General features: G+C 39.4%; 2 protein-coding genes and 1 non-coding gene across 3 annotated transcripts in view; 2 read left to right on the plus strand and 1 right to left on the minus strand.

Annotated features, from left to right (window-relative positions):
• Positions 1 to 31,363: 31,363 nt before the first annotated feature.
• RAB36 (RAB36, member RAS oncogene family) lies at positions 31,364 to 85,858 on the minus strand. The gene is made up of 10 exons (XM_053701994.1): positions 85,672 to 85,858; positions 85,113 to 85,195; positions 83,707 to 83,772; positions 83,429 to 83,530; positions 82,027 to 82,091; positions 81,790 to 81,841; positions 81,548 to 81,629; positions 39,285 to 39,375; positions 32,069 to 32,188; positions 31,364 to 31,837 (listed from the first exon to the last, which is right to left on the minus strand). The coding sequence occupies exons 1-10, from the start codon at positions 85,735 to 85,737 to the stop codon at positions 31,773 to 31,775; spliced, it is 792 nt and encodes a 263-aa protein (XP_053557969.1). The 5' UTR covers positions 85,738 to 85,858; the 3' UTR covers positions 31,364 to 31,772.
• An 8,559-nt stretch (positions 85,859 to 94,417) lies between these two features.
• On the plus strand, positions 94,418 to 94,490 carry TRNAK-CUU (transfer RNA lysine (anticodon CUU)). The gene has a single exon. It is a non-coding gene; the product is annotated as a tRNA-Lys (tRNA).
• Positions 94,491 to 108,230: 13,740 nt separating this feature from the next.
• The window catches only part of RSPH14 (radial spoke head 14 homolog), a 491,790-nt gene continuing 455,841 nt past the window's right edge, over positions 108,231 to 144,179 (plus strand). The window contains exons 1-2 of the mRNA XM_053701996.1: positions 108,231 to 108,445; positions 141,867 to 141,969. Of these exons, the coding sequence (XP_053557971.1) occupies positions 108,247 to 108,445; positions 141,867 to 141,969 (302 nt within the window). The 5' untranslated portion in view covers positions 108,231 to 108,246. The remainder of the gene's footprint in view (positions 108,446 to 141,866; positions 141,970 to 144,179) is intronic.

The raw sequence follows: 144,179 nt of genomic DNA on the forward strand, positions 1-144,179 counted from the left end.
TGTATATTTTTCTCACTTCAATAAAGCTTTTTGAAAAAAAAAAAACATCAACTTGTAAAATTTTGAAAAAGTATGTAGGGAGGACCAGGTAGTGGCCTTACAAATCTGATCCATAGAGGTCTCGTTCTTAAAGGCCCAAGAGAAAGCCACTGCTCTAGTGGAATGAGCCGTTATCCTCTCAGGAGGACGATGTCCTGCTGTCTCGTAAGCTAAGTGGATGACACTTCTTAACCAAAAAGATAGGGAAGTTGAAGAAGCCTTCTGCCCCTTATACTTCCCTGAATAGACAACAAACAAAGAGCAAGATTGTCTAAACTCCTTAGTAGCCTGAAGATAGAACTTCAAGGCGCGAACCACATCCAAATTGTAACGTAAGCGTTCCTTCAATGAAGAAGGATTAGGACACAAGGAAGGAACCACAATCTCCTGATTGATGTTGCGATCTGACACAACCTTAGGAAGAAACCTAATTTAGTACGTAAAACTGCCTTATCTGCATGAAAAATCAGATAAGGGGGCTCACATTGCAAAGTAGAGATCTCCGAAACTCTGCGTGCAGAGGCAAAAGCCAATAAAAAGAGAACCTTCCAAGATAACAATTTAATGTCAACGGAATGCAGAGGCTCAAACCAAACCTGTTGCAAAACCCGAAGAACAAGATTTAGGCTCCAAGGAGGAGCCCCAGATCTAAACATGGGTCTGATCTTTTTTTTTTCCATAATTTTTTATTGAGGAATAAAATAAGGCATACATACAGAAAGCATACATGAACTGTAAAGCAGTAGAACATGTCATTAAAGGAATACATATATTACATTGTATGGAGTTTTTATACAGTATGGATTCCTGAAAGAAATTGGCCCAGTACAGTGGATTAGCTGAATGCCATATGCTCATTAGACCTCCTAATTGTCACATAAGGCCACTTTTGGACCAAATTGCAATAAAACCAAAGTGTAGGAGATCTTTCCTAAACAAAAGAAACCGCTCTTGGGTCTCAAATAATTTCCTCTTTTTACATTTTTACAAAACAGGCAAATAACATCAAAGTTCCAGAGACAAAGAAAAGTCACATAGATAATATGCATATTAAAAGTACAATACAAATAAACGCCCAGTTATATAGATTAGATACAAGTAAACCTCATATTTTCATGTAAATTCCAAATGGGGAATTTTATGGGGAAAAGTAAAATAGCAAACTGGGCCATTTTTGGACCCCGGAATTACATATATACAGCTTGTAAAGTTGCATTTAGTGTATGGAGACATATAGGGAATAAGACCTGCCACAGACAATATCTTACACCAATTGTATTGTAGCTTTCATATGTTAACATAGAGGGTCCACATGTTCATAACTATGTAGATATAGACAGTATATCTAAATAATTTCAGAGCCAACTGTGCATTACCAACTGGAGTAGGATGGTGAGAACCTGCCAGAATATTTGTGGTCATTGAATGTATTTAATTAGTCTACTATTTGCAGCAGGAGGTGTAGCACTGCATAATTACCTGGTTAGGAAATTGAGTGGAGAGCAAGTCTCAGCTGCTGACTAAACTTTTTGTACAAGATAAAACATGTAAGCTGGCGGAAGTATTACCTTAGACCACCCATTTGTGTATATAAGGTAATGTAGTGTATTTGACCCTTAATCTTAAATTGATAGTAGTGGGTAAGAAGGCTCTGACAAAGGAGCAGATTATATTCGTTAGTGTAAATATGTCCCATATTAAAAAAAAGAGGGGGGGTCTGTGTGTTCATGGGTATAAAGGTACTGACCGCACAACCTAACAATTTTAGAGGCATCAGTGTAGTTTCATCAGGAATAGGGTGCACTATATGAATCCATTCTGGTAGTCTACTATGAGTAGTATTAGCTGATGCTCTGCATAGGTAGATGGACAGAAAGTAAAACATGCCCTACATACACCAAGGCCAGTGAAAATAACAACACAAGCAAGAGGTTACATTTAAATAAGTGGACAGTTAATAGAATACATATGGCCCATAGTGCAGGGTTGGTAGCAGTGAATCAAAATACAAAGGGCTCTGCTAGTGACCACTGCTTCAGCTCTTGACAGTGGGGAAGCTGCGTAGCCTATATTTTACCTAATGAGCACAGGCCTGAAAAACAGACTGTGAGCAGGGCAGAAGGGTCACACGCTGTGAGAAACTAGAGTAAACTAAAGTCATTCAGTGCTGTCCCGTACTCCAGACTAATATGCCATCGTTAGGGGTTGCTATAATTAACAGTCATGTTGGGCATATCTCTGACCTTAGCACATCCAGGGCTGCAAATCCTTAGGTGGGGGCAGTCCTCCGGATGATTGTATGAGCTGAGGGGGTTCTTCCAATACTTATTTTAGTGGCAGAAAGGGTTAAAACATTGTTCGCTAAGGGATCTCAACAGTCCACGGGACTCGGATGTTATCTGTGCTGCTTGCACTTACCCTACACCAGTTCTTATTGGGGGACAATAGATCCCTGATATGTCGGGCTGATCACCTGATTTTCAAGGGAGTAGCAGCCATTCCGCCCAAAAGGAGACTCTGAGAAGCAGCAATAGCGCTGAAGTGAATATTTGATGAAGTTCAATCACGGGGCATATCCTGGTGCCGTCCGCAGCCTCAGCAGACTCAGAGGCATTGCGGCCTAAGCCACTCTCAATAACGCAGCGGTAAGTATCTTTAGGTTCCGTGGCTTCCTCTATCGCTTGGTGTGAGGTGGCGTATTTACCCCTAGGCTCCTTAGGAGCTCCGGCCGTCTCTCTGGCAGTTGGGTGCTTGGGGTCCTGCTGGATGTGGGTGTCTTTAGTGTAATTTTCTTTAGCAGGCAGTAAACCAGTAGATAGCCAATCCCTTTCATGGTCCACCATAATTATGTTAGTAACAGGAGCGGTACAACCCAGGATTGACTTTGTCTCCTTCTCCTCTGCTGGGTCAGAGTTGGTAGGGTCCATTCCTCGTGAGAATCTTTGTGGAAGAAGGTCTGAAGGCAAGCTAGTTATCTCTTCCTCAGTACCACTTGTCTGTGCCGCACCAGCAGTTATGGCGTATGAGATCTCGTGGGTGACCGACTCCATAGGTTTGAATAAGACCTCATCCAGTTGGGTAAGATGCTGTAGCAATAAATTCTCCAGTACTTGGAGAATTTGCGTCTCCATTTTTACTGCAAAGGTTAGCAGTATCCAAAGCTTAGTTTGTGACTGCGCACGTAAGGCACAGCTAGTTGTGGGGACAGGCTGAGGCTTCAATTATAGGGAAAGGCCTCAAAGTAAAAAGTCCGGTACTGAGGGCAGTGAAGCCCGGTCACTCTCCAAAACCCTATTTCTGGAAAACAGATCTCTTCAGACAAGCCTCTCCACTATTTAGAGCAGGGTACTAATAAAAATACAGCATTAAATTAGAGATCAGTGGAAGAAGCTTGAGGAGCTGAAGTTCAGTGCGACCTGCAAGATGACCGCCGCCCGGGTGTCCCCCACATGGGTCTGATCTTAATCAGAGCCTTAACAAAGGACTGCATGTCTGGAAGCCCAGGCAGTCTCTTGTGCAATAAAACCGACAGGGCGAAATCTGTCCCCTTGGGGAACTAGCAGAAAGGCCCTTCTCCAGCCCATCCTGGAGAAAAGATAAGATCCTGGAAACCTTAACTCTGTGCCAGGAAAAACCACGCTCTTCACACAAGAATAAGTAGGTCCTCCACACCTTGTGGTAGATACGTAGAGTAACTGGTTTAATCTCCACGCAGTCAGCCTTTAGAGAATCTAGATTTTGATGAACAAATGGACCTTGTATCAGCAGGTCTCTGCGACAAGGTAACTTCCACGGAGGAGATGAGGACATCCCCACTAGATCCACGAACCACGTCCTTTGTGGCCACGATGGAGCAGTTAGGATTACTGATACCCACTCCTGCTTGATGCGGGCCACCACTTAAGGAAGAAGCGGTAATGGAGGAAAAAGATATATGAGTTTGAACCTCCAGGGCACTGCTTGTGCATTAATTAGATCCGCTTGGGGATCTCTCGACCTCGACCCGTACCTGGGTAGCTTTGTATTCAGATGGGACGCCATGAGATCTATCTCCGGCGTCCCCCAGTTGCTGCATATCTCTGCAAACACCTCGGGATGGAGAGACCATTCCCCTGGATGAAAGGATTGCCTGCTGAGAAAATTCACCTCCCAGTTGTTCACACCCGGAATGTGGATTGCTGACAGCGAACAGCTGTGGGCCTCCACCCACTCCAGAATCAGAGATACTTCCTTCATCGCCAAGGAACTTCTCGTTTCCCCCTGATGGTTGATGTAAGCCACCAAGGTTATATTGTCCGATTGGAATTTGATAAACTGGGATGAACCCAGAAGTGGCCAAGCCTTCAAAGCCTTGGCACCCCAAACCGCTCCCCATCCAGATAGGCTTGCGTCCATAGTCACAATCTCCCAGGATGGTCTTAAGAAGCATGTCCTTCGGGACAGATGATCTGGACAGAGCCACCAAGAGAGCGATTCTCTCGACCGGCTGTCTAATACAATCTGTTGAGACAGAGCTGAATGATCGCCGTTCCACTGCCTCATCATGCACAGTTGTAAAGGTCTGAGACAGAACCTGGCAAAAGAAATGATGTCCATGCAGGACACCATGAGACCAATCACCTCCATACACTGAGCCACAGAGGGACTCAAGGAGGTCCAGAGGGCAAGACATGCCGAAGTTAGCTTGCAACGTCTCTGGTCTGTTAGAAATATCCTCATGGATATGGAGTCTATTATAGTACCCAGGAATTCCATCCTGGTACTTGGGATAAGAAAACTAATTTCTAAGTGTATCTTCCATCCATGTGATCGAAGAAGACTGAGAAGGGACTCTTCAAGATGAATTGATGGTGCTTGCAACTGAATATCATCCAAGTATGGGGCTACTGCAATACCCTGAGTTCTGGCAATGGCTAGAAGAGCCCCCAGAACCTTTTTAAAGATTCTTGGAGCAGTAGCTAGGCCAAACAGAAGGGCAATGAACTGGAAGTGCTGGTCCAGGAATGCAAACCTCAGGAACTGAAAGTGTTCTCTGTGGATTGGAACATGAAGGTAAGCGTCCTTCAGATCTATAGTGGCCATAAACTGGCCTTCCTGAATTAAAGGAAGGATGGACCTTATCGTCTCCATCTTGAAAGAAGGGACACTGAGAAATTTGTTTAAGCACTTTAGGTTCAGAATTGGGTGAAAAGTTCCCTCCTTCTTTGGGACTACGAAAAGGTTTGAATAAAACCCCAAACCTCTTTCTTCAATAGGCACCGGGGCAACAACTCCTAAGGAGGATAGATTTCGAATGCACCCTAGAAAGGCATCCCTCTTTTCTGGTCGGGTAGACAGATTTGAGAGAAGGAATCTGCCCCTTGGCGGATGAGATTTGAAGCCTATATTGTATCCCTGAGATACCACCTCCAGGACCCATGGATCCTGTACGTCCTTGAACCAGGGTTCTGAAAAAAAGACAGTCTGCCCCCTACACCATCTGATCCCGGATCGGAGGCCGCCCCTTCCTACTGATTTGTTTTCCATGGGCTTCTTTTCTGCTTGGATTTATTACAGGACTGAGCTAGCTTCCAAGTACTCTTGGGTTGCTCGGGCTTGGAGGAGGATTTTTGTTGTTGGGATTTGTCACCACGAAAGGAACGAAAATTAGAAGATTGTCGTCCCTTAGACTTGTTCTTCTTATCTTGCGGTAGGAAGGCACCCTTGCCTCCGGTAACCCATAGAAATAATGGAGTCCAGGCCTGGACCAAATAAAATCTTTCCCTTGAAAGGAAGAGAAAGGAGTCTGGACTTAAAAGTCATATCCGCAGACCAAAACTTCAACCAGAGCGCCCGGCCTTTGCATTTAGGCGAATAATTTGCATGTTTGCATCACAGATAAAATAATTAGCAATTCTCAGAGCTTTAATTCTGTCTTGAATATCCTCGAGGGGAGACTCCACCTCAATGATTTCTGACAAAGAGTCGCACCACTAGGTAGCAGTTCCGGCAACCGCGGCAACTGCAGCCGCCGGTTGAAACAAAAATCCCATATGTTGAAACATCTTTCTCAGTAAGTTTTCTATTTTTTTATCTATCGGCTCTCTGAACGAAGAACTATCCTCAAAAGGTATAGTAGTACGTTTAGCAAGCGTAGAGATAGCACCATCCACCTTAGGAATGGAGCAACACAAATCCAGTTAAAAGTCCGGGACCGGGAACAACTTTTTAAAAGGAGACGAGGGGGAAAAGGAAGAACCAATTCTTTCCCATTCGTTCTTAATAATGTTCGCCATCTTAACCGGCATAGGAAAAGTCAAAGGAACTTTCCTGTCTTAGTAAACTCTGTCTAATTTAGGTATCATAGGTTCTTCAGGCAGCGCGGCCTCTGGAACCTCTAACGTAGACAGAACCTCCTTTAATAAAAAACGCAAGTGCTCAATTTTAAATCTGAAGGCTTAAACGCTAAGGACTCCGACCCAGAAAGTTCACCCTTTGAAGCGACAGCGGTTAACTCATCATCGGATAACTGGGACATAATAGCTAAATCCGATAAATATTTAGATGACTCTGGGTCAGGAGAACTATGTTTAACCTTTCTCTTGCGTTTGTTAGAGCAAGGTAATGCATTGAGGGCCGCAGACACCGCCGTTTGTAACTGCGCGGCAAAGTCCGCTTGTCTCCCTTCTTAGACTTTATAACAGTGTTAAGGCATGTGGAACATAATTGAGTGGGCGGGAAAACCACAACCTCCTCACAATATAAACAGGTATGATTTAGTACAGAAGGAGTACCTTCTAACATGTTAGAGTCCTCCATAGCTCAGATTATACCCACAGAAGGACACAAATAAAAACGTTTCTTTTTTTATTATAGAAAACTGCACCTTTATACTCCCAATGGCTAGGGCACTCACCACCTCCTAGACAGTTAACAGATGAAACACTCTCCCCAGGTTCAAGTCTCAGCCAGAATGGAGGAAATGAACATAGACCTTATTACAAGTTCAGCAAGTAATAGAAGCTGTGCAACACTTTCAAAAAAGAAAGTGAAACTTGTTTGTTCCAGCTGAAATCACACAGTCTATTAGCCCAGGAAAAAATCACACAAAGCAGCATGTAAATAAGTAATACACTGATTAATTAACTCCAACTGTTCAATAAACCCCCTTCAGAGGATATTAACCCTGGATCGTATCAAAGTATAAAGGAGCCACACTGTGACCCTTTTATAGCATTTTTATGTGTAAAAATTGAAATGCTCTTACCTCCAGGATCCATGTTGTGGAACAGAACACAGCCTCTCAAGTGTGACAGTCTTATAGCAGCACTCCTGACATGGACTTGAGTGAAAGAAAGCAGGCAGTGAAACTCGTCAACACTGATTGCTTAGGAGCTGTTAGCAGTAGTATGGATGGTTTCGCACAAAAACTTTCCCTGCATCTGCAGATTCTAACTTTCATCAATACTCTTACTGAGAGGTTGACATGACTACTTAAAACTCCAGTCCTATCTCGAAGGGCATATACCTTTTTTCAGGACTCTCCGAATCTTCTGACAATTCTCTGCCACCTCCTAACATGACAAAAGGCAAAGAATGACTAGGGTAATGAGGAAGTTGGAGAGATATTTAAGCCTTTGGCTGGGGTGTCTTTGCCTCCTCCTGGTGGCCAGGTGTTGTTTTTCCCAACAGTAAGGAATGAAGCTGTGGACTCTCCCTATCTTAGGAAGGAAATGTAGGGTTTTAATTCCCTTTAATTATGCGTGGTTATATTGTTTTGCAAATTATCATGATTTTAAAATTGAATATATATATAAAATTATATTTTGTGGCACTACATTTGTTGTTGTATGACAGCACTGAGTGTACATGAAAAGGAAGGAAGGAAGCGAGTAGTGAGTTTTGGGCCTTGTTGCCATATTGCACAATGGTCAGGAAGTTAAATGTCAAAGAGTCACAAATCTGTGAGAGAAGAACCCAAGAATTATTCTCCTTCCACCAATAACCTAAAGCCAGGACTCTCCTAAGTACTGGCACAGTGAGATTATGACAACATCTTGGTTGATTGGGAGAAAATCTTTTCCCCTCCTCAATCAATGATCTTTTTTTTTTTTTTTTTTCTAGTATTCATTTCTGAAAAAATACTTCCATATTTGACTGTATTAAACCAGTTGCACAAGTATCTTCTGAACAAAAAAAGGCATCAAGAATTAGTCTGGTCCACAAATAATATGTTACTATAAAATTATTACACTCATAATAATACCATCTAATAAAAATTATTAAAAAATAAATTGCGGGGGTGGAGCCAACTCGGGAGCCGAGCAGACGCAGGTTTTCAGAACTCCTGCTCTAATGAACCAACAAAAGCCACAAATAGCCCTAAAATAGTGTTTCATAGGGCAAACATGATCGCAGATTAAATAATAGTCTTCTCTGACTACATTTTGAGACAACTGGCAGAAGATTGCGAGACCAACCGAGTAAACAGTGTCGGCGGGGATTCAGTGTCTCCCTTGATAGTGAGGAGCTGACTGCTTTCGTTGCTCCTACCGGAGTTCTTAAAACTAGGCTAGCACTTAACCACTAGACTCTTTTACAAGACTCAGCCTGCAGGGATAGACCTGATCCCCCTCTTAGCCGAGAGGATGGATTCCCTAATTCTGGACACACTGACTCTACTGGGCTTCCGTATGGACACCCAGTTCAATCACCTCTCTCAATGCTTATCTCTCAGCCGAGAAGCACCGGACTCGCCATAGGAAGACCTCGACAACCTACTCTTCCCGGTGGCGCATCTACTTCAAAGGGACAAGATGGCGGACATAGCCAGACAAGGCCTCTCTACGTTGCCCCAGCAGTCTGATCTCACCGCTGACTTCACCATGATGCACCCGACTCCTGTTCTGGAGCGACTGGTCGGAATGGGGGTTGAGGTGAACCTGACTGCACGCAACAGCTTTGAGGATAACCCGCCTCCTCCTCTATACTTGAAAGCTACACAATCGGTAGCGATTTGAGAGGTTTGCACGCAGATAGAGGAGTGAGGCCCAAGTCCTTTTCCACGATGCAGCACAGCAGTACTCCCGTCTTGTCCCTTACAGAGTTCCCACTACACAGTGAGCAACCTAGATATCAGGACGGCATGCACGTGAGCTCCATGATCCGGACCATGAACTGTAATACTGAGCTAACTTATAGTGCCCTCTATGATCCTCAAGCCAGGTTATGCCGGAAGATTGGCATTGGGTGATGTGCCTAGTGATATCCCATTTCTATAAAGTGGACCCAACACTGTAACTCTATCTTCCTTTTTCTTTAACTCTCCCTTCCTGAATGTCGAATGTAATATCTGATGGGCAGTCCGGTTAGGGGTTTTCTTTTTTCTTTTTTTTTTTTTTAAAGTTTTGAAAGGTTCCATTGTAGCTCATGCTCATTTGACTTATAAGCAAGTATTAAACAGTTTAGTGATTTTATTTTACCACTTTTTAATGCTTTATTATTTACCTAGTGGGATATTGTGGGGGATTATAATATGTATTAGAAGAGATTTAATGTATAAAATGTATTGCTAGTGTACTGGGGGCTAATTGAGATTGCAGCCATGCGGTTATACTTACTTGTTACTCCTATTGTATGATAAAGAGCGATGTAAAGGTTACCAAAAATGCCATGAGGTCTATCTTTGCACATTACAGGTAGGGCTGTGCTTACTGCGCATTGCTATCTACATAATATACATATGTGACGGACTGTATGGTTATGATAACTTCTCCTGGCATGTGCGCTAGTATTGACCACTTTAAGTAGTAGCAAACTGAATGTGTAAATTTTACAGCATGGCTCCTGGATATGAAGCAGTTTGCTACTGCCTATACTCAATTAACATGCAATTATAAGGAGCTCACAGATCTACACATTCCAGAGATCCTACCCCCTACATAAAATAGACCCGTAAGACATGTATAATATTAAGGAGTGCCATCCATCCAGCCTACATTGCGCTAATTAGGATATGCTCTCATGATTTGTTTCTCTTGCTCTCCCCAGTGCAGCAAATTCCCTGTACCCTGCAAGCTTTAGAATAGCTAGCGAATGGTTATAACCCCATTAGGTACCTCTCTCACTATGATGGTCTATGCACTATCAACTGTTATTCATGCAGACCTCTGCCAAACTATAGAAGATAATGTACCCCAATAATTATCCCTTACTTCATATGATATTACTATGTATATAACCTAACACCACATCTGAAGTAAAGCAAGCAGATACATCATATTGTCTATTGCCCACACATAAATTTACTTGGTAATTATACATGTTAATGTCTTAGTTTTTTATACAATGTTAAGAGTGTGATATCTAGGTTTTACAATATACATACGGGGAACCCCCCTTATAAGGTTCATATTATATGCTGATGACTTCTGGACCTACCTCTAGAACCGATGAGTATAGCTTAACTATTCTTCCCTTCCAAGTTCTTAGTATGGCCTGAGATTACCATAGAGCTATTTATTCCTAGGTTTGTAAAATGGATAAGGCAACCCTACATTAATATCCCCGCTCTATATTATTTGCTTATCTCTTCTGACATGACCCCCCCTAGGGTACACATAGAATACTCCGTCCTCCCTACCCCCCCAACTACCATTACTATGACTACTTGCGCCCCTTAGGTACACATAGCACACAAAACATTAGCTTGGCTCCCTATCTTAATCATTGCTATATTTACATCTATAGCCTACATAATGCTATGAATAAGCTCACCCTGCGGCCCTGCCATAGTTGGCTCCGCCCTCCCTCCCTTCCCCTCCCCCCTTCCATCTTCCCCATAATTCGAGTGGCTTTTGCCCACTGCAACACCTTTCCTTCCCCACTCTCTGTGACCCACCTGTGGTCTTCTTAAAAGCCAACTCTTCACATCAAGACAGCTGTAATAGGAAACTATACTTTATTCATATTATAGGTGTGGAGACCAGACTCCAATTATTAACATATAAAATGAAGTTCTATCTTTGTTAGCCCAAAACTATATTTGACACCTCACTAGATATGACATATGTTCCCATTCGCTATGGTTGGTCTTTTAGTATTAGTGTTGTTATGATTATCTTTGTACGCCCTAACATTAATGTCTCAAATTGATGCTTGGAACCGTTACCCTCCTCCTAGCTGCATGGATCACTTGTATGTAACAATATTATGTGTTATACTCGGATGTTAATATTATTGATGGGCAAAGTTTGTATTTTATTTCTTCTTGAAACTTCAATAAAAATTGTTTAAAAAAAAAAAAAAAAATTGCACCAAAAAGTTATGTATATAGATGTATTTATATATGTATTTATACATATGTATACACATATAGACATATATATATATTTATATTATAAGTGCATTGGAGCCCTTTGCAGTGAAGTAGATGAAAACATGAAAAATTAATATTTATGCAATATTCATATTTAATAAAATGTTATACTCTGTGTTTACTGTAATTATTTTACATTCCAATGTTTTGCACATAGTAGAATATGTTCTAAGTATTTATACATATATATTCCTACATATATATCTATACCTATATATAAACATGTATATATATATATATATATATATATAAATATATATATATATATATATAGGTATAGATATGTATTGTACAAAAATACCATCAGATATATTGTATGTAGAAATATGTATTTCTGAATACATAGAACATATGCTTCTATGTGAAGAACATTGGAATGTGAAATATTCATATTTTTGTGTCTGTTTAGCGCACTTGAGAGCGTACAATCGGATTAGCGCATATGAGAATGTGAGATTGGGTTAATGCTTATGAGAATATGAGTTCGGCTTAGTGCACATGGGAACATGAGTTTGGGTTAGTGCGCAAGTAGAGTGTTAGATTTTTTCCACTTTTTTTTCTCCTTTGCGAGAGCGTAAACTTTTTACTTTCAACTAATAATACGAGCACAACTCGACGCGTGCAAAAAGATTACTTCTAGCGCAATTAGCGCTCTAGCGTAAGTGCTAAATAGCGTTTCACTCGTAATCTGAGCCAAAATTTTTATGCATTAGCAAGATTTGTGTCCTAACAAACTGAGATTTGTATCTTGGAATATTTTCATAATTGTACAGATTCAGACTAAACCCAGCATCACACTAATTACCCAAATTAAATAACCCACCCAGAACCACCACACAAACCAAAAGGGTCTCAGTAGGACAGGGTATGTATTTATTGTTACAAATTTAATTTTAAAATCAATTATACAATAGAACAATGTATGTTATTGCGGTAAATACTGGCAGAAAATAATATTTTTTAGTCCATAGGTTTACAGAGGAAGAACTGACATGTACATACTGACTATCCAAACAGTTGCATCAATTCTTGGGCGAGATTACATATGCAGCACAAGTTTCAGCGCAACTGCAGAAACCCGCACCGCCCGTAATTTCACCTTGCACATTGGGGTATCACATATACGGCACCGGCAGTTCATAAAGTGCCCTAAGTCAGATAAACTAGCGATGTCCAGAAATGAGCATAAATACAAAGTTCTGGAGTGGAGAAACTGCTGGCGCCTACGAAAATAATTTTTTTTTAAATCTCCTGTAAAAGTCTAACCCACCTCCCAAAAATAAACCCCACACGTAAAACCCCAATATCCGCCATCAAACCCACATTACAACTAATAATAAAAGTATTAACCCCTAAACCGACAACCCCCCACAACGCAATATGCCTAATTAAACTATTAACCCCTAATACGCTATTCACCCACATTGTGCTCTACCTAATAAAAGTATTAACCCCTAAATCCGCCAACCCCAACATCGCAAACTACCTAATAAATGTATTAACCCCTAATCCGCCATTCACCCACATCGCAAAGTCCCCAATAAAACTATGAACCCCTAATCTGCCATTAACCGACATCGCAAAGTACCTATTAAAACTATTAACCCCTAATCCGCCATTAACCCACATCACAACAAACCTTATAAATCAATTAACCCCTATTACGCCAAACCCACACAACGCAATAATCCTAATAAAACTATTAACCCCTAAACCTCCAAACCCACACAACGCCAAACCCACACAACGCAAAAATCGTAATTAAACTATTAACCCCTAAACTGCCAACCCCCCACAATGCAAATAACTAATAAATTACTAAGCCCCCTAACCTAACACCTCGTAAATTTACTCCAATTACTTAAATTAAAAAATACTAAGTTACAAACAATAAAAATAAAAAAGCTAACATTACAAAAAATAAAAAGTCTAACATTACATAAAATAATAAACCAAATTATCAAAAATAAAAAAATTAAACCTAATCCCTATGAAAATAAAAAAGCCCCCCCCCAAATAAAAACACCCCCCAATCTAATGCTGAACTACCAATAGTCCTTAAAAGGGCATTTTGTAGGGCATTGCCCTAAGTTAAACAGCTCTTTTACCTTAAAAAATAATAAATCCCCCCTCTAACAGTAAAAACGCCCCACCCACCAAACCCCTCAAAATAAAAACCTAACACTAAAAAATACTAGACTACCCATTGCCCCTAAAGGGGCATTTGTATGGGCATTTCCCTTAAAAGGGCATTCAACTCTTTTACTGACCCTAAAAGGGCATTTAGCTCTTTTTAAAATGCCAATTAAATCCCTAATGTAAAAAAAAAAAAAAAAAAAAAACATGCCTAAGTCTAACCCCCAGATAGGTACTCACGGTTCCTGAAGTCCGGCGGTGAAGTCTTCTTCCAAGCAGTGATATGTTCTATCTTCTTCCAGGAACAAGCCGTTGCGGAGCGCGGAACTAAAGACCGGCGACCACGGAGCCATGGAGTGTGGAGATCGTCTTTCTACAATCACTGCCGCACACTGAGGATTGAATTCAAGGTACATGTTTAAATATGGGGTACCTTGCATTCCTATTGGCTGATTTGAGTCTTCAAATTCAAATCAACCAATAGGATGAGAGCTACTGAAATATTTAAACGCGTACCTTGAATTAAATCCTCAGGTCCGCGGCCACCTGTTTTCATTTCTGCACTCTGCTCCGCGATGGCTTGTTCCTGGAAGAAGATAGAAGATATCGCCGTACTTCAGGAACCATGAGTATCTATCTGGGGGTTAGACTTAGGCTTTTTTTTTTATTATTTTTTTTTTAGATTAGGGATTTAATAGGCCTTTGTAAAAGAGCTGAATGCCATTTTAAGGGCAATGCCCATACAAATGCCCCTTTAGGGGCAATGGGTAGTTTAGGATTTTTCAGTGTTAGTTTTTTTTTATTTTGGGGGGTTTAGTGGGTGGGGGGGTTTTACTGTTAGAGGTGGGACTTAGTATTTTTTATGGTAAAAGAGCTGTTTCATTTAGGGCAATGCCCTCAATAAAGGCCCTTTGAGGGCTATTGGTAGTTTATCATTAGATTAGGGGGTGTTTTTATTTTGGGGGCTTTTTTATTTTCATAGGGATTAGGTTTAATTTTTTTATATTTTTGATAATTTGGTTCATTATTTTATGTAATGTTAGAATTTTTTTATTTTTTGTAATCTTAGATTAATTTAATCTTAGTTTGTTTTTTTTAAGTAATGTTAGCTTTATTATTTTTATTGTTTGTAACTTAGTATTTTTAGGTAATTAGAGTTAATTTAGGGGGTGTTAGGTTAGGGGGTGTTAGTTAAGGTGGCTTAGAAATTGAGATTGTTATTTGCGTTGTGGGGGTTTGGCTGTTTAGGGGTTAATAGTTTTATTAGGATTGTTGTGTTGTGTGGGTTTTTATGTAATGTTAGAATTTTTTATTTTTTGTAATGTTAGCTTTTTTATTTTAATTGTTTGTAACTTAGTATTTTTTAATTTAGGTAATTTTCGTTGATTTAGGGGGTGTTAGGTTAGGGGGCTTAGTAATTTAATTAGTTATTTGCGTTGTGTGCGTTTGGCGTAATAGGGGTTAATTGATTTATAAGGTTTATTGCGATGTGGGTTAATGGCGGATTAGGGGTTAATAGTTTTAATAGGTACTTTGCGATGTGGGTGAAGGGCAGATTAGGGGTTAATAGTTATAATAGGGACTTTGTGATATGGGTAAATGGTGGATTTTGGGTTAATAGTTTATTAAGGTATATTGCGTTGTGGGGTGATGGCGGTTTAGGGGTTAATCACTTTCGGCTAGATTTGGAGTTTTGTCGGTAACGACCCGAAAAACTAACGCCGGCTTTTTTCTGGCCGCACCATAAAAATAACTCTGGTATTGAGAGTCCACATAAAGGCTGCGTTAGGCTCCAAAAAAGGAGCGTAGAGCATTTTTAACGCAGCTTCAACTCTCAATACCAGAGAGGCTTACGCAAGCGGCCAGCCTCAAAAACGTGCTCATGCACGATTCCCCCATAGGAAACAATGGGGCTGTTTGAGCTGAAAAAAAACCTAACACCTGCAAAAAAGCCGCGTTCAGCTCTTAACGCAGCCCCATTGTTTGCTATGGGGAAACACTTCCTACGTCTGCACCTAACACTCTAACATGTACCCCGAGTCTAAAAACCCCTAACCTTACACTTATTAACCCCTAATCTGCCGCCCCCGCTATCGCTGACACCTGCATTTTATTTTTAACCCCTAATCTGCCGCTCCGTAAACCGCTGCTACTTACATTATCCCTATGTACCCCTAATCTGCTGCCCATAACACCGCCGACCCCTATATTATATTTATTAACCCCTAACCTGCCCCCCTCAACGTCGCCTCCACCTGCCTACACTTATTAACCCCTACTTATTAACCCCTATTATAATAAAGTTATTAACCCCTAATCCGCCTCACTAACCCTATAATAAATAGTATTAACCCCTAATCTGCCCTCCCTAACATCGCCGACACCTAACTTCAATTATTAACCCCTAATCTGCCAACCGGAGCTCACCGCTATTCTAATAAATGGATTAACCCCTAAAGCTAAGTCTAACCCTAACACTAACACCCCCCTAAATTAAATATAATTTTAATCTAACGAAATTAATTAACTCTTATTAAATAAATTATTCCTATTTAAAGCTAAATACTTACCTGTAAAATAAACCCTAATATAGCTACAATATAAATTATAATTACATTGTAGCTATTTTAGGATTAATATTTATTTTACAGGCAACTTTGTAATTATTTTAACCAGGTACAATAGCTATTAAATAGTTAAGAACTATTTAATAGCTAAAATAGTTAAAATAATTACAAAATTACCTGTAAAATAAATCCTAACCTAAGTTACAATTAAACCTAACACTACACTATCAATAAATTAATTAAATAAACTACCTACAATTACCTACAATTAACCTAACACTACACTATCAATAAATTAATTAAATACAATTCCTACAAATAAATACAATTAAATAAACTAGCTAAAGTACAAAAAATAAAAAAGAACTAAGTTACAAAAAATAAAAAAATATTTACAAACATAAGAAAAATATTACAACAATTTTAAACTAATTACACCTACTCTAAGCCCCCTAATAAAACAACAAAGCCCCCAAAATAAAAAATGCCCTACCCTATTCTAAATTACTAAAGTTAAAAGCTCTTTTACCTTACCAGCCCTGAACAGGGCCCTTTGCGGGGCATGCCCCGAGAAGTTCAGCTCTTTTGCCTGTAAAAAAAAACATACAATACCCCCCCCCCAACATTACAACCCACCACCCACATACCCCTAATCTAACCCAAACCCCCCTTAAATAAACCTAACACTAAGCCCCTGAAGATCATCCTACCTTGTCTTCACCTCACCAGGTATCACCGATCCGTCCTGGCTCCAAAATCTTCATCCAACCCAAGCGGGGGTTGGCGATCCATCATCCGGTGGCTGAAGAGGTCCAGAAGAGGCTCCAAAGTCTTCATCCTATCCGGGAAGAAGAGGCGATCCGGACCGGCAACCATCTTGATCCAAGCGGCATCTTCTATCTTCATCCGATGACGACCGGCTCCATCCTGAAGACCTCCACCGCGGACCCATCTTCTTCCGGCGACGTCCAACTGAAGAATGACGGTTCCTTTAAGGGACGTCATCCAAGATGGCGTCCCTCGAATTCCGATTGGCTGATAGGATTCTATCAGCCAATCGGAATTAAGGTAGGAATATTCTGATTGGCTGATGGAATCAGCCAATCAGAATCAAGTTCAATCCAATTGGCTGATCCAATCAGCCAATCAGATTGAGCTCACATTCTATTGGCTGTTCCGATCAGCCAATAGAATGCGAGCTCAATCTGATTAAAAATGGAAAAGTCGCGGCTGAAAAGTGAGCGTTAGACCCTATTTTGAGTGACTCCAAATACCGGCGGTAGCCTAAAACCAGCGTTAGGAGCCTCTAACGCTGGTTTTCACGGCTAACGCCAAACTCCAAATCTAGGCCTAAATTAGGTATATAGCGTTGTGGGGGTTGGCGGATTAGGGGTTAATAGGTTAATTAGTTGTTTTGCGATATGTCTATTTTTGCCGCGTAAGTCCTTGTGCTGAATATCTGACACCAATTTGCGTTGCGTTTCTATGTTAGCTTATGACGGCTCTGTATATGTGATACCAAAACTGCGTAAAAACTGGCGTCACCCGCAAAAGCATATGTAATTCTGCCCCTTGTGTTTTATGCTAAAAAATGTCCCCCTGCTTTATATATAATTTTTTAATACAATCTCCAGATCTATGATTACAAATAAAAACACAATAGATTACTACTCTAACAAAATAAAGTATAATCAGATAGATCTCCTATCATAATGTGAATATAACATAGCAACTTAAAGGGTCACTAAACTACTGAGCATGTGCACACATTTATAGGGTATACCTACACTAGTCTGTGATTGGCTGATGGCTGTCACATGATACAGGGCACCGGGAAATAGTGGGGGGGGGGGGGAGAAATTGTCAGAAAAAAATCTATTGCTTAGTTGAAATTCAGAGTAAGGGGTCAATTTATCAAAGTGCGAGCGGATATGATACAATGTACCGTATCATGTCCACCGCACATAGATAAATGCCGACAGCGTATCGCACATAGATAAATGCTGACAGCATACGCTGTCTGCATTTATCATTACACAAGCAGAGGCCAATTGACCTCTAGCAGGGGGTGTCAATCAGCCCGATCGTATAGGATTGAAGACCGCAGCCTCAGAGGAAGCGGATAAGTTATGGAGCAGCGATCTTTAGACCGCTGCTTCATAATTGCTGTTTCCAGCGAGACTGAAGGCTTGAGCGGAAACAGGGGCATCAAGCTCCATTTGGAGCTTGATAATTCGGCCCCTTAGTGTTATTGTATTGTCTATTAATCAGAACTGCTTGAGCAATGATAAATGCAGACAGCGTATGCTGTCAGCATTTAGCGATGTCTGGCGGACATTGATAAATCGGCCCCTACAGTCAATTTTTCTTTGTTCTCTTGCTATCTTTATTTAAAAAGCAGGAATTTAAAGCTTAGGAGCCAGCCCATTTTAGGTACAGCACCCTGGAGAGCGCTTTCTTATTGGTGGCTACATTTAGCAAACCAATAAGCAAGCATAACCCAGATTCTGAACCAAAAATGGGCCGACTCTTAAGCTTTACATTTCTGCTTTTTATTAAAAGAACGAAGAAAGATTGATAATAGAAGTAAATTAGAAAGTTGCTTAAAATTGCATGCTCTATCTGAATCATGAAAGAAAAAATTTGGGTTCAGTGTCCCTTTAAGCTAAAATTAGTTAATATTAAAATGTTCATTAAATACATTTATGTTAAATTATGCAATTGTGTAATCCCTTTCACAGGGGTTAGGCACATAGTTATATGCAAACAGTAGTGCAGTCATAAAATAAAATGGTCTAACATATTAAAGGGCCACTAAACCCAAAATCTTTCTTTCATGATTCAGATAGAGAATAGCAATTATTACAATTTACTTCTATTATTTATTTTGCTTCATTTTTTAGATATCCTTAGTTGAAGAAAAAGCAATGCACATGGGTGAGTCAATCACACGAGGCTTCTATGCGCTGCAACCAAACAGCAGCTACTGAGCATATCTAGATATGCTTTTCAGCAAAGAATATCAAGAAAATAAAACAAATTGGATAATAGAAGTAAATTAGAAAGATGTTTAAAATTGCATCCTCTTTCTAAATCATGAAAGAAAAAATTTGGGTTTCATGTCTCTTTAAGAGCATTTTCTTTTTGCACGTTTATGTCCCTTAGTAAAAAAAACCTGCAGTCACAGTGCGCTACACAGAAAATGTTGCAAATGTGGCATTATGAAGTAGCCGGAAGGAATTATGAAGTTGCTGGGTGGCATTATGAAGTAACCGGGAGGCATTATGAAGTAGCTGGGAGGCATTATGAAGTAGCTGGGTGGCATTATGAAGTAGCCGGGAGGCATTATGAAGTAACCGGGAGGCATTATGAAGTAGCCGGGAGGCATTATGAAGTAACCGTGAGGCATTATGAAGTAGCCGGAAGGCATTATGAAGTAACCGGGAGGCATTATGAAGTAGCTGGGTGGCATTATGAAGTAGCCGGGAGGCATTATGAAGTAGCTGGGTGGCATTATGAAGTAGCTGGGTGGCATTATGAAGTAGCTGGGTGGCATTATGAAGTAGCTGGGTGGTATTATGAAGTAGCTGGGTGGCATTATGAAGTAGCTGGGTGGCATTATGAAGTAGCTGGGTGGTATTATGAAGTAGCTGGGTGGTATTATGAAGAAGCCAGGTGGCAATATGAAGTAGCTGGGAGGCATTATAAAGTAGCCGGGTGGCTTTATGAAGAAGCCAGGTGGCATTATGTATGAAATAGCCGGAAGGCATTATGAAGTAGCCGAGAGGCATTATGAAGAAGCCAGGTGGCATTATAAATTAGGTGGGTGGCAATATGAAGTAACCGGGTGGCATTATGAAGTTGCCTGTGGTATTATAAAGTAGCCATCGGCTACTTCATAATGTCACTGGCTACTTCATAATGACTCCCAGCTATTTAATAATGCCACCGGCTACTTCATAATGCATCCTGGCTACTTCATAATGCTTCCTGGCTAAATCATAATGCCTTCTGGGTACTTCATAATGCCACCCAGATACTTCTTAATGCTACCTGGTTACTTCATAATACCACTGGCTTCTTAATAATGCCTCTCGGCTACTTCATAATGCCAGCCAGATACTTCTTAATGCCACCCGGATGCTTCATAATACCACTGGCTACTTCATAATGCTTCCTGGCTACTTAATAATGGCACCCAGCTAGTTCATGATGTCAACCGGCTACTTCATAATGCCACCGGCTACTTAATAATGCCACTGGATATTTCATATGCTGCCCGGCTACTTCATAATGCCTCCCGGCTACTTCATAATGCCATCTGGCTACTTCATAATGCCACACGGCTACTACAGTACACAATGCCATCTGGCTACTTAATAATACCACCGTCTACTTCATAATATCACCCAGTCAGTTCATATTGCCACCCAGCGCTCCACTTGTAATCTGGCCCTTAGTGTGTTGCACTTTCACAAGAAGAAATCTGGTTCCAAAAATAGATAAATATAGCAAAAATGAATCAAGAGGATTTTAACAAGAATTTTTAAAGACTATAACAGAAGCAAAAGAGATGCTGCCAAAGCAGAACTAAAACATGTTAGGCAGTTAATTTGATATTAATGATTAGTCAGTGTTCTCCCCATTACCTTTTTTACTGACCACACAGCTAAAATTTTAGCCAATATTAAGCTAAAATTAGTTAATATTACATTTTTTATTAAATACATTATGTTAAATTATGCAATTAAATGGTGCTCTGGATAGCAGAACATGATATAATATCAGAAAATATTACACTGCCCCCACCCGGCTACTTCATAATGCCACCCACTTACTTCATAATGCCACACGGCTACTTCATAATGTCACCCACTTACTTCATAATGCCACCTGGTTACTTCATAATGCCACTGGTTACTTCATAATGCCACCTGGTTACTTCATAATGCCACTGGTTACTTCATAATGCTATCCGGCTACTTCATAATGCCTCCCGTCTACTTCATAATGCCACCCGGTTACTTCATAATGCCAGCGGCTACTTCATAATGCCACTGGTTACTTCATAATGCCATGGCTACTTCATAATGCCTCCCAGCTAATTAATAATGCATTCTGGCGGGGGGCGGAGCAAGCCGGGCACCTGAGCGGTCGCACTCTGAGAGAGCTCAGCTCACAAGTTATCATTATTTATCAGCTTGACCACTCAGGGCTGCCCACGAAACTGCCAAATGAACCTCCAGTGACATAGAGAACACAGAGAACAATTATACAAGGTCTGGTGGTGACGGGAGAACCTAAAGCGCCCACACAGAGCTTTCTCATACCACACGCCATCCGCATACTGCCTGTATGAAGAGCGGCCATCTTGCAGACCGCATGGAAACTGACACCCTAACCAGACGACTTTAAAATTAACAATACAGTGTCTCTATTCTATTCTACCAGCATCCCTCCCCGGCTCCCAGACATACCGAGTGACTACAAGGACTTGACATATAAGGAGCCATAACAATGTACTAGTACCCAGAGTACACTTTCAAGCCACACAATGACATCCACCATGACAGATCTGCTCCGACTCCTGGCTGATAAGATGGAGAGGCAGTTTGAGTCTCTCTCACACAGTCTTCATGGCGACCGGCATGGCATATCAGCAGGAGATACGGAGTATCTACTGGCACAGACCTCCTGTAGACTGCAGGATATATTGTTGAGGGGCAAACTACAGGCAAGAAACATGAAGGAACTTGTCCCTACAGATCAAGAGCAGCTCAGCGCTATTTTGCAAAGCCGAGGGAGGACCTTCCAAGAACTCAAGTCTGTGTTGAGTGCTGATGGGGACACTTTAACTAACCCCCTGAAACAATCATCTGACCCCCCCCGGCTGAAGGATGCCAAACCCAGCCTAATAGTAAGCCGCACCCTGCAGCTGTCATACCTCCTGCCACAACTCCTGTATTCTCTGATCGCCACACTGATCTGCGGGTAAGTAGCGACAGCGTGAGGTTCACAGACACAGAACCGAGCTTAACCCATAGCAGATTGTTAGCCCTAGTTCCCGCTGACCCGCTTAGACCAGCCCCTTCATCTCACAAAGCCGGGTCACTTTTGGGACAGTTGCAGCGCCCTCTGAGCCTCATGATGGTTGCACAGCTTGTAGGAATTACTCCGGTCCCCAGAAGACTGGAGCATTTATCACTGGCTACAACGTACCAGTCATTAGAGGCACCCCACCTTAGTTCGGGTTATAGCTCGGGAGAAGCCTTTAGTCTGCTGTCTGCCTTTCTGAATCCGCATAAGAACAATTCAGGGCTACACCTCCGCACGCCAACACAGCTTGTCCACAGCACATTACCATCTGGATGTTACAGAATAGATGCCATACATCGCATTAATCCATTGAAAAGCCCTTTTGATCCGGGAGGTTACTTCTATCGCATATCTGCCTGATCTGCAGTGGAGGGGCTGTAACACAGTCGGACTGTTTGCTGCATTATTGTCAGATCTACTATAGAGATTTCATGGAACTCTTAGTTTAGCTGGCCATAAACTACCCTCACTTGGATTCATATAAGGATAAACTGCATGGGCTGACAGGGAAAGACTCCACATACCTCTCTGCTTACACGGACAAATCCCTAGCCCCACTACTATATGAACTAACTCTGCTAGCCTATTAAATGTTTGGTAGGACTACAATGTTTTCAATTTAAACGCATCAGTCAAGTTATGTACTTAAGCTTCTCTATCCTGCCTACCACTAACGTGGTCACCATTAGACAGGGAGTTATCTGGCTAGTTCGGTGTCTATGTTGAAATTGGGGGTAATACCACAGTATTCATACACATGTGTAAGATAAGTGAGATTTTCATTACAGTCTGATTGGTATGCAATATCCTAGTTGGGCTGTAATTGTGTAAATATTAGACCTTCATGTTCCCACAGCTTTATAGGATAGGGGGAGAGCATATAGTTATACTGCCTATATTATAATCATTTTATGTGACTGCACTGGTCATTCCTATAGTCTTATATATACAATTCACACATGTATAGCAGTAATCTAACAATGTCCCTTATTTAAGTTAGAGGCGGAAATGGCGCTAAAGTATTTCTATACGCATGTAAGTTGAGAGAGATCCTCATTTCAGTAACTCTAATATGCACTATTCTGCTTAAATCTATAAAGACCTAGAGAATAGACCTTCCAACTCACATCCTTCACATATGTTTTCAATGTAGTTAAGTTTATTGAGTGTCTCATCACTGTTATTATGTTTATGTTCTCGTGTAAAAAACTCTACGAATATACAAGCTACACACTGTTTGAACCCATCCACTTGTGAGAGGAGTTTAGAATGTTGCCGCGGTTGCTCCCATGGTTCACCCAGCTAACACAGGGAATAATATTACTATCACCATACACCTTTGCAACCATGGTTAATACCGCATATTAGGGTTCAGTAATTCTCCCACATATATATCTCACTTGGATTCCGAGCTGCACATCTTATATATACAGTTAGATATGTTAGAAGACAAAAAGGTAGTACAAGTGGTCTCTAGGATAGTATAGAATTAGCTTATATATTTCACCCCTCTCTAGAGCTGCCCCGGTTATGTTTACCAGTTTTAATATTGGAATCATAGTTGTATATACTGCACATAGAGACACATTAAGCCCAAGCCCTACTTAGACCGAGCACCATAATAAAGGGATGCACAATACAATATTGAGCTAAATAGTAACTCATACTCTGTTAATACTTACTATATATATCTCAATAGCTACTCCACAGGTAGCGCAGATATCCCCCGTCCTAGACCCAACATAAAAAATCATTTCTCGTATTCCCCTATCCGTGTCCCACCAACTCACTACCTCTTCTTCATTCTCTTACCCTTAGATAAAACACGTCTACAACGGAGGCCCAATCTCCTCCCCCCCCACTCTCTTTCTTTCTCTTTTTCTTCTCCAAAAGCAGCTTTGGCCTGCTGACTTTCCCAATCTTTCTATCCTCTCACTAGGTCCAAAAGTGACCACTTCAAATGCTAAGTTCCTCCTTAAATATCCATAAGCTATGTAAGGTTCAAGAGTAACCTTCCTTATCAACTGAGGAACCCATTATGGAATATAATATAAATATAAAAATGAGGTTCAAGATGATTACCCATATAGACCCACTGTAATACTTTCGCTTTACCCTGAAATGTACCTGTTTGTTATATGCTATGTTATTTATATTGCATGGTATTTCATATCGGTTGTACTATTCTCATAACCTCAATAAAAAATATTATCTAAAAAAAAAAATAATGCATTCTGGCTACTTCATAATGCCACCCGGCTACTTAATAATGCCTCCCGACTACTTCATGCCACCGGCAACTTTATAATGCCACCCGGTTACTTCATAATGCCACCCGGCTACTTCATAATGCCACCTGGTTACTTAATAATGCCTCCCAGCTACTTCATAATGCCACCCGTTTACTTCATAATGCCACCGGCTACTTCTTAATGCCAGCGGCTACTTCATAATGCCACCTGGTTACATAATAATGCCTCCCAGCTACTTCATAATATCACCCGTTTACTTCATAATGCCAGCGGCAACTTCATAATGCCTCCCAGCTACTTAATAATGCTTCCCAGCTACTTACTAATGCCACCGGCTACATCATAATGGCACCCGGCTACTTCATGCCACTGGCAACTTCATAATGCCACCCGGTAACTTCATAATGCCACCCGGCTATTTCATAATGCCACCTGGCTACTTCATAATGCCTCCCGGCTACTTAATAATGCCACCAACTACTTAATAGTGACAATGGGCAACTTCATAATGCCACCCAGTTACTTCATAATGCCACCCAGTTACTTCATAATGCCACCCAGTTACTTCATAATGCTACCGGCTACTTAATAATGACTCCCAGTTACTTCATAATCCCACCGGCTACTTAATTATGCCACCCAGCTAGTTTATAATGTCACCCGGCTACTACATAATTCCACCCGGTTACTTCATATTGCTACCCGGCTACTTCATAATGCCACCTGGCTACTTCATAATGCCAGTCGGCTACTTTATGACTCCGGCTACTTCATAATGTCTCAAGGCTACTACATAATGTCACCCGGTTACTTCATAATGCCACCTGGTTACTTCATATTGCCCCCCGGCTACTTCATAATGCCACCCGGCTACTTCATTATGCCTCCTCGCTACTTCATAATACCACCCAGCTACTTCATAATACAGTACCTTCCGGCTGCTTCATAATGCCACCCGGCTACTTCATAATGCCACCCAGCTACTTCATAATGCCTTCCGGCTACTTCATAATGTCACCCGGCTACTACATAATTCCACCCGGTTACTTCATATTGCTACTCGGCTACTTCATAATGCCACCTGGCTACTTCATAATGCCAGTCGGCTACTTTATGACTCCGGTTACTTCATAATGTCTCAAGGCTACTACATAATGCCACCCGGCTACTTCATAATACCACCGGCTACTTCATAATGTCACCTGGTTACTTCATATTGCCCCCCAGCTACTTCATAATGCCACCCGGCTACTTCATTATGCCTCCTGGCTACTTCATAATAACACCCAGCTACTTCATAATACCTTCCGGCTGCTTCATAATGCCACCCGGCTACTTCATAATGCCACCCGCTATTTCATTATGCCACCCGGCTACTTCATAATGCCATCCGGCTACTTCATAACATTTTCTGTGGAGAACACACCGTGTCCCACCAACTCACTACCTCTTCTTCATTCTCTTACCCTTAGATAAAACACGTCTACAACGGAGGCCCAATCTCCTCCCCCCCCACTCTCTTTCTTTCTCTTTTTCTTCTCCAAAAGCAGCTTTGGCCTGCTGACTTTCCCAATCTTTCTATCCTCTCACTAGGTCCAAAAGTGACCACTTCAAATGCTAAGTTCCTCCTTAAATATCCATAAGCTATGTAAGGTTCAAGAGTAACCTTCCTTATCAACTGAGGAACCCATTATGGAATATAATATAAATATAAAAATGAGGTTCAAGATGATTACCCATATAGACCCACTGTAATACTTTCGCTTTACCCTGAAATGTACCTGTTTGTTATATGCTATGTTATTTATATTGCATGGTATTTCATATCGGTTGTACTATTCTCATAACCTCAATAAAAAATATTATCTAAAAAAAAAAATAATGCATTCTGGCTACTTAATAATGCCACCGGCTACTTCATAATGCCACCCGGCTACTTAATAATGCCTCCCGACTACTTCATGCCACCGGCAACTTTATAATGCCACCCGGTTACTTCATAATGCCACCCGGCTACTTCATAATGCCACCTGGTTACTTAATAATGCCTCCCAGCTACTTCATAATGCCACCCGTTTACTTCATAATGCCACCGGCTACTTCTTAATGCCAGCGGCTACTTCATAATGCCACCTGGTTACATAATAATGCCTCCCAGCTACTTCATAATATCACCCGTTTACTTCATAATGCCAGCGGCAACTTCATAATGCCTCCCAGCTACTTAATAATGCTTCCCAGCTACTTACTAATGCCACCGGCTACATCATAATGGCACCCGGCTACTTCATGCCACTGGCAACTTCATAATGCCACCCGGTAACTTCATAATGCCACCCGGCTATTTCATAATGCCACCTGGCTACTTCATAATGCCTCCCGGCTACTTAATAATGCCACCAACTACTTAATAGTGACAATGGGCAACTTCATAATGCCACCCAGTTACTTCATAATGCCACCCAGTTACTTCATAATGCCACCCAGTTACTTCATAATGCTACCGGCTACTTAATAATGACTCCCAGTTACTTCATAATCCCACCGGCTACTTAATTATGCCACCCAGCTAGTTTATAATGTCACCCGGCTACTACATAATTCCACCCGGTTACTTCATATTGCTACCCGGCTACTTCATAATGCCACCTGGCTACTTCATAATGCCAGTCGGCTACTTTATGACTCCGGCTACTTCATAATGTCTCAAGGCTACTACATAATGTCACCCGGTTACTTCATAATGCCACCTGGTTACTTCATATTGCCCCCCGGCTACTTCATAATGCCACCCGGCTACTTCATTATGCCTCCTGGCTACTTCATAATACCACCCAGCTACTTCATAATACAGTACCTTCCGGCTGCTTCATAATGCCACCCGGCTACTTCATAATGCCACCCAGCTACTTCATAATGCCTTCCGGCTACTTCATAATGTCACCCGGCTACTACATAATTCCACCCGGTTACTTCATATTGCTACCCGGCTACTTCATAATGCCACCTGGCTACTTCATAATGCCAGTCGGCTACTTTATGACTCCGGTTACTTCATAATGTCTCAAGGCTACTACATAATGCCACCCGGCTACTTCATAATACCACCGGCTACTTCATAATGTCACCTGGTTACTTCATATTGCCCCCCAGCTACTTCATAATGCCACCCGGCTACTTCATTATGCCTCCTGGCTACTTCATAATAACACCCAGCTACTTCATAATACCTTCCGGCTGCTTCATAATGCCACCCGGCTACTTCATAATGCCACCCGCTATTTCATTATGCCACCCGGCTACTTCATAATGCCATCCGGCTACTTCATAACATTTTCTGTGGAGAACACAGAAAGGTTTTTTCACTAAGGGACATAAACGTGCAAAAAGAAGATGATCTAATATGTTAGACCATTTTATTTTATGACTGCACTACTGTTTGCATATAACGATGTGCCTAACCCCTGTAAAAGCGATTACACAGTTAAACTCAGCTCCACAGGAGCAATGAACTACTAGGATGTACAGTAACTAAACACATTGGGTGAGCCAATGAAAAGAGGCATATGTGTGTAGCCTCCAATCAAATGCATTGCTGTTCTGAAGATAACTTTAACTGTTTAACTCAATTTTGCAGGGGTTAACCACATAGATATAAACACATTAGAGCATGTTCTTTTCATGGGATTAAACGGACAGTCTACTCCAGAATTTCTGTTGTTTAAAAAGATAGATAATCTTTTTATTACCCATTCCCCAATTTTGCATAACCAATACGGTAATATTAATATACTTTTTACCTCTGTGATTACCTTTTATCTAAGCTTCTGCAGACTAACCCCTTATTTCTGTTCTTTTGACAGACTTGCATTTTAGACAAGCAGTGCTGACTCATAAATAACTCCACAGGAGTGAGCACACTGTTATCTATATGGCACACATGAACCAGCACTGTCTAGCTGTGAAAAACTGTCAAAATGCACTGAGATAAGAGGAAGATTAGCATATGGGATTATCTAGGTTTAGCTTTTAACAAAGAACACCAAAGGAACAAAGCAAATTTGATGATATAGTAAATTGGAAAGTTGTTTAAAATTGCATACTCTATCTGAATCTTGAAAGTTTAATTTTGACTTGCATAATTAACACATTGAAACATCTACACATATGCTTGTAATTATAAAGGTATATTGTAATGATTATATTTAATTTAAGTAAAAGTTTCATATTTTAAAAGTGCAATTTGAAAAGTTTTTTTTAACTTTTTATTAAACCAAATAAAATGTGCTTAGTTAGTTAAACATTTTTAGAGGGACATTGTACTGTTAATTTGTTTTCTCCTTAAGGTGTTTCCAATTACTTGAAATACAAGCTACAGAGTATATGTTTGTGAAATTGCTCCTTTAGGTATATTTTTGTATATGACATAGCTCAGCTGTATCTGCCAATTGAAACCACAGCTCAATTAAGGGCCAGATTACGAGTGATATAGTGGTCTCAAGGTTAAAGGGAAGGTAACTTATCTTCTGAGCGGGTCTTGGATTTTAAAAGCGCTTTGTGGGCGTGGCTGTCTAATCACAGCACGCCCAATCGTGCCATTCAAATGAATGTAGCTCGCTCCTGCTCTGGTTTTGGACAATCCCTCTGAGGAATAAGGAGTAAAGACTAACCTTTGAAACGTGTAATTGTATCCATTTGAGCGCAGAACATGTTGATGCTAACTTTATCTGAATCACCTATTATTCATAGCCGACTAGGACCCTATTTGCATTTCTGTCTTTCCTGACATATCGGCTCCTGTGACTGTTTTATGTGTATTATATACCTCATACTGTTTGAGGGTGCACAATGTAAGTGTGTTTTTTCTTGTATATATTCTAATGAAAGATACAGTTTTACACTATTGGTTCACTTCTACTATTTATTTGAGTGCCTTTTGTTGAATGGGAGGATATAAGGAGAATTAACCTTGGCTACTACCAACAACACACTCCAGGAGGAGGCTGACTACTTCTCCAACAGTTCAAAGGGAACAAGTACAGCGGAGGTCTCTCCCTCACAGAAGCGGCTACTTTTACCTCATTAGATTGCGGTAATTTCTGGTAAGGGGAATACCTCCACTATTTTCATTTTACGGACTTAATGAATTATCCTTATTTACACTTGGAAGATCCATTTGTTTACTTGTCTTAGTATAAATACTTTAGCGCTGCCTTTTCTTTGATGTATATACTTTGATGTATATATATATATATATATATATATATATATACATACTGTATATGCATTGGGGCCCTTTGCAGTCAAGAAACTAAAACCTTTTAAATCATATTTATGTAATAATTATATTTAATAAAGTAATATACTGTAAATATTTCACATTCCAATGTTCTGCACATAGCAGAATATGTACTATGTATTTTTAAAAAGACATTCATATCTATTTATCTATATATATATATATATATATATCTTTATATATCTATACCTATATATAATTCTCTATATAAATTTAGATATAGATATATATTGTACCAAAATAGGATATATGTAGAAATATGCATTTATGAATAAAAAGAACAAATTCTACTATGTGAAGAACATTGGAACGTGAAACATTAATATTTTCATGTTGGGTTAGCCCACTTGAGAATATGTGATGGGGTTTGCGCGAGAGTAGGGTGTAAGTTTTTTTCCTACTTCAATGGGGGAATATGTAAATGCGGTCACAATATTCCAAGTTTGGCTTTTTGCTCGAATTGGGTTAGCGCGCAAGCAAAAACTTTTTACTTTCAACTTGTAATACAAGCGCTACCCAAGGTGTGCAAAAAGCTTACTTCTAGCGATCTCCACGTTTTTTGGCCCTTAATAGGCTGAGATTACAGGGAGACCAGACATCAGTAGCTTATCTCTATATATTTAAACAAAATTATCCTTATCTTATATCTCACTGTATACACAGTGAGACCAATACTTAGGGCCCAGTTCTCTAAAGCTCTCAGGTCTGGAATGATTTAGTGCTGTGAGGCCCCTCAGGGATTGTTTTAAAAGCAATGTTTACCTTGGGAACTGTGTATCTCACTATGGGGAATTTACTCATAGGGGCCGAATTATCAAGGCTCGCCGGAAACAGCAGTTACATTGTATCATGTCCGCTTGCACTTTTATAAATAGGCCCCATAGTCTTAATGTGAGAGACGCTTATTTTACAATATAATACAATAGTACAAATAGTAACATCTAGAGAATGTACAGTAAAACTGAATATACATATGCATAATTTGTCTATTTTCTGTAAACACGCTTTATAGACAGCCCCCACTGCATACCTTACAGCGAATCATGTCCGCTCAACCTTTGTTAAATCTACCCCTAAGTGCTATTGCATTGTCTTTTATCATGCATTTGTTGATTGTGCAAATCTACTGTAGTTGCTGGTCCTTTAAGTTAATAAATGAACTATAAAGCATTATAAAATTAAAAAAATGTTCATTTTGACTTTAATGTCCTTGAATGAAATGTTAACATGTAATTGGTGACATTATGATAGGGGATAAAACGAGATGTATACAAGATATATAAACTATTTAATTATTCCTACTACCTCTTATTACATAAAAGACATGGAATGCAAGAGAATCACATTCACATTAAAAAGACGTACTCAATTTGAACTCTCCCCACCAGCTGTTACAGATGAACAAAGTAGTGCACAGGCAGATGGTGGTGAGCATGATGTAGAGGGGAAAGGGCAGGTTCTAAATGTTGAACACACACATATATATATATACAGTATATATATATATATATATATATATATATATATATATATATATATATATATATATATATATCTATGTTATTATTGCTTGGAGTAGCCATGTTAGTCCAGTGATTTAGATTAGAATTGCAGTAAGTAGTGTTACCTTTTTATTGGGCCCATAACGTATTATAAAATACAAGATACCTTTCTTCTTCAGGTGTGATGCAAGTTACTCATCTCTAAATAATTTTATATTGTTTATCTTTCTGTGCACATTGCATGAATGCAAAGTCCAAGGTGAAGGTGTGAATTACACACACTGTGGTTTTGTAATGAAGCTGTGGGCAGTGAGAGGCTATTACAAGCCTGAGCTTACAAACATATTCCCACAGGACAGAGGTTCAGGCTGTCCATAGTAAGCCCAAACTGGTGAGTCAGTGGCATTTGCCAAGATGCAATAAAACACCTTTAAATGGAAATTCAGAGAACCAGAGGGTGGCATACTGGTAGAAAATTGGCAGAGAGGGTTATCTCCTTTCTATTTTGGTTGGAAAAGCTTCTCTTTAACAGCAGTTGGTATTAAGTTGAGCTTCATTATCCTTTCTTTCTGAAGAATTTCCTTCAAGATCTGAAAAAGCAATAAAATAAATGTTTTTGAATGGCAATTGCTGCTTTAGTCTTTATAATGTGTAATAACTAATTGCTCATACAGTGCAATGTTTACCTTTCTCAATTGTGTTTAATTATTAAACTGAGTGTAAATAACACTCCTGCTTCCTGATGCTAGAGTGGTCAGTTATACATAAGGCAAATCTCTTGCCCTCCCCCCTTCAGATAGGAAAAAATATATCCCACATACGTATAAGGGTCCCAGCTCCGATCTGGGCTTTGCTGTCATGTTGCTGATCCAGCTCTGTTTTCATAGATCGTTCAAAGGACAACGCTGCAACTCGGAAAAAAAACTCTTTCACGTGCTCCCCTAGGGCAGAAAAAATACAATGATGTGTAGTTGTGAACAGTCACCAATGTATATTTATGTATTCATGCACCCTAGGTGTCAGGGTTTCCTCTCATATTACCTGTCAGTAATCACTATCCCTTTAATTCTCTGCTCACCTTATCCTCTCCACCCTATTTAAGGTTGCCTCCCACTTCACAAAGTGCTTAGTATTGAAGTTATACCTCTCATACACTACAAGCCAACTTCTGCTCTGTACTGAGTTTCCTAACAGACGGATTCACGCAACTAGATCAATCTACCAAAGTGAAGACTGTTCACATTTCCTACGATTCAGCATTTGGTAAAACTATATTATGTTATTTATCCACAGCGCCCTTTAACACTTTGTCATTTTCTTTTGCTCCGGATTACACTGCTTCGGCAGTCAGCTGGGATACAATTACGCTCATGCAAGCCACGAGGCTGTGACGTCACACGCCAACTTCAGCACAGTCGGACTACACAGCGCTCTATAACGATACATTGTATCACTCAGCTCTCTCAAACGAATAGTTTCTCCGGTAAGCCTAATCTTCATAATTAATTCTGCTGTGGTATGCTGCAACAATATTTCAGTCCTATTCAGTTCTTAAGCTAATTGGACAATATTCAACATTGATATATTCCTATAATACTTTATTTTTATTTTTTCCAATCACACCTCATTTAATTAATTGTTGCACTAACTATTGAATATTCTTTATAGTTGTTGTGCATCATATTCTATTTTTGTTTTTACCTATTTTTCTTTATTCTGACCTCTGGGGTGTAAAACCGATTTCCCTGCTGCATTCCCTCAGTGCATTCCTCTGCACATGAGGCAGCTATAGGGTAATACTATTTACACCACCATTATAGAAATCACAGCTTGGTGTTACAATTGAAGATACATCCTGTCATTGTATTTTTCAGTAACTTTCTGCTACACTAATATACATCTATTTTGTCTCGGCAATTGAGGTCTAACCATTGATACTAAAAAATTATTTCCTTTTCTTCAGATTTGCATACGGGTGTGACAGAATACTAAGCCCTAAAGTAATATGGACCCAGCTGAGACCAACCCACACATAATTGCCCTTCAACAAAGGGTTGATTTATTAACTGATGGTCTCAATTCCCTTAAAACAGAGAATGAGACTATAAAAGCTTATATTAGGGATGTGGTTGACAAAAGAATTTCTGGCTCTGAGCCCCAAGTTAGTCCCCCAGAAAAATTCCATGGGGATAGATCCCAGTATAGAGAATTCAAAAACGCATGCTTGCTTATGTTTGCATTAAAACCTCATACCTATCCTACTGATAGGGTGAGGGTTCTTACTACGATATCATACTTAAGGGGTGAACCCCGTACTTGGGCGAATACATTCTTTGAGAACAATGAAGAAATCTTAAACTCATTAGAGAATTTTTTCACTGCTATGGGTCAGCTGTATGAGGACCCATACAAACAGCTTACTGCAGAAACAGCCATGAGAGGATTAAGACAGAAAAAGAGGGTTGTAGAAGACTACATCACCGAATTCAAGAAATGGGCAAAAGATTCACAGTGGAACAACTTATCATTGCGGAACCAGTTTAGATTGGGTTTGTCTGACCCTATTAAAGATGAACTTTCACGAATAGATCTACCTTCTACACTAGAAGATTTGATGACCCTGTCCATCACCATAGATAGACGCCTCCGGGAAAGGCAGCAAGAGAGGTCTTCACATGATTTCTCTTACAAAAAACAAGTCACTACCTCACATACTACTTCCTCTACTAAAATCTTGGCTGAACCTATGGATATAGGATTCGTAAAAGGTCCTCTTTCTCCCCAAGAGAAACTCAGACGACGCAACTTAAATCTCTGCCTATATTGTGCTTCTGACGATCACACAGTAAAAGATTGTCCATCCCTTCTCAGACAGAACAAGGGTAAGATTTCATACCAGCCATTTTGTTGTACTACCCAGGTACAAACTCATTCTTATTTAACACTGTCTCTTCTCTTACAGTGGGAACAACAGCGGGCCAGCGCATCCGCGATAGTTGATTCTGGAGCCACTGCTTCATACATAGATAAGGAGTATGTCACTGTAAATAAAATACCGCTAACCCAGAAAAAGTCTCCTGTTTTTCTTAGGGGAATAGATGGTAGAGAAATCACCACTGGTCCTGTGGTTTATGAAACTGTACCCCTCCTGGTGAGTACCACTGACCACCATAGAGAATTTATTACTTTTGATGTAATCTGTTCACCTGTTTCCCCTGTGGTTCTGGGTATTCAATGGCTTAAAACTCACAATCCAACTATAAACTGGTTTAACAACTCACTGACTTTCTCTTCTCCTTACTGTATTAACAACTGTTTTCCGGTCACTATACTACAGACAACCGAAGTGTCACCTGAAAACCTTGTACCTGATGTGTACAAAGAGTACATTGATGTTTTTAGTAAGACAGAAAGTGAAAACCTACCCCCTCATCGTAAATACGATTGTCCCATTGATATCATCCCAGGATCTGAAATACCTTGTGGGCATATATTCCCTCTGTCGAACCCTGAACTTCTGCATTTAAAAGCTTACATCCATGAAAATCTAAAAAAAGGCTTCATTCGCCCCTCTACTTCTCCCGCAGGTGCGGGGATATTTTTTGTGAAAAATAAAGACGGTTCACTAAGACCCATAATCGACTATAGAAAATTAAATCAGATTACCATAAAAAATAGGTACCCTTTACCGTTGATTCCGGAGCTCATAGAGAGACTTGAAGGGGCCAAATACTTCACTAAATTAGACCTAAGGGGGGCTTACAACCTAATCCGAATAAGATCTGGGGATGAATGGTTGACGGCGTTTCGAACTCGTTATGGATTGTTCGAATACGTCGTCATGCCATTTGGGTTATGTAATGCCCCTGCTACTTTTCAGCATCTTATCAACGACGTATTCAGAGATATCCTGGATGTTTACATCGTCATCTACCTGGATGATATACTGGTATACTCCAAGTCCTTATCTGAACATATTACTCATGTTAAACAAGTTCTCTCCAGACTTAGAAGTAACCATCTATACGCAAAGGCTGAAAAATGTATATTCAATTCGCAGTCTATCTCATTCCTAGGTTACGAAATTTCCCCAGCAGGCATTCGTATGGAGGACAACAAAATCAATACAATTCTACAGTGGCCCATCCCTAAAACAAAAAAACAAGTACAAAGTTTTATGGGATTTGCCAACTTTTATCGAAAGTTTATAAAAAATTTCTCCAAGCTCACAGTTCCACTTACTTCATTAACAAAATCTAATAGTACTTTCAAATGGTCCTCTGATGCTCAAAAAGCATTTGACTTCCTCAAGGAAAAATTAACCACTGCTCCCATCCTCCGCTTCCCTGACCCAAAGTATCAATTTGTCCTGGAAGTCGATGCATCCAACTATGCAGTAGGCGCAATCTTGTCTCAGAGGGAAGATTTGAAAAAACCCCTACACCCTGTCGCCTATTACTCACGAACCCTGAATTTGGCTGAACAAAACTATCCCATCGGGGATAAAGAGTTACTTGCTATAAAGCTATCTTTGGAACATTGGCGACACCTGTTGGAAGGGACTGCTATTCCTATTCTAATTTATACCGACCATAGGAATTTACAGTACCTAAAGTCTACTAGGACCTTATCTGCTAGACAAGTCCGCTGGAATCTATTCCTATCAAGGTTTAATTACCTAATTACTTTTCGCCCATCTGGAAAAAATCAGAAGGCGGATGCCCTCTCTCGTATGCCAGTGGACAAACCTTTACCATCCCTTCAACAATCTCTTATCCCACCTCAAAATTTTCTCTGTTTCACCACAAACTCCATGCCTATCCTAAAAACTGAACAAAGAAAGGATAAAACAAAGGCGAAGCTTGATCTTATCATCAAACCCGATGGCTGTTACTACTTCAACTCTAAATTATACATCCCACCTACTCTCAGATCTACTCTCCTCCATTCTGTACATGACTCTGTACTCGCTGGGCATCCTGGCATTACTAAGACTTTAGAATTAGTTAACAGAAACTATTGGTGGCCTCATATGACCACTGACATAAAAAACCATGTTCAAACTTGTGGTACATGTATAGTTTCAAAAAAGGAAAAACAGCCCCCCTATGGTTTGCTACTTTCTCTACCTACACCAAACAGGCCATGGTCTGACATTGCACTTGATTTTATTGTTGACCTGCCTCTTTCCTCAAAAAATACCACCATTCTTGTTGTTGTGGATTTGTTCACAAAAATGTGTCATTTTATTCCATATAACAAACTACCTACTGCTATGGAGACTATCCGTTTACTTATTTCCAATGTGATCAAATACCATGGTATACCCTCTACTATCCTTTCCGATCGAGGCACACAATTCTCCAGCAAGTTATGGTCGCAATTCTGTAAAATATTCAACATTGACAGAAAACTTACTACTGCGTATCATCCACAAACAAATGGACAGACGGAAAGATGTAATCAGTGGCTTGAGCAATTCTTGAGAGCATTCTGTTCTACACAACAAGATCATTGGTCTGAACTTTTACCTTATGCCGAATTCTGTTATAATAATACGTTACATGCCTCTACCAATCAAACCCCGTTCTTTGCAAACTATGGTTTTCACCCTTCTTTTCAGTTGTTACCTACCTCACAGTCTCTCTCTCCCAGCATTTCAGAATTATCTGACTCCATCTCCTCTAATTTCAAATCTATCGAATCCTCCATAAAACGGGCCAAAGACATACAAAAACATTACTATGACAAACACAGAAGAACTCCTCCAGTCTACCAAATAGGCGATTTAGTATGGCTTTCTACAAAAAACTTGAGATTGAATACTCCATCTAGAAAACTCTCCCCTCTTTTCGTTGGACCATATCCAGTTGAGAAAGTGATCAATCCAAATGCTGTTCGACTCAAGTTACCTGATACAATAAAGATTCACCCAACATTTCACGTCTCCCTACTAAAACCGTATAGGGAGGTTAGACGTAACTCAAATCAACGGTCTACTCCTACCATTACCATTGATCCAAATGTCGAGTATGAAATAAGATCTATTCTCGACTCCCGCCTGTACAGAGGAGCTCTACAATACCTCATCAGCTGGAAGGGCTACTCCAAGGAGGAAGACTCTTGGGAACCTGCTAGCAACATTTCAGCACCTCGTCTGGTTTCCAGTTTTCATCAAAGAAACCCTGATCGCCCAGGACCATGAGCCCCTGGAGTTGCTCATTAGATGGGGGATTCTGTCAGGGTTTCCTCTCATATTACCTGTCAGTAATCACTATCCCTTTAATTCTCTGCTCACCTTATCCTCTCCACCCTATTTAAGGTTGCCTCCCACTTCACAAAGTGCTTAGTATTGAAGTTATACCTCTCATACACTACAAGCCAACTTCTGCTCTGTACTGAGTTTCCTAACAGACGGATTCACGCAACTAGATCAATCTACCAAAGTGAAGACTGTTCACATTTCCTACGATTCAGCATTTGGTAAAACTATATTATGTTATTTATCCACAGCACCCTTTAACACTTTGTCATTTTCTTTTGCTCCGGATTACACTGCTTCGGCAGTCAGCTGGGATACAATTACGCTCATGCAAGCCACGAGGCTGTGACGTCACACGCCAACTTCAGCACAGTCGGACTACACAGCGCTCTATAACGATACATTGTATCACTCAGCTCTCTCAAACGAATAGTTTCTCCGGTAAGCCTAATCTTCATAATTAATTCTGCTGTGGTATGCTGCAACAATATTTCAGTCCTATTCAGTTCTTAAGCTAATTGGACAATATTCAACATTGATATATTCCTATAATACTTTATTTTTATTTTTTCCAATCACACCTCATTTAATTAATTGTTGCACTAACTATTGAATATTCTTTATAGTTGTTGTGCATCATATTCTATTTTTGTTTTTACCTATTTTTCTTTATTCTGACCTCTGGGGTGTAAAACCGATTTCCCTGCTGCATTCCCTCAGTGCATTCCTCTGCACATGAGGCAGCTATAGGGTAATACTATTTACACCACCATTATAGAAATCACAGCTTGGTGTTACAATTGAAGATACATCCTGTCATTGTATTTTTCAGTAACTTTCTGCTACACTAATATACATCTATTTTGTCTCGGCAATTGAGGTCTAACCATTGATACTAAAAAATTATTTCCTTTTCTTCAGATTTGCATACGGGTGTGACACTAGGTTTGTAATGTTTGCTAGAAATAATATTAGACATAGTAATTACCATAATTAATACTGTAATCAAACATCAACTACCTCATATCACACTACTCTACATATCCCCATTCACAACCATGCAGAATGTTGGTTCATTTCAGCTATATATATTTGGATACAATTTAGGTGTATGTGTATATGGAGGTTTTTTGTCAATAAAACACAAGGAATCAGTGAGAATAGCACAAGCTTGGTGTTCACCAAGGATGGTTGTAGACCAGTGTTTCTCAACTTCAGTTCTAAAGCAACCCTAACAGGCCAGATTTTCATATCTTTACTACAGCACAGGTTAAATCATCAGATGGTGGGTGAGAGTTTAGCAGCCATGGTTACTGATCAGTTGCTTATTTCATCAGAGCTCTAGTACAGGGGTACTTGAGGACAGGAGTTAATGAAATACTGTTCTAGACTATAAAACTGGCGCTGCCAACAAAAGTTGCCACAAAGCTATATAACAGGGGTGACAAGGGGCACTAAGAGGGGGAATCACCACTTACTTTTACCCTTTCCCCCACTGACACGTATGATTGTTGACACATTTGAGAATGGGGATGAACTATATTAAATAATGACTGTGTGCACAATTCCCCCAGCACACATTAGAACTGCCAATGGATATATTACTTTAATAAATAGAATTTCTGAAATGTATGACCCGTCGTTTGCTATTTGCACTGCCAATTTAAAAATTGGACACACACACACATATATTATTTCCCCACTGATTTTGTTAATGACCTAGATCCGATAAAAAACCCAAATTCACATTTGTGTTTAACTTCCTGTGGGCTTACCTGTTTTTGCTGATACAGACCAATATTCCGCCTGCATCTGATTTGCATACTGCAAGGCATCATGCTCTGTTCGGTCACATTCTGCATCAGACTGTAAGAAAAAGAAACTGTACATTTAGGGGAAGGAGAAAGTGAGGAAGGGATGTATGACAGTCATAGAAAAATAACCTCTCTCTCTTTAAATATCTATATCTATCAAAATGTATGCTTACCTGATAAATTCTTTTCTTTCAGGATGATGAGAGTCTACTGGGTCTTGACATATGGGATATAATTCCCACAACTAGAAGGAGGCAAAGAACCCCAACAACAAGAGTTTTAATCAATCCCACCTCCTAGCACCACTCAGTTTAATCTATAGCTAAGCAGAAAAAAGGAGACAGATAGGTAGGAAAGACAAAAGTAGGGTCTATAGAGGTGCAAATAAAAAACTGCCACTAAAAATAAAAGGGCGGGGGCCTGTGGACTTTCATCATCCTAAAATAATTTATCAGGTAAGCATAAATTTTGTTTTCTTTCATAAGATAATGAAAGCCCACAGAGCCGTCAAGGATCAAAAACTGGATTTTCCTCAGCCAGGAAAAGGATTGTCTTGTTGACAAATCAAATCCAGAACAATCTGCTGATCCAAATATAGATAATTCCTAGTCTACTGTTAGAGCATGGTCAGTTAAATGAAAGTGAGCAAATAGAACTGCATCTGAAGCTGCTACCATGAGGTCCACTACTTCCATGAACAGAACCACAATTGCAGAAACAATGCGTTGGGAAGAGAACAAGCTTTCTACAGTTTTTTGCTTAGGGAATATCGCATTGCCACTGAGTCTATTAAGACTCCCAGAAAAGACACCCTAGAAGTAGGAGATGTTTGGATAAAAAGAGGGGGGCGGAGCCTATAGCTGTTGCGACAAGACATGTTTGTGGAAAGCTCATAGATTTAATAAGACTCTTAGAGGATATTTTTGAAAGTTTTATTACAGTTTTCAGCTGAGGTGCCTTGAGAAGTGTCGGAGGAGTCTGAGGGCTCAAAACTTGAAAACGGACCTGTTTACTGTATTATGTTCCTCAGCTAAACAGCAGGGGGTCTTGAGGCTTGAGGGCCTACACCGTGAGTCTGACTGCCTGTATCATTTGTGCTGCCACACATATTCCCCCCAGGACTCTGGTTTATTGCGCCATATATATTAAGCTGGCTGTATTTCTGTACATCTCCTAAAATTATATCTATCTATTGTGACAATGAAGAGGATACCTAATATTTTCCAACAAATTCTGAAGACTTTGAGAAAAAGTTTTTGCGAATTGCTAGATGAGACATTCCATACCCAGCACACCTCTAGATGCGTGGAGGTGGAACACTTAGATGTCATGCCTTAAACTATAGATGTAAAAACTCTGGACTGACCTGTTCCAGGAGCAGAAGCTTTCTGAACCAGTACCTTTGACAGTATGCATTCATGCTGAGCGGCTGACAGTGATGACTGAGCGTGGATCGGCTCAAACAGAACTTGAAGAAGATGAGCATGTGGATTGTCAGGGAATAGGTGAGTGACATTATGTAATATATATTTACATATATACATATATGATGTAGAGAAAGAATTAATTTGTATGTGAAAATATGGCTAATGTAAGTTGCATTAAATTCTGAAATCAAAATTTAACCCAAACCAGTTGCCAGTTGAATACACATAGGTTATCTGAAAAACACAAAAAGAGAAGACAGTTGTCTCAAATTAAATTAGGTCACTTCAAAGAAACTTTTGATCACTGCCTGGTTAATGTGTAATAAGATTTCCTATTAGATCACCGGAATCCCTGTAGTCAGAGAGACCGGAAGTCTGCAGTTTGAGATACATTTCCAGGATGGCCAGGAAATGTAAATGTCTATCATCTAAGTGTTAATTATTCCATACTGAGTTAAATATACAAAATCCTAGACTCCTCGTCTGAGTTAAAGGTATTTAAGAAAGTCTTTTAAAACCTGTGTATTTTGAAAGCATAAGAATTAAAATTTTAAGTTTAACATATCCATAATTGGCATATATATGCAAAATATACTCAGGATTGGGTGAATGTACCAATATGTAAATGGTTCTGGGAGATGTGTCTAGCGCCTAATATACCTTTAATATGAAGGGAAATAAATATATAACTGTATATTTAAAATGTATAACATCTTCTTTGTTTTTCAGACATCTAATATACAAATGAGGTTCTAAATATGACTGGTATATATTGGTATATAAATGCCTATGTAATTTGTGCTGTGAATTATATCATATGTTTTTATACACTCAGCATTGGAGATGTACTAGATATGAAATTATATGATTCTATCAAAATCAAATAATAGTATAACTAATTATCTGCTGATATACAAATAAAGTCAACTATAAATAAATCTATATTATTATACCCTTTATCTCCTAATATAAATATGTCTTTTAAATACATTTTTCTAAAGATATTATAAGTAGAATTGCATGGAAGCATACATCAGATAGGTATATTCATTAATATGTTTATTATACATATATATATATATATATATATATATATATAGATCTAGAATACCCCATGCCTAGTCTTAAAATGTGCATGCTCAGTTAAAAATAGGCACATATATGTTGACCAGATAGTTTAGTAATACTAGGGAATAATAAGTGTATTAAATATACGTTTTAAAAATATATAAGGGAATATATTTTCCCTGTAGCTGAAAAATGGAACTACACTCCAGTTGCCTGTTGCCCCCTCTGGTGTCCAATATGAGAATTGCAGCCAAAGGTATTCAATTGGGAAATTGAAAGACCAGTGGATTAGCCAATGAAAGCTAAGGGCGTAATCAGAGATTTTTCCATTGGGTGATTTAGAATTGAAAGTGGAATCAATCACGGGCAAAAAGACTATGCAAAGAAGGGGACACAAAAAAACACACTTTGGTTTGGGGCCTGGTTTGGAATAGCTCTCTGTGCTTGTGATACCCTGTTTGCAAAAATACCTTCACGTATAACTTTGGAAAACTGATTAAAAAAGCTGAACTCTCATATTGGCCACTTACCCCCTATTTGTGCTATAAGGTAGTGGGTACTCATTTTGTGGTTACATTTTTAACAGGTAATGTGTACTCACTTTTCTATTTCTATAACCTATGCATTTATTTTAACTGGACCTGTACATTTATGCTATGTGGGACTTTGCTCTTTATTACAGTAGAAAGTACCTTATTTAAAATGTTTGTTAATAGACACTAATTAACCCTATAAATTACAAGTGACCTTATACTGTGGTAATGAGCAGCTATACTAGCCCTTTATGATGTGAGGGACAAGGACACCTTTTTATCTTTCTATATATTTAGTATAACAATTTAGAGTTAATAAGAATTTGTTTTTTGGTAACTATATTGTCTTGCAGCATATTAATCCTACTGAGTTAAATTGAACAATATCATGCAGTGTTTTTCTAGAGTATACCTTTAAGTACTTTCTTTTATGGTTTTTCTGGCTATATGAACAGAGCTCCAGATTGATCCTATCTCACTGGTTTGTTTCTCTAGACTTTTTCTGATATGGATCTGTTTATATATAATGTCCTCCAGCAAGTTTTCTCTTTATATATATTTTATGTTTTAAAATAGAATTGAACTAATAGATATGATATTACTTACACAGTTTAGCTATAATAAACTTTATCAATCTCCAAGGTCTAGTAAAACTGATGGCTAAGGTCCAAGGGGTTTATTTATTAATGTGCGTACGGACATGATCCGCTATAGCGAACCATGTCCGCCACACATCGATAAATACCGACGCTGTATTTATCATTGCACCAGCAGTTCTTGTGAACTGCTGGTGCAATACCGCCCCCTGCAGATTTGCGGCCAATTGGCTGCTAGCAGGGGGTGTCAATAAGCCCGATCGTACATGATTGGGCGGATTGCTATACGCCGTCTCAGAGGCAGTGTATGAGTTTAGGAGCAGCGGTCTTAAGACCGCTGCTTCTTAACTCCTGTTTCCGGCGAACCTGAAGGCTTGTGCGGAAACAAGGGGAACAGGGACCATTCTGCCCTTGTTAAATAGACCCCCATGAGAGACCTTAAAATATGTTGGAGGTCGAAAACAGAGAGCTTTATGGCTTACATTTATTTCTATAGTTCAGATAATTAATGGGTAATCTGCAGACTTTCGATATGCAGGTAATAATGCAATTTTATGGTTCAACTGACCAAGAGCTATAATGGCATTTTTTGTATCTTTATTTTTTTTTTACCTATGTTTATATGTACTTGTAACTTTGTTTTACCATTGGTGAGCAGATGCTACTTTGAGAACCTGCAGTTTGATCTATAATGTCTGAGTTGTATTTTATCCTTCATGTACAATTGGTCAAGATTTCAGTTATTATATGTCATCTCCTAAGCCTATATGTACCTGTAACTTGTGAACATTGTCTCTCAATAAAAACTATTTAAAAAAAAAAAAAAAAAAAAAAAAGAGAAATTTCTTAAAATAGAGAAGTAGTCTTAAGAAATATATCTTCTAGGTATGGAACACCTTAAAATGCCCTGAGCTCTGATCACTGCCAATAAAGCCCCCAAAACCTTTGAAGAATGTGTGGGACTATGGCAAGACAAAATGGAAGGGCAACAAACTGATATTTTTTTCTTGAGAAAAGAAAATCTTAGGAACCGATAATATTCCAAGAAAATGTAAATATAAAGGCATGTTTTCCTTCAGGACAAATGTGCACAAACATTGGTCCTGAGAAAAAAGGTTAAAATTGTGCGAATTGTATCCATCTTGAAGGTAGGTACCCTCAGAAACACGTTTAAGGTAATCAAAATAGCTCTGAAAGTTCCTTCCTTCTTGGGAACTATAAAAAAGGTTGGAATACAAACCTTGTCCCTGTTCCGACAAGGGTACGTGGATAAAACACTCCCATGCTTTCTAAATCCTGAGCATATTGGATAAAGGCAGCCGCCTTCAACAGATTCTTTGGGACTAGAGACAGAAGGAATTGTCCTTGATGAAGTATGGATCAAAATCCTATCCTCTAACCCAAGGATATAATGTTTAAAACCCAAGGGTCCTGAACAGAACTAGACCAGGCCTCCTGAAAAGGACTCAATATGTCCCCTAAAAGACCAGAGTCTGGTTTAGGGACTGTACCCTCTTTCAGATTTGGAATTGGCACTAGATTTCTAGTTCTGCTTAGCCTTAGCCCCAAATGATCCTGGTAACCATGCAGGTTATGATGAGTTTGTCTTCTGAAAAGGAGGAAGCATTCAATCTCTTTGAATGAAAACCAGATCCGAAACCTCCCTGAAAGGGAAAATATATGTCCTTGGACACTATGGGGCCAATTTACCAAAGTGGAAGCGGACAAGATACGATGTAGTGTATAATGTCCGCCGTACATCGATAAATGCCGACATCATACGCTGTCGGCATTTATCATTGCACAAGCAGTTCTTATGAACTGCTTCTGCAATGCCACCCCCTGCAGATTTGTGGCCAATCGGCCTCTAGCAGGGGGTGTCAATTAGCCCAATTGTATAGGATCGGGTGGATTGATGTCTTTAGACCGCTGCGTCATAACTGCTGTTTCCGGCAAGCCTGAAGGCTCGCTCGGAAACAGGGGCATCAAGATCCATTCAGATTTTTATAATTCGGCCCCTATGTCAGCATAAAGGCTCTCCTTGTCAGGACTGCAAGAGACATATTCTTGACATTAATATTGATAATGTCCGTGGCTGTGACACAAATGATAAGAAATCACACAATAGAGATGCAACATACAATTATGCATATTTAAATATTGTTATTGCATGATATAAAACATGTTCTGTCTATATATATTCAGTATATTATGTGTGTTTCTGCATATACGCGAAAACCAGCATACACTAAAGTACAAGATGACTCATGCTAGTCTATAATGTATCTGCAAATATATACACTTCTGTAACAGACACTTGTAATGCACAAATAAAATTATAGTAAGTTTATCCAAAGGATTAGAAAATGTTGCTGTTGACTCAGACATTTTTGAATACATAACATAATAATAAGGACATTTACACAGAACAAATACAGTTAAATTACATAGTAATATACTGTAAATGTTTTTAGTGTAATAAGGGTAGTAATTGACTAACACCCAAATGCATCATGGCTTGTATATTCAAGCTGAGTCCACAGAATTGATCCTGGAAGTCTCTGCTAAACCTTCTTGTGTCTAACCTGTGAGCCATTTTAGGTCTCTTATTTTAGGGGCAAGTGTATTTCAGTCTTATAAAAGCTTAGAAATATAACAATATGAGAAGTTTAAGAAAATTCCATATTGCAGAAAATAAAGACTCATCCCCTTCCAGGGACAGAAACCGCTGCTTCAAAAATGACGTCCACTGCAGAGATTATGTAAACATGCTGTTTAGCATTTAAAGTCTTCATTCCAAAGCTTTAAAAATAATGTATTAGGTGTTATTTATGACAATTTTGAGAGGGGCCTGGAACCTAACCCCCTCACTTCCCATTGATTTACATTATAAATTGGGTTTCATTTTACAACGGTTTTGATTTACAACCATTCCTCCTGGAACCTAACCCCGGCGTAAACTGAGGGCTACCTGTATATATATATATATATATATATATATATATATATATATATATATATATATATATATGTTTTTATTTATACACTATATGGCCAAATGTATGTGGATGTGGACACCCCTACTAACTAAAGATTATTTAGTTCAGGTATTTCAGCCACACCCTTTGTTAACAGGTGCATACAATCCGGCACATAGCCATGAAATATCTATAGACAAACATTGGTAGTACAATAGGTACGCCAGTTCAAGGGTTAATATGGAAGTGGAACACCCCACTCCCACCAACTTTAAAACCCCAAAACTGCCTAGTGAAGTTTTTTTATTTTAAAAAAATGCTACTTTTCTTTTAAATAAAAAACTATAATGCCCTCTATTTTGAGGGCATTTGGGGCACTTTTAGAAAATTAACCAGAGATCGGATCTCTGGTTAATTTTCTGAGCGCTAATTGCTACTGTGAGCTAGCGGTAGCAATAACCAGCCACTTGTAATGTCTGGTTAATTATCGCGCTCCCGCAATTGGGCAAATTTGCCCGTTTGTAGGAGTGCGATAATTTTGCTCTCCTCTTGTAATCTAGCCCAAGAGCGGAGAACAAGTAGGTGGACTTAAAACCAAGGTTCAGCTAGAGACAAACATCTAAATAACATAATACACATTCAGGAAAAGAAAACAAAGGATACTATACACATATGTATACATAGTAAACATATGCTCATATACATACAGGTACTGATACACATGCATGAACATAGCCTTACAAATATACAAGTACATAAAGTGAGTGAATTATGAGCAAACTATTATATGTTCAAGTGTGTATTTATATTTTTATTCCTGGGTGTTTTTGAGAAGCATGATGTTTAGGTTTTGAATGGATAGTCAGTCTGCCAGTGTTTAACTGGAACACAACATTTGATTTAATTATCTTGGAAGGTTCATTTGTGGCTGCAGGTTTTGGCTTGTGCCCCAATATAACATCTGTGTGACATTCAGTGGATTGCATCATACATAGCACACGTGCACTTTTGATCCTATTGTATATTTTGTTATGACGAATAGCTGTGCTGTTTTCATATATATGGTACAGTACAAATCCCATTTATCTCTTCTTTCTGTTTGGCATCACAGCTTGCATTCTTATGTGGGTAAAGCAATTCCAGGCCTTTGACAGACCCTCAACCGGTTAATCTTTCAGGCCATCCTATGATCAGAAACAACATTGCAGAATCACTTTGTTCAGGGCCACTTGCAATAGCAGAAGCTATGTAGCTGATAACTATTGAGGTTCAGGGTGTTTGGTTACAAACTACAGGTGTAAAAATTTGCAGAAACAACATATATGGATTATCATGCACCAGACGTCAGGAGTACCCTAAGGAGGTGAGTTATCAAGATCCGAAAAACAGGTTTGCCGGAAACAGTAGTTATGAAGCAGCGGTCTAAAGACTAAAAAACCAGATATGTGAGTGCGCTCAGAGGCTCTACCAAATGATTACTTAAAAGATAGCCTAATTATCAAATTGAGAACTATCAACTCAAAACATAAATAATCGCTTAAGATTAGCAAATATATAAAACAAATTTATTACGTGTCTAATATAGTACATTTAAAAAAATAATATACATACAATACATATGATTGGTAAGGTGCACCTTATAAAATTGAAAATTAAAAAACAATCAAATGATACATAAAGATAGAATTGCATATGCAGAATAGTATTATCTTAAGATAATGTGTATATAGATGGAGATGCTGCTATAAATTGTTGGTTCATGCACTTATATAAGTGTCCAGAAAGTGACCGTAGTCAGCACCACTGTTCCTTTAATGCAAATAATACAGTTCGATTTCTCTTTGTTTGTTTTTTAATTGAATCACTTCAAATTGTACAAGTGATAGCGTCTAAGTGTTTTCACTGAAACTGTGATGACCTTAGAGACCGGAGGGGTTTACTCACCAGAATCCGAAAGCGTGTATCTTTCTGACCGCTTTCTCCGACCTGCTATCCTGCAGCGTGCAGTTGGCATTCAGGCAGCCGTTGACAATCCTCTGACGTATTCTCGTCACGTGTCTGCCCAAATAGCCAATCCAGCAGTCAGATTATCGGTGTTCTTTCAAACCCACTCCGTAATTCCGATTCTTGTATAGATGAACTTTTCCAGTGTTGTATAAACACTTATCGCTCTTACTTTTCACCTCCACACTAATGCCCAGGATAGTGTAAGGCTAGGAATTTGGATCACATATATTTCAATGGGTAAAAAGTTCAAAGTAGTTCATTCACAATGTGTTCATAGAGAGCTGGCCAGCTACACAGGACTGCTTAACATCAACGCGTTTCAGCTGGAGGCTTTTTTCAAGATAAGCCTGTGTACTTCCTCTTTGCCTTTTTATATCCAGTGATTTAAAGCCACAGTATTGTACCTTGACTTGCTTTTTGTGTTTTCAGTGGTTTCACATAGCTGTGTCTATTAGTAGCAAACTCCATGAGATTTGATAGTATAACAGACTTTCCATCTGTTAATATACTCTATATGTACATATTAGTATTCATAGGATTTAAAGAACTCTCATAAAATTTAAAAGAGAAAAGAAAAAACAAGATAAAAAAGTGATAGTATGTTTTTATATATATTCAACCAAAAAATCTAAAATTATATTTCTGAGCAGCTTCATTATAGAGCTAGAAACTCTTTAGTGTAATTTGCATTATTACAGCACAGTAACAATAACTAAAGTGCTAAAATGTCCCTATTGTCGTTTTATTAAAACTCTTACCAAACCTAACCATAAATTGGGAGTTAAAGCGAACACTTATTCTTCCATTATAACCTAGGTATGGCTAAAAATATATGTTTTAATTTTATTTTTATTTTTATTTGGAAAATCTTTCTAAAGGACTACTATAGAATTACATCTGGAGATCTTACAGAAAGTATTTTAAATTGCTAAACAATTTTTTATTTATTTTTTATTTTAAAGATATATATTATATTAAAAACTTTTTACTAATTTTAAAAACTTAAGTATTTTTTAAAATTATAATAAACTATTTCAATGTTCAATAAAAAATATATAATATCAAATCTAAAAATACAAAATACCTTAAAATTCATGTTGTGACACTATAAAAAGGGGTTTAAATTCAACTCTGCATTAAGTCCTAATGGATCTAGAGTTTTAAAAGAAAAAACAAACAGTTTTTTGTTTAAATCTCCACCTCTCCAGTCACGTGTGATTTTCTTAATCCCCCAGTATTTTAAACCTTTAGGGTTTTGGTCATGCATCTCTTTAAAATGTTTTGAGAGCAAATGCCCCTCGAACCCATGTTCTATATTTAAGAGATGTTCCCTAATTCGGTCCCTCAGCATGCGTGAGGTCTCGCCTAAGTACTGTTTCTTGCACGGGCATTCAATAAGATACACTACATTTCGATCTGAACATTTTATGAGGTCCCTTATTTTGTATTCCTTATTGGTTACTGTTGACTTAACATTTTTTGTTTTGCAACTATATTTACAAGCTTTGCAGTGTATGCATGGGAAATAACCCTCTAGTTTATTCCCCCGTAGGTCTATATCTATAGTTACACTTCTTTTGGGGTTAAAAGTGCTAGGTGCAAGTATATTTTTTAAATTCCTTGTTTTTTTAAAAACCATTCTGGGTTTTTCTGTAAGTGATTCCCCAATGAAAGGGTCTCTCTGTAATAAATGCCAGTGTTTGTTCAAGACTGTTCGAAGTTTATTGTGACTGGTACTATAATCCGTTATAAACGGTACATCTATTGAGGTATTGATAAATTCTTGGTTTTTTTTTTCTTTCAATGTTTTTTCTTTAAGTAGCTCAAATTGAGTTTTTTCTTTTGCTTTATTTTTTGCTGTTTTCACAAAACTCATATTATATCCTTTGTTTCTAAATTTTGTTTCTAGGGTTCTTGCTTGTTCCTCAAAATTCTCTAGCGTGCTACAATTTTTTCTCACTCTTAAAAATTGGTTCATTGGTATATTATCTAGCCATTTCTTATAATGGCAGCTCTTTTTATGGATATAGTTGTTTGAATCCACTTGTTTAAAGTGGGTTTTGGTTAATATTTCATTATTATTAATTCTTATGTCTAAATCTAAGAAATTAATATTTGTTGCACTTATTTCATAAGTAAGGTCTATACCAAATCTATTGTTCTTAAAATCTTCAATAAAAATCTTTAAAAGTTCCTCATCCCCCATCCAAATAATGATAATATCGTCGATGAAACGACGATAGAGCACCAAATTCGCCTCCCAGTGGGAACCATGTATCAATTCCTCTTCTATAAGTCCCATTAATAAATTTGCGTAACTGGGGGCAAATTTGGTGCCCATCGCCGTTCCCTTGGTTTGCATATAAAATTGATTATTGAAACTGAAATAGTTATTCGTTAAAATAAATTTAATACTTTCCAGTAGGAAGTCTATCTGCTCAATTGGTAATTCTCCTCCTTTCAATAAAAAATGTTCTACTGCTTCTAAACCAAAAATGTGTTGTAAAAAAGACCGCTGCTCCATAACTTGTCCTCTGCCTCTGAGGCTGCGGTCTTTAATCCGCCCGATCCTATACGATCAGGCAGATTGACACCCCCTGCTAGCGGCCAATTGGCCGCAAATTAACAGGGGGCGGCATTGCACAAGCAGTTCACAAGAACTGCTTGTGCAATGATAAATCGATGTGCGGCGGACATGATACGCTACATTGTATCATGTCTGCTCGCACTTTGGTAAATTGACCCCATACTCTTCATCTGATTCAAGGATCCAAAATGATCTTGCAGTAGGCACACATCTTGTGCAAATCAAAGCAGTTTACCTTCTAGAGACAAGCAATTGTTATACAGATTATCTATATCCCCAGGAGGTTTCTCTGGGAGTATGGAACCCCAACAAAACATCATTTGACTCAGTAAATAGAAGTGGAAACACTAGATCTGATGGCATCAAAGCAGGAAATGGGAACAGCAGATCAAATGTTTTTTTTCTGCCGAATCCCCTCTGCATAAATGTATACAGAGGTTACCTTTGACATATGGGGGAATTTCCCCTGCCTAAGGTATTCTTATCATTCTTTCCCACCACGTTCTTCAAAGGATTATACTAGATAAGCCAGATGTTATAGCATATTGGATAAAATGTCCTTAATTCCCACTTCTGATGTTATTATCTGTGGGCCCCTAATTGGACTGTTATAATCTACCTACTGATGCAACCACAGATCTACAAGCACTGCACCTGACAGATGGGCGATGCTTATTAAAGAGAGCTGGACTATGTGATCCATTGAAAGAGACCTTTTTGGAATCTTAAAAAGTGTCTATTATCAAGGTTGGAACAGTTTCTTTTCATGGACAAAGTCCCCTGATAAGTCTATGGATTCTGCAGTTGTTCATCATATTCTCAAATATGTACATAATGGGTTTCAAAGGTTCAGATAATCAGAAGGTTCCATTCTGTCCTTTGTTGGCCATTACAAGAGTTATATAAGAAAGTTTCTTTCTTTTCTCAAGCTGTGGCATGTATTTAACCCAAGCATAAATCCTTAGTATCTCCATGGGATCTATCTTTGGGAATTGAAATGTAACTGGCATTTCCCTTTGAACTGTTGTGAGAAGCATCTCTCTGGAACCTGCAGCCACCAATATCTTGCTCTCTTGCTCTCCCTGTCCAAAAATCATCTCCAGTCAGAACATCTTAAGCAAAGATGGAGTCCAAAAGTCATATCTCAAAATATTGTTGATTTGTTGTGTTTATTTGAAGTTGGTGAATGTGAAACATTTTTTTTCACATTATGGGCTAGATTACGAGTGGCGCACTAATGTTAGCAATATCGCGACTGTGCTAACTAACATGTATATTACAATTTGAAAGTAAAAGGTTGCAATCAAGCACAAACAGAAGTATTAACATGACTGGAGAACTAGGGGCCGATTTATCAAATGTTGGGCGGACATGCATACGCTGTTGGCATTTATCATTGCACAAGCATTTCTGGTGAAATGCTTGTGCAATGCCGCCCCCTGCACATTTGCGGATAATCGGACGCTAGCAGGGGGTGTCAATCATGCCGATCGAATCTGATCGGGATGATTGCAGTCTGCCATCTCAGAGGTGGCAGACGAGTTAAGGAACAGCGGTCTTAAGACTGCTGCTTCTTAACTCCTGTTTCCGGCAAGCCAGAAGGCTCGCGCCAAATAAGCAGCGTCCGCTGCTTAATAAATTGGCCCCCACGTGTTAACTGTAAGGGTTAAAAAAAAATATATCACAAAACACATCCAAAACATATTTAAATAAACTAATACAATAATATATAAACAATTTAATAAACAAAATCATGCAAATATTAATAAAAACATTTTATAAGGGTATAAGATGTTTGACTGACAAATGCTCCAATGTATATGTATATACATGTGTGTTTATATGTGTAAATATACATAAATATATACACATATAAACATATCTATCTATCTATCTATCTATCTATCTAATCTAACTGTGCAAAAGTTGTATGCCACCATTAGATTTGTTGTTTAAGCAAAGTTTTAATGACCATCCATATTTATTTTTTGGTCTCTTTTTTTTTTTTTTTTTTTTATAAAATAGTTTTTATTGAGGTAAGTCAAATGGCATACAGCTTATGCATTTCAGCAAGAAGAAATAACAACATAACATGATACATAAACTTTAAGACATGAGGCGTGTTTACACCTCGGATAGAACACGTACCTCGTTTTTACAGAGGCCGTCATTAAGAATCAAATTGGGCAGTACAGAACATATTTGCCCAGTCTAGCGGTTATGTTACTAGGACGGCTTTAAAGTCAATAGATAGAGTCATTAGGACTATTGAAGAAAAAAAAAAAACAGATGTTGTAGGCATAACGAGTGGGGAAGCAGCTAATAGGTCAAGCATCACATCGTGTATTACATGGGAGTCAAGAGAGGCCGTAATAATCCAGCCACTGGCTCTCTTGGTCATCCCGTGTCTGGCTTCCTCACTTAACAGAGTGTCGGGAAAGGTCTCTAAGGGTATGTTGGTAAGGTCAGGTGTTATGTAGTCTGGTTGTGTATTTTATCAGACATGTAAGTGTCCCAAGGTTCCCAAATAAGGCAGAAATCCGTCAATTTCTTGCGTTCACCATAGACATAGGTTTCCATACTTCTGATGTAGTTCACACATTCTATTACTCCCCGCCATTTGGGGGGCTGACTTTTCTTCCAGTTTCTGGCTACCAGCAGTTTGGTGGAAATGAGGATGTATATAAGTAAATTTCGTTTAATGCTAGGGAGCAAGTCCACCCCCATATGCAGGAGCGCCATAGCCGGTTCCAGTGTTTCTACTAGCCCAAGTTTCTTGCATAGGGTTTCTACCCTTTTCCAAGTGTCTGCCAGTTTTGGGCAAGACCACCAGATGTGGGTCAGGGTGCCCCGTTCACCGCATTCTCGCCAGCACATGGGAGAGTGATCGGGATAGAGTCTTTGCAATTTAGTGGGTACTAAATGCCATCTCGTAATGATTTTGAAATAGAGCTCATACAAAGTAACACAGTGAGTGGCCCTTTTAGTGATGCAGATTGTTTCATCCCATACTTCCAATGGGTAGGTAAGTTGCAAATCTTTTTCCCATGCCTCCATATGGATCATTTTAGAGGGGATGGGGTCCCCTAGTAGGCACTGGTAATGCACTGAAAGAGGTTTGTAGAGTTGGAGATTGGCCCTCCATCGCTGTTCCCACAATGTGGGGTCCCTCAGCTCATCTTCTAAGAAGCCCCAGGATTTCATAAGTGCTCGGAGGCGCAGAAGTGTAAAGCGGGACCTCGGGGCTACCGCAGGTAGGGCTAGCATGGTCGTATGAGCTTTCAGTCTCCTGTTATCATAGAAATCTGACAGAGAAGCTACTCCTGTGGCAGACCACGAGCTGGTAGGGATATCAGGTAATCCCAGGAGGAGGCCCCGGATAGAATGTGTAGGCAAGGGGTGTGGGGCAATGAGTCTGCTATGTCTCAATTTCAACCAGGCTTCCTGGCACCCCTTGACTATACCATTAGAGATATGAATTTTTGTCCGCCAATGCGGCGGAAGCCACAGAAGGTCCTCCAACTCCACCAGCGCCGGCAAGGAAGCCTGCTCTATCTCTCTCCATCTGGTCGCAGGCAGGTCGTTGCCCCACGCTGAGGCGTGGGTGATCATTGCTGCCTCGTGGTATTTCCTCACATTAGGGAGGCCTGCTCCACCATTCTCTATAGGCGTTTGTAGTATATGGGCTGCGACTCGAGGCCTTTTATATCGCCAAGTATAGGCATTAAAAATAGTCTGGAACTTCTGAGTCAGAGAGATCGGAATTGGGATGGGAATACATCGAAACGCGTATGTGAGTCTAGGTAGGACCATCATTTTGAGGGCCGCCACTCTACCGAACCACGAGATCTCGCTATATCTATTGGTGTTCAATTCGAATGTAATCTCCTTCAGCAGTTTCTCATAGTTTTCTCTAATGGTGATCTGCTTAGAGTGAGAGAGAAACACTCCTTGGTGTCTAATCCCCTTAGTGGACCAACCAAAAGGATATAGGAGTCGAATGCTGTGCTCCTCTTCTAAGGGGAGGTTAAGAGAGTACACCTCAGTTTTATTAACATTTATTTTGTAATAGGAAAGTTCGCCAAATCTCTGTAACAAGCGGAACAACGGAGGGAGGGAATCCAAAGGATCCGTGAGGAAGACCGTGAGATCGTCCGTGAACAGAGCCAGCTTCTGGATGGTGTCATGGAGCTGGAGTCCCTGTATTTCAGGGCACTTCCTGATAGCTTCGCCCAGGGGTTCGATTGCTAGTACGAACAGCAAGGGGGACAGGGGACATCCCTGTCTCGTCCCGTTCGTTATCCGTATTGTGGGGGAACAGAAACCCAAACCTCTCACCACAGCAGTGGGGCATGAATAAAGTGCCATAGCGGCTCTGATGTATACATCCGGTATACCAAACGCCTCCATGGTCTGGGTTAAGTAATCCCACCTCACTCTGTCAAACGCCTTTTCAGCGTCGAGTGACAGAGTGAGCATGGGTAGGCCCAAATCTGCCACCTCTGTATATATGTTCAAGAGACGGCGAGTATTGTCAGAACCTTGTCTATTAAGGACAAAACCCACCTGGTCAAGGTGTATGAGTGACTGGAGGTGCACATTCAGTCTGTTGGCAAGAATCTTGGCATAGATCTTGGCGTCAACATTAATGAGCGAGATGGGTCTGTAGCTAGAGCATAGCGATGGATCTTTGCCCTCCTTGTAGATTGTGGTGATGTTGGCCTCCAGAAATTCCGGGAGAAACTCACCACGTTGGGCCACTCTATTAAAGAGACGGAGTAGAATTGGAGAAAGTATGGAACTAAGGTTCTGATAGAAGGTGACAGTGAATCCATCTGGTCCCGGGGCTTTGTGGGAGGCCAAATCGGCTATAGCCATGCTGACCTCCTCCAGTGTAAATTGCTGCGTTAATGCAGTTCTGGCATCATCTGCCAATGTAGGTAAATTCAGTTCTCCCAAGAACTGACGGATGTCATCCGGGGTGGCTTCATTTATCTGCTCTGTCGACGCGATATTATAGAGAGAGGAGTAATAATCTGCAAAGGCCACTCCTATTGCTTTAGGGGAGTGGACTGGACCCTGTTGGGTGGTGATAGAGGCTATCCTACTCTGCTGTGTGCGTTTTCTGAGCTTGTTGGCTAGCAGCCTGTCTGCTCTATTGCCTTTGTAATAATATAACTGTTTAAGTCTGTGTAAGTTGTCTTGCACTCGTAGAGTTTCCCTTCTGGCAATTTCTTCTCTAATGCGGCCTATTTGTTGGGATAATAGGGGTTTGGGGCATGATTTGTTAGTGGTCTCTAGAGTATAGAGGTCTCCATAGAGCTTGGCTAAAGATTGGTTACCTGATTTACGGTGATGGGCTAACGTCTTAATGAAGTACCCTCTCAGAAACGCCTTAAGGGCTGCCCAAACCATGTCTAGGTCAGTGGTGCCTGTGTCATTATGTGTTAGAAAGTCAGTTATCTCCCTGAGAAGTGATGGCATCTCTCTCTCAGTCAATAGGTGGTCAGAAAGTCTCCAGGGAGGTCTGCTGGTGAAGGTCTGTAACTCGGAGAAGTCTAGGTAGACCATGTCATGATCCGACCATGTGCATGGTAGAACAGTTGGGTTTGTCATCTTGTCTAAGGACCAAGAGTCACATATGACATAATCGATCCTTGAGAACGAGTTGTGGGCTTTGGAATAATGTGTGAAATCTGTATTTGTAGGGGCTAAGCATCTCCATGCATCGTATAGTTTTTGGTCTCTTTATTAAGATACAAACACAAATTATAAAAAAAACAAAAACAATTTTCAGAACAAAATGGCTTCTACAGGCAAAAGTCAGTATTTAGTGTGACCTCCCTTTGCACTAAGCACATCTTGAACCCTTTTGGGGAGACTGTCCTGAAGTTTTCTGAAGTAATCTTATGGTATATTATACCAGGCTTCTTTCAGCACTTCCCAGAGTTCTTCTTTAGATTTAGGTTGTATTTTATTTATTTCTCTGTCCAGGTGATCCCATACTGCCTCTATAATATTCAGGTCTGGACTCTGTGGAGGCCAACCTATGACTGTCAGTGTTTTATCAGCTGTTTTTCACTTCAAATAGAATTTCACTGCATTAGCAGTGTGCTTGGGATCGTTATCATGCTGAAAAATAAAAACATTCCCAATCAGGCACTTTCCAGAAGGAAGGGCATAATGAATTCAAATCTGTCTGTGCTTTTGAGCAATCATGATCCCATAAATTTGGACAATATTGCCAACACCACTGGCAAAAATGCAGCACCAAACCAGGCCAGACCTTCCACCATGTTTCCCTGAAGGCCACAAGCACTCATTCTTCCATCTCTCTAGAACTCTTCTTCTCACATATTGTTGACGATTGGAGCCAAAATTTTCAAATTTAGGTTTGCCACTAAATAATACTCTTTTCCATTGATCTTTATTCCAATCTTTGTTAGCTTTAGCATATCTTAGCCTTTTCCCCCTGTTCCCCTTCCCAGAAAGTGGTTTCTTGGCTGCTTCCACAAAGACCGTTCCTGATCAAGCTTCTTCGGACTGTAGAAGGGTCAACTTGGCATCCTGATGAAGCTGCCAGATGCTGAGCCAGGTCCTTGCTGGACTTCTGGTCTCTCAAAGAAGAAACACTGAGAAACATCTCAATTTTTAAGTGGAAAAGTAAAAATAAATAATTAATATCAAACAATTCCCAATCATGAGAACCATTGATTGAAAACAAATGTATATTCTATAATTATTCTTTTAGACAAACTTACTTCCCATAAAACAGGGAGTGCACCACATACATAAATATCCATTTTCAAGTGAAATAAATTGTAAAAAACCTTTAAGAGCAAAACAGTGCACATTACATTCTTAATCATTTTCCATAAATGGGATACCCATAGTGGGGGGGGGGGAGAGAGGGGGCAGAGAATAGGGAAAGGGGAAGAAAAGCAGCAAAAATAAAAAGGACCTGAATATAAAGAAGAAGAAAAAACAAACACTTTTTCATTTCCCAGTTTCATTGTTTAAAAAGGTTTGGGCCAGTTCTGGTGTATCAAATACAATAAAGGTATTTCCAGATTGGAGCCTCAGTTTTGCAGGATAGAGCAAGGAAACATGTCTACTCTCTTTGACTAACTGTGTACAGATATCAGAGAATTGCCTCCTTCACAGAGACGTTTCCACGGAAAAGTCCTGGAAGAGCAAATTTTTTGTATCTTTATGGTATTATAGCTGTTGCTTTTTCCTAAATACTCTTAAAAGTTTAGTTTTCCCCTTGAAGTTCAGAAACTTTGCTATCACTGGGCGCAGGCTCTTCAAGCTTTGTGAATTGGGGTCAATTCCTTTCCCCATTCTGTGAACTCTTTCTATGGTAAACAGGTTTCCCTCGTTGTGTAGTCCCAGTAGGTCAGGGAGATTTCTTTCAGCAAAGACTTTTAAGTCTTGAGGACCAATAAATTCAGGAAGACCAATCTTAGGTTATTACCCCTAGATCTATTTTCCAAGTCTTCCATTTTACTGATTAAGCTTGAATTTTGTTTCAATAATAGATCACATTTGGATTCCAACTCTCTTTGTAGGTCTTCCCTATTTGACACTCTTTGTTCAAGTTCAACAATTTTTTCTGAGTGTGATTTTAATTCTTCAATTACATTGTCCAATTTTTTGTAAATCTCCCCTATTTTTTGGAATAATTAAAGCAGATACCTGCAGTGCAATGGTATTGGCATCTACATGGTCTGGGTTTTTCTCTTCCATAGCAGATTTATTGGGAGAGTTGGTATTTTTCCTTTTTTCTCTCTATATTTTTAGGCTTAGGAGACATTTTAGATTGTGCAATATATTTGTACATAAGGTATTTGAGCAAATGGTGGCTGAACCAGCCAACCAGCCAGTCAGGCTACAAGTATAGCATAGCAAAAGGACAGATATATTTCAGGGGTTCTCTCCTCTTTCCAACCTTTCCTTCTAATCCTTTTAGCTCAAATGTTCCTTTGGAAAGTCTCTGTGTAATAACCAACTGAAATGTTACAGACGTGAGGTGAAGAAGGGTATGTTCCTAGATATTCATAGCAGGTGAGTGATAGATATAATTCCCAGTGTCACGAAAGAGAAGACATATCTCATGAATAAGCAGTGTTTACCTCTTCTACTTTATTAACAGTTTCTATTCACTCACTGCTTTGGTGCTGTCCCAGGTTCCCTACAGATCCACTCCTCCCTCATATCCTCTTCCTGTAGGGGTAGGAATACCGCTGGATGGTATGCGGAACTCTGTCCTCCCAAGCCTGCTCACTTAGTAAGGTTTCCCAAGCTGGCCTCTGGTGTGTAGGCCTAGGATCTTTTTGATGGCGTGACAAAAGTCAGTAGGGGCTCCGGTTTCGTCTCTCTCCTCCTCTCTACTCGAAATGGTGCTTGTCACTAGCTCCTGGCACCCTCTGACTCACTCGGCCCTCAGTTTGTGTACCGAATGTATAGCAGCAATTTTTGAGACAGCGCGGGTCTTTTGCGTGACGTCATGCTTCATCGCCCCTCGAGAGTCCGAGAAACTTCTCATCAGATTTTTGAAGTTTACTTGTCCTTCTCCTGATTCTTCAAATTTCTTTATAACAGCTTGAATACCACATCTTGAGTATCTAGTTTCTTTGCTGATTTCCCTTTGAGACTGGCCTTGCTGATACAAAAGTATGATTTTATGTCTGTCAAATTCTGTGATCTTTGTCATTTTGAATGGAATGATGTGATTAGCAGTTGGTCTTATTATCAAGCTTCCAATTAATTAAACTCATACCACAAGTGTATTTAATGCTCAAGCATGTCTTGCACAAACCTGGTTTAATAGACCATTTTCATAGCAGTCATTTTGACATGAAATAGTAGGACAAATACAGGTGTTAGCAATGACATTAATTAGGGTTCCATTCCAATTAGGTTTACGAGAGTCAGATTCCTGCTATTGCTCCAGTATAAGGGGAGGTCACACTAAATACTTGCCACTTTAGCCTATAGAAGCTGTTTTTTCTGATTTTAAATACTGCATACAAATAACCTGTATTTTCTGGTTGTATTCGAATAAAGAGACTGAGAAATAATTATATATGGTCATTATACCCCTGTAAAAACAACAAATCTAATGGTGGCTTAAGACTTTTGCACAGTACTGTATATATCTATATGTGTATATATTTATAAAGTTATATAGGTATAGATATATATTTTACAAACACAAATCATATATATATATATATATATATATATATATATATATATATATATATATATATATATATATTAATATGTTAAAATAAAAAACAACATTTTCTTCTATATGAAAAACAATGGAATATAAAATATTTCTTACTCACTTTGGTATAGCTTTGTTGGTCTAGTGCAGTGTCGGGTTAGTTCGCAAGAGATAACTGTTAGGGTTTTAGTAGTGTGCCCCTTAGAAGTCTATGGGGAGAAGAAGTTAGCAAAGTCACAATATCCGAAGTCCTGAAGCCTGATCTTTCACTTGCGCACTAACTTTTACTTTCAACTTGTAATACACATGCAAACATGACCGTGTTAAAATTAAATTGTGAGCTCAGTTAGCGCACGACTGATAAAAATATGTAATCTGGACCTCTATGCGGTCTTCTGTCTTTGCAATAGTCTACATAGGACAAAAGACTGGAGAGAAACGGTTTCTTTGTCAGTCCACAAGTACCTCATAAAGGATGTATTCCAGTGGATACTATGGCATACTGATGGATTGTACTTCAGATCCTCTCATCTCAGTTGAAAAAGATGCCTATTCTACAAGGGCTAATTTTAGCTTAAAGGGGCACTGAACTAAATTTTTTTCTTTTGTGATTCAGATAGAGCATGCAATTTTAAGCAAATTTCTAATTGACTCCTATTATCAAATTGTCTTCATTCTCTTGGTATCTTGCAAGAATGTAAGTTTAGATGCCAGCCCATTTATGGTGAACTAACTGGGTTGTTCTTGCTGATTGGTGGATAAATTCACCCAACAATAAACAAGTGCTTTCCATGGTCCTGAACCAAAAAACAGCTTAGATGCCTTCCTTTTCAAATAAACAAAGCAAGAGAACGAAGAAAAATTGATAATAGGTGTAAATTAGAAAGTTGCTTAAAATTGCATGCTCTATCTGAATCAGGAAAGAAAAATTTGGGTTCAGTGTCCCTTTAAAGGGCCATGATACCCAAATGTTGAAACACTTGAAACTGATGCAGCATAGCTGTAAAAAGCTGACTAGAAAATATCCCCTGAACATCTCTATGTAAAAAAGAAAAATATTTTACCTCAAAAGTTCCTCAGTAGCCACATCCCATTGTAAAGGACTTCTAAGCGGCAAATCAGTATGTCTGTCCCGGGACAGCTAAGGAATTGAGCCTTGTGCACTCTCATGTTATTTCCCTATTCAGTTTAAAGGGACATAATACTCATATGCTAAATCACTTGAAGCTGATTAAGTATAACTGTAAAAAGCTGACAGGAAAATATCACCTGAGCATCTCTATGTAAAAAAAGGAAAATATTTTACCTCACAATTTCCTCAGCTCAGTAGAGTAAGGTCTGTGTAAAAAGTTATACTCAACTGCTGCTCAGCTGCAGGTATACAAAAATAAAAAATGAAGAAATGAACAGCAGCCAATCAGCATCAACAATGCTGAGGTCATGAACTCTTTTACTGTGATCTCATGAGATGTGTCTTGTAAACTTCCTTAAACTGAATAGGGGAATAAGATGAGTGTGCACGTAAGCTCGCTCCTTCTGCTGTCCCGGGACAGACATACTGATTTGTTGCTTAGAAATCCTTTACAATGGGATGTGGCTACTGAGGAACTTTTGAGGTAAAATATTTTTCTTTTTTACATAGAGATGTTCAGGTGATATTTTCTAGTCAGCTTTTTACAGCTATACTGCATCACTTTGAAGTGTTTAAACATTTGGGTATCATGGCCCTTTTATGTAAGTTTACTATGAAATCTCATGAGAGTTAAGTCAAATCTCGTGAGTTCACAGTTAAAGAGTTCATGACCTCAGCACTGTTGATGCTGATTGGCTGCATTTCATTTCTTCATTTATTTATTTTTTTACCTGCAGCTGAAGTATAACTTTTTACACAGAACTTACTCTGCTGAGCTGAGGAGATTGTGAGGTAAAATATCTTCCTTTTTCACATAGAGATGCTCAGGTGATATTTTTCTGTCAGCTTTTTACAGTTATACTGCATCAGTTTCAAGTAATTTAGCAGATGAGTATTATGTCCCTTTAAGATTTATTTATCTCGCTATGAAGGGTTCCATATGTGAAGTAGTGAGGCTCATAGTGACAAGAGCAGGGACGTATTACTGCCTAGGCAAACAAGGCGTGTGCCTAGAGCGACACTTTTTGGAGCCTCTGTAAGAGCCACAATAATTATAGAATTAACAGTCTGTACCCAGTCCTCACTCATGTGTACTCCTCAAGTGGTACATCCAAATGTGTATCCGCTGCCCGCACTAACTGCTATACATCCGCTGTGCTCCAGGGGGGGGGGGGGGGCAGAACCAGCGAAGCACAAGTATAAGCAGATAGCAGCTGAATTAACTTTCTAGTAAATGCTTGCTATATGAGTAAATTTAGGCTGCCTACTGTCTGTAAACCTGACTGTACTCACAGCCATAGCCATTTATCACGGGGAGGCTTGGCCAGGAGCAGCTACTGGAGCAGAGTGTGGCCCAGTGTGAGCATGGCCCGGTGGCAGCGCTCTCTGCCTATTAGTTCCCCCCCCCTGTCATTTAGAGTATTTATTTGCAGAAAATGACAACTGGTCCAAAAAACAGAAAAGATTCAGTGTTTTCAGACCTCGAATAATGCAAAGAAAACAAGTTCCCATTCATTGTTAAACAACACAATACTAATGTTTTAACTTAGAAAGAGTTCAGAAATCAGTATTTGGTGAAATAACCCTGATTATCAATCACAGGTTTCATGCATCTTGGCATGTTCTCTACCAGTCGTTAACATTGCTATTGAGTGACTTTATGCAACTTCTGGTGCAGATTGTCATTTCTGCAAATAAATGCTCTAAATCACAATATTTTTTTTGGAATTTGACTCTAAAACATAGCTATACTTAGTAAAACTAGAGAAACTGATCATTTTTTCCAGAGCTGTACATATACGGTTTTGAGCGGGGGGTTACTGGCAATAACTGGGGGGTTTCTATCCCTCCCTTCTCTCTGCTACATCCCTCCTCTCCCCCCTTTCTCTCCTTACCTTCTCTCCCTTATCTGCCATATCTCCCTCCTTCTCTCTCTCTCTCTCTCTCTCTCTCTCTATATATATATATATATATATATATATATATGGCTTGGCTGGTTTTGGACAGGAGTTTCTGGCAAATAACCCCCACATCTGTCATTTCTGCCTCCTTCTCTATCTCCCTTTCTCACCTCATTTACGTTGGAAATGCCAATAAAAAAAAAAGTAAATATTATGGCTAAAAAAAGCCTAAAACCAGGGGGGGTCAGAAGAAGTTTGAGTGCCTAGGGCAGCACCTGTTTTCTGCTTTTGTATATACTTTTAAGGAAAGATATTAGACAAAAGAGCACGTGATAAGGCATAAAAATATATAAAAATAAATAACCCCTCTGAGGAAGCGTGAGCGAAACACACGTGTCAGGGGTCTGGCATCAGAGAGTTCATACTCTCATTTTTTTAACCGCTTACTCTCTATGATAACTGTTGATTGCCAATAGCTTGTAAATGTGTGTTATATTCTGAGATTAGACGTTGTGCTATGTTAGTGAAACAAGTCAGTTAAACGTTAATCTTTCCCCCGCTATAGAAGGGGCTTAAGCAGACAGAATCTATTACACTGAATAGTGCAAGCAAGGATGTTATAATTACAGATAGAGTATTATCTTATTAGCTTTAATCTCGCAATCTGACATCCCACATATTAACAGGTCCTCTTGGTACAGCATTATTTCTGAATTTATTAATAGCCGGCTTCAAAAAATATTGTTTGTATCTAACTGCTTGATATTATACAAACCAAGTACAATGTTTCATATTTAGATACATGACTCTCAGAGGCATTATTTACATACCTATGCTATATATTGATAGTGAGAGAGTTCAAGCAGACAGAATCTATTACACTGAACAACTGTGCAAAAGTTAACTGTGCAAGCAAGGACTTTATAATTACAGATAGAGTATTAGCTAGATAGCTTTAATCTTATAACCTGGCATTCCACATATTAACAGGTCCTCTTGTTACAGCATTATTTTTGAATTTATTAATAGCCGGCTACAAAATATATTGTTTGTATCTGACTACTTGATATTATACAAACCAAGTACAATTTTTCATATCTAGATACATGATTCTCAGAGGTGTTATTCACACACCTATACTAAATATTAATATCTAGAGATTTTAAACAGACAGAATCTATTACACTGAACAGCTGTGCTAAAGTTGACTGTGCAAGCAAAGACTTTATAATTACAGATAGAGTATTATCTTATTAGCTTTAATCTCATAATCTGACATCCCACATATTAACAGGTCCTCTTGTTACAGCATTATTTCTGAATTTATTAATAGCCGGCTACAAAAGATAATGTTTGTATCTGACTGCTTGATATTATACAAACCAAGTATAATGTTTCACATACAGATACATGATTCTCAGAGGTATTATTCACACATCTATGCTATATATTGATATCTAGAGAGTTTAAGCGTTTTTAAACGTGTATGATTAAATAGCTAAACCAATAAAGATAAAGTATGAATGGTTAAAAATTGTTCCTGTATTATCCAGGGAGAATTTTTCCTAAATAATTTCAGGGGTAAAGAACTCTTTTCTTTCATGTAATTAGCAAGAGTCCATGAGCTAGTGACGTATGGGATATACATTCCTACCAGGAGGGGCAAAGTTTCCCAAACCTTAAAATGCCTATAAATACACCCCTCACCACACCCACAATTCAGTTTTACAAACTTTGCCTCCGATGGAGGTGGTGAAGTAAGTTTGTGCTAGATTCTACGTTGATATGCGCTCCGCAGCAAGTTGGAGCCCGGTTTTCCTCTCAGCGTGTAGTGAATGTCAGAGGGATGTGAGGAGAGTATTGCCTATTTGAATGCAGTGATCTCCTTCTAAGGGGTCTATTTCATAGGTTCTCTGTTATCGGTCGTAGAGATTCATCTCTTACCTCCCTTTTCAGATCGACGATATACTCTTATATATACCATTACCTCTGCTGATTCTCGTTTCAGTACTGGTTTGGCTTTCTACAAACATGTAGATGAGTGTCCTGGGGTAAGTAAATCTTATTTTCTGTGACACTCTAAGCTATGGTTGGGCACTTTGTTTATAAAGTTCTAAATATATGTATTCAAACATTTATTTGCCTTGACTCAGAATGTTCAACATTCCTTATTTTTCAGACAGTCAGTTTCATATTTGGGATAAATGCATTTGTTTCAATCATTTTTTCTTACCTTAAAAAATTTGACTTTTTCCCTGTGGGCTGTTAGGCTCGCGGGGGCAGAAAATGCTTCATTTTATTGCGTCATTCTTGGCGCAGACTTTTTTGGCGCAAAATTTTTTTTCTGTTTCCGGCGTCATACGTGTCGCTGGAAGTTGCGTCATTTTTTGGCGTTTTTTTGCGTCAAAAATGTCGGCGTTCCGGATGTGGCGGCATTTTTGGCGCCAAAAGCATTTAGGCGCCAAATAATGTGGGCGTCTTTTTTGGCGCTAAAAAATATGGGCGTCATTTTTGTCTCCACATTATTTAAGTCTCATTATTTATTGCTTCTGGTTGCTAGAAGCTTGTTCACTGGCATTTTTTTCCCATTCCTGAAACTGTCATTTAAGGAATTTGATCAATTTTGCTTTATATGTTGTTTTTTTCTTTTACATATTGCAAGATGTTCCACGTTGCAACTGAGTCAGAAGATACTTCAGGAAAATCACTACCCAGTGCTGGAGCTACCAAGCTAAGTGTATCTGCTATAAACTTTTTGTATCTGTTTCTCCAGCTGTTGTTTGTATTGCATGTCATGTAAAACTTATTAATGCAGATAAAATTTCCTTTAGTACTGTTACATTACCTGTTGCTGTTCCGTCAACATCTAATTTTCAGAGTGTTCCTGATAACATAAGAGATTTTATTTTTTAAATCCATTAAGAAGGCTATGTCTGTTATTTCTCCTTCTAGTATACATAAAAGTCTTTTAAAACTTCTCTTTTTTCAGATGAATTTTTAAATGAACATCATCATTCTGATACTGATAATGGTTCTTCTGGTTCAGAGGTTTCTGTCTCAGAGGTTGATGCTGATAAATCTTTGTATTTGTTCAAGATGGAATTTATTCGTTCTTTACTTAAAGAAGTATTATTTGCATTAGAAATAGAGGATTCTGGTCCTCTTGATACTAAATGTAAACGTTTAAATAAGGTTTTTAAATCTCCTGTAGTTATTCCAGAAGTGTTTAATCTCCCTGATGCTATTTCTGAAGTAATTTCCAGGGAATGGAATAATTTGGGTAATTTATTTACTCCTTCTAGACGTTTAAGCAATTATATCCTGTGCGATCTGACAGATTAGAGTTTTTTGGGACAAAAATCCCTAAGGTTATGGGGCTGTCTCTACTTCTGCTAATGTACTACTATTCCTACGGCAGATAGTACTTCATTTAAGGATCCTTTAGATAGGAAAATTGAATCCTTTCTAAGAAAAGCTTACTTATGTTCAGGTAATCTTCTTAGACCTGCTATATTTTTAGCGGATGCTGCTGCAGCTTCAACTTTTTGGTTAGAAGCTTTAGCGCAACAAGTAACAGATCATAATTTTGGGTTTCCGGTTGCGGCGTCTGATCACGCTGTGACGTAGGTGCGCATGGAAGAGCAGAGGCGGCAGTGTACGATCGAGTACGCCAGCTACATGCGGAGAGGAGAGTGGTGAAAGCCCTAATTAGCAATTTCGGAACTGCCGATTGCCACTACGCCCGGGCTCCTCACGGCCAGTATACACCAGCAAACTCGGAGGCAAGAGGGAAGCAGCCCGGCACTGGTTGAAGAACGCACACCTACTTTTTGTCTACGGCCTCAAGATCTCTTGGCAGGGGTAACCAGTCTGAGGTACAACCGGAGCAATTCGGAAAGGAGGCCGCACAAGCTAGCTAGCATCATAGCTTGGACCGGTAAAACCTAAATACAGGCCTAATAATGTCTATTGGCCACAGACAAATCAGTTATTGTATGCAACGCACTTAAGGATTATAAGTGAACTTTCTGCTTTTTTTTTGTTATTTAAACAGCCCGGCATAGTTTCTCGGTATATGGACTTATAGTCATAGGTATATCAAGTCTGGCTGACCTGGGAGGGTGAAGAGAGACCAATGGGGCACAAGTAGCAAAGAAGTAAAGGGCTAAAGTCTGTTGGAGGCTAATAAGCTGCTAGGTATGCCACCAATTTACAGAGTAAGTCCCTCTTAGAAGCCGCCAGTGAAGCTACCTGTCAATGCCGGCTCTGTGTCATTTACCCCTCTTATATTGGTAACACACTGTGGAGGAGCAGGGCTAGGTGTCAGTCTGGTGGTATAGGGGAGGGTGAAGTAAAGCAAACTCAAAAAGGGGATATATGGAAAAGAGTATGCTGCATGCAACATCTTCCCTTGGCGATAAAGTTTGGTCATAGTCCCTCACCCTATCCCCAGTGAAGCAGCCCTGGGTATAATGGTAATCCACCCTGCATAGAACTGGGGTAGTTGAAGTTAAGAGGAGAGCCCTGGTCTGTTGGGAGGGTGAAGAAAACTCATTACCTGGTTTCTAGTATTAAAAAAAAAAGAAAAACTCTGATCGTTTGTTGAAGGCTAAAGTAAAATCACAGGAACTGTGTTTTGCCTTGTATATTTCTGGCACAACGTTTTTCATAAATTCTGAGTCTTGGTGGACCTTGTGTGGTTGCATTTGAAAATCAGGAAGTCCCTCACAGATCTTATACCCCACTGTTGATCACCGTGAATGGACTCTTGGTTACAAGGATTTTAATGCTGATACATATATATGATATATCAAATATAAGGCAGATCTGTCTAACCAGTTGATAATATAACAGTGCATTGTTTGTGTAGCAAGCTGCAAGGGTGATTGAGGATAAGGGCCGCCCATCTAATATACACAAAATTGTCTCAGAGTTCTTTTGTTCGTGGTAAACGCACTAACGGCACTAATTGCACATAAGGCAGAGTGAATCTCACTCACATGTAACTTTTGTTTTTTTTTTTTCCTTACATTTTTTCTTGTATTTTTCTTTTTCTCTCTTATTAATATATTTTGTATGGTGTTCTTTTTTTTTTTTTTTTTGCACAAAGCCAAAGTCATTCTAGGCCATTTTTTATTTATTTATTTTAGGTCACTCAGATCTTAGGGGAATATAGCTACCCTAGGACACAAAGATCACAGGGGTATACTATGATATGGTGCACAATTTAGAATATACTCACGGTGTATTTTTTCAGTTTTCGTAATTAAAGTAGTTACACTTTTATGGTACACATATGGAGAAATTTGTTCACACAGTGAAAGCTAAATCGCCAGTTATGGCTCCTAAAAAAGACAAAAAAAGCAAAGCTAGTGTTTTGCAGGATAGTATATTGGAAGAGGGCAGCAGTGCCAAAATGGACACAGACTCACAGGCATTGATAAAAGCTATATGCGTGGCATTGTCCCCACAATTTGACCAACTGCGCCAAGACGTACTTACACTCACAAATTAAATACATGAATTTAATAACAGAATAGAAGCTGCTGAAATGCGCATCTCAGATATTGAAGATAGGTTAAATATAGTTGAACAAGATACAAGTCAGCATAAAATATCACTAGAAAAATTGCAGGATAAGGTAGATGACCTTGAGGATAGAGCCAGAAGGAATAACCTGAGACTAGTTGGGGTTCCAGAAACAGCAGAATATAGCGACTTAAAAAAATTTATCGTAGAGAAATTACCCCTCCTGCTAGATTTACCAGATCCCACACGACAGATAGTGATTGAGAGAGTGCACAGAATAGGGCAGTTAAGAACTAAAGCTGATGGTGTGCAGATACCAAGGCAAGTGATAATGAAATTGTTAAATTTTCAAGATAAAGTAGATCTGTTGAATGCCTATCGCAAAAAGAAGGAAGTTTTCTTAGAAGGTGCTAAACTATTAATGTTTCAGGACTATTCAGTCGAAACAACAAATAGGCGGAAGGTTATGGCCCCTCTATGCACACGCATTATTAAAAAAGGTTTTGAAGCATTTTTATTATATCCAGCCAGGATAAAGGTCCGTAAAAATAACACCTGGCTTATGCTAAACACATATCAAGAAGTTAATATGTTTTTAGAGGAGAATGCTTAAGAATTTGTGTTGGCTCTTTAAGAAGATAAAAGAATCATTCTTTATAACAGTGATGATGCATACAATTGATGATGTTTTTAAGTTTAAGTGTTGTTTTTTGCCAGTTTCTTCTTATTCTTTCTTCCCTTCACTTTTATCTTTTTCAACTTTTTGTCTTCCCCACATGTCTTCCCCTTGCCCCCCCCCCCCCTCCAATATTGAAGTTGCAAGAGGTTTACGGGATATATATTATATTATGGAGCATAAAGCTAAAAAGGGACTTAAGGTTTTTAAATCTATAGAATGACAGAGATGGCGAACATTAATCTGATATCTTGGAATATCAGAGGCATAACAAACCCAATCAAAAGAAAAATGGTCATAAAAAATCTTAAAAAACTTAAATGCAATGTAGCATTTTTACAGGAAACGTATGTAACCCAAAAGGAAGTAAATAAAATGAAAACAGATTGGGTGGGTGAAGTTATTGCTTCAGTTGGAACTACCAGAAAATGTGGGGTGGCTATTTTGCTACATAAAAACCTAAACTATAAGATTGCTCAATTAGAAATAGATGTAGAGGGACGGTTCATTATTATGCAGATAAAGATAAAGGATCAAATGTATATATTATGCAATATTTACGGTCCTAACAACCAAAGCCCAGATTTCTGGGAAAAAATAAAAACTAAACTGACACCATATATAGAAAGCAATCTGATAGTGGCAGGAGATTTCAACCTAGTCTCTCAACTTCCATTAGACAGATGGCCGATCAAAGTGAGAGATCGAGGTCGAGAGAAAAGTAATATCGTGCGTTTTCGAAAATTTAGAAATACGTTAAACCTAAAGGATGTGTGGAGGATTCAGAATCCTGAGTCAAAAGCGTATACATGTAAATCTAATACATATAAATCATTATCACGGATAGATTATATATTAATAAATGAAAGGCTTGTTGGGACTGCTGTGGCAGATATAAGTTCAATTATTATATCAGACCATGCTCCAATTTCTCTATCCTTATCAATGGGTTCGGCAAGTAGAAATGGCCCCTCATATCTTTTCCCTAAATATTTATACTGTAATCCTAAATTTCAGAATTGGTTAATAGAGGCCTGGAAAAAGTATGAATCCTTGAATAAGAATTCAGTTAAAAGCCCTGAGACATACTGGGAAGCTTCGAAGGCGGTACTACGCGGTGAAATAAAGGCATATTTACATAAGATATGGAAAAAAAACCAGCTCCGGGAGGGACAACTAACAAATCAGGTATCAAATGCATATAACACATACCTACATATAGCTTCGCTATCTAATTGGCAGAAATATGCTAAAGTAAAAAAAGAAAGAGACATATTCTTCCAACAAAAAGCTGCCTACATGGTGGATAGGTCTAATGCAAGGTTATATAAGTTTGGAGGAAAGATTGGTAAAAACTTAGCTAATTTAGTTAGACAAAATCGGGGTTCTAACTCCATATCTGCAATATCAGTCAATGGTAGTCGTTTAACACAGTCTAAGGACATAAGCAAAAAATTTTTAGAATATTACACCCAAATCTTTTTATCTAAGGAAATCAATATGGATAACAAAAAAGCTTTTTGGGATACATGTAGGCTCCCGACATTGGATGAGGAAGCAAGCAAATCACTGTCTGAGCCAATTGATAAAGATGAAGTCATTCAGGCAATTAAAAGTAGTAAGTTAAATAAGGCCTCAGGGCCGGATACCTTTCCGGCAGAATATTATAAAATACTCACACAGCAAATAACGGAACCTTTATGTGATCTATATAATGCATATTATCTGCAAGGACATCCTATCTCGGGTAATTTCAGTGCCTCCCTAATAGTGCTTATTTTAAAGAAGGGCAAGGATGCAGAAAAATTAGATTCTTATCGTCCTATATCCCTGCTCAATGCCGATTATAAACTATTAACAAGCATTTTAGCAGCTAGATTACAAAAAAATTCTGGTTAAACTTATCCATCCAGACCAAACTGGTTTCTTAAAGGGCAGATCCCTATTTTCAAATCTAAGGAAACTATTATTAACAACAGAATATTACAATATTAGGAAGAAATCATATGAGGCTGATAGGGTAGACAAGGTTATCATTGCTCTCGATGCCGAAAAGGCTTTTGATTCCATTGGTTGGGATCACTTATTTACCACAGTGGAACAGTTTGGTATGAGAGGTGCCTTTCTGTCGTTTATACAAGCACTATATAAGAATCCAAAATCTGCCCTAATTGTGAATGGCGGGACCACAGAATGGTTTCAACTGGCGCGAGGCACTCGACAAGGGTGCCCACTCTCCCCACTACTCTTTAATCTTTGTATTGAACCACTGGCGATAGTATTACGCAATACCATCAGGGGGATTAGACTTGGGGAGACAGACATTCAAATCTCCCTTTATGCAGATGATTTGCTTGTATTCCTCTCCAATACTAAGGAGAACATTCCGGTATTACTGAGCATATTGCAGCGATATGGTTCATTCTCAGGTTACACAATAAATGATAATAAATCAGAGATTATGTGGCTAAATAAGACCAGAGACTCTCTGGGGGCTGTGCCCTTTAAGGAGGTTAAAATGATTAAATATCTAGGAATCAATGTCACAAACTGCCCCGAAGAGTGGTACCGAGCTAATATCGATGGTGTCATTAAGAAAATCCTAGAGGATATCTCTAGATGGACATCATTTACATTAACATTAGCCGCCAAGATAAATCTCATAAAAATGATCGCATTGCCCAAACTTCTGTATATAATGCAGAATATCCCACTGTTTCTACGTAAAGGAGATATAAATGTATTAAATTCGGCTTTTAGGAGATTTTTATGGGGAAAAACAAAGCACAAAATGTCGATAAAAAGATTATCTCAATCCATGGAAAATGCAGGCTTCGCTCTTCCCTCAATATATAATTATAATCTGGTCTGCTTGATGAAGATAGTTCCAGATTGGTTATTAGATATGGATCAGCTAACGCCTCTGGATGTAGAAGCTGGCCTTTTTAAACCGTATAGCCTAAAAGCCTTAATACATATGAGGCAAAGAGACTGGCCTCCTTTACTCAAAGTTATGTACACCTTTAGAAATCCTATCATAGCCTGGCAAAAATTATGCACGGCAGTAGATGTTAATTTTCAGTGTTCTAGATATCTACCAATCCAGAATAATCCACTCTTCCCCGCAGGTTCTGACACCGAAATTTTTACGAGATGGAAGGTAGGGGGTCTAGCCTACTTTGCACAATGTATTGATGAAGATAGACAAGTTATTCACACATTTGGCTCTTTAAAAGAAAAATATAATCTTCCTAACCGCGACATGTTCGGTTATTTTCAAATCAGGCATTTTCTCAACACTACAGCACTTGCAGATTTTTACATAAATTGGGAAATACTAACTAAAGCTCTGTCACGCCGTCAGCTTGGTAGAGCTTCCATATCTCATTGGTATAATATATTATCGAGTAAAGAAGGTGTCTATGGCATGGAACGGCTCCATGAGAGATGGTCATCAGACATCCCGCAATTGGAGCTTAAGACAATCCAAGAAAGTATTGACAGGGCTTGGTCAGCGACACCTCTGTTATCTTGGCGTGAATCTCATCTTAGATTAATTAATAGGACATATATTACCCCAGAGCAGTTAGGGAAGTGGAATAATAAGCAAAGATATGAATGTACACGATGCCACTACCTAAATGCCAACTTGATCCACTGTATCTGGGCATGTCCCAAAGTCAAACAGTTCTGGGCAAAAGTTTCATTTTGGCTTTCAAAAATCCTAAAACTTAAAATTTCTTTGGAGATGGAGGAAATCATCTTTCTAAGGCAATACGATGATAGGCAGGGAAATATAAAGTTTGTTAATTTCATAATTTTAGCCGCTAGAAACATTATTTTTTCTTCCTGGAAAGCTAATAAAGGTCCTATGCTCACCTCTCTTTTGAACATATTAGACTCTAAATTAATTTATGAACAATATGAGACGCAGATATCCTCTGAAAAAGAAATTGCCAAATTTTTCAGGAAATGGGGAGATTACATTCTCTCCAATACACTGGAAGTTCAAAAAAGCCTCATTGCTCCCTTTAAACATTCTGAATGGATTCAGAATGCTGTATTGAGAGGGGAATTTAGCAGTGATGTAATCACTTAATTTTTGTTGGTCTCGGTTTCTTGGAGAGGGGGGGGGGGAGGGGGAACTCAACCCAAGTCCCTCCTCCTTTTTTTTTTTTTTTTTTTTTTTTTTTCTCTTTTTCTCCCGCTCTTCTTTTTCTTCCTTTCCCCAGTTTTTCTCTCTTCTCTTCGTACTTTTTGTATTTTTCCTTTATCGGCACACAATATCTATGTTGGCTTATTGTTTGTTTAAAAAGATGAAAATGTTTTGAGGCAAAGGTTTCTCAAATTCTACTCCAAGAACTACTATTGGATTAGGTTGTAGAACTCGGTACAGCATTATGTATTTAATACCAAATTACGAAATTTGTCCACCATTTATTGTATTACCTGATTCATTTTTTTTCTCTGTGTATCCTGACCCTCTTTTCAATCAATAAATAAAAAATTTAAAAAAAAAAAAAAAAAAACAGATCATAATTTTATAGCATTATTATTATTCTATAACATGCTAATAATTTTATTGGTGATACCATCTTTTGATATCATTAGAGTTGATGTCAGGTATATGTCTCTAGCTATTTTAGCTAGAAAAGCTTTATGGATTAAACTTGGAATGCTGATATGTCTTCTAAGTCAACTTTGCTTTCCTTTTCTTTCCAGGGTAAATAATCATTTTCGTTCCTTTCCTCACAAGGAACAAAAGCCTGATCCTTCATCCTCAGGAGCGGTATCAGTTTGGAAACTATTTCCAGTTTGGAATATATCCAAGCCTTATAGAAACCTATAGCCAGCTCCTAAGTACCTATGAAGGTGCGGCCCTTATTCCAGCTCAGCTGGTATGGGGCAGATTACGTTTTCTTCAAAGAAATTTGGATCAATTCCGTTCTCAATCTCTGGTTTCAGAACATTGTTTCAGAAAGGTACAGAATTGGCTTCAAGTTGAGGCCTCCTGCTAAGAGATTTTTTTCTTTCCCGTGTCCCAGTTAACACAGCAAGGCTCAGCATTTCTGAAATGTGTTTCAGATCTAGAGTTGGCTGGAGTAATTATGCCAGTTCCAGTTCTGGAACAGGGGCTGGGGTTTTATTTTATCTCTTCATTGTACCAAAGAAGGTCAATTCCTTCAGACCAGTTCCGGATCTATCATTATTGAATCGTTATGTTAGGATACCAACATTCAAGATGGTTACTGTAGGACTATCCTGCCTTTTGTTTAGCAAGGGCATTATATGTCTACAATAGATTTACAGGATGTATATCTGCATATTCCGATTCATCCAGATCACTTTTAGTGTCTGAGATTCTCTTTTTAGACAAGCATTACCAGTTTTGTGGCTCTACCGTTTGGCCTAGCCTCAGTTCCAAGAATTTTTTTCAAAGGTTCTCGGTGCCCTTCTTTCTGTAATCAGAGAACAGGGTTTTGGTATTTCCTTATTTGGACGATATCTTGGTACTTGCTCAGTCTTCTCATTTTTGAAGAATCTCATACGAATCGACTTGTGTTGTTTCTTCAAGTTCATGGTTGGAGGATCAATTTACCAATCAGTTCATTGATTCCTCAGACAAGGGTAACCTTTTTAGGTTTCTAGATAGATTCAGTGTCTATGACTCTGTCCTTGTCAGACAAGAGAAGTTTAACATTGATATCAGCTTGTCAAAACCTTCAGTCACAATCATTCCCTTTGGTAGCCTTATGCATGGAAATGTTAGGTCTTAGGACTGCCGCATCAGATGCGATCTCCTTTGCTCGTTTTTACATGCGACCTCTTCAGCTCTGTATGCTGAACCAATGGTGCAGGGATTACTCAAAGATATCTCAATTAATATCTTTAAACCGTTTTTACGACACTCTCTGACATGGTGGACAGATCACCATCGTTTAGTTCAGGGGGCTTCTTTGTTCTTCCGACCTGGACTATAATCTCAACAGATGCAAGTCTTACAGGTTGGGGAGCTGTGTGGGGGTATCTGACGGCACAAGGGGTTTGGGAATCTCAGGAGGTGAGATTTCCGATCAATATTTTGGAACTCCGTGCAATTTTCAGAGCTCTTCAGTCTTGGCCTCTTCTGAAGAGAGAGTTGTTCATTTGTTTTCAGATAGACAATGTCACAACTGTGGCATACATCAATCATCAAGGAGGGACTCACAGTCCTCTGGCTATGAAAGAAGTATCTCGAATTTTGGTTTGGGCGGAATCCAGCTCCTGTCTAATCTCTGCGGTTCATATCCCAGGTATGGACAATTGGAAAGCGGATTATCTCAGTCGCCAAACGTTGCACTTGGGCGAATGGTCTCTTCACCCAGAGGTATTTCCTCAGATTGTTCAAATGTGGGAACTCCCAGAAATAGATCTGATGGCTTCTCATCTAAACAAGAAACTTCCCTGGTATCTGTCCGGATCCCGGGATCCTCGGGCGGAGGCAGTGGATGCATTTTTCACTTCCTTGGAAGTATCATCCTGCCTATATCTTTCCGCCTCTAGTTTTTCTTCCAAGAGTAATCTCCAAGATTCTGAAGGAATGCTCGTTTGTTCTGCTGGTAGCTCCGTCATGGCCTCACAGGTTTTGGTATGCGGATCTGGTCCGGATGGCCTCTTGCCAACCGTGGACTCTTCCGTTAAGACCAGACCTTCTGTCGCAAGGTCCTTTTTTCCATCAGGATCTGAAATCCTTAAATTTAAAGGTATGGAGATTGAACGCTTGATTCTTAGTCAAAGAGGTTTCTCTGACTCTGTGATTAATACTATGTTACAGGCGCGTAAATCTGTATCTAGAGAGATATATTATAGAGTCTGGAAGACTTATATTTCTTGGTGTCTTTCTCATCCTTTTTTGGCATTCTTTTAGAATACCGAGAATTTTACAGTTTCTTCAGGATGGTTTAGATAAGGGTTTGTCCGCAAGTTCCTTGAAAGGTCAAATCTCTGCTCTTTCTGTTCTTTTTCATAGAAAGATTGCTATTCTTCCTGATATTCATTGTTTTGTACAAGCTTTGGTTCGCATAAAACCTGTCATTAAGTCAATTTCTCCTCTTTGGAGTTTGAATTTGGTTCTGGGGGCTCTTCAAGTTCCTCCGTTTGAACCTATGCATTCATTGGACATTAAATTACTTTCTTGGAAAGTTTTGTTCCTTTTGGCAATCTCTTCTGCCAGAAGAGTTTCTGAATTATCTGCTCTTTCTTGTGAGTCTCCTTTTCTGATTTTTCATCAGGATAAGGCGGTGTTGCGAACTTCTTTTTGATTTTTTACCTAAAGTTGTGAATTCCAACAACATTAGTAGAGAATTTGTGGTTCCTTCATTATGTCCTAATCCTAAGAATTCTAGGGAGAAATCGTTGCATTCTTTGGATGTTGTTAGAGCTTTGAAATATTATGTTGAAGCTACTAAGTCTTTCCGTAAGACTTCTAGTTTATTTGTTATCTTTTCCGGTTCTAGAAAAGGCCAGAAAGCTTCTGCCATTTCTTTGGCATCTTGGTTGAAATCTTTATTTCATCATGCTTATGTCGAGTCGGGTAAAACTCCGCCTCTAAGGATTACAGTTCATTCTACTAGTTCAGTTTCTACTTCCTGGGCGTTTAGGAATGAAGCTTCGATTGATCAGATTTGCAAAGCAGCAACTTGGTCCTCTTTGCATATTTTTTCTAAATTCTACCATTTTGATGTGTTTTCTTCTTCTGAAGCAGTTTTTGGTAGAAAAGTACTTCTGGCAGTGGTTTCAGTTTGAATCTCCTGCTTATGTTTTTCATTAAACTTTATTTTGGGTGTGGATTATTTTCAGCAGGAATTGGCTGTCTTTATTTTATCCCTCCCTCTCTAGTGACTCTTGTGTGGAAAGATCCACATCTTGGGTAGTCATTATCCCATACGTCACTAGCTCATGGACTCTTGCTAATTACATGAAAGAAAACATAATTTATGTAAGAACTTACCTGATAAATTCATTTCTTTCATATTAGCAAGAGTCCATGAGGCCCGCCCTTTTTTTGTGGTGGTTTTGATTTTTTTCTATAAAGCACAATTATTCCAATTCCTTATTTTATATGCTTTCGCACTTTTTTCTTATCACCCCACTTCTTGGCTATTCGTTAAACTGAATTGTGGGTGTGGTGAGGGGTGTATTTATAGGCATTTTAAGGTTTGGGAAACTTTGCCCCTCCTGGTAGGAATGTATATCCCATACGTCACTAGCTCATGGACTCTTGCTAATATGAAAGAAATGAATTTATCAGGTAAGTTCTTACATAAATTATGTTTTTTGTTGCAGACTTTGTAACTCATTTATCTATGAGTCTCCGTGCTATATTGCCCCCCTAACAGGTGCTTGCTGATTACAAAAATATTTGGCACCTATAGGCACTTACCATTATTACTACTTTACCTACTATCTTGTTACTATAGAAATACCTTTACAGAATATATTACAACAAAACAGAGATTATCCAGTATAAGATTATTCTAAAATCCAACCAAGAGAGGAAATAAGTATACACCAGATTGCTATTCTATACGAAGACTTGATATAGTGTAACCAAATGGTAGATGCGATGACCTTATTGAGTATTTGTTTTTGTTTCTTTTTCTTTTCTTTTCTCCTTATTTTTTTTTGTTTTCTTAAAAAATATGCATGTATTATTTGAACTGTAACAATTGAATGATTTGTTTAACAAAAATGTGTGAATAAAAATTCAATAAATATAAAAAAAAAGAAAAAAGAATATTCTAAAATATAGGAACACTGGATAAGCCACTAAGCAAGATGGAAAGACACAGAGGGCTAGATTACGAGTGGCGCACTAATTGTAGTATGCGAGGGATATCGGCTTTTTCTCTGCTTTTTGCATGCAATGGAAATAGTGCGCATATTACGAGTTGAAAATAAACTCATTCACTCGAGCACAATCGAATTTAACGTGTATCGGGTTATCTCAACTTCAGAGCTCGTGTAAAGGGTGGGGGAAGAAAAATGTTGCATGAAACACAACTTAAATACATGTAAAAGAAGAGTTGCATTCATATAAACACTGTCTGAAAAATAAAAATTTAAAATGTTTTTTTTTTTAAAAAAGATTTAAGCTCTGAAAAATAGATGGTATAAAGTGTTTTTTTTTTAAATGGCTGCAAAGGGCTTTAACACACACACACACATATATATATATATATATATATATATACATACATGGACATGTTTAAATATGTGTATGTATGCATATATATGTGTATAGATGTGTGTACATATGTATTTAAAGGGACAGTATACTGTAAAATAGTTTTTCCCTTAATGTGTTACAATTGCTTTTTTTACCAACTGCAGAGTAAAAAATGTATGAAAATTAGCTTTTTAAGGTTCATTTCTGTATATTAAAGCTCTGATTTTGTGTTTTGAAGCCACAGCCTAATAAAATGGGTTGAGCTTGTAGGTATAATCAGATCTCATTACTGTATCACATTGTGCACATATACCTGCTTCTTTATCTTATATCTGTCCTTAAAACAATCACCAATACTTTGAGAGAACAATGGAAAATCAACATTGTATTACCTTATCTCTGCTTTATCACACTGGGAGTGTAATTTATTCTGCTGGCTGTGTTTACAAAGCTTATCTATAGCTGGTACGCGCGGCCACAAACTTTCAGAATAGGTGGGGATACCACATGCTAAATTAACCATTTCAAATGCCAATATAAGGGTAAAGGAGCTACTTGTAAACAATTTAATACACTCCAGCAGGTAAAGTCGGTCATTGGGAACAAATTAAAGGGGAGAACATTTTTGAGTAAACTGTCCCTTTAAGTATTTATGTGTTTTACTGTATATTTACTGTACATATTTCACATTCCAATGTTCTTCACTTATAGGATAACATACTTTTTATTGTAAATACGTATTTCTATGTATATATATATGCATTCCTGCACCTGTAGCTCTATTCCTATAGATATATATAGGTATAGATATGTATTTTACATTAACAGTAGAAGATATATATAGAAATATATCTATGTGAAGAACATAGGAATGTAAAATATAAGTAATGAGCATTGGAGTTCGCAACCTAGGACTCACGTGGTCGGGTTAGCTAACATAAAGAATTGCTATCTTCAATGTGTGTTTTTTGAAAAATTTAATAAAAAATATAAAAAAATATTAATAAAAATATTTTAGAGTATTATACATTCTGTAATATATATTTTACAGTATGAATAATATTATTAAATTATTTTACACATACACACTCACATTCTCTCACAAACACACTCTCACAAACACACAAACACTCATACCTACACTCATACATAAAGACACACACACATAAGTACAAAGGGCTAGATTACAAGTGGCACAGTATTTTTTTGTTTTTGCTAGAGTTAAGATTTTTGCGCTAGTCAGGTTGCGTTCGTATTACAAGTTCTAAAAAAACCCGAAATCGCGCAAATACGATCACATTTTCGCATTCCCCATAGAAATAAAAAAAAAAATTGCTTAAAAAAAAAAACTAACACCCATCGCGCAAACAACATAGCATATTCGCATTAGCAAATGTGAAATATTTACAGTAAACGCATGGTTAAATTATTTATTAAATATGAATATTGCATATATGTTTTATCATGTTTTCAAAGGGCTCTAATGCACTTACATATGTCTATATGTGTGTACATATATATTAATGTTTTTATATGTGTATATATGTCTGTCAATACATATATACACATATACATTAATATATATGTACACATATATAGACATCTGTAGCAATGTATGTGTATGTATCTCTATGTTAAAGTACTTTGGAAGGGTTTTTTTTTCTAACATCCGAAATCTCATATCTTTGGGACCTTATAACTTTTTGTGCAATATTTTTTTTAAAAAAATGTTTTAATAGACAGTGTTAATATGAGTATAACTGCACTTTGTAATGTATTTTTGATGTGTATTGTGCAACTTTTTTGTTTCAGAAAAAATCTGCCCCTCCTGAGCAGTGAGCTCTGCAGTCGCCTGGGGATTAGAACATTTTAAATATTTTAAAAAATAAAATAAAAAAAAATAAAAGTTGGACCACTAGTGTTAGTTCTGCCCTACACATATCCCCATGCTATTCCTCCCCTGAGTACCTGTGCTCTGTATTTGATGCCATTACTGGGGAGGTCAGGAAATCATATGTTAACATAAAAAAGAAAAAAAGATATATGCTGTTACTAAAACATTTAAACTTGTGGCTGACAGCTGTGCGCACTTTCTAAACAAAGATGTGTTTTGTGACACTTTTTAGTTTTGCTAAACAGTTAAAGGAGCAGTCAACACAGTAGATTTGCATAATCAACAAATGCAAGATAACAAGATAATGCAATAGCACTTAGTCTGAACTTCACATGAGTAGTAGATTTTTTTTCTGACAATTTTAAAAGTTATGTCTTTTTCCACTCCCCCGTTCCATGTGACAGCCATTAGCCAATCACAAATGCATACACATACCATGTGACAGCTATCAGCCATTCACAAATGCATACACACTTATTCTTGCACATGCTCAGTAGGAGCTAATGGCTCAAAAAGTTTAAATATAAAAAGACTTTGCACATTTAGTTAATGGAAGTAAATTGGAAAGTTGTTTAAAATGGCATGTTCTATCTGAATCATGACAGTTTAATTTTGATTGAGTGTCCCTTTAACCAGAGCTCTGAGGATGCGGTAATCAGGCTAGGATAAATAGCAATTGTGCTCAAGCGATCATTTTTACTCGTAATACTAGCGGTAAGCCCGACAAGTGCAAACACCCATGATAAACCCCTTATAGCTTTGCGCTTCACTTGTAATCTGGTCAATAATGTTTAAGGACTGTGCTAGTTTTTTTTTAGTGTAATATATAAATAAATTGAAGATCTAGGATATCTATTGATTCTATTGGCTTGGGAACAGTGTAAAAGAAGAAAAAAAGACTGTGCACCCCCAACACACTTTAGAACGAACTCTGCGCACAGTGAAAAATCACCTAATCACATGGGACAAAGACTAATCCCTGTATCACAGAGCACACAGCTCTAGCACAATGAATTATTCATCGTGTACAAGCACTGAATAATATAGCAACAGGTACTGAGAGCTTATAAAACAGTACACAATGACCACTAAATCATAAAACACACAGAGCAGAGAATAAAATCACACAGCATATACAAGAAAAAAACTGAATCTTGCATATGTATGTATGTATGTATTTACAACCATTCCTTCTGGAACCTGACCGTCACTGGATTTTCCAAAAGCAAATTTACTGTGACCGTGTAACGTTTCGGGGATAATGTATCCCCTTCCTCCATATATATATAAAACACACAACAGGGGTAATCAGACAGATAACACACAGGGACCTAAAATGGAATCAGACATCACAGAAACAAATCAATGAATCACTGACAACAAAGAGATAGAACAATGAATCTCATGACTTACAATGGTTTTGATCTGCCCCTAAAGCAGCCCATTTACTTACTAATGTATCTTTTTTTGTTCCCACCAAGAAAACAGAGCATGTTCCTGGCTCATTTTCCTTTAAAGCATCCTGCAGCCAGCGCCTGGAATATAAAGAAGCATATACAGATTCATGAGCAATAAGACCAAATTCTATGCATCAGCTACAGATATCCTCCAGGCAATCCAACCCATAACCCCTATTTATAATGCATCTATTCAGAGTCTGTTACATCTATATCAGCTGCATATCTTTTGACTCACCTTGTGTGCTCCAGGGTCTGGATGTCACCCAGATCAAACACAGTGATGATAGCTGAAAGAAAAGCAAAGAAAGGAACCTTAATCCTTTATCAGAGAATACACATCATCTAGTACTATACATGTAAACCCTAAAGAGCAGGTAAACTGTATATGTAGAAGTGTTAGTTGTATGTTCTATTGTGGTGTTACCTTGTTGCAACATCATGATTGTCTAATTTTAATGTCAACAGGTCTCACCTTGTGCCCCTCTGTAATAAGCAGATGCAATGCATTTGAATTTCTCTTGCCCGGCAGTGTCCCATCTAAAGGATAGAAAACGACAACAAAGATAACATTGTTAACTTAAAGGGACATAATACTCATATGCTAAATCACTTGAAACTGATGCAGTATAACTGTAAAAAGCTGACAGGAAAATATCACCTGAACATCTCTATGTAAAAAAGGAAGATATTTTACCTCACAATCTCCTCAGCTCAGCAGAGTAAGTTCTGTGTAAAAAGTTATACTCAGCTGCTCCCAGCTGCAGGTAAAAAAATAAAAAAATGAAGAAATGAACAGCAGCCAATCAGCATCAGAAGTGCTGAGGTCATGAACTCTTTTACTGTGATCTCATGAGATTTCACTTAACTCTCATGAGATTTGATAGTAAGCTGAATAGGGAAATAATATGAGAGTGCACGAGTCTCATCCCCTAAGCTGTCCCAGGACAGACATACTAATATGCTGCTTAGAAATCCTTTACAATGGGAGGTGGCTACTGAGAAACTTTTGAGGTAAAATATCTTTCTTTTTAAAATAGAGATGTTCAGGAGATGTTTTCTAGTAAGCTTTTTACAGCTATACTGCATCACTTTCAAGTGTTTAAACATTTGGGTATTATGGCCCTTTAAAGGGACATTTCAGCCAAAATTGGAATCCACATGGCTGCATTTTAGTTTTGAATAGAAGCATTTTTGTAATATACATGTATTAACAACAATGTTTTTAATAAAAACTATAGCTACTTTAAACGTGTATTTAAGTATACACTGTGCACCACCATTTTAAACACAGCACCTGCTTAGAGAGCCTAAGGTGCTTATACCATCTAATAATGACTCAATTTGTTAATTGCTTACATGACACAAGCCCCACTGTTGCTCGCACTGAGAGAAGAGGCGGCATTTAACGGCTTAGAAATCAGTTTATTAGCCTACCTAGGTTTAGCTTTCCACAAAGAATACCAAGAGAACAAAACAAATTTGATGATAAAAGTAATTTGGAAAGTTGTTTAAATTTACATGCCCTATCTAAATCGTGAAAGTTTAATTTTGACTAGACTGTCCCTTTAATTGTAATGCATGCGCTCTGAATGTTTATTATTTTGACAGTTCAAAAATTGCATTTGCTCTAGAAAAAAAAAATCATAAATCTCTGACTAGGTGCACAGCTTTAAACAGCATACATTGTAAGATATTGCCCCTAAATGTTATCTATTTTGTATATAACTTAGCTTTTTTACTTTCTCCAGTTATATTTATGTTTGCATGACTCTGAAGTCGACATTTTAAATTACGCACAAATAATTGGCAATAACATTTGAAATTTAAATAGTGAATCCCATTTCTAAACAAGTTATGCCAGTCACCCAACTTACATCTGGAGGTTAAATGGAATTCCCAAGATCTCAAACCGCTCAATTTCAAAATCTACACCAATGGTTGCTTTATAATCGCGGTCAAACACATCTTTACAGAACCTGCAGGACAAATATAGTCAGCATTATAAACAATAGACTAATTGTGGCTATGTTAATATTAGACTATTACTGAGGGAAGACAGTGGAGGAACATTTGAAAAAAAGGAAATAAATACAACAGAATTGTACAGAAAAAGATTGGCACAAAAAATAACAACTTAAGTTCAACAATTTACCTATTAATTAAACTGGTCTTTCCCACGTAGAGATCACCCACCATTACAACCTTAGACATTTTCAGCCTGTAAAGGATGCCATTTAATGTGATCATTAGAAATATATAATTTAACATGGACAAGCTACACAGTACACAGATGTGTAAAACAAACAGTTTTTGTATTGGATCTCTTAAAAAAATGCCAGCACTGCTCCACTTAGAAGCACAGTAAAGCCAAAATACACTTAAATGGATTGGATAGAACATCACATTTTAAAAAAACTTTACAATTTACTTCTATTATCAATTTTGCTTAGTTCTTTTGCATCCTTTCTTAAAGAGTGATCCTAGGTGAGCTCAGGAGTGTGCACGTCTTCTCGAGTCATCTGGCAGCAATTTTGCATCAATGTTTATAGCATTGAAATACATAGTTGCAAACACTGCTGCAACAGAATGCTATAGACATATGTATGCTCCTGAGCTAAATGTAGCCCACAATCGGCAAAAGCTGAACCAAAAATGGGCTCCTAAGCTTACTAAATTCCTGACTTTTCAAATAAAGATAGCAAGAGAACAAAGAAAAAATGATAATAGGAGAAAATTAGAACGTTCCTTAAAATTGCATATTCTATATGAATCATGAAAGAAAAAAATTGTGGTTTTGTATCCCTTTAAATTACAGGAAAAGGCAACAAAATAAATAATGAAAGTATACTGCAAAGTGTTTAAAGGGACAATCTAGTCAAAATTAAACTTTCATGATTCAGATAGGGCATGCAATTTTAAACAACTTTACAGTTGACTTTTATCATTAAATTTGCTTTGTTCCCTTGGTGGTATTTTTGAAAAGCTAAACCTAGCTAGGCTCAGACTGATTTCTAAACCGTTGAAAACCGCCTCCTAGCTCAGAGCATTTTGAAAGTTTTTCACAGTTAGACTGTGCTAGTTTGCATGTGTCATATAGATAACATTGTGCTCACTCTCGTGGAGTTATTTAGGAGTCTGCATTGATTGGCTAAACTGTATGTCTGTCAAAACCACTGAGTTAAGGGGGCAGACTGCAGAGGCTTAGATACAAGCTAATCAAAGAGGTAAAACATATATTAATATAACAGTGCTGGTTATGCACAACTGGGGGATGGGTAATAAAGGGATTATCTATCTTTTTAAACAATAAAAATTCTGGTGTAGACTGTCCCTTTAATGTTGCTTTAAGGAGAACACTGTCCCTTAGCAGAATCCTAATAATTGCTCCCCTAATGTTGTTCACTCCTTGCTCCCTGTACATCACTTCCCACAATATGAGAACTTTGAGCAAATTTCTTGTGGATCCCCTAATCACTCAAAATGCAACACCATAGTTCTAATGAACTTATTGTGGTAAAACACTGCATATGATATTCCATGGCCTTTATCTCCACTTACCCAATGTTACGCTGTGAACAGGCGGCCTTCACCTGGGCATCAAATTCAGCTTTATACTGGAGGCAAGCTTGAGGGGTGTAGCACTGGCAGGGAGGGAAATGGATCCTGGTCACATTTATGTGATAAATTAGATTACTAAAACAAACTAGCTGTGTATTTAATGTTTGTGCTGCCTTTGGCACTGAGAAATCTGATGCCCCCTACGCACAATCTCAATTATTTATTAACTGCAAATGTTTCTCACAACCAAAGGCCAGGGATGCCTAGACAAGTCATGAACCCCACAAGACAAGTGAGGATTATTGATTCGTAAAATAAAGAATTCAAATATTTGGAGGGCATAATAGTAAATAAGGCATCATGCCACTGAACTACCCTTTAAATGTGCCCAAATCATGCTGTCCCAAGCACAGGTCTAGTTGTCTTGGCCAAAATATAACAGTGACAGATGTACAGTAGGGGATCATTTTTTAAAACTGAACTGCTCAGCTGTAAAATGTACAGGGAGGTGATGTTAATGGTACCATGCATCACCCGCTAAAGACAGGAAGGGACTTACCTTGGGCATCTGGGAGATCACCCTGTCCCTGCTAACAGGTGGCACTGGCACCTGTATGTTCTGCATTGTGTGTAGCTTTTCACGGAGTGACACTGCACAGAGGCAAGGAGAAAGCTGGAATAAGAGCACCCGGCATCTGGGGAAACACTCAGTGAAATAAGAGGAAGTGATCAGGGTCTGTTTGCAGTGGTCCCTCACGGCACTGTTTACAGGTCGCAGGGTCCAAAACCGCGTCACTGTTACCATGACAATAGCCGTGCAAACAGAGGTGGGCAAAGGGCGTGGCCATATTGCATATGGGCGTATTTTTTACTGACTGGGCGTGGTTTCGCGTGGATAGGCGTAGTCTTGCACAGTCCCTGCGACTTGTGGGCGGGGTCACACCGCTAAGGGTAGAATTCCTATAAGAACAGGTCGGTGTTTTATCATTCTATAAAGATTTCATGACTTTGCTTTGGCAACCAAAATGTTAAATTACTGTATGCTGTATTAGCAAACGGCAATAAAATTGGGCTGTATGGTTTTATCGCCAGCAGAGGGCGGCATAGCAGCACTTTGTGAATACTGGCATGGCTCTCGCCTAGTTCGAAGCATCCCATCTGGTTACCACGGTGACGCTGATGCAGTAGGAGGTGTTGAATACAGCTGAATATGTAGCACATCAAATGCGTTCAAAACAACGATACAAATTAATATTGCCCCTAGATATTCTGTTTTATTAAGCAAAAGCTAATTATACTGTTATCAAATTTAATGTAACCTATTGGAGAAACCACTCACATACAAACACAGGTTCCTCATCTACACTAGATCCCTACCACATATTACGTAACTACCTGTGATAGAACGTCATATTAAACGTAAATTGGAATTCTCGCAAAGTACGCTGGGCTTCTAGTTGCCTAGCAACCGCTGCACGCGGAAAATTTCAGAGGCCAGAGAAACCGCAAGTGGAGGGCACAGCCGCTAACTACTCCAAGCGAACAGGAATAAGGTGACTGCAAAGACTTTCTCTGCACTGCCAACATATAGGCACCAACTTACCTAGCCCTCTCCCATACCTGGCCCAGGTCATCTCCACAGTAATTACAGTTTCCCCTTATTTATTATACACAGAGAGCACCGTGCCACCAATAGCCTGTACCGATATACACACAACACTAGCTGTCTGATTCTATCAGCACTGACACATAACAGCCTCAAAACACCAGCCCCTACTGACAAGAGACAGTCTGCACCATCAGCCAGTTCCAATTAGCCTTATTATTATCGGTTATTTGTAGAGCGTCAACAGATTCCGCAACGCTATAAACAAAGGGGAGTATAAAGCGGGTAGAGGGGTAGAGCCTTAGCATACACTTAGCCCCAACAGTCCCAGTCAGTCGTCATAATAGTATAGACACATCCAAGCCTGCACAAGGAAGTTGGTTTCTTATTCAAGCTGTTTCCTATTCGTGATATTCTGTTTCTTATTCATGGAAGTTGGTTTATTATTAAAACATTTTTTGTCAGACTGCTTTAAATTGACTTTAAAATAAAAATATAGGTTTTCATATATATGATTCATATAATTAAGTTACACAGAGGTGAATTCCCATTATACAACAATTGTATATACAAACTGGAAAAAGGGGCATACGTTGGCACCAATACAAATATTACAATTTTGAATAAGTAACTGATATTTTCAAAGGGTTAATGAAATCGGGCCACTGATTTTACTGTTAATATATGTACGGTAGAAACCCCCCAAAATGACACGCAATTGTTTTTAGCCTGGCACAATGGTGTTTTGGACAGATAAATCAATGCCAATCCTGGCATAGATGCTGTAATTGCCATTTTTGAATAGGTAACTGATATTTTCAAAGGTTTAATGACAATTGGGCCACTGATTTTACTGTTAATATATGTAGGGTAGATCCCCCTCCATGACACACAATTGTTTTTAGCCTGGCACAATGGTGATTTGGGCAGAGAAATCAATGCCAATCCTGGCATATGTGCTGCAATCCTCATTTTTGAATAAGTAACTGAAATTTTCAAAGGGTTAATAACCATTGGGCCACTGATTTCTCTATGAATATACACAGGGTAGATAACTTTCCATGTTATGCAATTGTTTTTAGCCTGGCCCAATGGTGTTTTGGGCACAGAAACTGATGCCAACCCTGGCATAGGTGCTCTAATTCCCATTTTTGAATAACTAACTGATATTTTCAAAGGGGTAATGACCATTGGGCCACTGATTTTGCTGTTAATATATAGGGTAGACCCCCCTCCATGACATGAAATTGTTTTTAGCCTGGCCTAATGGTGTTTTGGGTACAGAAATGTATGCCAACCCTTGCATAGGTGCTGTAATTCTCATTTTTGAATAAGTAACTGATATTTTCAAAGGGTTATTAATCATTGAGCCACTGATTTCACTATGAATATACACAGGGTAGATACCTCTCCATGACATGCAATTGTTTTTAGCCTGACCCAATCGTGTTTTGGGCACAGAAATGAATGCCAATCCAGGCATAGATGCTGTAATTCACATTTTTGAATAAATAACTAATATTTTCAAAGGGTTAATAACCATTGGGCCAGTGATTTTACTATGAATATACACACAGTAGATCCCACTCCATAAGATGAAGTTGTTTTTAGCCTGGCCCAATGGTGTTTTGGGCACAAACATTGATACCAACCCTGGCATAGGTGCTCTAATTCCCATTTTTAATAAGTAACTGATATTTTAAAAGGGTTAATGACAATTGGGCCACTGATTGTACTGTTAATATATGTAGGGTAGATCCCCCTCCATGATATGAAATTGTTTTTAGCCTGGCCAATAGTGTTTTGGGCACATACATTGATGCCAACCGTGGCCAAGGTGCTGTAATTTCCATAGTTTAATAAGTAACTGATATTTTCAAAGGGTTAATGACCATTGGGCCATTGATTTTACTGTTAATATATGTAGGGTAGATCCCCCTTCTTGACATGCAATTGTTTTTGTTGTTGTTTTTTTTAAGTTTCAAAAGGCTTTATTGAAAAATGTACAAATGATACATTCAATGAAAAATACAGATAGTTACATATGCAACGGAGCTCTGCTTTCTTACAAACATTAAACAATGACAGTTTCTAATTTGCATTGGTTATATACAGTTGGTTGCTAGCAGAACTTGGTTATGGATTTGCTGATCATTGTACGTGCAACTTTAACATGCATAAGATATTACCTGAATGAGTGGTGGAGCTTAATGTGAAACAAAAAGTAGATGTTCCTGTAGAGAAAGACATATGTGTTTTGCTTGTTGGGCTATGGAGGTGGCCCCCTGACCAGTTTAAGAGAATGAAGCGCTGCTTCAAGTCTGTTGTTGGAATGGGATAGGTGAGTTTGGGATCGGGAGAGATGGAAGGGTGCTATTTGTGGGTGCGGTGGGTGCCGAGTTAAGATTCTTACCATAGGAAGCAGATGGAATGGTAATCGTCTATTCTTTTGTTGCGAGTATAATTATATTTCTCCAGTTGGAGGGATTGGGAAGTTGATTCCCTCCAAACTTGGATAGGTGGGAGATTGTGACTTTTCCAATTCTTTGGAATTAGCTTTTTTGCCGAATTTGTCATGATGGTCAATAATGTTAGGCGTAGTTTACATTTTACTCGGGAGAATTTGTTGAAAAGGAAAAACCATATATTAAGCTCGAGGGTTGTGGATAAGATCTTCTCAAACTCAATTTTGATAGTTTCCCAATATGTCTGGGCGGTTGGGCATGGTGATTGTCGGGAGGCTTGTTGGCAGATTCCTTTTGTTAGGAGTTAGCTTCCGAGGTGGGGGGTGTATAATAATTAATTTTCTAGGAGGATCCATTCTTTATGGCTCGAGTGTTTACACCAATGTATAATTCTGGTGTAGAAGGAGGCACGTCTGTATTGGGCAAGATTTGGGATCCCAAGGCCATTTAGTTCCCTGGGGCAGTAAAGTATGGCAGTAGCTATTCTAGGCCTTTTGTATTGCCATATATAAGAGGTGAGGGACTTTTGAAGATTGTGGATTAGTGGTTTTGGAATTGGGATCCGTAGGGCTTGGAATAAGTATAATAGCTTAGGAAGGAGAATCATTTTGACCAAATTGATCCTTCCCAGCCACGAAATTGGCTTACTATTCCATGATCTCGTAAGGGCTTGTATCGTTTTGGCTGTAGCTCTGTAGTTAGCATCAAGTGTTACCTGGGTGTGTGAGGATATGTGGACTCCGAGGTACTTTATGGAATTGGGTTGGATGTGAAAGTGCGCGAGTGATTGAATTGGTTTAAGCTCAGTTGCGCCTAATCCGATTGTGAATAATTCTGATTTAGAAATCTTAAAATTGGAGAAGGTGCCATACATGTGGAGTGTCTGGAGGAGGGGGGGGAATGGATTTGTGGGGTTGTACAAGCGTGAGGAAGAGATCATTGGCATATAGAGTGGCTTTGTATTCTCGTTGGGAAATTGTGAATCCTTTGATGTCTGTGTTGCCTACAATGAGTAAGGCCAACACCTCCATTGCAAGAATGAACAGTATGGGGGAGAGAGGGCAACCTTGTCTCGTGCCATTTGTTATGTCTAATGGATGGGAAAGCGTGTCGTTTAATTTAATTTTGGCTTGGGGACTATTGTAAAGGGAGAAGATCTTTCCGGTAAAGGTTTGGTCGAAACCAAATTGTGTCAGTGTCGCCTGCAGAAATTGCCAGTTTATCCTGTCAAAGGCTTTCTCCGCATCCATTGAGATGAATGCGGAGGGGGTATTGCTGGTAGTGGCGTGTTCCATTAACAGTAACATTTTTCTTTTGTTGTCTTTGGCTTCCCTGAACGGGGTGAATCAGGCTTGGTTGGTGTGTATAATTGATGGGAGTATGGCATTGATGCGGGTGGCTAAGATTTTTGGCTAACAATTTGACGTCTGTTTAGAAGGGAGATTGGGCGAAAATTAGCTGGCGTAGTAGGAGGTTTACCTGGTTTCGGGATTACTACCACCTGGGCTTCTAACATTGATTGGGGAATGAATTAGCGTCAGTGACCTCATTAAAGAGTTGGGTGAGATAAGGTGAAAGTAGGGGAGAGAAAGTGTGATAGTATTTTCTGGTGAAACCGTCTGGTCCCGGGTTTTTCCCGTTGTTGAGCGATTTTATAGCCGCTAGAAGTTCAGGTTGGGAAATGGGGTTGTTGAAGGTCTGGAGTTGATCGGGCGTTATGGTGGGTAGTTGTGCGTGGGAGATATAGGTGATCAAGTCTGGGGAAGACCCCTGTGCTGGGGTATCTTTTTGGATGTTGTAAAGGGCGGAATAGTAGTCATGGAAGGATTGTAAGATGTCCTTTGTTGTTTTCAAGGTGACGGGAGGGTTGGGTATTTGTATTTCGTTTATGTATGATTTTAGTCTCTTTTTTTTTCAAGGCCCTCGCTAGGAGTTTGCCCAACCTATTGCTCTCATGGTAGAGCATACTGTTGGTTTTTGCGCGGAGTGTCTGATATTCGATTTGTAGGAAACCACCTGACATGCAATTGTTTTTAGCCTGGCCCAATAGTGTTTTGGGTACAGCAATTGATGCCAACCCTGGCATAGGTGCTGCAATTCCCATTTTTTAATAAGTAACTGATATTTTGAAAAGGGGTAATGACCATTGGGCCACTGATTTTACTGGTAATATATGTAGGGTAGATCCTCCTCCATGACATGCAATTGTTTTTAGCCTGACCCAATGGTGTTTTGGGTACAGACATTTATTCCAAACCTGGCATAGGTGCTGCAATTCCCATTTTTGAATAAGTAACTGATATTTTCAAAGGGTTAATAACCATTGGGCCACTGATTTCACTATGAATATACACAGTGTAGAATTCTCCCCATGACATGCAATTGTTTTTAGCCTGACCCAATGATGTTTTGGGCACAGAAATTGATGCCAACACTATCATAGGTTGTGTAAGTACCATTTGTGAATAAGTAATTTATATTTTCAAAGGGTTAATAACCATTGGGCCACTGATTGTACTATGGATATATTAGTGTAGATCCCCCTACATGATATGAAATTCTTTTTAGCCTGGCCCAGTGCTCATTAACCCTTTGAAAATATCAGTTACTTATTCAATAATGGGAATTACAGCACCTATGCCAGTGTTGGCATCATATTCTGTGCCCAAAACACCATTGGGCCAGGCTAAAAACAACTGCATGTCATGGATGGGGATCTACTCTACATATATTAACAGTAAAATCAGTGGCCCAATGATCATTAACCCTTTGCAAATATCAGTTACTTATTCAACTATAAAAATTACAGCACCTTGGCCAGGGTTGGCCTCATTTTTTGTGCCCAAAACACAATTGGGCCAGGCTAAAAACAATTTCATGTCATGAAGGGGGATCTATCCTATATATATTAACAGTAAATCAGTGGCCCAATGGTCATGAACCCTTTGAAAATATCAGTTACTTATTCAAAAATGGTAATTAGAGCACCTATGCCAGGGTTGGCATCAATTTCTGTGCCCAAAACACAATTGGGCCAGGCTAAAAACAATTTCATGTCATGAAGGGGGATCTATCCTATATATATTAACAGTAAATCAGTGGCCCAATGGTCATGAACCCTTTGAAAATATCAGTTACTTATTCAAAAATGGTAATTAGAGCACCTATGCCAGGGTTGGCATCAATTTCTGTGCCCAAAACACCATTGGGCCAGGCTAAAAACAATTGCATGTCATGGAGGGGGATCTACTCTACATATAGTAACAGTAAAATCACTGGCCCAATGGTCATTAACCCTCTGAAAATATCAGTTACTTATTAAAAAATGGGAAGTACAGTACCTATGCAAGGGTTGGCATTCATTTCTGTGCCAAAACACAATTGTGCCAGGCTAAAAACAACCGCATGTCATGGATGGGGAGCTACTCTACATTTATTAAGAAGTTAAATCAGTGGCCCAATGGTCATTTACCCTTTGATAATGAGATATAATTTAGAAGCGCACTAAAAATTAGTACAATCTTAAGTAGAATGCTGTGACTATTACTGTGCTATGTCTATTAAAACATATTTATTTTGTATCTATAAAAAGAGTAGTATTTCACAGTGTTAAAATATATAACATGGATCCATGTGTACAATGAGCTCTAAATATATATAAAAAAACATATAAAAACAATACAATAAAAGACAATATCATAGAAATGATGAACGGATCACGTTAGTGGTATGGTTGGTTAGTCCCAAAAAAGAGAAAAGTCTGTGATGGAAAGTCTATAATAAATCTGTGTAGAATCCTAAAGTGATGTTGTGTCGCAGATAAATGAATTCACTATGTAAAAATATCATAAATCCGATGCCTTGAAAATATCATAAATCCAATGCCTTGAAAAGGTGATAAAAGTGCAAAAATATAAAATGTAAAAGATGAAAAAAAAAGTGCAACAATGCAGAAATCCAAAAAATATAAAAATATAAAAATTTGTATCAAAATATCAAACTTGTAAAAAAGTGTTTTTTATGTGAAAAATGTCTTAGATAGTGATTCCAAAAGAGGGTGATAGGAAATCCTACTGGAGAATGTTGATTTTCTCAAAAGTAGATCCTCCTGTGTGATAGTGTGAAACCTAAAAATAAAAAGGAATAATAGTGCAATAACACTAAGGACTTTTTTTAAAAACAAGAAATAGGCTTACCATATATTGTCAACGCATTTCGGCCCTAAACATGGGCCTTTCTCAAGACTAAATATGGTGTGTAATGGTAGCCTATTTATATCCTATACTGACCAATAGTTAGTGAATCATTTTGGCGCCAAAATGATTGCCTGACCTTCTATGGGGATGTGCTTCCTGTCAGGTGACCCTTGTGTTTCCTGTCACGTGACCTTTATGTTTACACCGGTAATGGCCCTTTCATTATTAAACTATTAAATATTTCAAATAATTGGTTTACCGCCTTTCTTTTATATCAAATTGGTTTTCATCAATACGTGTATGTAGATATAGGAAGATGAAAAATATAAAAAGATTCAAGGGAATATAGTTACTTATTCAACAATGGTAATTACAGCATCTATGCCAGTGTTGACATCAATTTCTGGGCCCAAAATTCAATTGGGCCAGGCTAAAAACAATTGAATCTCATGGAGGGGGATCTACCCTACATATATTAACAGTAAAATCAGTGGCCCAGTGGTCATTTACCCTTTGAAAAAATCAGTTACTTATTCAACAATGGTAATTAGAGCACCTATGCCAGGGTTGGCATCAATTTCTGTGCCTAAAACACCATTGAGCCAGGCTAAAAACAATTGAATCTCATGGAGGGGTATCTACCCTACATATATTAACAGTAAAATCAGTGGCCCAGTGGTCATTAACCCTTTGAAAATATCAGTTACTTATTCAAAATTGTAATATTTGTATTGGTGCCAACGTATGCACCTTTTTTTTCAGTTTGTATATACAATTGTTGTATAATGGGAAGTCACCTCTGTGTAACTACATTATATGAATCATATTGTTATTTAAATAAAACCTATATTTTTATTTTAAAGTCAATTTAAAGCAGTCTGACAAAAAAAATGTTTTAATAAGACACCAACTTCCATGAATAATGCAAAAAATAAATAAATCAATGTTTGTATTTTCTATGGTGTACCTATTAAATAGTAGCACAAGCGTTGTTATTTCCTAAATATTTCAAAACAAACTTTAGTGTCCCAGTCAGTTGCCCGGCTAGCTCAGTCGGTAGAGCATGAGACTCTTAATCTCAGGGTCGTGGGTTCGAGCCCCACGTTGGGCGTTACTTTTGCTTTTTCTGGTGATTTCTCTTGAAACAAATACTTCCTATAGCTTTTTTTCTGACATGTTTTCTATGTATGCTTTGATTTGAACCTCAATAATAAATAAATAATAACTTTATTGTCCCACATTAAAGGGATATGAAACACAAACATTTTCTTTTGTGAATCAGACAGAACATACAATTTAAAAACGTTTCCAATTTACTTCTATTATCAAATTTGCTTCGTTCCCATGATATTCTTTGGGGAAGATATACCTAGGTAGGTGTCTGGAGCACTATATTGCAGGAAATAGTGCTGACCTCTAGTACTCAGGCAAATGGATAACATTGCTGTAAAACTGCTGCCATATAGTGCTCCTAACCTTATATCCCTGCTTTTCAACAAAATATACCAAAAGAACAAAGAAACATTGATAATAGAAGTAAATTAGAAAGTTGTTTAAAATGAATAGTTATACGATATCTAACTACAAATATTAGATACATTTAAAAGTACACACAATTCTGATTCCCAGAGAGGTGTCTAGCCTCAACCCATTTTGAAACAAAGCTAAAAAACATAAAATAGTTGTACCAAAAGTCATCCTATAAGAAATTTAATAAAATATCACCTATTTTCACTTGCCCAGTTCACCTATTTATTTTGATTTTTAAGATGTTAAAATTCATTAATTCAGACAAACATGGATCTATAACCCATATTATTACCATGACAATCACTTCATAGCTATATGGACATGAAAGCCCCTTATTTGTATAATGAGATCTCACTATCTCAAATATATATTGTAAAAGTGTTTATTACCTAAAGTTCAGAGAGTGCCTACGTATTTGTGACTGTGAAGAGCACACGGGTGTATTCACTTAACCTGTTCTCAGGTCTCCCTAACAGGCCGCATTTTGAGAATATCTAAACTGGAGCACAGGTGAAATCAGCTGATTAGTAACCAGTGCTGGGTCCTTGGGGAAATTTTTATATATAATATATATTAATTATACAGCGTTTTGTATTTACTTATTTTTCTATTACCAGTTCATGAGTAATTCTTTAAGACCTCATTTTGGACATACTAAATTGAATGACAAGAAAGAATGACAAAATGGAGTGCTGAGACTTAATTTTTTTACTGGTGCTCTCAAAGTAAATGGCAGATTACATGATTTAAATTGAAAGATATTACAGCTGTGTTCTATGAAAGTACAAAATAGACTGTCTGATTAAATGAGGGGAATATTAAAAGTGGAGTGGAGATAAAAACACCAAAGCATATCAAATAGATGTTTGGCACAAGTATTGCGCTCCCCAAGTACAGAGGCAAATGCCAACAGTGAGATTAAAGGGCCACTAAATTCAAAATGAGTTATATGATTCAGATAGAGCATGCAATTTAAAAAAAAAAAAAAAAACTTTCCAGTATGCTTTCATTATAAAATTGTGCACATTATTTTTATAGGCACACTTTCTGAGCATGTGCAAAGGTGCATACAATATACGTTTAAGCATTTTGTGATTGGCTGATGGCTGTCACATGATACAGGGGGAGAGAAGAGTGGATTAATTGAAATTTGACAGAAAAGATTCTACTGCTCATTTTAAATTAAAAGTTAGTGACTTTTTTTTTTTTTTTTTTTTTAATTTTCAAATGCTTTATTGAGAGTTTTAAAGGATATACATAGAAAAACAATAAGAAAACGTTCAAATCAACATCTTTTGTTACAAGAGGAATAAGAAATAAAACATCTTTACAATTGTGCAGTTAAGTTTGCAGTGATTAGGTTCATGCTAGTAAGACTCGAGGTTGGTTATTGTAAGTGGATTAGGTTAGTAGTACCAATCTTCCTATGCCTAATAATAGGAGGTAGCTGTGAATGGAATGACATTATCGCCCTCTTTTCTATTGTGGACTGACCCTGCTGTGTGTATATATTACGTAAGATAAGTCTGTGAATGTCAAAGGTGTAGGTCCGGTTGTGAAGTCTGATATTTGGAAGATTGCAGGCGGGGGAGGGGGAAGGATTTCTATGAGCTATTTACATATTCCTCCCAAAGGAAGGTTATGTTTTGAAATTCTTCTGCTCGTTTGGTGCGGGTATAATGGTATTTCTCCAGTTGGAGGTAATGAGTGACTTTAGTTTTCCAGACAGCCAGAGATGGTAAATTAGTTTTTTTCCAATTGAGTGGGATTAGCCTTTTTGCAGAATTTACCATGGCGGTAAGGAGTGCTTGTTTCAACTTGCAGGTGATCTTAGGGAATTTGTTGAAAAGGAAGACCCATGGTGTGAGCGGGAGCGATGCGCCTAGCGCTTTTTCGATTTCTGGTTTGAGAGAGCCCCAATAGGATGCTGCTTTTGGGCATGTCCACCATATATGTGCAAAAGTTGCTGTCTCCCTGCACTCCCTCCAACACATGGTTGTTGTACTGGGAAACAAATAGTGCAGTCTAACAGGTGTGTAGTACCATCGACTCAGTAGCTTGATGTTCATCTCTAGAGTCGAGATGGACGAAGAGGCTTTCGTCATCTGTTGGAAGATGATTGTCCATTCGGGTATGTCTAGAGTAGTTTCTAAATCCGCCTCCCATTTAGCTACATATGTGGGGGGTGTCAGATGAGATACCTGTGATAACATTTTGTATGTTAAAGATAATATTCCCTTTTGTGGGTGGAGATGGAAGCATAATCCCTCGAATTGAGAAAGATGCCTTTGTAGCTGAGATTTGAGGGGGTGCGTGGTTAGGTAGTGTTTCAGCTGTGTATAGATATACCAATTTTGGAAGCGCGTCCCTAGAATGTCGCATGTTGCTTGTTGTGATTGAATCTCTCTGCCCTTGTATAGAAGGTGATGCGGGATTGAGTTTTGTAAGGAGGGGGTGGGATGGGTAGCGCCCACTACTTTTATCTTTGATGAGAACGGTATATTTTTGCTGACCGGAGTCAGGGGAGAGCATGTAGTGGAGATTTTGGGGTGTTTCCGGAGAATTTTGTCCCACTGTCTAAAGGTTTTGTGCACTAACCTAGGAGTTGTGTGTAATAATTTGCGCTGGGCTTTGGGGATCCAGCAGTTCCCGCACAGACAATATGTATCTGAAAGTGTCTGCTCTAATTGGATCCATTCTTTGTTCGTGCTGTGTTTGCACCAGTCTACCACCCATGTGAGAAAAGTTGCCTGTCTGTACCGCGTTAGATTTGGTGCTCCAATCCCTCCCGATTCTTTTGGGCGGTATAGAGTGGAAGTGGCAATACGGGGCCTTTTGTGTGACCAGATAAAGCAGTTGATTTGTTTTTGCAGGGAGAAAAGGAGGTGTTCTGGGATGGGAACTGGGAGAGTTTGCAGGAGGTATAGAATTTTGGGTAGGATGATCATTTTAACTGCGTTGATTTTCCCTAGCCAGGAAAGAGGTTTGCGGTTCCATGCACCGAGAGTGGTTTGAAATGTCGGGTTAAGGGTTTTATAATTCAGGGATATTATGGTGTCAACAGATGGTGAGATATAGACCCCTAGATATTTAATAGCTTTGGGCTGTATATGGAAGTGGAAACGTTGCTCTGTATTTTTTATCACCTCTGGGTGTATGTGAATGGCCAATAGTTCTGATTTTGTGTTGTTAATTTTGAAGTTGGAATATTTACCGTATGTTTGTAGTGTTTTAATCAGAGGGGGTAACGACGACTCGATATCTGTTAACGTTAAGAAGATATCGTCTGCATACAGGGTTATTTTGTATGTTGTGGGTCCTATCTCTATGCCGTGAATGTCGGTGTTGTGTCTGATATGTATAGCCAATACTTCCATTGCTAGTATGAATAGGAGAGGCGAGAGTGGGCAGCCCTGCCTAGTGCCGTTTTGAATTTTAAAGGGGGGTGAGATGGAGTCATTTAATTTGATTGTAGCCTGTGGGTTTTTGTAGAGGGTAAATATTTTACCTATTATATCTTGGGGAAAGCCGAATGTGCACATGGTTTGTTTTAAAAAAGACCAGTCTAGCCTGTCAAAGGCTTTTTCTGCATCCATGGCGAGGAATATTGACGGGATCTTTTGGGTGGATGTGTATTCCATGAGGTCTAATATTTTGGTGGTGTTGTCTCTTGCTTCTCTGGAAGGCGTGAAGCCTGCTTGGTTAATGTGTATGATAGAGGGTAAGATTAGGTTTATTCTTGTAGCTATAATCTTTGCGAAAAGTTTTACGTCGAAGTTTAGGAGGGAAATGGGGCGGAAATTTGCAGGTGTCTCTGGGGGTTTTCCTGGTTTCGGGAGTACTACCACTAAGGCTTCCAGCATAGAAGATGGGAAGGGATTGTCGTCTGCCACTTCATTGAACATTACAGTGAGGTGGGGTATTAATGTGGATGAGAAGGTCTTATAGTATTTGGCTGTAAAGCCGTCTGGTCCAGGGCTCTTCCCAATTTTCAGGGATTTAATAGCTATTTGGATTTCCTGTGGGGATATTGGCTGGTTAAGTTGATTTTTTTGATCGTTTGTCAATTCTGGTGTTGGGTATTTTGTGATATATTCTACGAGTTTGGCAGAGTGTTCTATGGCAGAAGTGTCTTTCTGGAGGTTATATAGTGATGTATAGTATTCGTGAAAGGCCCGAAGGATCTCTGGGGTAGATTGGAGTGGATTCCCTTTTGGGTTTTGTAATTCATGAATGTGTGACTTAAATCTTTTTTTCTTTAGCGCTCTAGCTAAAAGTTTACCTGCCCTGTTGTTCTCGAAATGGAACATGCTATTGGTTTTTCTACGTTGCGATTGGTATTCCATCTCTAAGAAATTATCTAGTTCATCTCTAGCTGTCTGGATCTCTCTTAGTATATCTGTGTTAGCCGGAGATTTCTTATGTGCGTACTCAAGTTGTGCATATCTTGTTGTGAGTGCTTGGTACCGTTTGCGGTGGGTCTGTGTATAATGGGCTCTTATTTTGATTAATTCCCCCCGGATTACACATTTATGTGCCTCCCAAATAGCAAAATTATCTTCGATTGAGTGTGAATTCACAACAAAATATTCCTCAATATATTTAGTTAATTTAGGGATTAAGTCCGGATGATCTAAGAGGCTATCATCCATTTTCCACTGATAGGGGGTGAGGGGAGTGTTGGGCCAGGTGAATTTAAGTTGGACCGAAGAATGGTCCGACCAAAAGGTGGGAATTATGTCGCATCTGTTTATATGGGAAAGACCGTTCTGGTTAGTAAAGATGTAGTCTAGTCTGCTGTAAGATTTGTTGGGGTGAGAGAAGAAGGTGTAGTCCCTTCTCTCTCTGTGCATATATCTCCAAGTGTCAAAAAGAGTCATGTCCTTCATTCCCTGCCAAATGGCTCTAGAAAGCTTTCGAGGGACTTGGATGTTTGTGTTGGTACTATCAATAGTGGGCTGTAGAGGTACGTTAAAATCACCAGATAAAAAGATTGGGCCCTTGGCTAGGTCCAAGATCCTCGTGAACATGGTGCGGAAAAATGGGAGCTGGTGAGTGTTCGGAGCATATATATTTATTAGGGTTATAGGTCTCCCATACAGGAGGCCCATCAGGCCTAGGAAACGGCCTTCCTGGTCTGCGACTCTTTTGATAATGGTGAAAGGGGTGGATTTATGTATTAAAATGCTCACGCCGTTTTTTTTGTTAGGACCTGTACTGTGGAAATGTGTGGTGAAGTGCTTTCCGAAGTACTTAGGTATGTGGTGTGTTTTAAAGTGCGTTTCTTGGAGGAAAAGAATATCTATGTGTCGCTTTGTTAAATCGGATAAGGCTTTGGATCGCTTTATCGGCGAGTTGAACCCTTTTACATTCTGAGTCAGGAGGGTCAGTTGAGGGGCTGGGCTATGTGTCTGTGTTGACATTGCCCTGCTGTGAGTGTTTATGATATATTTGAATATTGGGGCATGGATTGGTACTTGACTCGAGAGTGATGTGCATGGTTGTAGTCACTGTAATTAGTGGTGAAGTTGCAAAGAGATAGACATGTATCTTGTAACAGTAAAAGCATTTTTCCTGAAAACATAACATAACAAACATATTAAACATAGTAAACAAAATAAACAGTTGGCTCTCTGCCTAATGTAGGTCATTTTTGAGAGCATTTGTGAAGGAGGAAATAATTGGCTAATCCTAGGGGATATACTCGTGGTTATCTATTCCACGGTGTAAAGTTATTTAAAAGATTTTATTGATCTTATAACTCAGGTGCTTAATTATTTCTTTATTTGGCGGAGCTTGGAAATATTTGGGCATAGCGTAGTCATGTACATCCGGAAGTTATTTCTCCATGATATGGGGCTTGTGCCCTTAAGCGCTGGTAAGTGCACTCAATGTTTATGGCTCTAGGATTGGCTATTCTAGTTGTAATAGTGCACTGCAATTTCTATATGTTCTGTAGGTGCAATAGATGGGGGGATGGGTGGGGAGGCACTGTGCCTCCGCTGGAGGTCGAGCTTAGATTTATATTTACAGAGTACAATCATTTGTGGGTTGGAGCCATCCTCATTCACAGGATATGTGGGCCAAGGGCATTTTCACCGTTGGCCTACTTGGGTGGTTGGCACCAGGATATAGGGTTATCATACAGCAACATTAATAAAAGTGAATAATATTGCCTAACATATGCAAAGCAGTGTATAACAATATTCAACAGACAACAAACATAGAGGCAGTCTCTATATACTTATCTAAACTTCAGTCCAAGTGGTAAGGCATACGAAAGTTCATTGGGTTGAGTCTCTATAGGTATCGTGGCCTTGTTTTGGGGCAGATAATGTCCCCGTGTGGACATGAGGGGACTGTGGTTGGGTGTAGTTTTTGCTCTGTCTGTTAGAGGCGGTCCTCTCTGGTGTGAGCGGATCTCTGTTATCCCTGGATGTTGAGGGTCCTGGCCTGTTCTGTATAGTGGAATCAGATGGAAGGTCTATCCCCAATTGTTTGCAAAAGGAGTCTGACTCTTCTGGGGATCTGCATGTCAGCCGGGTGTTATTTCTTAGGACCCAGACCTGGGTAGGGAAGCCCCATCTGTATGGAATTTTTTTGTTACGGAGGAGAGTGGTCAATGGGCTGAACTCCTTTCTTCGCTGTAAGGTTTGTGAGGCTAGATCCTGATAGAATTGTAAAACATTGCCTCGAAATCTAATTGGTTGTAGCTTTCTTGATTGGTTCAGGAGCATCTCCTTTTCTAGAAAATTTTTAAAGCAAATTATTATGTCTCTTGGGGGTGCAGTGTCCGGGGGCTTTGGTCTGAGAGATCTGTGGGCTCGCACCCACTGAATATCCGTGGTGCAGGCAGACTCCTTTATTTGTTGAAATAGCGACTGGAGATAGACAGGGTAGTCGCGTGGGAGGATGCTCTCGGGAACACCTCTAATCCTTATATTTTTTCGGCGGCTCCTGTTCTCCAGGTCTTCAAGTTTTTCTTGGAGTAGAGTGATGGTTTCTTGATGTGAGGTTACTTGATCGGTGAGAGACTGAACATCTTCTTTAATCTCGTCTTGATTGGTTTCAAGAGAGTCTACCTGGAGTCCGATAGTGTGGATGTCTTGTTTCATGCCCGCTAGCTCTTCGCGGATGCACATACGGACAATGTCCGCTATGTCCTGCTTAGAAGGTAGGCCTTGAAGAATTGTAGAAGTAAGGTTGGTGTCCTCATCTTGCGACGTGGGCATGTTGGAGGCTTGGTGGTCTGTAGAAAGTCTCTTGTCTCTTGTTTCGGATATTTCTGTTGTTTGCATATAGGAGGAGATAGTAGCTGTTTTTAATGCAGGTGTTTTTAGGGGTTTGTCTTGTTTTTACCTCCTCGATGCCATGGTGGCGGGCTTAGTAGGGAGCGGGATATAGGAGATCTTTTTAAGGTAGGATATTATAGTGCTGTCTCTAGCGGGTGATGGTCAGTAGAGATTCAAATGTATGTTTCAGCAGGCGTCCCCTTAAGAATTGTTCAGTGGATAAAACAGGTTAGTTGCAAAATGTGGGATGTGATGTGGAGTGTAGGTCCTCTCTGAATTGGGCCCCAAGACAATGTCGTCACTATTTGACGTGCTATAGCAGAACCCCCACTGAATGATGTATTGCCACTAATAGAAGAGATAATAGAAATAGGGTAAAAGGCTTTGTAAATGTAGTTGTTATGGCCTTTCTTGTTCTGTGTCTTTTGTCATGTGCTTCTGACCGTGCAGATACGTTTCTTTCTGTTCTGGTATACGTTAAAGTCAGTATTTCAGGTGCCCCTATTAGTGTGAAAGGGTTAATAGCTGCTTTAGATTATATATCATCTCCCTACCTTCAAACCAGCCCTTTTGTTAGGTTTAGCTGTTTGTGATCTACCAGCGGCTGGCTTTGGGTGTTTATTTCCAGTAGCTGGGTCTTATCAATTTCTGTGTGATTTTATTGTGAGTAGCGTGTACTGTTCATTATAACTGAACGCTGTTAGTTGGGATTATTCCAGGAGGGTGCCGCTGGCACTTGTGGCGCGGTTTCTTGTAGGAGCTGCTATGGCGGCCAGCGCACTTCCGTGAAGGCGCTCCTCCCCTGTAACCGCTCAGACACCGTGGCCTGTATTTAGGAGTAATGTTCCCCCTTTTGGAGTCCCCTTGGGTAAGTGACCGGGGATTGTCTTGTGGGATAGGGCTGCGTTAGGGGTAGTTATGTAAAGTGAGTACCTTTAGCCGCTGGTGTGTTGCGGCTGTAATGGCGGTTGTTGCGCCTTTGAAGAGATGCTTGCGCCGCTCTTAGTGGTCCCGGAGTGGAAATTGGTCTGCCGCTCCCCGAGACTGTCCGGTACGTTCTGGTGCCGATAAGCCTCCTGTTGTGTTCTGCTTAGAGGTCGGCTTGTTCCGTTTAGCAACGGAAGGAAATCTGTTCAGGTATGCTGCCAGCTAGGATTAAGCAGTTATCTTGTGCTGTTCTTTAACTTATGGTCCCGGATTTCAGCAATGTCCATCAGCTCCAGTTCTTTAATAGCATTTATAGGCATGTCTGAGCTAATTTGGGCATATTTATAGTGGAATTATTGTGGTTTTATGGAAACACAGAGCTCCGGATTTACGCTGCACTCATGGCAGCAGCCGGCTCCGCCCCCAGTTAGTGACTTTTTATTGTGTATTAGTCAAATATTCAGTTCTACTGTATTTAATGGCATTATGGTTGTGGTCTAGGGAATGATTAAGGTGAATGACAAAATGGAAGTCGCCCATCTCTATAACAACTATAAGCTTAGTTCATATCACACTTATAACCTGACATTGTACATGCGCCCAATATAAATGTAATAATTAATCTCTTTGCAAATCTTTCATTACTTTCTATGTTCATTCCACGTAACACAGCTACAATCCCATTTCATCTCACTTGTGTAGAGCCTAGCAGATTTGCCACTGTAGGGCAGAACATGTACCCGAGATCTATGTGGAAAAATCTTCTAGTTTTCACTGCAAATGACTTAAATTTAAATTTTCAGGGAGTACCTGTGCTAAGGATTATGTGATATGACTTAAAGGGACAGTCTAGTATAAATTAAACTTTCATTGTTCAGATAGGACTTTTAGAATTTTAATCAACTTTCCAATTTACTTCTATCATCAAATTTGCTTTTTTCTCTTGGTTTTCTTAGTTTAAACTAAACATAGGTAGGCTCATATGCTAATTTCTAAGCCTTTGAGGTCTGTCCCTTATCACATGCTTTTTAAATCTCTTTTCAACACAAAGAGACAGAAAGTACACGTGTGCTATATAGATAACACTGTGTTCAGGCACAAGGGGTTATTTAAGATTTAGCACAAACCAATGCTAAATTGAAGACAATAGATAATAAACAGTCACAGTCATGTGATCAGGGGGCTGGAAGAAGGTTCCTAGATACAAGGTAATCACAGAGGTCAAAAGTATATTAATATAACTGTGTTGGTTATACAAAACTGGGGAATGGGTAATAAAGTGATTATCTTTTAAACAATAACAATTCTATGGTAGACTGTCCCTTTAAGTACTCACTGTCTCCTTGGTAATTTGAATTATTCATACCTCTGAATAGTATGCTTATTCCACTTCATTTCCATTCATTTTACTCTGATCACTCTATAGAACACATCTATATTGCACTTTAATCTCTGTCTGCAGTTGGTAAGTACCTGTGTCATATATTTTTACAATAAGTCTCATGGTTCTGTCTGCAAGTCACTTTACCTCCTAAAAATCCCAATGAACTTTCCATTCTCTTATCAACCCCAGCAATTCCACAAAGAATTAGCAACTGTATGTGGTAAGTACCCATGCCAAAGATTTATGTGATACTTTGACAGGGACCATAGATAACTGTTTGTAACTCACTTAAAAGGGACATAAAACCCAAGTTTTTTCATTCATTATTCAGATAGAGAATACAATTTTAAACAACTTTCCAATTTACTTCTCTCATTTAATTTGCTTCCTTCTCTTGTTATCCTTTTGCTGAAAGGTTTATCTAAGCAAGCTCAGTAGCAGCAGAGAACCTAGGTTCTTGCTGTTGATTGGTGGCTGCAGTTACATATAGATTGTGATTGGCTCACCAATTTGTTCAGTTAGAAACCATTAGTGCATTGCTGCTCCTTCAACAAATGTTACCAAAAGAATGAAACAAATTAGATAATAAAAAATGTTAATCTCTATCTGAATCACGAAAGAAAAAATTTAGGTTTCATGTCCCTTAAAAGTGTCAGCTGATTAGGCAATCAAACATACGTCGCACAACCCTGATAAACACTGACTGAACCCTGCTTTGGAGGTGCAAGGCTTAGAGCTCCTGAGTGAGACGTTATTTTTAGTCAGTAATATAACAAAATCAGAGCATTCCATTTTTTTTTGCAGCAGAATGTCCCTTTAACATCTCCCATATATGTTGGTAGAGACCACTCTTGTTGTATATAGGGAGTACCTCTTCCAATATCTTCTGTGATATATCTTAGGATTCTAACTGAAAGTCACTCTTTATTTTCTATTTTACTGCATGGGCATTAGCCTGTCACTCACCTTTGTAATTATGTAGAAAATTGTTATAATCCTCAATTAGTACTACCCATAGAACCTGCCACTGTACTTGAAAAGGACTCTTGCCAACAATTTACTTGTCTGCCAGTCACTTTTATCTGTCTCATTACATTCTAGGAACATTCTATTTTATCTTTCACTCTTGTATTCTATAAAACTCAATTATAATCTCTCTTGATCTCAATCTTTGAATTTGCTCCTGTACTTTTGGAACACCAGTGCCAAACAGGTGTGATGTCTTTTTTTTAATTTCCTTTCCTTTTAAACTGTATGGGCATTCAATTCTGTTATTCACGTTTGTCATTCCATAAATTACTTCTATAAACCTAGTAAATTTCACGTGTAGAACCTGCTACTTAAGTGAGCAGCTAATGTAGAGATCTATGTGGTACTTCTCCAGCTTTTTCTTTTCTTTTTCCTTTCTTTTTTTAAAGCAAATTACTGTTCAGTTCTGTCATTCTCACTTTTCATTACATACTGTGGAATACATTTAGTTTCACTCATATAATCTGCTATTTTACTTGGCAAGTACATGTGCTAAAGAATCATGTGATACACATTTTGCTTTTATCTAGTGCTACTTTTAATTTTTCTTCCCATTTAGGGCCAGATTACAAGTGGGGCGCAAAATATCGCTTTCACTAAAGCGATATTTGTGCTCCACTTTGTAATAACAGCGCATGGAAATGTGCGCTGGTATTATGAGCTAGGTGCAATGCGAAAGTGCAAGGAAGCATTGCGCTCACAAGAGCGTGCTTCCGTAGGCTCCAATTGGAGCCTCGTTCTGATGCCATCATACACAGCACAGAACCTAAGAGAAGGGGGTAAGTAGCGCTGCAATTTAAATATATATGGATATGCTTATATACGTATATATTTATGTGTCAATATGTGTATATAGATATATTAACACATAAATATATATATATATATATATTTATTTATAAAATATTTTACCAGGAAGGATACATTGAGATTTCTCTCGTTTTCAAGTATGTCCTGGGTCCACAAAACATTGCATTGATACAATAGGGTACAATAAAATTAAAAAGCAAAAATAATACACAGTATATGCATAAATTTAACATAGAACAGGTAGGAAATATATAATCAACCATGACAGGTGCATTCTGTTTTGAGATATGTAGAGAGGGATCTCTTAAAGGATATTAGGCTTGGGGAAGGTTTGAAAGTGTGTGGGAGGTCGTTCCATAATTGTGGCGCTCTGTAGGAAAAGGAGGATTGAGCTGCTTTCTTTTTGTATTGAGGCAAGCTAAATAATGTGTTTGTACTGGATCGGAGGTTATAGGAGGTGGGAATAGCCGGGGAGAGCATTCTGCTCAGGTAGGGTGGGAGCTTCCCAGAAAGACTCTTAAACACAAGGCAGGAAAGATGGAAGGTGCGCCTGGATTCCAGCGTCAGCCAGTTTAGTTCTTTTAGCATGTCACAATGGTGGGTCCTGTAGTTACATTGTAGCACAAAGAGGCAGAACGAGTTATTCAGTGTATTAAGTTTATTAAGGTGAGTTTGCGGTGCAGGTGCGTATACTACGTCCCCGTAATCCATGTTAGGCATCAGCATTTGCTGTACAATCTTTTCCTTTACTGTAGGGCTGAGGCAAGATTTGTTTCTGTACAGGGCACCTACTTTTGAATGAAGTTTAGATGCAAGTTTTTCTATGTGGAGGCCAAAAGATATATGTATAGAATCATATACATATATATTTACAGGGAAGACACAATTCCCATAGACCACAATGCAAAGGCACTTTTCAGTGTCGTTTTCTTCTAACACCCCTCAGCCGCCAGTTTTAACCCCTAAAAACTGCCTAGTGCAGTTGTTATTTATGAAAAAATAAAAATCCTACATTTTTTTCATAAAAAACTAAAAGACCCTCTATTTTGAGGGCTTTTGGAGCACTTTTAGAAAATTAACTATAGATATGATCTCTGGTAAATTTTCTGAGTGCTAAATGCTTCCGCAAGCTCGCGGACGCACAATAAATTAGAGCTCCACTTGTAATCTAGCTCTTAAAGGGACAATTTGGTTTATAAAATACATACTCTAATACAATAGAGCTTGTCATTTTAGCACTACCAACCCTGCAAGTGTTAACAATTTAGAGCATGTCATTTTTGCACTACCATATCCATTTAAAGGGACAATAAACAACTTGTATTTACAAGACATTTCTGTTCTTTTGTTATAGAATAACATATCAGCTAAGTCAAACATTTTTAAAACTAATTAATATCTTGTCTGCTTCAATTGTTTTTCAAAAGTCACAATTCACCCCCTACTTGCCTCATTTGCACGAGACATGTTGGACTTGAGTCTGCAACTGACAAGGCTAGCCACGGTCATTTAGTATAAAGTACATTGTTTTGCAGTTGTTATCTGTTTAAGCCAATTAGAGAAAGATATTTAGCAGGATTATCCATAAGAAGTGTGCAGCGTGCTTTATCAGTTCTGGGAATTTTAAAAACCACAATTTTCAGAGCTAAATTACATGAAAAAAGGGCTAAAAATAATGACACTATATTGCATAGTTGTTTTACTATCTAAATATTTTAGATTAAATTCTCAATGTGTTTACTGCCCCTTTAAGTATTTTGGTATTCTAATTTGTAATTCTTTTATGTGATGCTTTTTAGTATGTTGCCCTAATATTTTTCTGCTTTTATTATAAAATAAAATAATTTATATCTTACAGATAAACGTTTTGCTCCTCTCTGATTTTTAGCACAAGAATGGCTCAAGCTCGGATATCTAGTAGTTTGCCCCCAAACATAGACCACACAAAAGCTTCAGTCGCCTTTGGAGAGCGAGCTCTGCCCAAACTGAATGAAGAGTTGAAGGACCCTGAGTTAATCACCCGGCAGAGATCTTTGATGGCCCTTTGTGACCTTGTGCACGATCCTGAGAATGTGTATAAGGCTCTGAGATTAGGTATGTTTATCTTTTCCAAAGGGACAGAAACATTTCTTTAAAGCATATGGGGGAAAAAAACAACACATTTAAACATGTTAAAACGGTTTATTTTTATTTTGAAACTACTAGTACGGCAGCTGGGCCTGATTTCTCTTGTAAGGTGTTTCCAGTCCACGGATCATCCATTACTTGTGGGATATTCTCATTCCCAACAGGAAGTTGCAAGAGGACACCCACAGCATAGCTGTTATATAGCTCCTCCCCTAACTGCCATATCCAGTCATTCTCTTGCAACTCTCAACACGCATGGAGGTAGTAAGAGAGAGTGGTGAAATATAGTTAGTTTTTTATCTTCAATCAAAAGTTTGTTATTTTAAATGGTACCGGAGTTGTACTATTTTATCCCAGGCAGTAAATAGAAGAAGAATCTGCCTGAGTTTTCTATGATCTTAGCAGGTTGTAACTAAGATCCATTGCTGTTCTCACATGTCTGAGGAGAGAGGTAACTTCAGCGGGAGAATGGCGTGCAGGTTACTCTGCTATGAGGTATGTGCAGCTACAATTTTTTCTAGAAATGGAAAATGCTAGAAAATGCTGCTGATACCGGATTAATGTAAGTTAAGCCTGAATACAGTGATTTAATAGCGACTGGTATCATGCTTACTCTCAGGGGTAATACCCTTATAAAATTGCAATATAAAACGTTTGCTAGCATGTTTAATCGTTTTTATATATATGCTTTGGTGATCAAACTTTATTGGGGCCTAGTTTTTTCCACATGGCTGGCTTAAATTTTGCCTAGAAACAGTTTCCTGAGGCTTTCCACTGTTGTAGTATAAAAGTTACAGTTGTTGCAGTTAAAATTACAAACTGTGACATCCAGCTTCCCTCAGGAGTCCCCTGTATGCTATAGGACATCTCTAAAGGGCTCAAAGGCTTTCCAAAGTCGTTTATTGGGGAAGGTAGGGCCACAGCAGGCTGTGGCAGTTTGTTGTGTCTGTTAAAAAACGTCTATATCGTTTTTTTGATCCGTTTTTTGAATTAAGGGGTTAATCATCCATTTGCAAGTGGGTGCAATGCTCTGTTAACTTATTACATACACTGTAAAAATTTTGTTTGATTTACTGCCTTTTTTCACTGCTTTTTAAATTTTGACAAAATTTGTTTCTCTTAAAGGCACAGTACCGTTTTTTATATTTGCTTGTTAACTTGATTTAAAGTGTTTTCCAAGCTTGCTAGTCTCATTGCTAGTCTGTACAAACATGTCTGACATAGAGGAAACTCCTTGTTCATTATGTTTAAAAGCCATGGTGGAACCCCCTCTTAGGATGAAGACTTCTTGCCGGCTGGATGGATCCTTCAAGCGGAACTTCAAAAACTGTAAGTGGATCGTCGGGGGTTAGTGTTAGGTTTATTTAAGGGTTTTTTGGGTGGGTTTTATTTTTAGAGTAGGGTTTGGGCAGGTAAAAGAGCTAAATACCCTTTCAAGGGCAATGCCCATACAAATGCCCTTTTCAGGGCAATGGGGAGCTTAGGTTTTTTAGATAGGCTTTTTATTTGGGGGGTTGGTTGGGAGGGTGGTGGGTTTAACTGTTGGGGGGGGGGGTTGTATTTCTCTTGTAAGGTGTATCCAGTCCACGGATCATCCATTACTTGTGGGATATTCTCCTTCCCAACAGGAAGCTGCAAGAGGATCACCCACAGCAGAGCTGTCTATATAGCTCCTCCCCTAACTGCCACTCCCAGTCATTCTCTTGCAGCTCTCGACAAAAAGGGAAGTAGCTAGAGAGATGTGGTGTTTATTTAGTTTATCTTCAATCAAAAGTTTGTTATTTTCAAATGGTACCGGAGTTGTACTATTTTAGCCTCAGGCAGAAAATAGAAGAAGAGTCTGCCTGTGGTTTTTGATGATCTTAAAAATGGATATATAAAGAACAGCGCCAAGTATTTTATCTTAAGGCTCCCTCACAGGTAATCTTCCCTATGATTACCGTTTGATAATATGCAAATAACAAATTAGATAATAGTTTGGGAGCGCTGAGAGCTAAATAAGATAGTCTGGAGACTGATAAACAATTTAACAGATATACATTTATTTAAAACATTTATAAAAATTATAAGAAAAATTGACCATGGGACGTCTCCCTTTGGGATTAAAATTGTGACAATATATAAAAAACAATATATAGAAAAGAGCACTCTAATATAATTTCTAAATGACTCCACCTTTATAGGATCCTACATTTATATTTAAATTCCACCTTAAATCAGAATTTGTTTAGCAGCAAGAGCATAGATTTTAAAACATTTAGCAGTTTTGGCTTTTTGTCGTCAACTTAATACTGCTACTTTTTCCCAGAAAGAAACAATGTCTGTTTCACAGTCCAATATAATGTTATCTTAGGCTGATTAAGTTGTTAGCTTTTTGTAGTAATGTATCTTGATATATTGTATACATGCAAAGTTAGCTGTACTTGCAATAGTTCAGTGTGGATTTGGTATTTTCTGAAGGGCTTACCCGGTCTTCTGACACGTCGGTGTCTGATGGTGTCTCGGTCTCTCTTGCCGGTATTGTGTTCTGTCTCTCCTCCTTGTCTGGTATAAGTATCACCGATATCGAAAACCTGGACCACGCTCCTGCGTGTATGGGTTTTGTTCCTCTCTATCGGCTTGAAGTGACTCTGGCCCCTGTAATCTGGATCTTATTTTCCCGGGCAGCTTCTTGAGACAGGTGTTAGCGGTGCACGCTACAGCGTGAAAATAGGAACTCGGACTTAAAATACAAACGGCCGTTTGCTTTGAACTTTCCCTCTGCTCCTTTCAATAGGGGATAGATAGAGTTGTCCAGTTCTTTAAAGTGCAGATAACGTCTACGCGTTTCGCCAACAGGCTTTGTCAAGACGGATAATGTTTGTTGTTAGCCCGGCAGTTTAAAAAGCCCTCTTTTCATTTTGATTGGTCGGTAGTTATTTCATTTTGATAGGTGTGATTTTAAAGGTGGATTTCGTTGGTTTATATAAGGTGGAATATTTTTGGGTATTGCCGCTTACTTCTAAAACCTCCTATGTATGGTTTGAGTGCCTAATAATTACATTTTTTTAGTTGTAATATATATATACTATATTTAGAATTTTTATGGTGGAATCTCAACTCATTCAGCTTTTTTATTTACATAATGATTATAACCAAAAAATGGAATAGAATATAAGAAACGATACAAAATGAATATAAGAAACAATATGAGAGAGATATTAGAAATTTGTTGAAACTTAAATTTTATTAGTCTCAATGTGAAATTTGACATCTATAATTTCTACATTAGACAGAGCTAATTGCCTTTTGTGTTTTACTAGTAGAATAGTACGGCACATTGTTTTCTGATGTATAATGGACACTTGGTATAATACAGAATTTATCTATTTTTATTTTTATGTTTCCCCACTGTTTGTCGTATGTATTTGTTTTCTTATCTATTTGTTTATCTAATCCTAGACTACATATTATTCAAAATAAAGAATGTGTTTGATCAATTGTGTCTTTTCTTATTCTATTGTATATTTTTTCCTATTGAATTTATTTCTAGGATAAGAGGAAGGGGGGACAGATCTAATTCTGAGTTTAATCCTGAAGGATGAAGGGTTTGCATATTATAGATTAGCTCTGCTTCTGTTCTTAGGAGTTTTTCTTCAAAATTACCCCCTCTCCATTCCGGTTTCAGCTTTTTTATGCCCCAAAAGGTGAAATCTTTTAGATTATTATTGTGTATTTCCCTAAAATGGGTATATAAATGTGTTTCTAGATTCCCTCTATCTATACATGATAGATGTTGGCGTATGCGTTCCCTTAGGGTCCGAGACACCATCAGACACAGACGTGTCAGAAGACCCGGTAAGCCCATCAGAAAATACCAAATCCACACTGAACTATTGCAAGTACAGCTAACTTTGCATGTATACAATATATCAAGAGACATTGCTACAAAAAGCTAACAACTTAATCAGCCTAAGATAACATTATATTGGACTGTGAAACAGACATTGTTTCTTTCTGGTACAAAGTAGCAGTATTAAGTTGACGACAAAAAGCCAAAACTGCTAAATGTTTTAAAATCTATGCTCTTGCTGCTAAACAAATTCTGATTTAAGGTGGAATTTAAATATAAATGTAGGATCCTATAAAGGTGGAGTCATTTAGAAATTATATTAGAGTGCTCTTTTCTATATATTGTTTTTTATATATTGTCACAATTTTAATCCCAAAGGGAGACGTCCCATGGTCAATTTTTCTTATAATTTTTATAAATGTCTTGGCAGGTTGTAACTAAGATCCATTGCTGTTCTCACACATAACTGAAGAGAGAGGTAACTTCAGCTAGGAGAATGGCGTGCAGGGTCTCCTGCTATGAGGTATGTGCAGTTTAAATTTTTCTAGAGAAAGAAAATGCTAGAAAATGCTGTTAATACCGGAGTTATTTAAGGTAAGCCTGATTACAGTGATTTAATAACGACTTGTATCATGCTTGCTGTAAAAGGTAATATTCTTATTACTTTCTCACATTGCTGAAAAATAAAACGTTTGCTGGAAGTGTTTTAAACGTTTTTTATACATATTGGTGATAAAACTTTATTGGGGCCCAGTTTTTTCCACATGGCTGGCTAGATTTTGCCTAGGGTTAGTTTTGTTAGGCCCTCTCACTGTGAATACAGGGTGGGAGGGGCCTATTTTCGCGCCTAAATGCGCATCAGATTTTGCAGCTTGAGACATCCAGTTTCCCTGAAGGAGTCTCCTGAACACTTGGGACCTCTCTGAGGGGTTTTTGTGCCTTTCAAAATAGTTATATGGGCAGGTAGGGCCACAGCAGAGCTGTGGCAGTTTGTTGTGACTGTTGAAAAACGTTTATATCGTTTTTTTGATCCGGTTTTGAAACTAAGGGGTTAATCATCCATTTGCAAGTGGGTGCAATGCTCTGTTAGTCTATTATACACACTGTAAAAATTTCGTAAGATTTACTGCTTTTTATCACTGTTTTTCAATTTCTGACAAAATTTGTTTCTCTTAAAGGCACAGAACCGTTTTTATTTTTTGCTTGTTTACATTTATCAAAGTGTTTTCCAAGCTTGCTGGTCTCATTGCTAGTCTGTTTAAACATGTCTGACATAGAGGAAACTCCTTGTTCATTATGTTTAGAAGACATTGTGGAACCCCCCTCTTAGAATGTGTACCAAATGTACTGATTTTACTTTAAGTTATAAAGATCATATTCTGTCTTTAAAAGATTTATCACCAGAGGAAACTGACAAGGGGGAAGTTATGCCGACTAACTCGCCCCACGTGTCAGAACCTTTGACTCCCGCTCAAGAGGCGCCAAGTACATCTAGCGCGCCCATGGCGTTTACTTTAGACATGGGGGCAGTTATGGATCATACCCTTACAGCGGTATTGTCCAAACTACCAGGGTTACAAGGAAAGCGAGACAGCTCTGGGACTAGAAAAAATACAGAGCACTCTGACGCTTTAGTAGCTATGTCTGATATCCCCTCACAATATGCAGAAGCTGAGGCAGGAGAGCTTCTTTCTGTGGGTGATTTCTCTTGTTAAGTGTATCCAGTCCACGGATCATCCATTACTTGTGGGATATTCTCCTTCCCAACAGGAAGTTGCAAGAGGATCACCCACAGCAGAGCTGCTATTTAGCTCCTCCCCTCACTGCCATATCCAGTCATTCTCTTGAAACTCTCAATAAAGATGGAGGTCGTAAGAGGATTGTGGTGTTTTATACTTAGTTTATTTCTTCAATCAAAAGTTTGTTATTTTTAAATGGTACCGGAGTGTACTGTTTATCTCAGGCAGTATTTAGAAGAAGAATCTGCCTGCGTTTTCTATGATCTTAGCAGAAGTAACTAAGATCCTTTGCTGTTCTCACATATTCTGAAGAGTGACGTAACTTCAGAGGGGGAATAGCGTGCAGGTTTTCCTGCAATAAGGTATGTGCAGTTAAAATATTTTTCTAGGGATGGAATTTGCTAGAAAATGCTGCTGATACCGAAGTAATGTAAGTAAAGCCTTAAATGCAGTGATAGCGACTGGTATCAGGCTTATTAATAGAGATACATACTCTTATAAAAGTGTATTTTAAAACGTTTGCTGGCATGTTTAACCCCTTAATGACCACAGCACTTTTCCATTTTCTGTCCGTTTGGGACCAAGGCTATTTTTACATTTCTGCTGTGTTTGTGTTTAGCTGTAATTTTCCTCTTACTCATTTACTGTACCCACACATATTATATACTGTTTTTCTCGCCATTAAATGGACTTTCTAAAGATACCATTATTTTCATCATATCTTATAATTTACTATAAAAAAAATTATAAAATATGAGGAAAAAATTGAAAAAAACACACTTTTTCTAACTATGACCCCCAAAATCTGTTACACATCTACAACTACCAAAAAACACCCGTGCTAAATAGTTTCTAAATTTTGTCCTGATGTTCTTTGCTTTTTTTGTAAGTTATAGGGCCATAAATACAAGTAGCACTTTGCTATTTCCAAACCATTATTTTTCAAAATTAGCGCTAGTTACATTAGAACACTAATATCTTTCAGGAATCTCTGAATATCCATTGACATGAATATATTTTTTTTTAGTAGACATCCCAAAGTATTCATCTAGGCCCATTTTCAGAGATAGGCAAGGTGTCCGTACATGGACACTGGTGTCCGTGACTGGCCCTTGCAGTGTCCGCCACTAATTTTGCGGTGGGGAGGCAGAAGTAGGACAGATGAATTCTGGTCCTGACACCACCTTGACGCACGCAGTGCCATGTTTCACGGGGTTGGGGCCACACCCATATGATGCTGCTCAGTAGCTGGAAAGTGAGTAAGAGGGAAAAAGCAAGCTGCCTGCAGTGTAGCCTGTGTCAACCACCAGTGAGTCCTGACCCGTCCCGATTTCTTGATCTGTGCAGCAGCATGGTGCTGATGTCTCTGTGTAGAAGACCGCTGCCTACTCTGACAAACATTACCTTACCAAGTAAGTAACCAACCATGATGATCATGTGATTAACATCAAGGTGGGTGGGTTTGGTCAGGAGTCGCAGACTCTCAATACAACCAAAAAAAAAATAAAAGGTAAGAATTTTGAAAACATTTTATACCAGTATACCACAAGCAGTCTTTATTCACATTTTATTTTAAACTTGTTTGATTAGATGACTAATTTGCAATTGTGGAACTATACCAGGGGCATCCAATGTAAGGCTCATTTGACAGCAAAGTGCTCCTGACTTATAGAAACATAAAATATGTTGGCAGATAGGAACCATTCGGCCCATCTAGTCTACCCAATTTTCTGAATACTTCCATTAGTTCCTGACCTTATCTTATATCTAGTATAGCCTTATGCCTATCCCATGCATGTTTAAACTTGTTCACTGTCTCTACCACTTCTGTTGGATGGCTATTCCACCATGAATCCTCTACCCTCTCAGAGAAGAGAGTGTTTTTTGATGTTTTTAATTTGAATTGTACCTTGGTGTCCTTCACTAACGTCTGTACTTTGGAAAATGTCCGCCACAGCCTTGGTCTGTGCCTATCCTTGCCCATTTTGGTATATTTCATGCCACCATTTCACCGCCAAATGCGATTAAATACAAAAAATCGTTCACTTTTTTACTAATTTTTTCACAAACTTTTGGTTTCTCACTGAAATTATTTACAAACAGCTTGTGTAATTATGGCTTAAATGGTTGTAAATGCTTCTCTGGGATCCCCTTTGTTCAGAAATAGCAGACATATATGGCTTTGGCGTTGCTTTTTAGTAATTAGAAGGCTGCTAAATGCCACTGCGCACTACACGTGTATTATGCCCAGCAGTGAAGGGGTTAATTATGGAGCATGTAGGGAGCTTTTAGGGATAATTTTAGCTTTAGTGTAGTGTAGTAGACAACCCCAAGTATTGATCTAGGCACATTTTGGTATATTTCATGCCACTATTTCACCGCCAAATGCGATCAAATTAAAAAAAACGTAAAATTTTTCACAATTTTAGGTTTCTCACTGAAATTATTTACAAACAGCTTATGCAATTATGGCACAAATGGTTGTAAATGCTTCTCTGGGATCCCCTTTGTTCAGAAATAGCAGACATATATGGCTTTGGCGTTGCTTTTTGGTAATTAGAAGGCCGCCAAATGCCGCTGCATTTCACACGTGTATTATGGCTAGCAGTGAAGGGGTTAATTATGTAGCTTGTAGGGAGCTTGCAGGGTTAATTTTAGCTTTAGTGTAGAGCTCAGCCTCCCACCTGAAACATGAGACCCCCTGATCCCTCCCAAACAGCTCTCTTCCCTCCCCCACCCCACAATTGTCCCCGCCATCTTAAGTACTGGCAGAAACTCTGCCAGTACTAAAATAAAAGCTATATTTGGGCTTTTTTTGTGTGTTTTTTAGCATATTTACATATGCTGCTGTGTAGGATCCCCCTTAGCTCCCAGCCTCACTGATCCCCCACCAAACAGCTCTCTAACCCTCCCCCTCTGTCTTAATGGGCGCCATCTTGGGTACTGACAGCTGTCTGCCAGTACCCAGTTAAGTAAAAATATGTGCCTTTTTATTAAAAAAAATGCCCTTTTCTGTAGTGTAGCTTCCCCCCCCCCCCCCAAGAGCAACCCCCCACCCCTTCCAGGTCCCTTAGCTGTTTATTTACAGCTTTTAAAACATTTTTTTTTTTAACTTTTCCCAGTTTATTTTTCTGTAGTGCAGCGGTTCCCTCCAGCTCCCGCCCCATGCACGCGCCCGCCGCCCCCCGTGCACGCGCGCGCTCCCATGCGCGCTCCCGCCCCCCCGCTCCCGATCCCTCCCCCCTCCACTCCATTCGGCACATCGATGGCCGCCCACCCGCCTCCCAGACTTGCTCCCACCCACCAACGTTACCGGTCACCGATGTCCGGTGCAGAGAGGGCCACAGAGTGGCTCTCTCTGCATCGGATGGCCAAGGGGGGTTATTGCAGGATGCCTCGATATCGAGGCATCACTGCAATAACCAGAAAGCAGCTGGAAGCGTGCAGGATCGCTTCCAGCTGCTTTCCAGACCAAGGACGTACGCCACACGTCCTCGGTCATTAACTGTATTTTTTTTGAGGACGTGTGGCGTACATCCTTGGTCATTAAGGGGTTAATCGTTTTTTACATATGTTTGGTGATAAAACTTATTGGGGCCTAGTTTTTTCCACATGGCTGTCTTGAATTTTGCCTAGAAACAGTTCCCTGAGGCTTCCCACTGTTGTAATATGAGTGGGAGGGGCCTATTTTAGCATTTTTTTGCACAGCAAAAATTACAGACACAGACATCCAGCTTCTTCCTGCATGATCCAGGACTTCTCTGAAGGGCTCAAAAGGCTTCAAAAGTCGTATTGAGGAAGGTAAAAAGCCACAGTAGAGCTGTGGCAGTTGTTGTGACTGTTTAAAAAACGTTTTTGTCATTTGTTATTCCGTTTTTGGTATTAAGGGGTTAATCATCCATTTGCAAGTGGGTGCAATGCTCTGCTAACTTATTACATACACTGTAAAAATTTTGTTAGTGTAACTGCATTTTTTCACTGTTATTTCGAAATTTGGAGAAAATTTGTGTTTCTTAAAGGCGCAGTAACGTTTTTTATATTGCTTGTAAACTTGTTTAAAGTGTTTTCCAAGCTTGCTAGTCTCATTGCTAGTCTGTTTAAACATGTCTGACACAGAGGAACCTACTTGTTCATTATGTTTGAAAGCCATGGTGGAGCCCCATAGGAGAATGTGTACTAAATGTATTGATTTCACCTTAAACAGTAAAGATCAGTCTTTAGCTATAAAAGAATTATCACCAGAGGGTTCTGTCGAGGGGGAAGTTATGCCGACTAACTCTCCCCATGTGTCAGACCCTTCGCCTCCCGCTCAGGGGACGCACGCTAATATGGCGCCAATTACATCAGGGACGCCCATAGCGATTACCTTGCAGGACATGGCTGCAATCATGAATAATACCCTGTCAGAGGTATTATCTAGATTGCCTGAATTAAGAGGCAAGCGCGATAGCTCTGGGGTTAGGAGAGATACAGAGCGCGCAAATGCTGTTAGAGCCATGTCTGATACTGCGTCACAGTATGCAGAACATGAGGACGGAGAGCTTCAGTCTGTGGGTGACATCTCTGACTCTGGGAAACCTGATTCAGAGATTTCTAATTTTAAATTTAAGCTTGAGAACCTCCGTGTATTGCTTGGGGAGGTATTAGCTGCTCTGAATGACTGTAACACAGTTGCAATTCCAGAGAAATTGTGTAGGCTGGATAGATACTATGCGGTGCCGGTGTGTACTGACGTTTTTCCTATACCTAAAAGGCTTACAGAAATTATTAGCAAGGAGTGGGATAGACCCGGTGTGCCCTTTTCCCCACCTCCTATATTTAGAAAAATGTTTCCAATAGACGCCACTACACGGGACTTATGGCAGACGGTCCCTAAGGTGGAGGGAGCAGTTTCTACTTTAGCAAAGCGTACCACTGTCCCGGTTGAGGACAGTTGTGCTTTTTCAGATCCAATGGATAAAAAATTGGAGGGTTACCTTAAGAAAATGTTTATTCAACAAGGTTTTATTTTACAGCCCCTTGCATGCATTGCGCCTGTCACTGCTGCGGCGGCGGCATTCTAGTTTGAGGCCCTGGAAGAGGCCATCCATACAGCTCCATTGAATTAAATTATTGACAAGCTTAGAATGCTTAAGCTAGCTAACTCATTTGTTTCTGATGCCATTGTTCATTTGACTAAACTAACGGCTAAGAATTCCGGATTCGCCATCCAGGCGCGTAGGGCGCTATGGCTTAAATCCTGGTCAGCTGACGTGACTTCAAAGTCTAAATTACTCAACATTCCTTTCAAGGGGCAGACCTTATTCGGGCCTGGCTTGAAGGAAATTATTGCTGACATTACTGGAGGCAAGAGTCATACCCTTCCTCAGGACAGGGCCAAATCAAAGGCCAAACAGTCTAATTTTCGAAATTTCAAGGCAGGAGCAGCATCAACTTCCTCCGCTTCAAAACAAGAGGGAACTGTTGCTCATTCCAGACAGGCCTGGAAACCTAACCAGTCCTGGAACAAGGGCAAGCAGGCCAGAAAGCCTGCTGCTGCCCCCAAGACAGCATGAAGGAACGGCCCCCTATCCGGAAACGGATCTAGTGGGGAGCAGACTTTCTCTCTTCGCCCAGGCGTGGGCAAGAGATGTTCAGGATCCCTTGGAGATCATATCTCAGGGATATCTTCTGGACTTTAAAGCTTCTCCTCCACAAGGGAGATTTCATCTTTCAAGGTTATCAGCAAACCAGATAAAGAAAGAGGCATTCCTAAGCTGTGTGCAAGACCTCCTAGTAATGGGAGTGATCCATCCAGTTCCGTGGATGGAACAAGGACAGGGATTTTATTCAAATCTGTTTGTGGTTCCCAAGAAAGAGGGAACCTTCAGACCAATCTTGGATCTAAAGATCTTAAACAAATTCCTCAGAGTTCCGTCATTCAAAATGGAAACTATTCGGACCATCCTACCCATGATCCAAGAGGGTCAGTACATGACCACAGTGGACTTAAAGGATGCCTTCCTTCACATACCGATTCACAAAAGATCATCATCGGTTCCTAAGGTTTGCCTTTCTAGACAGGCATTACCAATTTGTAGCTCTTCCCTTCGGGTTGGCTACTGCCCCGAGAATTTTTACAAAGGTTCTGGCCTCACTTCTGGCGGTTCTAAGACCGCGAGGCATAGCGGTGGCTCCGTATCTAGACGACATCCTGATACAGGCGTCAAGCTTTCAAATTGCCAAGTCTCATACAGAGATAGTTCTGGCATTTCTGAGGTCGCATGGGTGGAAAGTGAACGTGGAAAAGAGTTCTCTATCACCACTCACAAGAGTCTCCTTCCTAGGGACTCTTTATAGATTCTGTAGAGATGAAAATTTACCTGACGGAGTCCAGGTTATCAAAACTTCTAAATGCTTGCCTGTGTCCTTCATTCCATTCCACGCCCGTCAGTGGCTCAGTGCATGGAAGTAATCGGCTTAATGGTAGCGGCAATGGACATAGTGCCATTTGCACGCCTGCATCTCAGACCGCTGCAATTACGCATGCTAAGTCAGTGGAATGGGGATTACTCAGATTTGTCCCCTCTACTAAATCTGGATCAAGAGACCAGAGATTCTCTTCTCTGGTGGCTATCTCGGGTCGATCTGTCCAAGGGTATGACCTTTCGCAGGCCAGATTGGACGATTGTAACAACAGATGCCAGCTTTCCCTAGCGATGTTAGAAGTCTCAAAGATAATTCGCTGGGCAGAGTCTCACTCTTGCCACCTGTCAGCGATCCACATCCCAGGCGTAGAGAACTGGGAGGCGGATTTTCTAAGTCGTCAGACTTTTCATCCGGGGGAGTGGGAACTCCATCCGGAGGTGTTTGCTCAACTGGTCCATCGTTGGGGCAAACCAGAACTGGATCTCATGGCGTCTCGCCAGAACGCCAAGCTTCCTTGTTACGGATCCAGGTCCAGGGACCCGGGAGCAATGCTGATAGATGCTCTAGCAGCTCCTTGGTTCTTCAACCTGGCTTATGTGTTTCCATCGTTTCCTCTGCTCCCTCGACTGATTGCCAAAATCAAACAGGAGAGAGCATCGGTGATTCTGATAGCGCCTGCGTGGCCACCCAGGACCTGGTATGCAGAGCTAGTGGACATGTCATCTCTTCCACCATGGACTCTGCCTCTGAGGCAGGACCTTCTAATACAAGGTCCTTTCAATCATCCAAATCTAATTTCTCTGAGACTGACTGCATGGAGATTCTATCAAGGCGTGGCTTCTCCGAGTCAGTCATTGATACCTTAATACAGGCACGGAAGCCTGTCACCAGGAAAATCTACCATAAGATATGGCGTAAATATCTTTATTGGTGTGAATCCAAGAGTTACTCATGGAGTAAGGTTAGGATTCCTAGGATATTGTCCTTTCTCCAAGAGGGTTTGGACAAAGGCTTATCAGCTAGTTCTTTAAAAGGACAGATCTCTGCTCTGTCTATTCTTTTGCACAAGCGTCTGGCAGAAGTTCCAGACGTCCAGGCATTTTGTCAGGCTTTGGTTAGGATTAAGCCTGTGTTTAAAACTGTTGCTCCCCCGTGGAGCTTAAACTTGGTTCTTAAAGTTCTTCAGGGAGTTCCGTTTGAACCCCTTCATTCCATTGATATTAAACTTTTATCTTGGAAAGTTCTGTTTTTGATGGCTATTTCCTCGGCTCGAAGAGTCTCTGAGTTATCTGCCTTACACTGTGATTCTCCTTATCTGATTTTTCATTCAGACAAGGTAGTTTTGCGTACCAAACCTGGGTTTTTACCTAAGGTGGTTTCTAACCGGAATATCAATCAAGAGATTGTTGTTCCATCATTGTGTCCTAATCCTTCAAAGAAGGAAAGTCTTTTGCATAATCTGGACGTAGTCCGTGCCTTGAAGTTTTACTTACAGGCTACTAAAGATTTTCGTCAAACATCTGCCCTGTTTGTCGTTTACTCTGGACAGAGGAGAGGTCAAAAAGCTTCGGCAACCTCTCTCTCCTTTTGGCTTCGGAGCATAATATGCTTAGCCTATGAGACTGCTGGACAGCAGCCCCCTGAAAGGATTACAGCTCATTCTACTAGAGCTGTGGCTTCCACTTGGGCCTTTAAAAATGAGGCCTCTATTGAAGAGATTTGCAAGGCTGCGACTTGGTCTTCGCTTCACACCTTTTCAAAATTTTACAAATTTGACACTTTTGCTTCTTCGGAGGCTGTTTTTGGGAGAAAGGTTCTACAGGCAGTGGTTCCTTCCGTTTAAGTTCCTGCCTTGTCCCTCCCATCATCCGTGTACTTTAGCTTTGGTATTGGTATCCCACAAGTAATGGATGATCCGTGGACTGGATACACTTAACAAGAGAAAACATAATTTATGCTTACCTGATAAATTTATTTCTCTTGTAGTGTATCCAGTCCACGGCCCGCCCTGTCCTTTTAAGGCAGGTCTAAATTTTAATTAAACTACAGTCACCACTGCACCCTATGGTTTCTCCTTTATCGTCTTGTTTCGGTCGAATGACTGGATATGGCAGTGAGGGGAGGAGCTATATAGCAGCTCTGCTGTGGGTGATCCTCTTGCAACTTCCTGTTGGGAAGGAGAATATCCCACAAGTAATGGATGATCCATGGACTGGATACACTACAAGAGAAATAAATTTATCAGGTAAGCATAAATTATGTTTTTTCTGACTCAGGGAAGATGCTTCAACCTGATTCTGATATGTCTACATTTAAATTTAAGCTTGAACACCTCCGCGTGTTGCTCAGGGAGGTTTTAGCTACTCTGGATGACTGTGACACCATTATAGTGCCAGAGAAATTGTGTAGATTAGATAAATACTATGCAGTGCCTGTTTATACTGATGTTTTTCCAATACCTAAAAGGTTTTCAGAAATTATTACTAAGGAATGGGATAGACCAGGTGTACGGTTCTCTCCCCCTCCTATTTTTAAGAAAATGTTTCCAATAGATGCCGCTACACGGGACTTATGGCAAACGGTCCCTAAGGTGGAGGGAGCAGTTTCTACCCTAGCTAAGCGTACAACTATCCCTGTCGAGGACAGTTGTGCTTTCCTAGATCCAATGGATAAAAAGTTAGAGGGTTACCTTAAGAAAATGTTTATTCAACAAGGTTTTATTCTCCAGCCTCTTGCATGCATTGCCCCAGTCACTGCTGCTGCGGCCTTCTGGTTTGAGTCTCTGGAAGAGGCCTTACAGATAGACACCCCATTGGATGATATACTTGACAAGCTTAAAGCGCTTAAGCTAGCCAATTCATTTGTTTCTGACGCCTTTGTTCATTTAACCAAACTAACGGCTAAGAACTCAGGTTTTGCTATTCAGGCGCGTAGGGCGCTATGGCTTAAATCCTGGTCAGCTGACGTTACTTCAAAGTCTAAGCTTCTCAACATTCCCTTCAAGGGGCAGACCCTATTCGGGCCTGGACTGAAGGAGATCATTTCTGATATTCCTGGAGGAAAAGGTCATGCCCTTCCTCAGGATAGGTCTAATAAATTAAGGACCAAACAAACTAATTTTCGTGCCTTTCGAAACTTTAAGACGAACGCGGCATCAACTTCCTCTAATACAAAACAAGAGGGAAATTTTGCCCAGTCCAAGCCGGTCTGGAGACTTAACCAGGCCTGGAACAAAGGTAATCAGGCCAAGAATCCTGCTGCTGCCTCTAAGACAGCATGAAAGATCAGCCCCCGATCCGGTAACGGATCTAGTAGGGGGCAGACTTTCTCTCTTCGCCCAGGCTTGGGCAAGAGATGTCCAGGATCCCTGGGCGTTGGAAATTGTGTCCCAGAGATATCTTCTGGACTTCAAAGCTTCTTCCCCAAAAGGAAGATTTCACCTCTCACAATTATCTGCAGACCAGATAAAGAGAGAGGCATTCTTACATTGTGTTCAAGACCTCCTAGTTATGGGAGTGATCCACCCAGTTCCAAAGGAGGAACAAGGGCAAGGCTTCTATTTAAATCTCTTTGTGGTTCCCAAGAAAGAGGGAACCTTCAGACCAATCTTAGATCTCAAGATCCTAAACAAATTTCTCAGGGTCCCATCTTTCAAGATGGAGACTATTAGAAACCATCCTACCTATGATCCAGGAGGGTCAATACATGACTACCGTGGACTTAAAGGATGCTTATCTTCACATTCCGATACACAAAGATCATCATTGGTTTCTCAGGTTCGCCTTCCTAGACAGGCATTACCAGTTTGTGGCTCTCCCCTTTGGGTTAGCTACGGCACCAAGAATCTTTACGAAGGTTCTGGGGTCACTTCTGGCGGTCCTAAGGCAGCGGGGCATAGCAGTAGCCCCTTACTTAGACGACATTCTGATACAGGCGTCAAATTTCCAAATTGCCAAGTCCCATACGGACATTGTTCTGGCATTCCTGAGGTCTCATGGGTGGAAAGTGAACGAAAAAAAGCGTTCTCTATCCCCTCTCACAAGAGTTTCCTTCCTGGGAACTCTGATAGATTCTGTAGAAATGAGGATTTACCTGACAGAGGACAGGTTGTAAAAACTTCTAAATTCCTGCTGTGTTCTTTATTATACTTCTCGCCCTTCGGTGGCTCAGTGTATGGAAGTAATCGGCTTAATGGTAGCAGCAATGGACATAGTTCCGTTTGCCCGCCTACATCTCAGACCGCTGCAACTCTGCATGCTCAGTCAGTGGAATGGGGATTACACAGATTTGTCCCCTCTACTAAATCTGGATCAAGAGACCAGGGATTCTCTTCTCTGGTGGCAATCTCGGGTCCATCTGTCCAAAGGTATGACCTTCCGCAGGCCAGATTGGACAATAGTAACAACAGATGCCAGCCTTCTGGGCTGGGGTGCAGTCTGGAACTCTCTGAAGGCTCAGGGGTCATGGACTCTCCTTCCGATAAACATTCTGGAACTAAGAGCGATATTCAGTGCTCTTCAGGCTTGGCCTCAGCTAGCGGCAGTGAGGTTCATCAGATTTCAGTCGGACAACATCACGACTGTAGCTTACATCAACCATCAAGGGGGAACAAGGAGTTCCCTAGCGATGTTGGAGGTTTCAAAGATAATTCGTTGGGCAGAGATTCACTCTTGCCATCTATCAGCTATCCATATCCCAGGAGTAGAGAACTGGGAGGCGGATTTTCTAAGTCGACAGACTTTTCATCCGGGGGAGTGGGAGCTCCATCTGGAGGTGTTTGCACAGTTGATTCAACGTTGGGGCAAACCAGAACTGGATCTCATGGCGTCTCGCCAGAACGCCAAGCTTCCTTGTTACGGATCCAGGTCCAGGGATCCCAAGGCAGCGCTGATAGATGCTCTAGCAGCGCCTTGGTCCTTCAACCTGGCTTATGTGTTTCCACCGTTTCCTCTTCTCCCTCGTCTGATTGCCAAGATCAAGCAGGAGAGAGCATCGGTAATTTTGATAGCACCTGCGTGGCCACGCAGGACTTGGTATGCAGATCTGGTGGACATGTCATCCTTTCCACCATGGACTCTGCCTCTGAGACAGGACCTTCTACTTCAGGGATTTCAACCATCCAAATCTAACTTTCAACCATCCAAATCTAATTTCTCTGCGGCTGACTGCTTGGAGATTGAACGCTTGATTTTATCAAAGCGTGGTTTCTCCGAGTCGGTCATTGATACCTTAATACAGGCGCGAAAGACTGTCACCAGGAAAATCTATCATAAGATATGGTGTAAATATCTTCATTGGTGTGAATCCAAGGGTTACTCATGGAGTAAGGTCAGGATTCCTAGGATATTATCTTTTCTCCAAGAAGGATTGGAGAAGGGTTTGTCAGCTAGTTCCTTAAAGGGACAGATTTCTGCTCTGTCTATTCTTGCACAAACGTCTGGCTGAGGTTCCAGACGTGCAGGCGTTTTGTCAGGCTTTAGTCAGAATCAAGCCTGTGTTTAAACCTGTTGCTCCGCCTTGGAGTTTAAATTTAGTTCTTAAGGTTCTTCAAGGGGTTCCGTTTGAAGCTTTGCATTCCATAGATATTAAGCTCTTATCTTGGAAGGTTCTGTTTTTAGTAGCTATCTCCTCGGCTCGAGGAGTTTCGGAGTTATCTGCTTTACAATGTGATTCCCCTTATCTCATTTTTCATGCAGATAAGGTAGTGTTACTTACCAAACCTGGTTTTCTACCTAAGGTGGTATCTAATAAAAAACATAATTTATGCTTACCTGATAAATTTATTTCTCTTGTAGTGTATCCAGTCCACGGATCATCCATTACTTGTGGGATATTCTCCTTCCCAACAGGAAGTTGCAAGAGGATCACCCACATCAGAGCTGCTATATAGCTCCTCCCCTAACTGCCATATCCAGTCATTCGACCGAAACAAGCCGAGAAAGGAGAAACCATAGGGTGCAGTGGTGACTGAAGTTTAATTAAAATTTAGACCTGCCTTAAAAGGACAGGGCGGGCCGTGGACTGGATACACTGCAAGAGAAATACATTTATCAGGTAAGCATAAATTATGTTTTCTCTTGTTAAGTGTATCCAGTCCACGGATCATCCATTACTTGTGGGATACCAATACCAAAGCTTAAGTACACGGATGATGGGAGGGACAAGGCAGGAACTTAAACGGAAGGAACCACTGCCTGTAGAACCTTTCTCCCAAAAACAGCCTCCGAAGAAGCAAAAGTATCAAATTTGTAAAATTTTGAAAAGGTATGAAGCGAAGACCAAGTCGCAGCCTTGCAAATCTGTTCAACAGAGGCCTCATTTTTAAAGGCCCAGGTGGAAGCCACAGCTCTAGTGGAATGAGCTGTAATTCTTTCAGGAGGCTGCTGGCCAGCAGTCTCATAGGCTAAACGTATTATGCTACGAAGCCAAAAAGAAAGAGAGGTTGCCGAGGCCTTTTGACCTCTCCTCTGTCCAGAGTAAATAACAAACAGGTGAGATGTTTGGCGAAAATCTTTAGTAGCCTGCAAGTAAAACTTCAATGCACAGACTACATCTAGATTATGAAAAAGACGTTCCTTCTTTGAAGAAGGATTAGGGCATAATGATGGAACAACAATCTCTTGATTAAAACCACCTTAGGTAAAAACCCAGGTTTTGTACGCAGAACTACTTTATCTGAATGAAAGATCAGATAAGGAGAATCACAATGTAAGGCAGATAACTCCGAGACTCTTCGAGCCGAGGAAATAGCCATCAGAAAAAGAATTTTCCATGATAGAAGTTTGATATCAATAGAATGAAGGGGTTCAAACGGAACCCCTTGAAGAACTTTAAGAACCAAGTTTAAGCTCCATGGGGGAGCAACAGGTTTATACACAGGCTTAATTCTAACTAAAGCCTGACAAAATGCCTGAACGTCTGGAACTTCTGCCAGACGCTTGTGTAAAAGAATAGACAGAGCAGAAATCTGTCCCTTTAAAGAACTAGCTGATAGTCCTTTGTCCAAACCCTCTTGGAGGAAGGACAATATCCTAGGAATCCTAACCCTACTCCATGAGTAATTCTTGGATTCACACCAATGAAGATATTTACGCCAAATCTTGTGGTAAATTTTGCTGGTGACAGGCTTTCGTGCCTGTATTAAGGTATCAATTACTGACTCGGAGAAGCCACGCTTTGATAGGATCAAGCGTTCAATCTCCATGCAGTCAGTCTCAGAGAAAGTAGATTCGGATGATTGTAAGGACCTTGTATTAGAAGGTCTTGTCTCAGAGGCAGAGTCCATGGTGGAAAGGATGACATGTCCACTAGGTCTGCATACCAGGTCCTGCGTGGCCACGCAGGCGCTATCAATATCACTGATGCTCTCTCCTGTTTGATTTTGGCAATCAGACGAGGGAGCAGAGGAAACGGTGGAAACACATAGGCCAGGTTGAAGAACCAAGGCGCTGCTAGAGCATCTATCAGTGCCGCTTCTGGGTCCCTGGACCTGGATCCGTAACAAGGAAGCTTGGCGTTCTAGCGAGACGCCATGAGATCCAGTTCTGGTTTGCCCCAACGGAGAACCAATTGAGCAAACACCTCCGGATGGAGTTCCCACTCCCCCGGATGAAAAGTCTGACGACTTAGAAAATCCGCCTCCCAGTTCTCTACCCCTGGGATATGGATCGCTGATAGGTGGCAAGAGTGAGTCTCTGCCCAGCGAATTATCTTGGAGACTTCTGACATCGCTAGGGAACTCCTGGTCTCCCCTTGATGGATGATGTAAGCCACAGTCGTGATGTTGTCCGACTGAAATCTGATGAACCTCAGTGTTGCTAACTGAGGCCAAGCTAGAAGAGCATTGAATATTGCTCTTAACTCCAGAATATTTATTGGGAGGAGTTTCTCCTCCTGAGTTCATGAACCCTGAGCCTTCAGGGAGTTCCAGACTGCACCCCAACCCAGAAGGCTGGCGTCTGTTGTTACAATGGTCCAATCTGGCCTGCGAAAGGTCATACCTTTGGACAGATGGACCAGAGATAACCCGAGATAACCACCAGAGAAGAGAATCTCTGGTTTCCTGATCCAGATTTAGTAGAGGGGACAAATCTGTGTAATCCCCATTCCACTGACTGAGCATGCATAATTGCAGCGGTCTGAGATGCAGGCGCGCAAATGGCACTATGTCCATCGCCGCTACCATTAAGCCGATTACTTCCATGCACTGAGCCACCATGGGGCACGGAATGGAGTGAAGAACACGGCAAGCATTTAGAAGTTTTGATAACCTGGACTCCGTCAGGTAAATTTTCATTTCTATAGAATCTATCAGAGTCCCTAGGAAGGAAACCCTTGTGAGAGGAGATAGAGAACTCTTTTCTTCGTTCACTTTCCACCCATGCGACCTCAGAAATGCCAGAACTATCTCTGTATGAGACTAGGCAATTTGAAAGCTTGACGCCTGTATCAGGATGTCGTCTAGGTAAGGAGCCACCGCTATGCCTCGCGGTCTTAGAACCGCCAGAAGTGAGCCCAGAACCTTTGTAAAAATTCTTGGGGCTGTAGCCAACTCGAATGGAAGAGCTACAAACTGGTAATGCCTGTCTAGAAAGGCAAACCTCAGGAACCGATGATGATTCTTGTGGATCGGAATGTGAAGGTAGGCATCCTTTAAGTCCACTGTGGTCATGTACTGACCCTCTTGGATCATCGGTAAAATGGTTCGAATCGTTTCCATCTTGAATGATGGAACTCTGAGGAATTTGTTTAGGATCTTTAGATCCAAAATTGGTCTGAAGGTTCCCTCTTTTTTGGGAACCACAAACAGATTTGAATAAAACCCCTGTCCTTGTTCCGTCCGCGGAACTGGATGGATCACTCCCATTACAAGGAGGTCTTGCACACAGCTTAGGAATGCCTCTTTTTTTATCTGGTTTGCAGACAATCTTGAAAGGGGAAATCTTCCTTGTGGGGGAGAAGCTTTGAAGTCCAGAAGATATCCCTGAGATATGATCTCCAACGCCCAGGGATCCTGAATATCTCTTGCCCATGCCTGGGCGAAGAGAGAGAGTCTGCCCCCTACTAGATCCGTTGTCGGATAGGGGGCCGCTCCTTCATGCTGTCTTGGAGGCAGCAGCAGGCTTTCGGCCTGATTGCCCTTGTTCCAGGACTGGGTAGGTTTCCAGGCCTGCTTAGATTGAGGAAAAGTTCCCTCTTGTTTTGAAGTAGAGGGAGCTGATCCTGCACCTGCCTTGAAATTTCGAAAGGCACGAAAATTAGACTGTTTAGCCCTTGATTTGGCCCTGTCCTGAGGAAGGGTATGACCCTTACCTCCAGTAATGTCAGCAATAATTTCTTTCAAACCAGGCCCGAATAAGGTCTGCCCCTTGAAAGGAATGTTAAGTAATTTAGACTTTGAAGTCACATCAGCTGACCAGGATTTAAGCCATAGCGCCCTACGCGCCTGGATGGCGAATCCGGAATTCTTAGCCGTTAGTTTAGTCAAATGAACAATGGCATCAGAAACAAATGAGTTAGCTAGCTTAAGTGTTCTAAGCTTGTCAATAATTTCAGTCAATGGAGCTGTATGGATGGCCTCTTCCAGGGCCTCAAACCAGAACGCCGCCGCAGCAGTGACAGGCGCAATGCATGCAAGGGGCTGTAAAATAAAAACCTTGTTGAATAAACATTTTCTTAAGGTAACCCTCTAATTTTTTATTCATTGGATCTGAAAAAGCACAACTGTCCTCAACCGGGATAGTGGTACGCTTTGCTAAAGTAGAAACTGCTCCCTCCACCTTAGGGACTGTCTGCCATAAGTCCCATGTAGTGGCATCTATTGGAAACATTTTTCTAAATATAGGAGGTGGGGAAAAGGGCACACCGGGTCTATCCCACTCCTTACTAATAATTTCTGTAAGCCTTTTAGGTATTGGAAAAACATCAATACTCACCGGCACTGCATAGTATTTATCCAGCCTACACAATTTCTCTGGCACTGCAATTGTGTCACAGTCATTCACAGCAGCTAATACCTCCCCAAGTAACACACGGAGGTTCTCAAGCTTAAATTTAAAATTAGAAATCTCTGAATTAGGTCTCCCCGATTCAGAGACGTCACCCACAGACTGAAGCTCTCCGTCCTCAGGTTCTGCATATTGTGACGCAGTATCAGACATGGCTCTTACAGCATCTACGCGCTCTCTCGTCTAACCCCAGAGCTATCGCGCTTGCCTCTCAATTCAGGCAATCTGGCTAATACCTGTGACAGGGTATTATTCATGATTGCAGCCATGTCCTGCAAAGTAATCGCTATGGGCATCCCTGATGTACTTGGCGCCATATTAGCGTGCGCCCCTCGAGCGGGAGGTGAAGGGTCCGACACATGGGGAGAGTTAGTCGGCATAACTTCCCCCTCGACAGATCCCTCTGGTGACAATTCTTTTATAGATAAAGACTGATCTTTACTGTTTAAGGTGAAATCAATACATTTAGTACACATTCTCCTATGGGGCTCCACCATGGCTTTTAAACATAATGAACAAGTAGTTTCCTCTGTGTCAGACATGTTTGTACAGACTAGCAATGAGACTAGCAAGCTTGGAAAATACTTTAAACAAAGTTAACAAGCAATATAAAAGACGTTACTGTGCCTTTAAGAGAAACAAATTTTGGCAAAATTTGAAATAACAGTGAAAAAAAGGCAGTTAAACTAAAGAAGTTTTTACAGTGTATGTAACAAGTTAGCAGAGCATTGCACCCACTTGCAAATGGATGATTAACCCCTTAATACAAAAAACAGATTAACAAAACGAAAAATATGTTTTTTAAACAGTCATAACAACTGCCACAGCTCCTACTTTTGAAGCCTTTTGAGCCCATCAGAGATGTCCTATAGCATGTAGGGGACTGCTGAGGGAAGCTGAATGTCACAGTTTGTAATTTTAACTGCACCAACTGTAACTTTTATACTATAACAGTGGAAAGCCTCTGTTTCTAGGCAAAAATAAAGCCAGCCATGTGGAAAAAGCTAGGCCCCAATAAGTTTTATCACCAAAGCATATATAAAAACGATTAAACATGCCAGCAAACGTTTTATATTACACTTTTATAAGAGTATGTATCTCTGTTAATAAGCCTGATACCAGTCACTATTAAATCACTGCATTTAGGCTTAACTTACATTAATCCGGTATCAGCAGCATTTTTCTAGCAAGTTCCATCCCTAGAAATATGTTTACTGCACATACCTTATTGCAGGAAAACCTGCACGCCATTCCCTCTCTGAAGTTACCTCACTCCTCAGAATATGTGAGAATGGCAATGGATCTTAGTTACTTCTGCTAAGATCATAGAAATCACAGGCAGATTCTTCTTCTAATGCTGCCTTTGATAAAACAGTACACTCCGGTACCATTTAAAAATAACAAACTTTTGATTGAAGTTAAGAAACTAACTATAATACACCACTCTCCTCTTACTACGTCCATCTTTGTTGAGAGTTGCAAGAGAATGACTGGGTATGGCAGTTAGGGGAGGAGCTATATAGCAGCTCTGCTGTGGGTGATCCTCTTGCAACTTCCTGTTGGGAAGGAGAATATCCCACAAGTAATGGATGATCCGTGGACTGGATACACTTAACAAGAGAAATATCAATCAGGAGATTGTTGTACCGTCACTGTGTCCTAATCCTACTTCAAAGAAGGAACGTCTTTTACACAATCTTGACGTGGTTCGTGCTTTAAAGTTTTATTTACAAGCTACTAAAGATTTTCGTCAAACATCTGCATTGTTTGTTGTCTACTCTGGACAGAGGAGAGGCCAAAAGGCTTCGGCAACCTCTCTTTCTTTTTGGCTAAGGAGTATAATACGCTTAGTTTATGAGACTGCTGGCCAGCAGCCTCCTGAAAGGATTACAGCTCATTCTACTAGAGCGGTAGCTTCCACATGGGCTTTTAAAAATGAGGCTTCTGTTGAACAGATTTGTAAGGCGGCTACTTGGTCTTCTCTTCATACTTTTTCAAAATTCTATAAATTTGATACTTTTGCTTCTTCGGAGGCTATTTTTTGGAGAAAGGTCTTGCAGGCAGTGGTGCCTTTCGTTTAAGCGCTCCTTCATCCGTGTTCTATAGCTTTGGTATTGGTATCCCACAAGTAATGGATGATCCGTGGACTGGATACACCTTACAAGAGAAAACAAAATTTATGCTTACCTGATAAATTTATTTCTCTTGTGGTGTATCCAGTCCACGGCCCACCCTGTCATTTTAAGGCAGGTGTTTTTTATTTTTAAACTACAGTCACCACTGCACCCTATAGTTTCTCCTTTCTCTTGCTTGTCTTCGGTCGAATGACTGGTAGTGGCAGTTAGGGGAGGAGCTATATGGACAGCTCTGCTGTGGGTGATCCTCTTGCAGCTTCCTGTTGGGAAGGAGAATATCCCACAAGTAATGGATGATCCGTGGACTGGATACACCACAAGAGAAATAAATTTATCAGGTAAGCATAAATTTTTTTTTTTTTTTTACAGGTAAAAGAGCTGATTTCTTTGGGGCAATGCCCCGCAAAAGGCCCTTTTAAGGGCCATTGGTAGTTTATTGCAGGCTAGGGTTTTTTTTATTTTGGGGGGGGGGCGCTTTTTATTTTGATAGGGCTATTAGATTAGGTGTAATTTGTTTTTATTTTTGATACTGTGCTTTTTTTTGTAACTTAGGCCTAGATTTAGAGTTTGGCGGTAGCCGTGAAAACCAGCGTTAGAGGCTCCTAACGCTGGTTTTAGGCTACCGCCGGTATTTGGAGTCAGTCAGGAAAGGGTCTAACGCTCACTTTCCAGCCGCGACTTTTCCATACCGCAGATCCCCTTACGTCAATTGCGTATCCTATCTTTTCAATGGGATCTTTCTAACTCCGGTATTTAGAGTCGTGTCTGAAGTGAGCGTTAGAATTCTAACGACAAAACTCCAGCCGCAGAAAATAGTCAGTAGTTAAGAGTTTTCTGGGCTAATGCCGGTTCATAAAGCTCTTAACTACTGTGCTCTAAAGTACACTAACACCCATAAACTACCCCTAAACCGAGGCCCCCCCCACATCGCCGCCACTCTAATAAATTTTTTTAACCCCTAATCTGCCGACCGCCACCTACGTTATACTTATGTACCCCTAATCTGCTGCCCCTAACACCGCCGATCCCTATATTATATTTATTAACCCCTAATCTGCCGCCCCGCTATCGCCGACCCCTGCATATTATTATTAACCCCTAATCTGCCGTCCGCACGCCGCCGCCAGCTACATTATAGCTATGTACCCCTAATCTGCTGCCCCTAACACCACCGACCCCTATATTATATTTATTAACCCCTAATCTGCCCTCCCTAACATCGCCGACACCTAACTTCAAGTATTAACCCCTAATCTGCCGATCGGAGCTCACCGCTACTCTAATAAATTTTTTAACCCCTAAAGCTAATTTTAACCCTAACCCTAACAGCCATCTAAGTTAAATATAATTTTATTCTAACGAAATAAATTAACTCTTATTAAATAAATTATTCCTATTTAAATCTAAATACTTACCTGTAAAATAAACCCTAATATAGCTACAATATAAATTATAATTATATTATAGCTATTTTAGGATTAATATTTATTTTACAGGCAACTTTGTATTTATTTTAACCAGGTACAATAGCTATTAAATAGTTAAGAACTATTTAATAGCTAAAATAGTTAAAATAATTACAAAATTACCTGTAAAATAAATCCTAACCTAAGTTACAATTAAACCTAACACTACACTATCAATAAATTAATTAAATACAATACCTACAATTACCTACAATTAAACCTAACACTACACTATCAATAAATTAATTAAATACAATATCTACAAATAAATACAATGAAATAAACTAACTAAAGTACAAAAAATAAAAAAGAACTAAGTTACAAAAAATAAAAAAATATTTACAAACATCAGAAAAATATTACAACAATTTTAAACTAATTACACCTACTCTAAGCCTGATCGGAACAGCCAATAGAATGCAAGCTCAATCTGATTGGCTGATCGGATCAGCCAATTGGATTGAACTTGATTCTGATAGGCTGATTCCATCAGCCAATCAGAATTTTCCTACCTTAATTCCGATTGGCTGATAGAATCCTATCAGCCAATCGGAATTCGAGGGACGCCATCTTGGATGACGTCCCTTAAAGGAGCCTTCATTCGTCGGTAGTCCGTCGGGCCAGCAGGATGTTCCGCGTCGGAGGTCTGCAAGATGAACATGGATCCGGAAGAAAGAAGATTGAAGATGCCGTTGATAGAAGACTTCAGCCGGATCATGGACCTCTTCAGCTCCCGCTTGGATGAAGACTTCAGCCGGATCATGGACATCTTCAGCCCCCCGCTTGGGCTTGGATCAAGACATCGGAGGAGCTCTTCTGGATCGATCGGTGAACCTGGTATGGTGAAGATAAGGTAGGAAGATCTTCAGGGGCTTAGTGTTAGGTTTATTTAAGGGGGGTTTGGGTTAGATTAGGGGTATGTGGGTGGTGGGTTGTAATGTTGGGGGGGGGGTATTGTATGTGTTTTTTTTTACAGACAAAAGAGCTGAATTCTTTGGGGCATGCCCCGCAAAGGGCCCTGTTCAGGGCTGGTAAGGTAAAAGAGCTTTGAACTTTAGTAATTTAGAATAGGGTAGGGCATTTTTTTATTTTGGGGGTCTTTGTTATTTTATTAGGGGGCTTAGAGTAGGTGTAATTAGTTTAAAATTGTTGTAATATTTTTCTGATGTTTGTAAATATTTTTTTATTTTTTGTAACTTAGTTCTTTTTTATTTTTTGTACTTTAGTTAGTTTATTTCATTGTATTTATTTGTAGATATTGTATTTAATTAATTTATTGATAGTGTAATGTTAGGTTTAATTGTAACTTAGGTTAGGATTTATTTTACAGGTAATTTTGTAATTATTTTAACTATTTTAGCTATTAAATAGTTCTTAACTATTTAATAGCTATTGTACCTGGTTAAAATAAATACAAAGTTACCTGTAAAATAAATATAAATCCTAAAATAGCTATAATATAAATATAATTTATATTGTAGCTATATTAGGATTTATTTTACAGGTAAGTATTTAGCTTTAAATAGGAATAATTTATTTAATAAGAGTTAATTAATTTCGTTAGATTTAAATTATATTTAACTTAGGGGGTGTTAGTGTTAGGGTTAGACTTAGCTTTAGGGGTTGAAGTTAGGTGTCGGCGATGTTAGGGAGGGCAGATTAGGGGTTAATACTATTTATTATAGGGTTAGTGAGGCGGATTAGGGGTTAATAACTTTATTATAATAGCGGTGCGGTCCGCTCGGCAGATTAGGGGTTAATAAGTGTAGGCAGGTGGAGACGACGTTGTGGGGGGCAGATTAGGGGTTAATAAATATAATATGGGGTCGGCGGTGTTAGGGGCAGCAGATTAGGGGTACATAGGGATAATGTAGGTAGCGGAGGTTTACGGAGCGGCAGATTAGGGGTTAAAAATAATATGCAGGGGTCAGCGATAGTGGGGGCGGCAGAATAGGGGTTAATAAGTGTAAGGTTAGGGGTGTTTAGACTCGGGGTACATGTTAGAGTGTTAGGTGCAGACGTAGGAAGTGTTTCCCCATAGACAACAATGGGGCTGCGTTAGGAGCTGAACGCGGCTTTTTTGCAGGTGTTAGTTTTTTTAACAGCTCAAACAGCCCCATTGTTTTCTATGGGGGAATCGTGCACGAGCACGTTTTTGAAGCTGGCCGCGTCCGTAAGCAACTCTGGTATCGAGAGTTGCGGTGGCGGTAAATATGCCTGTACGCTCCCTTTTTGGAGCCTAACGCAGCCATTCTGTGAACTCTCAATACCAGAGGTATTTAAAAGGTGCGGCCAGAAAAAAGCCAGCGTTGGCTACGCGGGTCGTTACCGACAAAACTCTAAATCTAGCCGTTAGTGTTTGTAACTTAGTGGGGTTTTTTTGTAACTTAGTAATTTTTAATAGTATATTTAAATAATTTTAGTATTGTTAGGGTTTCTTAATATGTAATATAGTTAATTTAATTGCTAGTTTAATATAATTGTAGTATAATAGTTAGGGTAGGTTAATTAATAGTTTAATATAGTTTATTTTAATTCTAAAGTTGTTTTAATTTATTATAAGGTTGTTGGGTTTAGGGGTTAATAGCTTAATTTAGTTTATGGCGATGTGGGGGCTGGCGGTTAGGGGTTAATAGGTTTAGTTAATGGTAGTGATGTGGGAGGCCAGAGGTTTAGAGGTTAATACCTTTTATTTTGGTGGCGGCGGGGTCCGGGAGCGGCTGGATAGGTGTTAATAACTTTATTAAAGTTGCGGCGGGGTCCAGGATTAAACTTTTTTTTTTTTTTTAAATTGTATTTATGTCCAACAAAAGGGTACAATAATACACATCTTGCAATCGATAGAATACATAAAATACATAAGTGAATGTACAAGAAAGAAGATTAGCATGACATTAACATGAATTAACATGCACTGCAGCTACCTGATGATGCAGCAGTTAGAAATAAGTGTTGATTTTACAGGATCCGAGACATATCAGCCATGGGGAGTATGTACCACAATGTTGGGATTTTGTTTTTATTTAACAAACTAACTTAATAAAATAAAATAAAATAAAATAAAAATAAAAGTTAAACTAAACCCAACTAAGACTACATTATAAAGATTACCCCTACTACTCTGCATTCTTCAGATAGGACTACTGTTATGAACTTGATCCTATATAAATGAAAATGTGTATAAAAATTATGAAACTTATCACAATATGGCAACCTATGCAGTGGCGCTGCATGTTAGTAGCAAGGCCTTGGATGGAAAAAAAGGGGTGCTACAAAAATACTTTGAGTATATGTTTACTCCAAGCCGTAATGCAAGAATCTCAAGCAGGCTTGCGTGAGTGTGACTATAGTGGGTTTTTCTTATAAAAATGCAATGAGTGTACAGTTTTATCATTCTGAATGGAAGGGAGAAGATGCTATTCTGCGTCTCAGCACCACTGCCCCAGGGCCCAGGTTTTTTTCTTTTTTTTGAGAGAAGTGCTGCAGGCATCCAGATATAAGGAGTAATAAACATGCCTTTAAATAAATATCTCCGTTAATATGGTATAAATAGATTAGTGATGGAAGAGCACCAAAGAAGGTAAAAACAAGGAAAGAAAAAAAATAAAAAATCACAGAGAAAAATGTGCATTAGAGTTCTATCATTTAAGCAAGCATAAAGATGGCATTATACAGAATATTGTCCCCGAGGTTCTAACTCTAAAATCAAACCTGAGGTTAATTACTTAAAGTGAAAGTAAACTTAGTGGTTATGCTATGCACATTTACACAATGAATCGAAAAACAATAGGACTTTCATTCATCGTTTTTCTTTTAACAATCATTAAATACCTTAATCGCCGCATCTAAAGTCTTTTTTTTTTTTAGTTCAAATTCAACCCGTTGTTCATACCGCAATTAACTTCCTGGTCACGTTTTCCTCACCCTCCAATTGACTTTCTGGCCGATCGGCGGCCGTTGAGCTACGTCATACAGGGCTGTAACCTATTGCGCATGCCCAGAGTCTAATCTACACTGGATTTTCTCTGTTGCGCACAGTTAACAGTCATTTGCTGCCAAGGTAGTCCACATTTCAGAATGCTGCCTGATAAACATTGCATGCGCATTTTGCTCTGGATCGGCGATCGTAGCTTTAATCGTCAACGCGCATTAACAATACTTATAGAGCGGGTGTGACTGCTCTATGCGTAATGTATAGAAAATCCAGGAAGAGGAGGGTGGGAGGAGCGACGGAGATAACGGTAGGGAAATAAAAGATAAAAATATAAACACTATTATTAATTAAATTTAAAAAAACCCATAGCGAAACGGTAATATTAGTGATAAATATTAGATAGATATGTGGAAGAGGTGAAAAATTTACTTTCACTTTAATCTTCATGGCCGTTTATGCAGCATCATTATAATATCATGTAGCTAACTTACAAGCAGTAGGCACCCAATACTGAGTTTATATGGTTATATAGTAGTATGACAAAGAAGGTTTTATGAGGTGTTTCCTACTCAAACAAGTGAGGCATTCATAGGAATAAAGTTAAGCTATGGTCATAGAAACAGTAGGGGCAGGTGAATAAATAAATAGTGCCAAAGAGTCAGCAGGTTAATAATGATACCCAGCTAGGTACTATTAGATCAGAGAAAGCTACACTATGTCTATAGTGTCCAAGAGATTATCCAAGGGTATACATACAAATACTATAACAGTGTACTGGGAGCTTTTTAATGCTGTTACCCCACCTATCTGAATAGACATTACCTAGGCAATGGTAAAAATGGCAGATTGATTGTCGCAGGGTAATTGGAGAGGACCAATCCGGCATGGAATGTGCAAAATAAGCCAGGGTTTTTTCCTTTAAAACTGAATAACAATAATAATAATAGCCAACAGGGCTAAAACCGGCAATAAACAACTTCAAAATGATTATGTCAAAAATAAGCAGGAGGGGACCACAAAGGATCTGTGTATGCAGGCGCAAAAGTCTCATACGTTTTATAGTACACAAATTTTCCCCTCCGATGGAACACTAACCAATGCTTGTCACTGAGGTGCTATTACACCAGAACAATGTTGTGCAGGATTTCAGAGCAATGTCCCACCAGAACGGAGTCCCGTAAACAAAGTCACCCAACACCGTTAGGCAAATGGTCCCCAGCACGTCCCCTCCAGCAGTCCATCAAGTATGCATGATGATACAAAGAATCCAGCGCTTCAGAAATGTAAAGCTGTGACGCAGCCGCCAATCGCACCCCTCCAAGCAGACTGAGTGTATGTAGAGACATCCCGTTTGTACACTCAGCCATCCCAGGTGATATGTCAGCAAGGTTTTGCCTCAAAGTATAAGGTGAGTGTAGTGGGAGCTCCGCGGGATAGTGGTTAATCACTGAGGCCGGCTTCACATCAAGCATAGAAGGGGGATCCTGTAGCAAGTCCAGTACAAGTGGCGTCTCGACACGTTGTTCCCCCATACCCGAGGTGCAAGCCAAGATCTCCCCCGACACACTTAACTGGCAATCCACAGTCAGCGCGGTGGACACCCGCAGAGGGGGCAAGCCCTCCAACATGAGATAAGATGGATATCTTTCAGCCGGGCCTGGATAGAGAATGTTTGAGTCGTCAGCTGCGGTGGGCCTTTGCAGATGTGTGGAGAACAAGTTCCGCGGGTCCCGCACCGAGGAACAGGTTTGCATGCTTGCTGGGTCAGTTTTCGTTAGGCAGGGTCTCCCAGTAGCTTGGATCGCCTCATATAGTTTTTCATAGCTTGAGAAGAGACGATCAAATGCAGGCAGAAAAGCAGCAAAAATCTGCGCAGCAGCGTTGTATTCTGATTCCATTGCTTTAAGCTTAGTAGAAAACAATATATACAAAGTCCCTCATGGGTTCTAATTTAGTGATATGTCTTCCGGGGAAGAAGAGATTTAATTACTTCTATCTGCCTGAGGTTCCCGGACAGCTTATCTGTCAAGGGAGATGCAGATGGCATAGAATAATGGCCATTTATTAGAAATTAAAAGAGAATTTCTTTGGAGCAACAGGAGTTTGCTGCCATCTTCTAGAACCGCCCCAGGGTTAAACATTTTAGTATAGTGGAGGCGTTTAGTGACAGGATATAAATAAAGTTGGGAAAAAACCGAATAGCAGCGAGATCGATGACGGTTAGTTAACAACAGTCCGATGCTTTTCGCCCCGTACTTGGTTTGACGGCTTTTTTTATAAATATGGAGAGCGTATTCAGGTCCGCGGCCGCGATGTTAGGTGAGCGTTTTGGTGCCGGCGAATGCAGCATAGTTGAGGCTTTGATAAATATCCCCCACAGTGACTATTATTTATTTTATCATTTACAGTGAGTTTTTTCTTATATATTTTGTACAGTTGATAGTTTGAATTATTACACTGTACTTGTGAACACATATTATTATTTTTTTGTATTATTTGTAATGTTTTAAAGCACTTTCTTTTTGTACTGATGAGTTCCTTTACATTTTAAATTTAATTTTCCTTTAAAGGGACAGTCTACAATTTAGTCATTTTAAATTTTTACTTTTAGATTAAGCTGCAAATAGCCTCCTGCACCCCGTTCTATATAATGCAGCAGGAACAGGTAAAAAGTTATTTTAAAATGAATATTGTTTCTGGCCAGTTTGAAATGGCTGCCAAGCTCAGCCTACTGATGACATCACAATCTGGGCTACATCTATGCACTCTGCTGAGTAGCATTAACAGTCTGTTGAATCCAACTAGTGAGCCTTTTGGGATTAGACGCCATATGCAGCCCAGATTGTGATGTCATCAGTGGGCAGAGCTTGGCAGCCATTTCAAACTGGCCAGAAACACTATTCATTTTTCTGTTCCTGCTGCCTGATGTAGAAATGGTGCAGGAAGCTATTTGCAGCTTAATCTAAGGTAAGACTTTAAGATGACTAAGGTATAGACTGTCCCTTTAAGGAGTATATTACCAATCATTTGTAGGAATCAGAATGTCCTAAATAATAACATTTTCACTATGTTTTTTGCCCAGACTTTGCACAAAAAATGTATTAGAATGAACATCTTGATTGTGATATTTAGGGCAGATTGGGTCAGAAATGTTCAGTTATCTCACACAGAATCATGATCTGCATTACTGTTGGCCGTAGGCAGAGCTATATACTAGGGCGATTGTTCACTTAGTAAATAAGCCAGCCCATATGTCCCCACTGCTTAATCATACTGTGTGTTGTCTTTAGTAATGCTCAATTATTTTCTAGTCATCCCAAATGAATTGGTCACATTACCCGATTGCCTTTCAGCCATCTACTGCCAGTAAAATGATTTCCCTGCATGCTATAAAGAAATGACTGAACCATTGGGATTAATTACATATAGATAACTGTGGATTACTTACTAATAGGATATACTGGGTGCTGTCTCATGCGTTGTCTTTATCCTGTACATTTATTATTATTATTATTAATAATATTTTGATTTAAGCTTTTTTTTTTTTTTTTCATTTTGTCCTTGTGTTTACCACATTGATTAAATAATCTTATCTTTTCAACATTTGTACCATTTAAACCATTATACCTCACAACCAGAACACTGTGCTCTAATGTCTAAATAATAAAGGATATAGTCCCAAATGGATTGCAGTTCTGTATTCAGCAGGTCACCTCACAAAGCAGCCTTTTAAACTTGCATTCGTCCTTTACCTTGTGTATGAATATGTATTTACTGATTTGGTGACTTTAGCTATTTCCCCAGAATTACAGCATAGACCTAAAGTCCTGTCTCATGATCACTAAATTTATAACCATTTTCACTCAGGGTTCCTGGAAGGTTTGAAAAACTTGCTCTATGACGAAGACGGCACTGTGCGGCAGAAAACAACAGAGGTATTATATATTATGGCTCGCCATAGCATGGGAAGGTAAGAGTCAAAAGCAAGAATAAAAAATGTGATGCTTTATTGAAAAGGTTAAAAACTAGTTCAGGTTACATTTATTCTACAATAACTGCAGATTAACCAAAAGGACAATCAACCCTTACTTGTAGAACTGTTGTGAACATAAACATCTCTGTAGGTCCACTTACTTCTAAACTTCCATTGTCATCTGTACCTACCTATAGGTGGTTACAGTTCCTAGAGATCCTTTTGGAACAGATGTTTTATTATTTTACAGTATTCTTGAATCAAGAGGAATCCTCAGCATAAGTCACTGCTACTTAGGGTTTATGGTTACTCTATCTATTGTGTTGATTTTAAAGACAGCTGTTTTCTATCCTGCACCCTGGATGGCATTTAGGTGCTGCTCCAAATGCAAAGCCATTTCAGATCCAATAGAAATTCCCTTGTTAGAACAACTTATCACACGTTTTTAAAATGTATCCATGCAGCAATATAGCTCCCTATATCTTGCATGGGAACAGTTTGTGATACATTTCCACAAAGGACTTCAGATGGACTGTTATAGAGGCTGTTGTTACCATAGCTTACTGTTTAGTATATAGTTTATATTTTATTATAATGTGGTCACAGAAATATGAAGAAGTTCCTGTTGCCAGCAGTCTTGTCATCAAAAGGATTAACTTATTTTACTAATGCAAAGATAGCAGTGAGTAGTGTGAGGAAAGTGAGTATGAGCTCGGTCAGGGGTGTCAAACTGGCGGCCCAGGACCTCATCTTTTGCCGCCCACGACACCACCAGGAAAAATAATAATTATAATATGCTTTTTACTTAAAGAGCGAGCATGCTTACTGCTAGGGTTGTGCATGCGGGCAACATCTATTCAGCTTTCTAATACAATGACTGTATCCCTTTGTTCCGGCATTGAAATTCACTCGTTGTATAGTGAGCAGCTGAGCTACGGTAGTGAGATCATTGAAACCTCTGAAACTTTAATGAGCCTCGTTGTTATTAAAAAAAAAAAGAAAAAAAGTAAACTCACAGGTAAGAGTATAATGATTTATTTGACACATGCAGCACTTCTTTATATGTGTTCTTTACTATGGCAGCACTGATTTCACGCATCATTTTCATAAATTTCTCTTTAACTAAAATCACATACTTTATATTTGATAAATAAATATTTGATATATTTTTATTTTATCTGGGAGAGCAACCAGATGAAGCGTGTGTGTCACCTTTTAAAAAGCATAAGAGCGTGTTTCATGAAGCCAGAGTAAGTTACTTAGGGGTTACAGAACACAATCTTTTGAAATGTATGCAGTTATAGCAAACGCCACTGCTGTGTTTAGTAATAGTAAGATATGTAGGTAGTGTGTGGCCCACATGAGTTGCACTTGTATAGAAAATGGCCTGTGACTTAAATGAGTTTGACACCCCTGAGCTAGGTGTTAGAAAGGGAGGTGGAGAGGAGTTGGACAACTGTTCCACTTAGGTAAAGTTGAGCCCATGGGGCCGATTTATTAAGCAGTCAATGCTGCTTAGTCGTAAGACCGCTGCTCCTTAACTTGTCTGCCACCTTTGAGGTGGCGGACAGCAATCACGATCAAGATGATTGACACCCCCTGCTAGCAGCCGATTGGCTGCAAATGGACAGGGGCGGCATTGCGATGATAAATTCCGACAGTGTATTCTGTCGGCATCTAGCGATGTCGGGCGGACATGATCCACTACAGCGGATCATGTCCGTTTGACATTTAATACATCGGCCCCCATGTCTGATTTTGCTCTTTTCCTCCTCGATACATCTTAACTTTTGTTTATTGAGGATCTACTAAACAGTTTTTTTTTTTTTTGTTTTTTTTTTTATTCAATTTCTAATCTGGATGCTCTATAAGTAGATTTACTGTTGGTGCTAGCTCTAATGCAACATGTATCTCATGTGTACAACAAGAAGTTTTCTCCTGCTGCACATGTTGGTACTGATATTATTTTCTGTGTGGTATCCTCTTACATTATCTATTCGCACGTGTGTGTGTGTATATATATATATATATATATATATATATATATATATATATATATATAGCAAATAGGGATACAACGCACAGGGATACAAACGGCGATCGCCAGGACCGTAACGAGTAGCCACTGATCGTAGCAGCGAGAATGTGTGCTCTATGAAGCGCATGCGCAATGATAACCAGTATCAAACAGTAAGCGCAAGCTGCAT

The sequence above is a fragment of the Bombina bombina genome, chromosome 2 (assembly GCF_027579735.1).
Source record: "Bombina bombina isolate aBomBom1 chromosome 2, aBomBom1.pri, whole genome shotgun sequence".
In the NCBI taxonomy this organism is placed as follows: domain Eukaryota; kingdom Metazoa; phylum Chordata; class Amphibia; order Anura; family Bombinatoridae; genus Bombina; species Bombina bombina.

Excerpts from the sequence above, each read along its gene's own strand:
- RAB36 (XM_053701994.1), bottom strand. The coding sequence starts at position 85,737 with ATGCAGAACATACAGGTGCCAGTGCCACCTGTTAGCAGGGACAGGGTG. Across the intron at positions 83,531-83,706 it reads AAGACCAGTTTAATTAATAG|GTTCTGTAAAGATGTGTTTG; the intron begins GTAAATTGTTGA and ends TTTGTCCTGCAG. Across the intron at positions 39,376-81,547 it reads GAACAAAAAAAGATACATTA|TCTGATGCAGAATGTGACCG; the intron begins GTAAGTAAATGG and ends TTTTTCTTACAG.